At 34.9% G+C, this 144,179-nt stretch overlaps 6 protein-coding genes across 9 annotated transcripts; 5 read left to right on the top strand and 1 right to left on the bottom strand.

Moving 5' to 3' along the window:
• Positions 1-11,332: 11,332 nt before the first annotated feature.
• On the bottom strand, positions 11,333-12,379 carry LOC133039623 (uncharacterized). The gene has a single exon (XM_061118528.1). The coding sequence runs from the start codon at positions 12,377-12,379 to the stop codon at positions 11,333-11,335; it is 1,047 nt and encodes a 348-aa protein (XP_060974511.1).
• A 28,113-nt stretch (positions 12,380-40,492) lies between these two features.
• On the top strand, positions 40,493-77,553 carry LOC115696440 (tropinone reductase homolog At5g06060-like). Its single transcript, XM_030623341.2, has 5 exons — positions 40,493-40,671; positions 40,919-41,126; positions 44,338-44,554; positions 54,743-54,855; positions 77,175-77,553. The coding sequence occupies exons 1-5, from the start codon at positions 40,562-40,564 to the stop codon at positions 77,379-77,381; spliced, it is 855 nt and encodes a 284-aa protein (XP_030479201.1). The 5' UTR covers positions 40,493-40,561; the 3' UTR covers positions 77,382-77,553.
• Positions 46,051-50,739, top strand: LOC133029319 (uncharacterized). 4 transcript variants are annotated; one of them, XR_009683463.1, is made up of 12 exons: positions 46,052-46,383; positions 46,496-46,542; positions 47,305-47,588; positions 47,675-47,893; positions 47,972-48,064; positions 48,148-48,258; positions 48,349-48,461; positions 48,539-49,070; positions 49,732-49,920; positions 50,022-50,123; positions 50,203-50,377; positions 50,477-50,739. XR_009683463.1 is itself a non-coding variant. In XM_061101838.1 (11 exons), the coding sequence occupies exons 4-10, from the start codon at positions 47,307-47,309 to the stop codon at positions 49,613-49,615; spliced, it is 1,623 nt and encodes a 540-aa protein (XP_060957821.1). In that variant the 5' UTR covers positions 46,051-46,383; positions 46,496-46,542; positions 46,907-46,967; positions 47,305-47,306; the 3' UTR covers positions 49,616-49,651; positions 49,732-49,871. The 4 variants fall into 4 exon arrangements, 3 of the variants coding, with proteins under 3 accessions (XP_060957821.1, XP_060957822.1, XP_060957823.1); XM_061101838.1 differs by lacking the exons at positions 50,022-50,123; positions 50,203-50,377; positions 50,477-50,739 and adding exons at positions 46,907-46,967; positions 49,343-49,651 and having other exon boundaries at positions 46,051-46,383; positions 49,732-49,871; XM_061101839.1 differs by lacking the exons at positions 50,022-50,123; positions 50,203-50,377; positions 50,477-50,739 and adding an exon at positions 49,343-49,651 and having other exon boundaries at positions 46,051-46,383; positions 49,732-49,871.
• A 1,496-nt stretch (positions 77,554-79,049) lies between the features above and the next one.
• Positions 79,050-90,876, top strand: LOC133039622 (uncharacterized). The gene is made up of 4 exons (XM_061118527.1): positions 79,050-79,435; positions 79,673-80,165; positions 80,208-80,285; positions 90,493-90,876. Exons 1-4 carry the CDS (start codon positions 79,050-79,052, stop codon positions 90,874-90,876), a joined length of 1,341 nt encoding a protein of 446 aa, XP_060974510.1.
• Positions 90,877-130,378: 39,502 nt separating this feature from the next.
• Positions 130,379-131,401, top strand: LOC133039621 (uncharacterized). The gene is made up of 2 exons (XM_061118526.1): positions 130,379-130,461; positions 130,551-131,401. Exon 2 carries the CDS (start codon positions 130,961-130,963, stop codon positions 131,399-131,401), a length of 441 nt encoding a protein of 146 aa, XP_060974509.1. The 5' UTR covers positions 130,379-130,461; positions 130,551-130,960.
• Positions 131,402-132,183: 782 nt separating this feature from the next.
• Positions 132,184-133,295, top strand: LOC133029161 (uncharacterized). Its single transcript, XM_061101652.1, has 2 exons — positions 132,184-132,482; positions 132,641-133,295. Exons 1-2 carry the CDS (start codon positions 132,426-132,428, stop codon positions 132,923-132,925), a joined length of 342 nt encoding a protein of 113 aa, XP_060957635.1. The 5' UTR covers positions 132,184-132,425; the 3' UTR covers positions 132,926-133,295.
• Positions 133,296-144,179: the final 10,884 nt, after the last annotated feature.

Below are 144,179 nucleotides of genomic sequence, written 5' to 3'. Positions count from 1 at the left end.
AAAGTTAGTCCAGAATCATAAATCCAATTGGATAATAATTCACTAAAAATCTTAAAGTTTATAAATAGAAATACCTTGTTTCTTTGCAAGAAGTTTAGGACACTGGGGTTTCCAATGACCTTTCTCATTGCAGTAGAAACACTTTCCCTTAAGTGTAGCATCACCAGAAGCTGCAGCCTTTTTGTGTTTCATGGATTTTGCACGCTTCTTGGTGTTCTTCCACTTTTTCTTCGATTTGGGTTTTGAAGCAGAGGCAACATTTGCTTCAGGTTTGATCGTCCCATTACCATTCCCAGGATTGTGAGGTTTACTCCCTTTCTTCTTGGGTCCTCCAATCAAATTTTCATAAGTTTGAAGGTCATTGACTAACTCATGAAAGTCAATTTCCTTCTTATTCATGACATAATTTGATGTGTATGGTAGAAATGTTGGAGTTAGACTATTCAAGATAAGACTTACTTGAGTAGCACTATCCATTTCAGCACCATGATCCTGGGCTTCTTGGAAATAACTTTCCATAAGGAGAACATGGTCACGCACGTTTTGATGAGGTTCCATCCATGCATTAATGTACTTCTTAGTCGCGTCAAAGCGTGACTAAAGTGATGCCTTACCGAATAGTTCATTTAACTTCGTCATAACTTCAACAGCCTTCTCGGTTTTAGAAAACCGAGTTTTGAGGGTGTCAACTATGCTGGAAAGCATAAAGTATAGAGCTTTGTCATTTGCTTTCTGCCAACGCTCATACTTTTCTTTCACAACTTTGGATGCATTATCACCAGGCACTTCAGGTGACGGCTCAGTTAAAACAAACAAGGCACTTTCTCCTATGAGAGCAATATTAATGTTCTCATTCCATTTAGGAAAGTTATATCCATTCTACTTATTTTCAGTCAACAGTGATAACATGAGATTCATTATGATAATACAGGATACTACAAAATAATAGAAATCAACAAATAGAAATTAATAATGGTTTAACACAAAATCAATTCAGATATTATAAGCACATAGAAAGTAGGAATGATATGAGAAAATACTTAAAAAAAAGTCAATCGTAAATAATTTCTAAGGTTTTTCAACAAACTGATATCAGTGTCCCGTTTAGGCGAGAGTCAAAGCTATCATCAATTGAATAGAGTTGTCAGCTCATCTAAAATGTTAAACATTATAGCAACCTTTTATTCGATCAAGATTGGAATCCAGCGTTGTCTCATTTAGGCGAAGTCAAGGCTATTCTATCTTATGAGCTACTACCATTGTTTCGCAATTTGCAAGTCAAATATGGTTGCCACCATTACGGTGATCTATACCATATAAAACACTTACAAATTACTTATCTTTCGAGATTAAACGGTGCGAAATTGCTAATGAACGTTCCTTTATTAGGGAGGATTACTCACGAAAACAAACGCGATGTAAAACCAACAATGGAGATCGAATATCTTAATAATAATAAAGCTCATTCTTTAAAATGTATTTTCTTTATTATTCTAATAAGTATATTCATTAAATTCGAATTTAGAATTAAAAATTAAAAAAATAAGAATTTAATATAATATTTATAAAATTATACTATGATGGTGATTGAAATAAAATAAATTATTTCCATCTTAGTAGTAATTTTAAATATAAATATTAAGGAAATTAATTTAAGTTGTATTAATTTAAATTAATTAGCAACTTAAAAATTTCCATAAGAATATATTTATTGTATTCGAAAAATAAAGTATAAAAACTATACAAATTTCGAAAATAATAAAACTTAGAAATACTTCAAGCAAAAATATCACCTATCTAGATTTTCTTTTGACTAATTAATTCAATTTCTAATAATATATTTTAATTCATTTATTTTAAATTAATCAATAGATGAAAAAATCATTGATTTAAGTTGGTCCAAGAATTAATTAAAATAATTAATTTACAACTCAATCTATTTTTCAAGATAAATTCAAAAAATATTGCATAATTAAAATGCAATTTTCGAAATTGATTAATAAAATAAAAAATACATATTGAAAATTATTTAAGTTGAAAAATTAAATTTCAACCTAAAAAATAATTTTCTATTTAATTAAGTGTCATGAAAATAAATAAATATTTAAGTATCATGATGAAAATCAACTTAGATATTTAATTTTTCAAGTTAATTAAATGTATTAAATTCAAGAAATAATAATTAAGTGTAGAGAAGGCTTAATTATTAATTTCTAGTTTAATACTAAGAAAAATATACTTAAATAAAATTGTACCAAAATTAATTATTTAAATAATTAATTTCACAATGTATAATATTTTCCTATTAAATATTAGAAATAATAAGTAGTCTAGAAATAACTATCTAGAAAATATCTTATTTGACTAAGTATCTTTTCAACAAAAATTTGAAAAATATCTAATTTATGTTGTTTAGAAAAAATCTAGAACTTAAATAATTTCAAATTTAGATTTAATTAAATATCAAAAATTAAGTTGTAACCACTTAATTTGAAAAATATTCTATTTTAAGTTTAAAACTAACTTAAAAAAAAATATCTTAAGAATCTTTAATAATTAATGCCTAGAATTCCTCAACTTGATTTAAAAAATAAAATATTCAAATTTAAGTTAGATATAGAAAATCAGTTAAAATAACTAATTTATAACTTAAATAGGAATATTTAATTAAATAAGTTCGAGAAAGAATCTAGTTAGTTAAAATTTTTTATTTAATTAAATACAAGAAAAATACAAATAGTTTGTCTAGAAAAAATATCTAAAACTAAAAGTGATTTTCTTAAAATTAACTTTAAAATATTAAAATGAAAATAAATTTTCATATATTTCAAAAGTTAATTATGTTGCTAATTCAATTTTATTAGGTCAAACTAATATAATTAACCTAGTACAGTTATTCAAATCAGGCAAATGGGCCTTCACAATTGGGGTAGTTCATGTGAGGGGGTGCTGGGTTCAGTGTGTCGTACCCACTTCTATGGCTCCCAACTCTCACACAAGGCCCAAAAGAGAGGAATTTAACCTTAAAATAAATAACTGTTATTAATTGAATAGGTCCAATAACTAAATGGACCTAAATAAAATCTATCATGGTGTGACACTTTATTTAGCAACAACCTATATGCATCTATATAATAAAATAAACATATAGGGTCACACAGGTACACACTTGGATGGAACCTATCATGTTGCTAGGTCATACACAGATGAAAGAGGATTGTAAAATTTACCTGTTACAAATTATTAACTTGACCAAGGGAGCAATCAGATCATGAGATCTGGCAAAAAAGTAACCATGGCTATTTGCAATCAAGTAATAATAGGTTTTGAAAACTTACAAACAAGCTAAAACCACATACTCCTGCAACAAGGTTAGCTGGATAGTTGGAAGTAGGATTTATTTAATTTTAAATAATTAAATTTCGAAAATAAAATAATTAAATAAATAAAAAGAAATTAATTTTCAAAAAATTTTAAAAAAATATATTTATTTATTTTCGAATTTTTTTTAAAAAATATTTAATTTCGAAATTATTTAAAAATAATTATTTAAAATTAAACCTACAATTTTGAAAAATTAGGTTTCAACTAACCTAAATATCATTTCAAAATATGTTAACTACTTTTTAAAAATTAATTGTTATTTTATAAATAAAAATTAAAAAAGATAAATTAAATATCTTTTTCAGATTTTAAACTTAATTTAAATAAATAAAATAAGAAAATTTAAAAGTTAGCAAAATATCTTACATCTATTTAAAATTACATGATTATAGTTATCTTATTTTAAATTTAAATAAGGTCAAATTATTAAAAAAAAAATAATTTAAAAAATTTAAAATCTGACTTTAAATTGAAAAATAAGATAAGATATAATCAAATTTAAAAATAAGATAAATAATTAAGAAAAAAGATAGATATTGACTATTTCAAATTCAAATTACACTAATATCATTAATTAAATTAAAAAATATTAAATAAATTAATTATGATAATTAGAATTGAATTAAGAATAGTAAATATATAAATACAAAACTACACAAAAAATCGGAACTTAAATCCATGAAAAAGCATGAAAAAACGAAAAAAAAAAAACGAAAAAATTGTGAGCTGTACGGATGGTATGCGTTGCATACCGTCCACCGTCCGCGCGCGCTCACTGAGTAGCTGGCCGAGAAACCTCGACGGAATGGGAGACGTGCAGCATGTCCGCGCGCGGAATGGGGTGTCATCAGACATCCGCGCGCGTAGCTCGGAAAAAAACCTGTCCGAATACGCGTGAGACCGAGGTGCACTCGGTTTCCACGCGCGCGTGAGAATGCACAACAACCTTATCTTTTTTTTTCGAATCTTCAAAAAATCATAACTAATTCAAATTAAATCGAAATTGAGTTCTGTAAAAAAGTAACTTGCTTAATGTTTTCCATACTACCCTATAAAAATAATTCCAGAAACAAAATATCAATGATTTTTCACGAAAATTCACCAACATCAATCAATCATCAAATAACACTCAATACAACATGAATCCATCCGAATAACAAACAATCGTTTTAAAGTCAAAAATTCTTGCAAGCAAATCAATTATCATGGCTCTGAGGCCAGTTGTTGGAACTTATTTTACCAGGATCTTAGATCTACTTACAAGTATGTTGTTTAACACCCTATATATGAACTTTCTAAAACGATAAATTAAACACATATAAAGTTAAGAAAACCTTACATTGATGCAGCAGAATTAATGTCTCCTTCCACTCAGATCTCTAACCCTTGTATCCTTTCTATAGCAGAGTATAATCAAGATCTGATCTCGAATGTCCTTCTTCTTTGAGTTTGATCCTTGACTGTCTTCCAATCTATGATTGAGTTACTGCTTGCTGTGTGTGGGCACTCACTCTTTCACTAGGGTCGAAATTTTATGAAGAGAGAAAAGAGAAGACGGTTTCGCCCAGGTATAGAAAATAGGGAAGGCTCAGTTTTTCTGAAGAGAGAAATTTCTGTCAGAAGATGTTATTCAAAGTTGTTTTTTTTTTTACTGAGCCATCACTTTCTATTTATAGGCAACTACTAGGTTTAGGTTAGGGATTATTTGGCATTTAAAATAATGAAAATATCAATTTGAATTTCCCCAAATAGTGGACGGCCATGGTGTGATAATGGGCCCGACTTGATTTTGCAGTTTTAACAAATTTTATTTCTATTTTCTCAAAAACGCAAATTTTCCAATTCTAACCATTTAAATGCCAAAACTAATTATTTAATAACTAAAATAGATTATTAAATAATATTGTCATTTAATTTAATCATTAACTAGACATATAAAGTCCATTAATAAATAAATAAACTTAGAATCTCTTTTTCTTACAATTTCGCCCCTGCTTAGTGAAAATTCATAAATTAGACATAGTCTAACTTTAGAATTATAATTGACCAATCACGAATCAATTATTGAGTCTTACAAGCAGAATGTTCTCAACTAGAATGGGGACCATTGATCTATATGCTGAGCTTCCAATAAGTGAACCGAATTTACCAAGTAAATTCCTACTTATTAATTCTTCGTTGAATCCACTCTTAGAACTTAGAATTGCACTCTCAGACTTATATAGAGCATATTATATGTTCCACGATATCAATATGCTATCTCATTTAACCATTGTTATAATCTTATTGTGATTTAAATATCCTCTATATAGATGATCTACATTCAGATGAGATAATTTTACCATTCTCACCCCTCAATGTATTTTGCCCCTTAAAACACTTAGCTACCTGTAAATGATGTTTAGTGATCTAATAATTAGTCAGTTAAACAAGAGCTCATCCTTTTACTTCTATTTGCTAAGCTCGAAGGGAATCATCACTTGACTTCTATACACCAGTAGAAGCTGTAGCTTCCATATTTATGTTCAGCACTCCCACTCAATAATACTATCATGTTCCCAAAATATACGTATCACCCTGACCCAAAAGTAGGTTTAACTAATAAATCAAAGAACATGAATAACACTCCTGAGTTGAGCCTAAGCATATCAGGATTTAGATTCTTTTAATCTTAAGATCAACTACTGATATTGACTTGGAAAGATATATATAACGGTAAGTTTATAATATCTTAACTTAGTTGCAATATCGGTCCAGTCCAATGTATACTCCATACATTCGAAACTAGTATACTTTACTAATGTCCTGGAAAGAACATAACACTTACTCCAAGTGTAAGTACACATCATCGCTGATTATCACATTAGTGTAAATCCAAAACACTGATGAAACAGGCACCAAGTCTTTTGATTCATATGATCACAATCACATTCCACTGTGTTGACGATACTGTAGTTGTGAATAAACATATGATCTGGATTTAACTGATTTTGTGTGTAAATGTAATAAGTATATTTAAACCATTAGTAATAAAATTCATGCAAACATAAATCACTTAAAATTTCTTGTATGGCTTACTAATCAGATTGTAAAGAGTTTTATTTAGGGCATAAAACCCAACAATATATTATTTATCTAAGGAAAGTCTCAACTATTTCAGAAAAGACATAACACTATCCAAGTGTAAGTAAACCACAATGTTGATTATCATATCAGTGGAAATTCCAGTGGGACTATATTTAATCATATAATGTTGATTACTTTCCACTATGTAGACAACACAGTAATCATGAAAAACAATGTGATAAAGATTTAGATAAATTTATAAATTAAACAAATGATCATGAAACAAACATGTGAACCAAGCAATATATTAAACAAGTAATAAAAAATGATGTTTTCTTCATTGATAAATGAATATTCAAAATTACCATGACTTTCTATTTAGAAACAAAAGTGGTATTATCCTCTTTAGTTGTCACAACTTGCATCGGTTCAACAGAGGTACTGGGATCATCCTTTTACAGGTGTAGAAGATGATGGAACACTTTTAGAGTGAAATCAAATAGTATCTCCATTTCTTTCCTACTTTGGCTTTGAGATTACATTTATATAGTCATGTTATAGAAATATACGCTTTCTTGTTTTAATGATCATAGTGTAGTCCACCCCTAGTCACTTTAAAATAGCCAACAAATATACAACATTAGTTAGCAGTTCAAGCTTTCTTAAGGACATAATCATGGCATTCCTAGATTTAATAATAGTGTATACTAGGTACATGACCATTATATCATTATAAGATTGTCTTGGGACCTAGTCTTAGATGGGATGATATTATAAAATTTCGTTTGTTGTCTCTAAGTCATTTCCCTAGAAGGACTTTGGTAGCTACTAGTAACTAATCATAGACCTAATCATTTCATCAATATGCGAATCTAATATTATAAGAAGGTAAGTTTGATTAGAATTCAAAGTTCATTCTTTGAACTACAAATCAAATATTTCACCACCCCTATGAGTTCGCAAGATCTTTAATGATTTTCTTCTATGTTTTATTGTCATTTGCTAGATATTCATGAAATTTTTAAACATTTCAAATTTATGGCATAAGGTAAATATCTATGATAATCGTCTAAGAATCAGACAAATTACTCCTAACTACCCCTGACTTATACATCCCTATGTAACCAAGCTCCTAATAAGCAGATCTTAAAATTCACCAAGTAAATTTCCTACTTATTAATTCCTCCTCACTCCAATATAGATTTGAAATTGCGCTCCTGATTACATAGAATATTCTATACACCAAGTATAGATACGCTATAATTTATCTATTATTTCAATCACAACAATCACTGATCCTATATAGATGGTCTACATCGAGCAGGGACAAAATTACCATTTTACCCTTCAATTTATTTGTATCCTTAAAACACTTATTAGCTACTTGTAAATAATAGTTCAAGAAACTAATATAATTATCGAAATGAACGTTCAACCATTTAACACTGTTATCCAAGATCAAAGAAAACCATCGCTTCACTTCAAATAAATATAGAAGCTATAGATATCCATATCTATGATTAACACTTCCGCTCAATTGCACTATCAAGTTCCTAAAATTTAAGTATAACGAACAACTCAAAGAACTCGTCCAATAAAATTAAGCTAGAACTCAATCATCTCAGGATTGAGATCAAATGATCTATGATCAACTACGTGATATTAACTTAGAAATATATATATATGTATATACTGGTAATATTATCCAATCCGATGTATAACTGACCATCCAATCCTTATTTACTTTCCTAATGCTTTGGAAAAGATATTTCACTCAGTTAAGTGTAAGTAAACCTTATCGCTGATTATCACATCAGTGTAAATCTAGTGCATTGATAAATCGTGAGACTAAATAATTTGAAACATATAATCACAACTACATTCTATTCTGATGACATCACCGTAATTGTGAATAAGAATATATTTGAAATTTAATAGAACTTATATATTAAACCTATAATCATGTGTAAAATATGTGAACAAAGCATATGACTAGGTCATGATATGATACTTGATGTAAATAAAATTACAATAAAATAATATCTTATTTAAGACATAAAATCCGAACAAAACCTCCATCAAATACGACACTTAGGACTGAAAATACTAATATAATATCGTTTAATACTGACAATAAAAAAATAAACGGAAGAAAAATGGTGAAGAAATGATGAAATGGGGGCTTAGAAAATGGTGGTCAGCTGTGAAAAGAAATGGGCTGAGGAGTATAAGAGAAGGTGATACGTATGATTTTAATGGGAAATTTGACATTACATGCTTAAAAATAGCATGTGTTGTTTTAATATGCTTGCCAAAAAATAGTAAAAAAAATACCCTCCAATTAACTTTAATCCCAAGAATACCCTCCCCATTTCGAACTACCATTCTCCCTCTAACTCTCTCTTTTCTCACTCTCTCTCTCTCTCTCTCTCTCTCTCTCTCTCTCTCTCGTTCTCACGCAACCCAAACGACCAAACGACACCCGCCGTCCCCTAACCGGACCACCACCTCAACTCACCGGACCACCAACGACACTCCACCAGGCCAGCTACGAAACCCCACCCGACCCCAACAAAACCACCACCTCCAGACGAAATCGCGAAACCCACCACCTCCAAAAGACATCGCGACATCGCGAAACATTTGAAGAGGAAATCGTGAAAGCCCCTTACATATCGTGAAACCCAAACAGACGAACACCAGACCACCGGAGACAATATCGTGAAACCCCAAACTCGCGACACCACCTAAACAAAACTCAGATCCGAAACCGTAAAAAAAGGTATTTGTCTAAACTTTTTTATTGTTTTGATTAGTTTTTAATTGTTTGTGCTTCATTGTAAACAAATGTATTTACTTTATTTTATATTTTTTTTGATTTCGTTTGAATTTCATTGACGCCGGTCTGTGTTCTGGTTTTTTGCACAATTTGCGACGTATCGCGACTATGTTCACGACATAGCGCGATATTGTCTTAGAAAAGTCGAGGATTTATTAGAACCGTCTTTTTATCGACATGTTAGCGATACATTAGTGACACACTTCACGATATATAGTGTTGAGTGCGTAGGTTTCATGATTTTATCGAATTGTATGTGTTTGGCGACATGTTTGCGATTATAGGCGATTCGGTTAGCCATATATAACAGTCGTACCTAGGATTCTTGTTTTTTATTGTCCTGTTTGTTGTTAGCGATATAGTAGCGATATATTAGCGACATAGTTAGCGATATGATTAGCAGTAACTAGGATTATGTTTCACGATAAATTGCGACATACTGCGATATCTTTCACGATTTTAATTTGTTTGATTTCTAACAATATTGTTGAAAATTTTGCAGATGGCTCCTGAACTTAAACTTCGAGTTTCCCAGCATTTCACGGGACGTCTTACCTATCGGGGGACAGATAGGTTTAGATATATCAAGGCCAAGTTTAGTGAGCTTGATTTGGTTGACACAGTAAAGGCTAGTCCTTTCGGACACTTTTGGGAAGCTGGAGAGTTGACTTTCTCCAGCGCGTTGGTCCACAGCCTCCTCTTACGAAAAATGAAAGTGGACACAGAAAAGGAGGATGAGGTTTGGTTCCATGTAGGGAGAAATGACATGAGATTCGGACGGATAGAGTTTGGACTCATTACTGGCTTACCTAGACGAGGAAATACACGCCAAGTCCAACGACCATCTAGTTCGAACTTATTTTGAAGGGAAGAGTTCTGTTCAGTTGGATTCCCTTATGCTCCAACTTGAGAGGTGCGAAGATAAAGATGATGCCTACAATCTTGGACTGATCGCTTTCATTGAAGGTGTATTAGTATCAAAGGAGGGCAATGTCCAAGTTTGGCCTGAGATGTTGAAGTTTGTTAACGATCTCGAATTCTTCTTCAAGTATCCGTGGGGCGAGTGCACTTTTCGTAAGCTGATGGAGACATTAGGAAAGAATATGCAACATTACAAGGATAATGTTGACAAGAAGAAGGGGAAGAAGATTGCTCAGGAAGCAAAGTACACTATTAGTGGCTATGTACCTGCCTTTCAGTACTGGGCATACGAAGCAATTGAGAAGTTGGGGAAGAAGTATGCTCACTGCAACGGGACCAAGTTCCCCACAATGTTGAGCTAGAAAACACCGGAGGGCCAGTGGAAACAAGATGTCAAGGCAACCGACATTGCACTGTTGTTCAACAATCAGGTATGTTTCTTTACTGTTCTGTATTTTTTTTCCTGATGAAAGGTGGTTTTATAATTGAATTTATTGAAAATGAACATTCGCGACATTGTTCGCGACATGCTCGCGACATTATACGATGTCGTGAAAGAACTTGGTGTTTTACTTATCGCGACATATGTCGCGACATGTTATCGACATGTCGCGACATTGTGCTGCTTTTTGCGATTATCATAATTTTCGACTTCTTTTCACATTTTTTAATTATTTTGTGTTTTCTTTTTTGTTTCTGTTGGTGGTGAAGAAGTGCTTGTTTCCCCGGCCCAGTGAAGAGGCATCCTTCAAGAGTATTAATGAGGGTAAAGCCCCTCTTTGCTTTGAGATGGATGTGGAACAAACGGTGGACGTTGATGGTACATATGAGTCTGTGTTTGAAACTCAAGCCAAGACCATCAACGAGGCCGTGACAAAGGAAAATTTAGCTCCACCACCGGCACCTGAAGTACACGAGCCATCTACTCCAGCCGATCCTTCTACTCCAACCAGTACAACCGTGGACAATGACCTTGCAAAGAGGTTGGATAACATTCAGGCCCGGCTGGATAAGCTTGAGGCCTAGCAGGAAGCCGTCATGTTGGCACAGACGGGGTTAGTAAATAGCCATCTTAGTATGAGGCGGTCCTTCACGGAGAGTCAGAAAGATCTGAAGGAGACTCTACTGGCTAAGATGGACGAGTTGATGGCAATGCAAAAAGGAGAGCCCACACCTGCACCGCAAAATGAGGAACACCTGGAGAGTGATAACGAAGATGTCTTCCCAGAAGATTGGGAAGCAGATGATGTCTTCTGTCACGTTGTTAAGGCTTTCTGAAGCGTTGTTTGTCATGATGTTGTACCTGTCTCCTAGATAATAAGGACGAGCCCATTTTTCTAATCCTATATTGTCAACATAAGCAGCGATGGGAGGATCCATCTGTCGAAGCACCTGCAAATGTCTATCACATTCCCTCTTCGACCATGCGTAAGCGGCCAGCCATATTTGCGTGTTACATACATCAGTCTTGAACTTGTGGGTGACATTCATAGAAATATGTTTGTACCATGCACAGTGGCATGCTTCGGGGAAAATAACCTCGACAGCATGGTCAATACTTTGATGCCTATCCGAGACAAACACTAAGTTTTCAACCTCCCCAATCACTTCCTTTAACTTCTGCAAGAAATACTGCCAAGAGTCATGATTCTCGCTGTCAACAATTGCAAAGGCAATTGGAAACAATTGGTTATTTGCATCGTACGCTACAGCAACTAGCATTGTGCCCCCAAACCTTGTCTTCAAGAACGTGTCGTCGATACTAATCACAGGAGGACAAAACTTAAATCCCCTCCTACAAGAAGCCAATGACCAGAAACAGTACTTGAACCTGTTCTCCTCTTTGATAATGTCTGTAATAGTACCTGGATTCTTCTGTTCGAGCACGTAAAAGTAACCAGGTAACTTACTATAAGCTGCTGCTGACGTACCCCTCGAATACATAAGTGCCTTCTCTCGGCACCTCCAAGCCTTCTCATAGCTCATCTTGATCCCATACTCCTGAAACATATCCCTTTGTATGTCTTTAGCTTTGTACTTAGTTCCATCTGATCTGAACTTGTTCTTAATGAGCTGGCCAACAACCCACGGTGATGCTTGACGGTTATCAGCATGTCTAGAATCCAGGCTACATGTGTGTTCGTTGTGGAATACAGTAACCTCAAACATGTCACAACGTGCCCTCTTCCTCCCCCTCACTCTTCATTTGCAATCTGAACCCCTGCAAGTTGCATAAAAAACATCGGTCCCAGACTTTTTCACCATGAACTCAAAATTCATTTTCAATGCAAACCTTCCAACCACATTTTTCAATTCAGTCTTATTTGGATACAGCTTGCCAACATATATTTCCCCTGAATGTGTACCAGTAAGAGAAGTTGTATAAACATTATTTTCCTCTATGTCTTCCCTTGTCCACACAATAGGTTTGAATTTTGTACAAACTTCAAAATCAGATGGTACAGTACTACGAGGAGGACCTGGGCGGCTGCTACTGGTGCCTGGTGTTTCGTGATTTTCAGTCCGAGGGGTTCTTCTTTCTTGGTATTTCCTTTGCTCCCTTAGACGTGGTGGAGATGGTGGAGGTAGTTCTAACCTTAAAGAAGGTACCTCTATAGCTTCATCAACTTCCAACTCTGCATCACCATCCTCGTTTAAATCTACTATAGGATCATTGTTGTAAAATGTACCATCAAACTCATTAAACTGGTCAAATCCATTGTCAACCCTATTATCCTCATCTATATTAGTAGGGGCCTGCTCATTCATCCCTACGGCTGGATCTGTTTCTGGGACAAAACTCCCAACAACACTTCTTGGGAGGACAGTTAGCGGAGTAGGCCCCAAAACCGCATGCCTTTTAAGCTTAGTCACAAACAGTGGCAACAAGTTCTCCACACTAATTTTTGCCTTCATTCTTAAGAACAATCTTACTTGACTATCTTTCACTAAAACTCGGTATCATATTGCCTTTCATGTACATATAACACACCTCTATTTTAAGTTCATACACAAGAGGGTCTATATCCAACTCTTCATACAAAATATCATTCATCTTTTCTAAAGTAGTGTCAACCTCAAATATTAACATCTTACTTTTTGGATTATTGAATATCCAGTTGACACCTTCAACTGCCCAAGCCCCATCATATAGTACAACTACAAACACATTTGAATCTGCAAACCAAAATGACCACAAATTATGAAAAACCTAGATGTCGCAAGATATCGCGAACCTATACATATCGTGAACCGATTCCAAAAAAAATGTATGTCGACAAACGTCGCAAACTTGTCGAGCAAAATAAAAATATCCACAATATAACACAAGAATTCTATGTATCGCGACTTGTGTCGCTACATGTCAATACATGTCGTTAAATGTCATCCCTAACCTCATGTCAGCTCTTAATCGCTAAATGTCGCTAACCATGTCGAAAAATATCCCTAAAGTTGCAAAAACGCAGACTTGCTGCATTTCGTGTTTCATTGACAAAGGGTGTCAAAAGGGTACATAAAAACCACGAATATGTGTAGATCTATTACTTTCAACATAAATACATCTAAATCAAACAATAATTACTGAAGAAATTACATACCCATTATTGTTTAAAGGAATGACTTTCTTAGAGCTTTGGTTGGGTTTCAAGTTTCCTTTGAGTAAGGCGGCCGAATACTAGCTCCGGTGGTACAATGTGTGTATTCTAGAGAGAGAGAGAGAAAGAGAGAGAGAGAGAGAGAGAGAGAGAGAGAGAGAGAGAGAGAGAGAGAGAGAGAGAGAGAGAAAGTGTTATGAATTTTTGTTTTTTATTTGTTAAGGGGTAAAATTGTAATGCAAAAATGGTTTAAGTATATTTTGCATGATGCAAAATATCCTAGCATATTTTTAGTGTACCATTTATTTTTAAGCATATATTGTCAAATTTCCCATTTTAATAACCCTTTAGTAGTGGTTATTTTATAAAATCACTGTCATAGAGGACACACTTACAAAATAATTGTTGCTAAAGGGTCAATATCGTGGTATAAACATTGGGTGTACAATCCTTCAATACAGTAACATTTGTTTTATTAACTAAAATAAGCAAAGTTATATCATGTCTTTTTTGTAGTAGTGTAAAAAGTAGATAATCACAGCATCATATCACGTAAAATTTCTCTATATTATTTATGTAGTGTCCAAAGGGAAATTTGACATTTTATGCTTAAAAATGTCTAATGGTGTTAAATTATACCTAATTACAACACATAGAAAAAATATACCAATCTTTCTCTTTTCTTCCAAAAATACCCTTCTCATTTCAAACTTCCCACATTCCCTCTAACTACATTCTCTCTCTTCTTTCCCTCTCCCAAACTCACGAACCCACACCGAAACCCACGGACGCAGACCACCGAAGCTCCACCAAAACCCACAAACCCAAACCACCGTTCGAACCCACGGCCACCCAAACGAAGGCCCCAACCAATCGGCGCCACCCACGAACCCAGACGTCGAACCCACGGCCATACGCACGACCCAGACGAACCCACAGCCACCCGCACAACCCCTCGAACCCACAGGCACCCACACGACCCAGACGACCCAGACGAACCCACGGCCATACGCAGTCGAACCCACGGCGACCGAGGAGACCCGCGAACCCACCCACGACTGGAAAAACCCAATACCCAGGTTTGTTCTTTATTTTTTTTTAACATTAAATTCACAATCTGCGAAAAACCTGAAATGTATTTGTTTGGATTTATAAATTTTAGAGTTTGGGGAAGAAACTGAGTTTAGGGAGATAGATTTTGGGGTTTTTTTTTGATTTTGTGCGACATTGTGCGATGTGTATGCGATATGTGTGCGATTAGGGATACAATTTAAGGTCTGTTTTGTTGTGGGTTGTGTGTGCGATTTCTGTGCGATTATGTGCGATAATTGACTGCTGTATATGCAATTGTTGAATTTGTGAAATTTTTCTTGATGTCTTGTGCGGGTTTGTGCGATTTATGACTACTGTGTTTGCAATTGTTCTATTTGTGCGATTTTTGTCGATGTCTTGTGCGATTGTGTGCGATTTATATTCAAATATGTTGCCAATCAGGAAACAGAATGTAATTATTTCTGGTAGTGCAATTAATGTGCGATTTATGTGCGAGTTTGTGCGATATAGTATGTTATTCATTGGCTGTTATGCGATTTTTGTGCGATTTCTATGCGACGTATATGCGATTTATAATCTTTCTGTTTGTATTTGCAGATGGCTCCAAAACTCATTCTCCCCTTGGCTGAGCATTTTCCTGGGCGTATCACTTACCGAGGAAATGGGTACTTTGCTTCAATTAAAGCAAAGTTTGAAGCCTTTAACCTGACCGAGAAGGTGAAGGAAACTCCTTTTGGAGTTTTTTGGAATGCGAATGATCTGAAATTCTCCGGGATAATTGTGCATCAACTACTGTTGAGGAAAATGAAAGTGACTGAGGTAAAGAATGATGAAGTGTGGTTTTACGTGGGTAAAACCGAGGCCATATTTGGAAGGTCTGAGTTTGGATTGATCACGGGCCTGAAAATGAGCGGTGGCCCCTCGACTGAAGAATTGACTACACTATGTGAGTCTGATCGGATATTGCGGGACTACCTCAATAATGCCAAACGGGTCACTTTCAAAACCCTTTGGCTAGCTTCTGAGGCGTGCGATGTGGCCGACGACGTGTACAAGCTGGGGCTGTGTGCATTTGTTGAAGGTGTGCTACTATCAAGGGCTGAGGGTGTTTATATATGGTCGGATATGCTGAAGTTAGTAGAAAACGAGGAGAAGTTTTTCGAATATCCGTGGGGCCTTCTCTCATATCCGAAGTTTTTGTCATCCACAGCCAAAAGTATGACTGACCTGAGGAAGAACTACCTTGATAAATCTACTAAAGATAAGAAGAAAGGGAAGAAGGAGAAAAAAATTACTCAACCAGAGGCCAAGTACAATGTCTACGGATATGCACCGACGCTACAATACTGGGCCTTTGAGGTGATGCAAGATTTGGGGAAGAAGTACGGGCAGTGCAGAAGGACTAGATTCCCTCGAATGTTGAATTGGAGCACCCCCAACACGGTTACGAAACATGATGTGAAGCAACCTGATGTCGCTACCCTATTTGAGAAAAGTGTATGTCAATCTGACTTTCTTTGTTGTTTTGGTATTTGTTTTGCTAAACTGTGATTTTCAACAATTTTATGCAATTTTAATGCGATTTTTGTGCGATTTAAACATGTTTTTTCATTTGCCTCTGTTACATTTTGCGAGTTTATGCGATTTCAATGTGATTTGTGTGCGATTTAGACTTTTTTTCAATTGCCACTGTTTTATTTTGCGAGTTTATGCGATTTTCGTGCGATTTTACTATGCTGAATATGGCTCTGCTATTTTCTGCAATTTTATGCGACATATATGCGATATTTGTGCGACTTTCATATGCTGTTTTATGCTGTGTACCAACCTGATATTTTCTGCGATTTTATGCGACGTGTATGCGATATTTGTGCGATAATTAATATTTTTTTTCGTTTTTTTTTTTCAGATGGTTGTTGTTCAAATTTTGTATCCTAGGAATTGGGAGGTGGACTATTGGAAGAGCGATTGTGAGGGTGAGGTCACCACGGTCGATATGGGGTTGGCTGAGGTCGAAGAAACGCAAGTCGGGACGCAAGATTCGACCGCATTCCAGACCCAAGCCGAACGGGTGGCAGATTATGTGAAAAGGTCCAAAATTATTCCACCATCCCCACCCAAAGAAGCACCAGACGCCTCCACATCTGCCACTGTGCCCCCAACGCATGCCACTGTGCCCCCAAGCTCTGCTCCAGCCAATGACTCCGACTACCTCTTGTTGGCTAAGAGATTGGAGAAGGTAGAAGCGCAACAACTTGCGATTCTCACTGCCCAGACTGAGATGAAGGCTGACTTCAAGAGAAGTCGGAAAGAGATGAAGAATCTTATCATGGATCAAATTGCGACCGTGATAAGTTTGTTACAGAAGCAGCCTTCGGAGCCGACACAACCATCAGGGCCAGCACATCAATCAGACCCCACACATCCATCAGACACGACAGAGCCATTATAGACGGCCCATCCATCACCGCCGACATATGATGATGATGATGATGTCTACCCAGAAGATTGGCAACCTGACGTATGTGACGTTCCTTCTACTCCTGCAAACGCCATTGTCATTTCGCTAGGTGATACAGAATCTCAGGGTGTGAAAGAGTTGCAGGGGCCACCAGATGGGGTGGAGTTTTATAGGCTTAGGCGAAAGCGGAAGCCGGTTTTCTTTAATGACTACACAGCTGGGAAGAAGAAACAACGACATGGGCCCGTAGTAGTAGACACACTGAAACAGGCGGACCCCCGGCTGTTAAAATTTTTCCAGAAGTGGATCACTTATGCTAGGGACAATGGCCGTCCTAGGGATGTTCACACTGGCGAAGCCACTAGATCCTGGTTCGTGAAATTGATGGTGCTGAACGAATGGCTCGACGATGCTGTAAGTTATTTCTTGTAGTAAGAATTAATTTATTGTGTTTTTCATTGTTTGTGCGACTTACATGCGATTTATATGCGATTTATATGCTATATTTGCACTTTATGTGTAATCTGTTTATGCGACTTGTATGTGATGTGCGTGCGATTATTCACTGATTTATGTATTTTTTGTGACTTATGTGCGATTACTGTGCGATGTTTGTGCGATTTTTGATACAATTTCGGTAATTTCTTTGTGCAATTTCCTGCGATATTTGTGCGACTTTTATGCGATGGCTGTCTTACTGTTTTCTTTTGGAACACAACAAATTGATGCCATGGTGCAATAATTGAGAAGAAGACGGACCCTGTACCCAGAAGTCTACACTCGAAAAGGCGTAGTTTTGGACACATCTGCTCCAGAGTTCTTTTCCATGTATTGGAATATGTATGAGGGTGACAAGAGCAAGATGAAATGGGATGAGGGCGTTATGAATTACGTGCAGGGGATACCGTGTTGGAAATTATTTTACCAGGATCTTAGATCTACTCACAAGTATGTTTATTAACATCCTAAATAAGAACTTTCTAAAACGATAAATTAAACACATATAAAGTTAAGAAACCTTACAATGGGTGCAGCGGAATTAAATGACTCCTTTCGTTCAGATCTCTAACCCTTGTATCCTTTCTGTAGCAGAGTATTATCAAGATCTGAACCTGGATCTCTTTCTCTGAATCCTTGATGCTGAATCTCCTTTGCTGATGATCTTTCTTCACGATCTTCCTCACTATGATTGAGGTATTGCTTGCTGTGTGTGGGCACTACTCTAATCACTAGGGTAAGTTCGAAATATGAAGGAAGAAGAGAGAGAGAGAGTGGCGGCTAAGGAAGAGAGAGAGGAGGTTGGCTCAGGTTTTTTTGATTCAGAAAGCGTAATTTTCCTGAAGCCTTCACTATCTATTTATAGCATTCCTCTAGGGTTTGATTTGAATTATATGGCATTAAAATAATGAAAAAATCATTTAAAAAAGCTACAAAGGTGGCCGACCATACACTTAATGGATTGGGCCTTGGGCTTTGCAATTTTGCAATTTTAACACCTTTTGTATCTGATTTTCTCAAAAATGCCAATTTCCTAATTCAATCATTTAAATGCCAATTCTAACTATTTAATAACTATAAATAATTATTAAATAATATTGTCATTTATCATATTTATTAATTGAACCATACAAAGTATCATAATTAACAAATATGCCCCTATAAACTCTTTCTTTACAATTTCGCCCTTACTTAGTGAAAATTTCACAAATAGACATAGTCTAACTTGTGAATTATAATTGATTAATCAAAACCAATTACATGAGTCTTACAAGCAATATTATCTCAACTAGTGGGGGGACCATGGGTCTATATAACCGAGCTTCCAATAAGTAGATCAAGAATTTAGCACTAAAATTCACTAACTTATTAATTCTTCGTTGAATCCACGCATAGAACTCAGAATTGCACTCTCAGTATATAGAATGCTCTATATGTTCTACCATATAGACACATCATTAGTTATCCATTGTTATAATCCTAATGTGATCAATGATCCTCTATATGAATGATCTACACTGTAAAGGGATTAAATTACCGTTACACCCTACAATGTATTTATTCCTTAAAACACTTGACCCCGTATAAATGATATTTCAGCTAATGTGAAATGAGTACTCCACCATTTATGTTCGTTTGGTCAAGCTCGAAGGAGATCATCCTTTGCTTACTATTCGCCAGATAGAAGCTATAGATTCCATGTTTATGATAGCGCTCCCACTCAATTGCACTACCGTGTTCCCAAAATGTACGTATCACCCTGACCTAAAAGTAGGCTTAACTAACAAATCAAAGAACACGAATAGCCTTTCAAGATTGAGCCTAATCATAACAGGATTAAGATCATTTGATCTAGGATCAACTTAGGCGATATTGACTTGAATAGATATTACGGTAAGTTTAATAAATCTAAGTCAAAGTTCAATATCGGTCCCTTCCGATGCATACTCCATGCATCCAACCTGAGCTTTACTTTAACCAATGCTCTGGAAAGAACATAGTATTTCTCCAAATACAAGTAAACTCTTGTTGTAGATTATCATATCAGTAAAACCCTATGTCTGATAAATCTAGGAAACTTTATTCACATAGTCATGTTTACTTTCCAATGTGTTGACGACACAATAAACAGGATCAAGTATGTGAAAAGGGTTTCAGATGAATTTATACATTATGTACATATAATCATGAAATAAATCATGTGAACCATGCAACATTAAATGTTATTTCTGATCTATATTAATAAACAAATCTGATTATATTGAAATGAGTTTTATCAAATAGACAAGCAATTGATAAAGTGAACCAAAACATACACAAATGAATGAAAAATACTTCTGTTTCTTTATTGATGTTGAATAAAATAGATTACATTGAAATGGAGTTTTATTTAGGGCATAAAACCTAACAAAGTCCCACTTGCACTAATATAAAACTAATTAGTACATATCAATTAATCCTAAATTCTGACGGTGCTTTTCAAAGGCTGTCACGGCCAGGACTTTGGTAAATGGATCAGCTAGGTTGTCCTCTGTGTCAACTTTCTCAACTAGTACATCCCCTCTTGCCACGTATTCTCTGATAATGTGATACTTCCTTTAAATGTGTTTTCTTCTCTTGTGGCTTCAAGGTTCTTTACTGTTTGCTATTTCTCCATTGTTATCAAAGAGTAGTACCAGAGGCTTTTCCATTCCAGGAACAACACCTATGCTGGTGAAGAACATTCTTAGCCAGACAAGTTCTTTAGTAGCTTCGGCTGCTGCTATGTATGCAGCTTCCATAGTTGAGTCCGATATCGCGGTTTGTTTAAGACTTCTCCAAACCACTGCTCCACCCCCAAGAGTAAACACCATCCAAGATGTAGATTTCCTGTCTTCAAGACTTGCCTGGAAATCTGAATCAGTGTAGCCTATGGGATTTAAAGCACCACCCTTGTAGACTAACACAAGATTCCTTGTACTCTTTAAGTATTTCAGAATATACTTAACTGCATTCCAATGTTCTTGTCCTGGATTAGACTGATACCTGCTCACGATTCCAACAGGATAACAGATGTCAGGTCTAGTGCATAACATTGCATACATTAGACTTCCAACTGCAGAGGCATAGGGAATTTTTGCCATGTCCTCTATCTCTTGAGGATAAGTCGGAGACTGTTCCTTAGATAGACGAATACCATATCTAGAAGGCATGTTTGCCCCATTGGCGTTGTTCATGGAGAATCTCTCTAGGACTTTGTCTATGTAGGTTGTTTGAGAGAGAGCAAGAGATCTGTTCTTTCGGTTTCTGATAATCTGAATACCAAGAACATAGGCTGCTTCACCCAAATCTTTCATATCGAATTGAGTGTTGAGCCATTCCTTGATGTAAGTCATTTTCTTGACATTGTTTCCAATAATCAAAATGTCATCAACATAAAGGAGCAGGAATACTACTATTTAGTCTTCCTTGAGTTGGTAAACACAAGGTTCATCTTCATTCTGAAGAAAGCCGTAGGTCTTGATGATTTCATCAAACCTTTTGTTCCATGAGCAAGAAGCTTGCTTAAGTCCATAGATAGACCTATTTAATTTGCAAACTTTCTTTTCCTGCCCAGGAAGAACATAACCCTCTGGTTGCTCCATATAGGTGGTTTCTTCAAGTACCCCATTAAGGAAGGCAGTCTTGACATCCATTTGCCAGATTTCATAATCGAAAGCAGCAGCTATGGAGAGAAGAATTCGGATGGATTTGAGCATGGCAACAGGACTAAAAGTTTCCTCATAGTCCACGCCTTCTCTTTGGGTATAACCCTTGGCTACAAGTCTAGCTTTGAAAGTTTCGACTTCGCCTCCAGCTCCTCTTTTCTTCTTGTAAACCCACTTGCATCCTATCGGATGATAGTCGTCAGGTACGTCTACATATTCCCAAACTTTGTTCATTTTCATGGAATCCATTTCTGAATCCATGCCGGCTGACCATCGTTTTCGTTGCGGACTAGCCATTGCCTGTTTATAGGTTAATGGATCGTCATCAATACCGTCACCTACGACCCTATTGATTTCACCATCCAAGCCATAACGAGCAGGTTTTGTTGAAACCCTCCCACTACGACGAGGTACGGTTGTCTTCTAAACAGAAACTTTAGTAGTAGATTTCTCAGTTTGTTCAACTGAGGGAGTGGGATTGTCCTCTTCACATGTGGAAGAGAACGGAACATTGGAAGGATTTATATCTGAAAGCATTTCCTCCAACACTACTTTACTTTGTGATTTGAAATTCTTAATATAGTCATCTTCAAGGAAAGTGGCATTTGTAGAAACAAACATTTAATCATCCTTGCGACTATAAAATAGTCCACCCCTAGTCTCTTTAGAATTACCGACAAACATGCAAACTTCAGTACGTGACTCAAGTTTGCCGTCTTTCTTTCTTAAGACATGAGCAGGGGCACCCAGTTACGTAATGGCGTAAACTAGATGTACGACCAATCCATAGTTCTAAGGGTGTCTTAGGGATTGATTTAGATGGAACAACATTTAAAATGTCGGTTGCCATCTGAATTGCATATCCCCAGAAGGACGTAAGTAGAGTTGAAAAACTAAGCATAGACCTAACCATTTCCAAAAGCGTGCGATTCCGTCTTTCTGCAACTCCATTTTGCTGTGGAGTGCTAGGGGCGGTTAATTGGGATTCAATTCCAAGTTCAATTAAATGATCTTTGAACTGTATATCCATATATTCTCCACCCCTATCAGTTCGCAAGATCTTTAATGTTTTACCCAATTAGTTTTGAGCCAATGCGTGAAATTCTTGAAACTTTGCAAATGTTTCAGATTTCTTATGCATAAGGTAAAGATGTCCATATCTAGAGTAATCGTCAATGAAAGTGACAAAGTACTCATAACAACCTCGGGCTTTGACATTCAAAGGTCCGCAGACATCGGAATGCACTAACCCTAGGGGTTGTTTGGCACGCTCTCCCTTTGCAGAGAAAGAACGTTTAGTCATTTTTCCTTCCAGGGAGGACTCGCATACTGACAATTCACCTAAGACGACATTTTTCAATGGACCGTCTTTGGTTAGACTATTGAGTCTATCAAAGCCTATATGACCTAAACGTAAATGCCATAGATATGTTTCATTATCATCAACGATCTTTTGCTTTTTGTGGTTTCTAGGTTTAGCTACTTTAAAAAGTTCGTTATGTAGGGCAAATGGTGTTTCTGGCCTAAGAACATAAAGCCCCTGTTCCATGGATGCAACACAAATCTGAATGTCATTTCGAGAAATGGTAGAACCAGAATCCGAAGAATCTAATTTGTATTGTTGCAATCGTAAGCATGAAACAGAAACCAAGTTTCTACTGAAATTTGGAATGTATAAGACATTGTCTAATTCCAAAATTTTGTTTTGAAACTTGAGTTTGGCTTTTCCTCTAGCTCTAACCGAAACCATTTCGCCATTACCAACTTTAAGTTTCAACTCTCCGGATTTCAAATAATTCCAATTCTCAAGCAATTGCAATGAACAACTTACATGGTTTGTAGACCCAGAATCAAGAATCCAAATGGATTTATCATTCTCTAACACACATGATTCGAAGACTAAAGCATTACTGCTTATTCGTTTGTTAATTGTTGTTCTTGCTAGTTCATTTTGTTGTGAAGTATAACTTGAGGAAGTGGAATCACTTTCTCTTATCTTCTCAACTAAGCTTGAAGTAGTAGGACTTATGGAGTTATGAACTATTTGCTCTTCAGAGTGAACAATTCCCAGCTTACCTGCTTTCTGGAATTTAAAGTCCATCATGAGCATATGTGAAGTATTACTCTGACAAGGAGTTTATAACTTCAAGTTCAATTGCTAAGATAAATTAGGAGTGGAATGAGAAGGGAATTATAGACACTACAACTCATCAATAAAACAGAAGTAAGGTTTTGGTTCAAAATTCATACACAAGTTCAGAAAATAACAAGTAATGACATATGTTATAGAAATACTAAATCTAACATAGTTTATTTTCCAAGGTTTCCAACATAATGAAATACAGTGTCCCGGTAGGTGAGAGTCAAAGATAACATTAGTTGAATAGAGTTGTCAGCTCATCTAAAATTAAACATTTTAGCAACCTTCTATTCGATCAAAATGAGAATCCAACGTTGTCCCGGTAGGTGAGAGTCAAGATTATTCTCATTTTATGAGCTTCCACCATTGTTTCATGTTTTATGAGTTTATCTCTAAGTAGTCACTGTAGGGGAGAGTCTAAATAGAGACGAATACTCACAAAACACTTATCAAATGAAATCTTACGGTGTTAAAAGTGTTCAACGAATAACCATCCATAGGGGGATGAAGTCTAGCGTCTCGAGGTTATATTGAAAAAGTTTAACTATTGTAAGACCAACAATGGAGATTGAATATCTTTTGATTAAAAGCTCATTATTGAAAAAAAATATATATATGTATTTTGTATAATCATAATATTCGATATTATAATAATGAAAAATTACAACTTAAAGTTGATTTAAATAAAAAATTAACTTTAATTAATTTTCAATTATTATTAAATTTGAAAAATAAATTCAAATAAATATCGAACAAGTTCCATAATATAATAATGAAAAATTACAAATTAAACTTGGTTTAAATAAAAAATCAACTTTAATTAAATTTCAATTATTATTTAAATTCGAAAGATAAATTCGAAATGAAAATGGAACAAGTTCCATAATATAATAATGAAAAATTACAAATTAAAGTTGGTTTAAATAAAAAATCAACTTTAATTAAATTTCAATTATTATTAAATTCGAAAAATAAATTCGAATTGAAAATGGAACAAATTTGAAAATATCTTGTTTAAGTTGTTTTAGAAGAATCTAAAAAATCAACTTAAATATCTTTCAAATCAGATTTAATTAAATTAAAATTAAGTTGTAACCACTTAATTTGAAGATATTCCATTTTAAGTTAATATTCGAAAAGATATTAACCTAAAAAATATCTAAAATATTCCATTTTAAGTTAATATTCGAAAAGATATTAACTTAAAAAATATCTAAAGAATCTTAATAACCAATGCCTAAAATTCCTCAACTTAATTTTAAAATTTTAAATCCAAAAGATATTCAGATTTAAGTTGGTTAGTTGTAGATAACTAAATATCAACTTAAATAGGATTATTTAATGAAAAATTAAAATTAAGCTTCAGAAAGAATCTAGATGGTTATAATTCTATATTTAATTAAATACAAGAAAATACATATAGTTTAGCTTAGAATATAAAATTCTTTAAACTATGATTTTCTAAATTAATTTCAAAATAAATGAAAATAATTATGTTGCTAATCAATTTTAATTAGGTTAAACTAGTGTAATTAACCTAGTACAGTCATTAAAATCAGGCAAATGGACCTTCACAATTGGGGTGGTTCATGTGAGGGTGTGTTGGGTTCAGTATGTCGTACCCACTTCTATGGCTCCCAACTCTCACACAAGGCCAAAAATAGATGAATTTAACCTTAATAAGAACAACTGTTATTAATTGAATAGACCCAAAAACTAAATGGGCCTAAATAAATTCTATCAAGAACTATGATAATTTATTTTAGCAACAACAACCTATATGCATCTATAATAAAATTAAACACATAGGCTCACACAGACACACTTTGGATGGGTCCTATCATGTTGCTAGGTCATACACAGATGAAAGATGTTTGTAAATATACCTGTTACAATTATTATCTTGACCAAGGGAGCCATCAGATCATTAGATCTGGCAAAAAGTAACCATGGCTATTTGCAATCAAGTAATAATAGGTTTTGAAAACTTACACACAAGCTAAAACACATACTCCTGCAACAAGGTTAGGTAGATAGTTGGATGTAGGATTTATTTGATTTTAAATTAAATAATTAATTTCGAAAATTATTAATTAAATAAATAAAAAAAAATCGAAAATTTAAAAGAAAAAGTTGAAAAAATAAAAAATTTCGAAATTTAATTAAATATTTAAATTTAAAATTAAACCTACAATTTTGAAAAATTAGGTTTCAACCAACCTAAATATCATTTCAAAAATTTGCTAACTACTTTTAAAATTTAAATGTTATTTTATAAATAAAAATTAAATAAAAAATTAGAAAAGATAAATGAATATCTTTTTCAAATTGTAAATGTAATTTAAATAAATAAAATAACAAAATTTAAAAAATTAGCAAAATATCTTATATCATTTAAAAATTACATGATTATAGTTATCTTATTTTAAATTTAAATAAGGTCAAATTATTTAAAAAAAATTAATTTAAAATACTTGAAATCTGACCTTAAATTTAAAAATAAGATGAGATATAATCAAATTTTAAAATAAGATAGATTATTAAGCAAAAAGATAGATACTAACTATTTTCAAATTCAAATTACACTAATATCTTGAATTAAATTTAAAAAATATTAAATTAATTCAAAATGATAATTAGAATTGAATTAGGAATAGTAATAGTATAAATACAGAACTACACAAAAAATCGGAAGTTAATTCCATGAAAAAGCATGAAAAAACGAAGAAAAACGAAAAAATTGTGAGCTGTATGGACAGTTTTCGCGATCGCAGGAAAATTTCAGCACAACCCCAATTTTTTCGAATCTTCAAAAAATCATAACTAATTCAAATTAAATCGAAATTGAGTTCTGTAAAAAAGTAACTTGCTTAATTTTTTCCATACTATCCAATAAAAATAATTCCAGAAACAGAATCGCAATTATTTTTCACGAAAATTCACAAACATCAATCAATCATCAAATAACACTCAATACAACATGATACCATCCAAAAACAAACAAACAATCGTTTTAAAGTCCAAATTTCTTGCAAGTAAATAAATTACCATGGCTCTGAGGCCAGTTGTTGGAAATTATTTTACCAGGATCATAGATCTACTCACAAGTATGTTTATTAACATCCTAAATAAGAACTTTCTAAAACGATAAATTAAACACATATAAAGTTAAGAAACCTTACAATGGGTGCAGCGGAATTAAATGACTCCTTCCGTTCAGATATCTAACCCTTGTATCCTTTCTGTAGCAGAGTATTATCAAGATCTGAACCTGGATCTCTTTCTCTGAATCCTTGATGCTGAATCTCCTTTGCTGATGATCTTTCTTCACGATCTTCCTCACTATGATTGAGGCATTGCTTGCTGTGTGTGGGCACTACTCTAATCACTAGGGTAAGTTCGAAATATGAAGGAAGAAGAGAGAGAGAGAGTGGCGGCTAAGGAAGAGAGAGAGGAGGCTCAGGTTTTTTCAGATTCAGAAAGGGTAATTTTCCTGAAGCCTTCACTATCTATTTATAGCATTCCACTAGGGTTAGGTTTGAATTATTTGGCATTAAAATAATGAAAATATCAACTTAAAAAGCCTACAAAGGTGGCCGGCCATGGCTTAGTGGATTGGGCCTTGCTTTTTGCAATTTTGCAATTTTAACACCTTTTGTATCTGATTTTCTCAAAAATGCCAATTTCCTAATTCAACCATTTAAATGCCAATTCTAACTATTTAATAACTATAAATAATTATTAAATAATATTGTCATTTATCATATTTATTAATTGAACCATACAAAGTATCATAATTAACAAATATGCCCCTATTAACTCTTTCTTTACAATTTCGCCCTTACTTAGTGAAAATTTCACAAATAGACATAGTCTGATTTGTGAATTATAATTGATTAATCAAAACCAATTACATGAGTCTTACAAATAATATTATCTCAACTAGTGCGGGGACCATGGGTCTATATAACCAAGCTTCCAATAAGTAGATCAAGAATTTAGCACTAAAATTCACTAACTTATTAATTCTTCGTTGAATCCATACATAGAACTTAGAATTGCACTCTCAGTATATAGAATGCTCTATATGTTCCACCATATAGACACATCATTAGTTATCTATTGTTATAATCCTAATTTGATTAATGATCCTCTATATGAATGATCTACACTGTAAAGGGATTAGATTACTGTAACACCCTACTATGTATTTTATCCTTAAAACACCTGACCCCGTATAAATGATATTTCAGCTTATGTGAAATGAGATCTCCACCATTTATTTTCGTTTGGTCAAGCTCGAAGGAGATCATCCTTTGCTTACTATTTGCCAGATAGAAGCTATAGATTCCATGTTTATGCTAGCGCTCCCACTTAATTGCACTACCGTGTTCCTAAAATGTGCGTATCACCCTGACCTAAAAGTAGGCTTAACTAACAAATCAAAGAACACGAATAGCCTCTTGAGATTGAGCCTAATCATAACAGGATTAAGATCATTTGATCTAGGATCAACTTGGCGATGTTGACTTGAATAGATTTTACGGTAAGTTTAATTAAATCTAAGTCAAAGTTCAATATCGGTCCCTTCCGATGCATACTCCATGCATCCAACCTGATCTTTACTTTAACCAATGTTCTGGAAAGAACATAGTATTTCTCCAAATACAAGTAAACTCTTGTTGTAGATTATCATATCAGTAAAACCCTGTGTCTGATAAATCTAGGAAACTTTATTCACATAGTCATGTTTACTTTCCAATGTGATGACAGCACAATAAACATGATCCAGTATGTGAAAAGGGTTTAAGATGAATTTATAAATCAAATAGACAAGCAATTGATAAAGTGAACCAAAACATACACAAATGTATGAAAAATACTTCTGTTTCTTTATTGATGTTGAATAAAATAGATTACATTGAAATGAAGTTTTATTTAGGGCATAAAACCTAACATACCGCACAGATACTTGCCATGTTGGGAGAAACAGGATTACATATACTTTGTGTTGCACCTTCCCAAAGAGCGCCACTGGGTGGCAGTTTAGGTGGATATCGACAACTGGGAGATCATTGTATATGATTCTGATATCGGTGGCACCGTTGAGGTAGCCATGGAGTCATATTTGAAGCCTTACAGCGAGCTATTTGCGAATCTAATTCGAGCTAGCGGTTATTTCCCATACAACAATTATGTACATCCGGTGGAGTTGGGCGATCTCAGTCAGCTCCTACCCCTGCATTATAGACGAGTTACCTCTGAGGTTGCACCACAAACGAACAGCAGGTGAATCTCTCTTTTTTTTTTCTATATTTTGAGAAATTTATTTAATTTTGCACTCCATTATGAATTACTTAACTTAATTGTTGCTAATATTTAGTAATTTTTTTTAGTGGCAATTGTGGAATGTATGCCATAGAGCACATTGAGCACTTGATGCTGGACCGGTTGTTGGAGCATGTTCATGATGATAACATGCTCACCTTTAGACATAGGTGGGGTGTGGACCTATTTTACCAGAACTTAACGTGGTAGTTTTTTGTAGGTTTTTGTAATGTTATTCTTATACACAGAAACTCCCCTTTTGTAATTGTATTACAATCTCACCAAAATTATATATAACAAGTAAATTTAAAGCTATTTAAATTGTTGCTTGTATCCATTTCTTTATTTTTTTAATTTTTGATAAATACCTATCAAATGATGACATCTTGAAAAATTATTTTGGTAAGAATCGCACATTAATCGCATAATATCGCCAAAAAATACAGAACCAAACAAACTAAGAAAGCAAGATTATTTAACATCGCACTAAAATCGCACACTAATCGCATAATATCGCCAAAAAATACAGATTCAAGCAAACTAAAAAACAAGATCCTGTGCAGTTAACATCGCACCAAAATCTCACAATAATCGCATATTATCGCCAAAAATACAGAACAAAACAAGCTCCTGTCAGTTAAAAATCGCACAATAATTGCATAATGTCGCCTCAAAGTCGGTAAACAAACCAAAAAAGTATTAATCTAGGAGAAAATCACACAGTATCCAACAACCAGCAATACAACACATATTCATTTAAATATTAGAGAAATGGTTCAAACTCGAGCTTTGCATGTAGCTCTGTTGTGCCCTGAACTGTGACATAGCGAACAATGACGAGGTTCCACTACCACCTGACCACTAGACGGTTGACGCTTCGTCGGTCTTCTACCTGCATTGCTCTTCCTAGGCCGACCTACTGGTTTTTTCTCCACTGGTACCCCGATTCTTATGTTCTTGATATGTTCCGGTAGTACCCACTCATCCTCCTCGCCAACAATATTAATTGTGGCATCGTAGATCTTCTTCCACGTTTTTTTAGTGTAATATGGAGAGCAAAGTGTGTACACGCTCACATTCTGACTAACTGCTGCGGCATATGCATGGGGACAAGGGATTTTGAGCGTTTGGAAAAGTCCACAAGTGCATGTTCTCTCCACTAAGTTCACATCACCACCTCTCTCACCTTGAGGACTCGTACAACCGTTGAACAATTGGGCACGATTACGAAGGACACTCCTGAACATACCATCTTTATGTTGATCCTTTAAATCATTTTCAAAAGTAGTAGCCAAAGGAGTAGCGCACTTACTAGCCTTTTCGAGACGAGAAGCAAACCCATTTTGAAGTGTGAACATGATGAAGTCAACCAATATAGTTACTGGATATTTTCTGAATTCTTCTGTCCCCTTGTTGAAGCTTTCGGCAGCGTTGCTTGTCATTATGTTGTACCGATCGCCTGGACAATAAGGACGAGCCCACTTTTCAAACCCTATTTGCTCGACGTATGTAGCAATGGCAGGGTCCATCTGTTTCAGCACCTCAAAATGCGTATCACATTCTGTCTTGTTCCATGCGTAAGCTGCAAGCCATATTTGCTGGTTGCATACATCAATCTTAAACTTGTGAACGACATTCATAGTAATATGCTTGAAGCATGCACAGTGGCATGCTTCTGGGAAAACAACATCAACAGCATGTTCAATGCTTTGATGCCTATCCGATATGAACATAAGATTTTCAACCTCACCAATGGCTTCCTTCAACTTCCACAAGAAATACTTCCATGAGTCATGATTCTCACTGTCAACAATTGCAAAGGCTACCGGAAACAATTGGTTGTTTGCATCGTACGCAACATCAACTAACAGTGTTCCCCCATACTTTGTCTTCAAGAATGTTCCGTCGATACTAATCACAGGACGACAAAACTTAAATCCCTTCCTACAAGCATCGAGTGACTAGAAACAGTACTTGAACCGGTTATCGTCGCTGACAATGTCAGTAATAGTGCCTGGATTCTTCTGTTACAGCATGTAGAAGTAACCATATAATTTCGTATAAGATTTTGCTGGAGTACCCCTCTTGTACATAACTGCCTTCTCTCTGCATCTCCAAGCTTTCTCATAACTCATCTTGATGCCATATTCATCAAACATATCCCTCTGTATGTCTTTTTCCTTGTAGTTAGATCCATCTGATGTGTACTTGTTCTTAATAATGTGACCAATGACCCACGGTGCTGCTTGCCGGTGATCAGAATGTCTAGAATCCAAGTTACATGTGTGTTCGTTGTGAAACACAGTAACCTCAAACATGTCACAAAGTGCCTTCTTCTTCCCCCTTAATGTCCATTTACAATTTTCATCCTTACAAGTAGCGTAAAACACATTAGTGCTAGACTTACTTACCATCCACTCAAAATTATTTTTCAGTGCATACCTTCCCACTACATTCTTCAATTCTTCCTTGTTTTTGTACAACTTGCCAAGATATATCTCCCCTGAAGGCGTACCACTAAGAGATGTTGTGTACACATTATTTTCCTATATGTCTTCCCTTGTCCACACAAGAGGTTTGAATTTAGTAGAAACTTCAAATTCAGATACAGGAGCACTATCAGAAGGACCTGGCCGACTGCTACTAGTTCCTGGTGTTTGGCGATTCTCACTACGGAGGGGGGGGGTCTTCTTTGTCGCTCTACTTGGTTGCTTGGAGTTAGTTCCATCCTCAGGGGAGGTACATCTGTAGCCACATCATCATCCACACCCAAATCAACCACAGGATCATTGTTGTAAAAGTGAGCATCGAACTCATCTGAAATTCGATACCCACTCTCTCATCATCTACATTAGTGCCAACTTGCTCGTCCAAACCAACCCCCAGATCAGTTTCTGGGACAAAGGTCCCAACAACACTTCTAGGGGTTTCATTTCGGGGAGTCTGCTCCAAATTCACATTCTTCTTCACCTTAGTCACAAATAGTGGCAACAAGTTGTCCACACTCATTTTTGCCTTCATGCTCAAGAACACTCGTAGTTGACTATCTTTCACTAAAACCTCAGGTGGAAACTTAGTTCCTTTCATGTACATGTAAAGAACTTCTAACTTCAATTCATACACAAAGGGGTCCACCTCCAACTCCTCATGCAAAACTTCACGCAACTTTTTCAGTGTACAGTCAACGTCCAATATCAATGTCTTACTTTTTGAGGAATCAAATACCCAGTTGAAACCCTCCAAAGTCCAAATGCCATCATACAGTACAGGCACAAATATAGATGAATCTGTCCCAAAGAAATACAAACAAACTTACATAAAAAAATCACCATACTATATCGCACACAATATCGCACAATAATCGCCTTAAGCTAACATAATATAAACTAGTTATGATGTCGCATAATAATCGCACAACAAAGGAAAGAAATCGCATAAAGTCGCACAATATCACATAGTCAACAAAATCGCATAACGATGCACAACATATCGCACACCAATCACCAAACATCATTATCGCACATAAAATCGTAAAATAATCGTACAAAGTCGCCAAAATTAATCATGTCATCCCTAACCTCAGATTTCTCATGACATCGCACAACACATCGCATGATGTCGCATAAAATCGCAAAAAATAAAAAAAACCCAAATAAACACAGACTGTTAGCCACAAACTCTACCTCCATTTCAAGGACACAAAAGTCACATATTACAACTAACAACGTTCAGATCCATGTAATTCAACAAAAAACTACACTATTTACTAAGAAAAACACTTACCCATTGCTTTGTTGACTGAGGTGGAGGTTGAGGGTGAAAATGGTGGAGGTGGCAGTCGGCCGGGAGAGGATCGATCGGCGGCAGTGATAGAGAGGGAGTGTATGTGAAGAGAGAGAGAGAGAGAGAGAGAGAGAGAGAGAGAGAGAGAGAGAGAGAGTGCGTGAAGAGAGAGAGAGAGAGAGAGAGTGAAAGAGAGAGAGAGTGTGTGAAGAGAGAGAGAGAGAGAGAGAGAGAGAGAGAGAGAGAGAGAGAGAGAGAGAGAGAGAGAGAGAGAGAGAGAGAGAGAGAGAGAGAGAGAGAGAAGGAGGCAAATTTTTTGGGATTTTTTGGGTTAGAGGAGAGGGGTATTTTGGGGTCACGAATAAAAGATGAGGATAGTTATAAAATTTTTAAAAGGGTGGTATAATTAAACACCCTATCTAATGTTTAAGCATAAAATGTCAAATTTCCCTGTCCAAATTATATTTTATTAAACTATTTATATACATATCACGAGGAGTACTTTTTATAAAGTTTTAATCAATTTTATTTTATTGTAAAATTTCTAAAATATTATTTATGTAGTTTACTAAGTTTCAATTAATTTGTAATTATTTTTTAAATATTTATGTAATATTTTTTATTTTTATTTATGCAGTTTTGGAATTAAGTTTTGTTTTTTATAGGATTTTTTTATTTTACATTTTAAAAATGTTTTTTTTATATATTTTTATTGAAATTTATATAACAACTCACATAACAACCGATGAAGCAACATTAATTGCAACTAAAATCCACACATAGTAACCCACATAGAAACTACAAGAGCAACCAATGAAGCAACCCACATGTTCTTGAGGAGTTTAGTAAACTTCAGGGTTGCACATTAATCCTGACAAGTCTCAGATTTTTCTTGGTGGAGTCAATCCTTTGGATAAACGTAGCCTACTTGAAGAATTTAAGCTTGTTGAAGGCAGTTTCCGGATGAAATATCTTGGGATTCCCTTGAGACCAACTAAGTGGAAAGCTGAAGATTGTGGCATAATCATCAAAAAGATCACTCAGAGACTTCATAATTGGGCAAGTAAGCATCTTTCGTTTGCTGGAAAAATTCAGTTAATATACTCTGTGTTACTAGGCCTTCGAAATTACTAGATGAGCATATTTGTGTTACCTCAAAGTGTTACTAAGGAGATTGAAAGGTTGTGTAGGGGTTCCTTTGGGGTTTAAATTGTAACAGAAGCAAAGTCCATGTTGCTTCGTGGGATAAAGTCTTCTTTCCCAAAGCTTATGGAGATTTGGGATTCAAGGATGGTGCTAAATGGAATCAGGTGAACTTAGCCAAGTTTGTTTGGGCTCTTTCTACTAAAAAAGACTTGTTGTGGGTTAAATGGTTCAATACCATTTACCTAAAACAAGAGTCTTACTGGTTGTATGATCTAAAACCCGACACAAGTGAATATTGGCGTAAGCTTTGCTACTAGAGGAAGAGATTCACGGAGGATGACATAAAGGCAGCTAGGAGTATAGGTTAATTCAAAACTGGTCTATTCTATAACAGCTTGCTTGATCAAAATCACTTTCATTGCCATCGAGCTATATGGAGTTCTCTTAACTTACCAAAGCACAGATTTGTTCTTTGACAGGTGGTTAACTCCCATTTGTTCACAAAGGACAATATGGCTAGAATGCACATTCCGTTGGAGTTGAACAAGTGCCCAATATGTGAAGATTGTGTTGAAACTCACGAACACTTATTTTTCTCCTGCTGTCTTTCCCATAAAGTGGTTGAGTTAGTGTTTGACTGGCTTGGTAATTGCATGTGGCCTTCAGATTATAAAGGTTGGATAAGCTGACTGTCTTTGAACATGGACAATTTGGTGAGAAAAATCAGTGTAGCAGCTGCTGCCGCTACTTTTTATTATCTCTGGATTAATCACAACAAGTGTGTTTTTGAGGGGTACTTGCATAAGGATACTCGCATTGTTGCTGATATTAAAAATATAGTGAGTTATAGAGTTCAAATTGTAAAAAAAATTGAAGATTGAATAGAGTATAAAGCAGTTTTTTACAGCTTATACAAATGTAATTTACTAGTTGTTGTGCTTCGGTTAAGGGCAGATTGGCTCTTTTCTTGATTGTTTGTATTGGTTTTGTTCTTGATTAATGAAGGATTTTCCTTCTTGATCAAAAAAAAAAATAGTTTGTACACAGTTGCATAATAGTTTTTTTATAGTTGTACGCCTAAAAATAAACCAACAATATTAATTGTAAAATCATAACACAGTTGCTGTTAAAACATAAAAAAAAATGAACATGATATAATGGTTAATTTCAAATATCCGATAAGTTGATAACCAGTTCCATAATATAAAACGTATAGAGTACCTAAAAATATTAAAAAACCAAATATTGTCTGAAATGAAAATCAACCAAGAACAATAAAGTTTCCCATAAAATGACCCTACTTTTTCAATTTAGAAGCCTTGGAAGACTTGCTCTGCTTCTCATCCTCACTATCAACACTTTCATCATTTTTCCTATGACCATACGAGAACAAGAGGGCAGCAAGTCGAGTACGGTAAACTTCAATGTCAAAGTCACCAGGGACATCTTTCCCATGGATGAAGAACTTCGCAAATGCAGCCACAATTGCTCCGCAATAACTGTTTTCAAAAAAGGAAAATAAAACAGTTAAACAACTATTATACAACATAAAAAAACTTAAAAACAACAACTCACTTTTTCTGCTGAGATGGAAGACTAGCAATCTCCACAACTCTTAGAGGAGCTTTCGAGTCAGAACCTAAATCAGGAACATGGGACCTATTCTTCCAAAATCCCAAGAGATCAAAAAACAAAAGGAGAAAAACAGAATAAGCCTTCATTGCATTCTTTGCTACAGAATTCATTTTGGCAGTCCTCAAAGAATTATAAAGAAATATAATCCCCTAAATCAAATCAAGACGACTAAAAACCCAATGGCTTTCTATCCTAAGATTTATGATGAATAGGACATGATCAGCTTCATACAAAGGCTTAGAACAAGGAATTCGCAAGCCTCTTATATAATGCGCTATTAGGTCAGCAGCATGGATGTGAGACATCTTTGTTTTCATTGACTTGGCTTTGCAGAATTTGTTGTATAAAGATTGAATGGAATCATCGAAAAGGCAATTACTTGTTGCAAAATTCACTGTAACAACAGAAGAATATTTTCCTTTTTTCCTAAGGTAATATAATAGAGTGTTCATATGCTGAAACAACACAATAAAGAAGCACAAAAAAAGTGAACAAATATTTAAAAAACTTAATAACAGTAGCTAAACTAAAAAACAATGATAAAAAAACTATAAAAAATTTTAAAAGGAAAAAGAAATATTACCAAGTCATTGATAAACATGTCCTAGTAAGAAAAATAATAAAATCAGGTTTTATCTTCAACATAATCTACACCTAATCTTAACCCCGGGGAAATTTTCTTCGCACCATCCTCATAAACATTGTAAGGCCTATATCAAAAAACAAAAGACAAAGAAACAATATTGAATTCAAATAATTGGCAAAATAAAAAGAAATGAAAAAAAAAAAAATAGAATAAAGAAAATAATCACCTAAGATATTTTTGAAGTCCTTTGCTAATCAAAACATCAAACTTAGCCTCAATTTTAAGAGAGATGGGATCGGAAAATGAATCGTTAAGAGCGTGAAGGCCCTTCACATACGTAATCATCTAAAAATCCCTCTCATCTCCTCTAGATTGAGAACCTGAGAACATTACCTCCATTGAAGTGCTGCTCACATCAACCGACCCAAAATCAATAAAAGGCGATTTCAATGTCGGGGCAGACTTTCTCTTATCCAATAGAGGAGTATAAGTAACAGTGTCATCCACTTCTTCATCAAAAGCAATGGCATCTGCCTTTTCAATAATATCATTTGGATTGGAATCTGGAACCTGAAATAGAAAATTAAAAAATTAAAAAAAAGTAAAAGTTGCAAAACTAACATAAAACTGTCTAACAACTAAAAAAAACTAACAAGCTAACACAACCTAACAAAAGAATAAAAAGTACACTTACACTGATTTTAGCAACAACCTCTAAACCAGCCAACACAACTTGCTCATCATCAATTTCAAGCTAGCTTAAACCATTGAAAAAATCATCTCCCTTTACACTAGATTCTTTGCCCTTGACATTTTCAACATCCTTGGACCTCTCTTCACTGCCTGCAACAACCTCAGCTTGAATCACATCAGCAGCGGGAACATCACCAACAACCTTATAAACTCCAGAAGCATCACCACCATCTTTACCAAACTCATCACAATCATCGAAATAAGTTTCAATATTCTTTGGATCAGGTAATCCTTTGTCATCATCCTCATCATCCTCATCATCATCAGAATCTTGGGTGACAAATTCATCAGATGACTTAACCTTGTTTAAAAACAGTATTGCAACTGAAATAATATAGGAAAACAACCAACAATAACATGAAAAAATGTAAAAAAAAAATTGTGAAAATAAATACCTCAAGAGAAGGTCGATCATAAATGACATTAACTTTTTCTTGAATATCCTTAGATACAGTCATGACAGACTTGAAATTAAGGTCAACAAAACACCTCAAAGATATAAAATCTTTGGCCAAGGATTCTTGATTGGAAATGACCAATTCAAACTTAGATTTTAACATTTCTACGTCCTTTAAATCAGATTTTTTAGAAGATGAACCACTCTCGAATGTTTGCTTAGTTGTACGATCATCAATAGATTTATCTAAAAATAAGCCTTCCAATTGCAACTTCTGCCTCTCCTCATCAGATGGATGAATGTTCTTAATGTTTAATTGGAAAACAAAAACAAAAAAGGAAAATATGAAACAAAAAAAACAAAGATTAATAAACTGGCACAAAACAAAGATAAAACAGTGAAGAAACTGAAAAATCACCTTGTTCAACTACAAATTTTAAATCTTGCCTTTCAAGTCTCTTAAAGTTGGATTTTTGATCCCAACCTCATTGGTCTAATTTAGAATTCTTGGAATCCTAGATACAACTCTTTTGCAAAGAGTGTTTACCATCGCAGGACAACATTCATAAAACTAGACTATGAACACCCAAGGACAACCCAACGCTCTGTCCCGACCATCGTAGGACTGACCGCCCTTCTCCCCTTTTTTGATTGTTTTTCATTTTAATACCATGCTTTATTCTTCCTTTAAAAGAATCAATAGTCAACTCAAATGACTCCCTACCCCAACAATACTCATCCCATCGACCGCTGTCAATGACATCTAAATCAAACCTAGAAACTTCCTTATCTAGAGTATTGCTAAGAAGAAAACATTGGATCAAATACAACACAGAGAGTTTCAATATTCTTAGGGATTCATCATGTCCCCACCTACTGCCCAAGAAAGCATCTTGTATAGCCTTATAATCAATTGTTTTTTATGCCACGAAAACATACCTCAATTAACTAGTTTGATTCCTGGGAAAACAACAGTTTATTACAATCCCCAAAACAATAAAGAGTAGTGATCAAGTAAAATTTTTCGGCGTTGAACCGTATATAACAGCCAGCAACCTTAGCCCAAAATTCTTTAGGATTGGGCTAGTAAACATCCCTCAAAAGAAGGTTGTGAACTACTTGTGGTGAAAATTAAAGTCAAAGATATTTAAAAAATGCAAAAACTTCGTGTCTTGAAACATTGTTAACAAATTCACAGATAAAGTATTTTTAATGTTAGCAATAACAGAGAAATTGCTCATACATACGAACTTGGATCTGTAAAAATTATTTGGACTGAATTTGTTAACCCAATCCTACATTTTACAAAGAAAGTAAATATAATGAATGAGCATATACAAGTTGCAAAACTATAATACAACTACAGCACAACTATAAACAAACAAACAAACAGAGAAAACTCCTTAAACATCAACATCCATAATTCTAATTTTTACCCATTGATGATATATAAATGGACAGAAAACAACTAGATAACAATAATTTTAATACAAACACATATAGCAAGGTGTTAAAACTATAAAACAAAACTATGAAAAAACAATTAAAAAATAAAAACTGATCAAATAAAGAAACTAAAATGAAAAATAATAACACATCTGGAAAACAAAAAAAAAAAAAAAACAATAAATGTAACAGAAATTATAACTAAAAAAACGAAAAAAAAAAATGAAAAACCCAATAAAATAGCACATAAATTAAATTAATAAAATAGAAGCCCTAAAAACCAAAAAAAAAAAAAAGAATTGCTAAAATGAAAAACCTAAAATAATAAAATCAATAAACACAAAACCCACAAAAGTTAAATATGAAAAAATTTCAAAAATGGGGGAAAACCAAAAAGAAGCCGAAAACAAACCTCCAATTGAAGATGAGCACCATCCTAATCCTTTTTTTGAGCAGGATCATGAAAAAAAAATTCATGGGAAACAACCTTTTATTTCTTCTTAGGAGGAGATCGCTGACGTTTCGACAACTGAGGAGAAAAATCAGAGTCATCGTCTTGAACAACAAAAATTGCAAGTGGTAAAATTGCAATAAAAAAAAATTGATAATTATTAATGTTAGTTTAACCGTGTAAAGTTATATATGTAATAAAGTGTGTATTTTGTATTTTTGGTGTAAAAATTTCAAGATTAATTCTGCTGATTAAATAATTTAATCATATTTAGATGAGATGAGTCAAAATATTATGATACAATATTTTTTTTCTCCTGTGGTCCACACAATTATTTCTTTATTTCATATTATATTATATGTTGTTCTGAATAATAAAGTTACATCAATTCCTTATTATTTTTGGGTTATTATTCTAAATTTTGTACATCTTTTATTTCAGGATCATGGACATCTAAACAAAACGCATGACAATAATGTTAAAACAATATATAGTTTTATTTTGAAATTTTAAAAGCAGTCATTGTTCTCATTATACTACCCAGAAACTTTCATTCGCTGGTTTTCATTCTAGATTTGTGAAAAATACCAGAAAACACTTAAATATATGAACTAAAATAACCACCAGTATATGTGAAACAACTAAACAACAACAACTGATTAAGAAAATAATAATTAAAGCAAACATATGCTAATCAACATCAAATTTTTTTACTAAGAAAAACATAGAAAATTTGGCAAGTTATTAAGCGTTCATGGAAATCTGCATCAATCGTGATCTTCTCTCATCAACTTTTCAAGGAAATATCTATCGTTGGTCGTGCTGTCATGGCTTATCGAAAAAAGCTTCTTGCCAGATTTCATGGTGATTGGTATAAAAGTTTTCTCGTCGGCATTCATAGTAATCGGAAAAAACTTCTACATTGTTGGTGGTATACATTGTTTGGAGAAGCTACGTGGATTATTGAGTAGATCTTGAATTGTTTGGGTGAGTTCATGATGATTTTAGATCTGAAATATTTGAAAAAGCTATTTTGGGAAGATTATTGTAGAGAGTAGAGACCGTATTTTTGAAAAAAAAAATAAAAAAAACACTTAAGTTTTTCCTTTTTTTTGTAATTTTCTATATGAGAGTATGAAAAAAAAAAAAAAGAACTTTTACAAAAATAAAGCTATACCAGAAAAAATGCCATTTTGTTTTGTATTATAGTGGCCACAGATCAACGTCGTTTGCACACTGTCATAAAGAGTCAAGAGAGAAATTAAGATATAGAGTGGACGTCTCAACCACCTCAGAGGACACATCGCTACTAGCCATTACTGTGCTTCAAACTATAGCTATTAAATAAGACATGCATTATGCATAATAAGCAAAGTAAAGTCGATCGGAATTATGAACAATAATAATATGGCTCATGAACCAAAGAATTATACGAGCCATGAAATGAGGTGGAGTCTTGAGGGAAAAACAGCTCTGGTTACCGGTGGATCTCGAGGAATAGGGTATCTAAATAATCCTAATTATTATTATGTTATGCAAAGTACGATTATCATAAAAAGAAAGAAGAAAACTTCTTTTTTCACACACATTTTTTTTTTTTTGTGAATATGTGGTATCAAGGATTTGGAGTTCTTATTCAACTTTTATACTACACCGAGAAATGTGAATGCTGTCTGTATATGTACTCTACCTTTAACTTGGATATTTATTTTAAAATGAAATTAAAAACCTTTTAAATTCCTTTTCTAGGCATGCCATAGTGGAGGAACTTGCAAAATTTGGAGCCATAGTTCACACGTGTTGTGGCAAGGAAAATGAGTTGGAGAAGTGTTTGGAAGAGTGGAAAAAGAAGGGTTTCAAGGTAACTGGTTCCGTGTGCGATGTTTCACTAAGAGATCAAAGAGAAAAACTTATTGAACATGTTTCATCAATTTTCCAAGGAAAGCTGAACATTCTTGTAAGTTTAATGACTTAATTGATTTATAATTATATTTAGAAAAGAATACATTTCTTTTATATTGCAATATTAAATTAGGTGTATAATGTGTATTTGTTTTGAGTTGTATTAGAGTTGTTATTAACTAATTAATAATTTAAATAATAATAATAAATCTAATTACTTTTAGTCACAACAAAATTTGTGACTAAAAGTAAAAAAAGGTCCGTAGCTAATAAATATTAGTCACAAAAATTATAATTTTTTGTGATTAAATGAATTTTTAGTCACAATATATAGTTGTTGTGACTAAAACTAAACTAGTGACAACTATAAATACTATGTTTTACTTACAAGTAATTTTTTGTTGTGACTAAAAGTCACATTTAGTCACAAAAAAAATTATATTATGACTAAAAAGTTGTGACTAAAGGTAGTTATTTTTTGAAGTGACCATATAATAATATTTCTTAAATATATAAAATTTAATCTTGTTTGAAATTTATATTTATTAGAAAATATATCTAACTAATTTTATATCTAACTAATTTTATTAAACAATAAAATAAGTAAATAAGTTTAGATATTTTAAACAATATAACTAACAAATTTGTTATAAAGTATAATTAATTAATTGAACCAACTACTGGTTGATTCATCAACATCAAGCTCTAGTTCCCCCTCAGGAGCCTCTGGGTTCTCATATTCCTCCTGCTCCGTGTGCTCCTCCTGCTCCTCAAGCTCCACGGGTACTGCGGCTTGCTTAACAGCTTCCATATACCTGGTGGTATGAGGATCATTAATTGATACAACATAAACAGTTTTTTTGTACGGGCCAGTTTTGACTTGTCCTCAAAAATAATCTTTGACTATGACGAGCAACCGTGACTGCTACTTCAGCCTGCACAGATCTTCTGCTTAAAGGTCCTAGTTGACAACATGCAGTGTATCTTGTACATCTTCCCAAACTCTGTATATCCACAAGAGTGGAAGAAATTTCCTCTAACATCTTTTCCACTCCCACATTAAACACATGTACACTTTTCCACCGATCTGGTTAAAGTAGTGGTGGTGTTATGTTTTTGATTCTGGGGAATCAGTGCTAACTTACCACTCAGAGAAACATGAAGTATAGGAAGAATTTCTCAGAGATGAGGATGTCTGCTCAAAGTCTAGGTAATTAATTCTTATGAAGAAGTTGGAGCAGTTTGTCTATTCAGAAATCAGCTCCTCACAGAAGTCAACTAGGTTCATCTATAAAGAAGAAGAATAGGTTAGTATCCGAACAGGTTTCGATTGTCCTTCCAAAAGAAGAACATCCCAGGTACTTCAGACAAAAGGAAAAAAAAATTAAAATGAGGAAATCCACTTTAATAAAGAAACACTTGTGCAAAAACTGATCTTAGGGTTTTAAAACCCAGAATCTCTGAAGAGCATAAACAGGGAAAAAGAGACAATTATTCTTGCAAAAATTCCTCACCAAATATTTTTGAGTCAAGGCGCACGATTCTTGGGTTTATTTTTTCTTTTCTTTTTTTATAAAAATAAATTCAAATAAAACTCAGAATCTAGCAAGCAACAACGAAATACTCATATATTCCAGTAGTTCTAGGCATGCAAAAGCAAAGTAAAAAAAGAAGAATTCAAAAGAAAATAACTTACTCAATGATGCGTCGAGAATAAATTTTTCTTGGTAGAAGGTCTGGACGAAGAACGAAGCTCACGTAGCTTGAATAACAACTTTTCCTTTTTTAAGCTTTGAAGAGTGAAGAACTGGTGAAAGTTTGGAATTTGGAAATTCCTCTTATAGACCAAAAAAGGGTAGTGTCGGTATGAGATTGAAATTAGGTTTTCCCCTCAAAAAATGCCAAAATGTAGAAAGGTCTGGGGTGTGGAACCGTCAAAAGACGTTTTCCCATTTCTCGGTCTTTTAATAAGAATTAAATGTAGAGATTTAAAGAGATTTAAGAAGATACACACGTCTCAAGTAGGGCAAAAATCAACTCCAATAAGGCATGTGAACCCTAAAACGTGTTACCAACAATGCGACCATCAGTTCCCACGCAAACTTGGGAGGCAAATGTTATTCTAATCGTCGCACAATGTGATGTGGCACTCAACAAGGTAACATATATTAAGCATGTTTTTACATGGACCCGGTATACTAGTTTAAGGTTCCATCCAGAACAATATTCATAGCCAAACCGATTAAGTTTAGTTCTTCAACAGGTATTATCTGAGCAGGTTCAATGCCTTGCACTTCTCTAAGCAAATCACATACACCTATCTGAGTTCCATTCTCCATGCAAAAAAACGCAGTAATTGAAGATCTCCAAAGATATTTCCTTTAAATATTTCCTCAATTATAGCTTAATTAGAATTTCTATTTTAATGGTACTGATTTTATCTCATTGAGAGAATCATGAGATTTAATATTTAGTTTCCCGAATTCTTCACTTATATTCACGAGACATTCCACCCTGTATTTTCCCTACAGTTGAGTGGGATCATTTTTTGAACTTTCTAAAGAGTTATTATGCTGTTAAAATATTTGTAAGTTTTCTTGAGACTAATAAGAAACTCACTTGGTCGGACCGTTGTGATCTTAATAATTTTTTAAGTAATGCAACTAAAAAGGGAGTAGATGACTATTACTATTATCACAAGGTTGAATCTTATAAATTTCTTGTGTTCTTATTACTTTATTATTATTATTTAATCATTCAATTTGATCGCTTTAAAGACGTAATGTTATTAGCTAAAACCGAGTTCAATAAATTATAAACAATATATATTTTGGAGAAGTGCCCATATTTTTGTTTAATTTAAAGTTAGAATATTAGTTAGAACTCCAAAGTACCCTTTGAAAGTTCTAGAATGAGAATTTCAAGTTCATAAATATGGTTCTACATACTATACTGTTTTTATAGATTGTGGGTGTTTAATATAATTAATTAAGAGCATAAATTAAATCCATACAATAAAAAACATAAATCAAATATGTTTAATATTAGCTAAAATTAAAGAGTATAATATTGTATGTTAGTGTGTATATTCTAGTGTTTCCATGTGTTAGCTAACTGTTAAGACTAAGCTACTTTTGAATAACAACTGTTAAACTTTTTTGTTGTGTTTCTGTTATTGGTACCAGTTACTTGTTGTAACTAGTCGTAGCGATATAATTGTAATCCTTTGAATTCAGTATTATATATATGGTTACACCATGTTTCAGGTGAATAATGCTGGGGTATTAATACGAAAGAAGTCCATAGAGTTCAATGATGAAGATATTTCAACCCTATTGGGAACCAACTTTGTGTCTGGTTTTCATATTTCACAATTGAGTCATCCTCTTTTCAAAGCTTCTGGCAATGGAAGCATTGTCTTCATTTCTTCTATCGCTGGGGCCATGGCAATTTCAGATTGTGCTATCTATGGGGCAACAAAAGGTACACACGTACAAATAAATATATATTAGTATTAATTGATACTATATTTGTTGACTATTTTTGTTTTTTCTATTCCTTTGTCCATGCTTAAACCTGTATCAATCACTTTTTTTTTTTTTTCCAAATTTTTTCCACACCATATATGAAGAATTAAATCCTATTGAATTAATTTAAAATTAAACATAATTTTTTATTTTAGTCAATTCAGCTAACATTAGCTTTTGGGAATCCATTAGTTTTTGCTTGACAAGAAATATAAGAACATAAAATTTCACTACATACATACAAAACTGTTTACAATGAGAATTTGACCAAATATTGATGCTCTGGTAAGGCACGATCCGAACTGAGACAACTTTTACTGAAAAAAAAATAAAAAGTGTTGAATACATTCCTATATATAATCCTACAACAAATTATTTGAAGAGTAATTTGTGTTAATTTTAAAAAAAATTACATAAGACCTGTATATATGGAACTGTGTAATGAAACTATCATAATAGTTATTATTTTCTATTAAAAAAAAAAGGGATTTTTCATTTTTACACTTTGTTAGAGAGTCCCATATTGCTAATGTGTGGAAAGAAAATAGAATATATAAGAGGAATGGGCTACTCCTCCCATTGCCAATTAGTTTTGAGATGGAACTCCATTCACCTTACCCCATGATTCTTAATATGGTATCAGAGCAAAACAAACAAAACTCTAGCGACTATCCAACCCCAAAAAATAAACCGATCGAAGTAGAGCCGAAAAAAAAAGCGCCACCAAAAATCCAAAAAAAATTGATCCAAGAGCCAAAGTCAAAAAAAGCCACTTGTGATTCGGGGATAGTGAGCTAAAAATAAAAAAGAGCCACTTGTGATAAGGGATAGTGAGCTAAAAAAGAGCCGCTTATGATCGAGTTGTCCAAGATGGTGAGCAAATAAAATAGCTACCATCTTAAGGGGGATGTTAGAGAGTCCCACATTGCTAATGTGTGGAAAGAAAATAGAATATATAAGAGGAATGGGCTACTCCTCCCATTGCCAATTGATTTTGAGATGGAACCACATTCACCTTACCCCATTATTCTTAACACACTTCAAACAATTTTTTTTTTTTTTGTATTTTTACGGAATTCTACATAGAAACTCTTATTGTACCTAGCGCTTAACCTAAATTGCAACAAAAAATCGTATAGAAACCCCTATTGCAACTAGCGTTGCAACCACTAAACTCAAACCGTAAATTTCAAAAAAATGTTAAAAAAATAGTATATGGGATAATTCACTACTACACCCACCAGATTCGAAATTGACATTTAGAGGCGGTTTTTTGGTAAAAACCGTAGGTATATATATTACTAAACCCTATCCCGTCGGTTGAAAATTGGGATTTTTTAAGGGTTTTTGGGAGACCCTATGCCGTCGGTTCCTAGCAAAGCAGAAGCGGCATAGGTGCACACTTTATTGACACGTGTGCACCTATGTCGTCGGTTCTGTGCTAGGAACCGACGGCATAGGGTCTCCCCTCTATAACCCTCTGCATCGTCTTCTTCTTCCTCACTTCTTCTTCTCTAGCCTACCCAGCCACTTACAGCAGAAAGAAACCCACGAAAACCCTCGCCAACCACCTCTAAAAACCCACATATCTCTCTCATTTCTTCACCATTTCACCTCATTTTTGTCTTAAAAGTTTCTATTTTCAATATCTAATCCCATACACTAAAAAAGTTTTGTTTTTTCACCCATTTACACTGTACCCGAACCTATTTTAAAAAAAGGTGGTGGTTTAACTCCGACCACCGCTTTTAGCGGAGAAATCGTTCAATCTCAACGTTCATTAAGGTATAAATATGAATTCTGTTCATTTTATTAATGTACATTGGTATTATTTCGTTTTTGTAAATTTTTTTTAGGATTTTTTCATTTTATTAATATTATATTGTGTGTGCTATAGGTGGCCGGATTTTTGGTCGCAATTTGTCGCCGGATTGCGTTTATAAGGTAAATATTTATTTACTTGATATATAATATATATGTATATATTTTGTATTTTATTATTGAATATGTGTTTATATATATGTTGTGTGTATATATATTGTGTATATACTATTTGTGTATTTTGTGTATTTGTATTGTATATATATTTGTTGTGAATGAGAATGAGAGGTAGTAGGAATTTAATTAGTTTAGAGTTAAAGTTTTTAAAATAATGGTAGTGTGATATTTAGTTGATTATATATGTATATGTTATTTTTAAAAAAAATTATGGAAATTAGTAACTAGTAACTTGCTACTTTGTTTAATAACTAGTAAGTAATTTAATAATTAAAATTTTAATTTGGTTGTATATTGCATTATGTTATAGGTTGTGTGCTAATATTTGAGAGTCGATCGACATATTTTGGTGTTGATCGGATTTGCAATAGGTATATCCATCCGCTTACCTTTTGTTAGTATAATTAATTATCAATGTATGCTTAGTTGAGTTTGAATATCTTAAATATTCATCCGTAGTGAAGTAGGTTCTGCGAATACATGTACTGCGGTCGGATTGGTGGATAAATTTTGTATTGTTTATGTTAGTTTCTTTGTTACGTATTGTTATATTTGTTCGTTTGTTACTTTAGGCACTTTTAAAAATTTTGGGAACGTCCAATTACGGTAGTTATCTTTGCCAAAATTTCGGTAGAATTTGGATCAAATTTCGGTAGAATTTAGTGTTATTAGTAGCTTGATATTCAATTTTGTTTGTTAATGGTGTAGATATGGCCAACTCGAGTTCTGGATCTGATTCAGACCCAGAGGCAGAGTGTCCAACCACAATACCTACACGAGGGCCGACGCAAATGAATGAAATATCCAAACTAATGGATCAGGGCAAAAGAGTGGCCCTCGAAGTTAATGATAAAGGTCAATACTGTGGAAAAAGCTATGCGAAGCTCGTATCCACTCTAGGAGTCAGATGTCGGCAGACAATAGGGTTGGCTTATAAAAACTGGAAAGAAGTCAAACCGACTCTGAAAAATAAAGTTTGGAAAGACCTTGAGGTAAGCTATTATTTGTTAGAATTTTGATTTGTTTTTCTATTACTCCAAATGTTGACTCTAACCGTGTTTGTTTTCCTTCAAAATAGACGGGGTTCATTGTGCCGGACACCTTCAAACATGATTGTCTCATCCTAGCTGGGAAGTTAATGAAAGACTTCAAGAATAGGATGACAAAAGACATCATAATGCCCGTGTTGAAAGAGAATGATCTGGGACGACTGGCACAAGTCCCTGAAAAGCACCCCGAGATCGACGCTGCTGATTGGTGCAAATTTGTTGAAAGTCGACTAACTCCTGAATTTCTGGTACGCTAATTATATTAACACTAAGATAAACTCTTAAATACAAGTACATGTATCTAATGTATTTTTTTGTCATTGTAGGAATTGAGTAAGGTGCAACGTGAACGTTCCTCAAAAATTCAATCCAGACATCGAAGTGGTCGGAGTGGAATGGTGAACGTACGGGAAGTTGTGGTAAGTAATACTTAAAATTTAATGTGCTATAATGTGCTATACAATTTAATTGGTACTCATTTCATTGTTATAACGTTATGTAGAAAAAGGACCTCGAAGTTGCAGATCCCCCCCGCCACCGTGTTTGGATTAAATCTCGCACCAAGAGTAGAAAACTTGTCACTAATTACGACAAGGAAATTGCAGAGAAGATAGTAAGTATATATTAATCCTTAATTGAGTTCTACTCATGAGTTAGTGTATATAATTCATATACTAATTGCTTGAATATATGCGTGCATTAGGCTCAATTAGAAGAGAAGCTTAGTCAGGGACAAATTCAGGTCCAGGGCCAAAACGATATCCTGACGCAGGCGCTCGGGACACCAGAGCATCCTGAACGTGTCAGGGCTGCTGGGTATGCTATTACTTCAAATGTTATTTATTTAGTTACACAAATAAAATCGTTGCTAATTTGCTTTTTATGATTTGTAGGTTCTTGACCAGGGCATCTCAACTGTTCGGCAGGAAGAAAAGGGAAGTGTCTGATGTTGTGGCTCGGCAAGCGAAGGAGATTGAAAAATTAAAAGCCGAAGTCCAATCCCTTAAGCAGCAGAGGAACGCTGCCGAACAAGAGGAAGAAGGAGAGGTGGCTGGTGAGGCGTATGTTCCACAACCATACGCTCCTCAGGATGAGGTACAACCACAAATTTATGTTGAGGAGTTTATTTCCCTCAACGACCAAGGTATCCTATACAATTTTGATGACCATGCGGCCCTTAATCAGCAAGTACATCTCTGCTCTGACAACATCGACAATATTGTGGCCCGAGGGTATTTGTACGAGCATGTGGGTACGATCAAAGTTCACTTCCAGGATTACGATGATTCACATGCCCGGATCATGGTTTCGGAAATCCTGCAAGAGGACACTGAAATCCCAGTCCCAATTGAAGAGTGCAGATATGTTAGGGACGTATGCCAGATGTTCCTTCCTTGGCTTAAACACTTAATTTTAACAACCGAGGTAACTTCTCAACTCAAATTAATTATTAATGATTAGTGGAGTTTGAATATCTTAAATATTCATCCGTAGTGAAGTAGGTTCTGCGAATATATGTGCTGCGGTGGGATAGATGAAAAAACTACTGTTATATATGTGTTATTTGTCATTATACAGCTATGTTCAAAATTTTTGGGGTCATTCAATTACAACCGTTATGCTGCCGAAATTTCGGTAGAATTTGGATTTAATTTGATATATATATATATATATAGATTATGTTCTGTTTTGTTTAGGGTCCACTCGCTCAACCGCCCTCAAGACGTGATGCGTCAAAGGGGAAAGCTCCGATGCTTTCTCCACAAGGCCGTGGTGCACGGGAAGATGACTTGTTCACGGAAGAGAAGATGGCGTTGATCCCTAATTCGCTAAAATGGATGATTCATGAATTCCTAAGGCTCAAAGATAAACGTGATATAATCACAATTCCTGTCCCCCGAGGATTCATTGCACCGCGTACCCAGATCACGTTATCTGGAGAGGATTTGCGACGGAGTTGCTACGTGTGACTACATCGGCAACCAGGGAATGCTGTTTGGAATGATGTATACTCTTCTTTAATCTAATTAACCTTATATCAAATTATAGTTAAATTATTATAAGACACTAACACTTTTTTTGGCAGGCACATATGGGAGAGCATCAACGGTCTGAGAAAAATTTTCAAGTTTTACGACCCAGAGCTTCTCACAGTGCATGGGATCAACGATGAAGAACAGAGTTAGTCTTTTGACGATGCGGCAAGACGATTGGCTAATTGGTTATCATTAATGAACAACAACCACCAAATGTTCTTTATTTCTTGGAATATCGGGTAAACTTTATTAAATTCTTTAGTGCTAATTGTTCATTTCTATATTATGTCTTCAAATTATTTTTATACTATCTTACTTATATTCCAATATAATTTTCTAGGATGCATTGGATGCTAGTGGTGGTTGCGCCAAGGAAAATTATCCATTTAAACCCTGTAAAAGGCTGCCCAATTCCCGAAGTAATTAAACAAATGATCGGAAGGTAATAATTTAATGACTTCTTATGTAACGACTTTAAATTAACTAACGAATTGAAATGCTAATATAATTTTCCCAAACAGGGCATTCATGTATATAGGGAACGCACATGAGTATCTTGGCCAGTGGCAAGGAATTAACCAAGCAAACTGTCCAAGACAACCTAAAAGCCAAGAATGCGGATTTTATGTTTTGAAATATATCACTGACATCGTCGCACGTGCCAACCCCAGCCGTTACATACAAGATCAAAAAGCTGTAAGTTTTAATTATTGATTATAGTATATAAATTCTATAATAATAAATATATAATATACATATACATAAACTAATATAAATTTTTAATTTTTTTAACAGTTTGGGGGTAAGAAGCAATACGATCCAAAAACAGAATTGTTACCACTACAGCGAAAGTGGATCGAGCAATTGATGGCGGTGATTCACGGTGACGATTGAGGTTGAAAGGTCGAAGAATTTTTCTTCATTATGTAATTTTTATAGATTAACTTGTAGTTGGATTTATTAACTTTAATATTTTTAACTAATTTTACATTAGTGTTTGTGTAATATTTAATTATTTTTATGAAATTAAATTATGTCTTTTACCCAAATTTAAATAATATTTGATTCGCATTTTAAAAAATAAATATGTAATTTATATTAAATAAAATAATATATAAAATTATTAAATATATAATTAAAATTATATAATTAAATAAAAAAAAAATTGAAAAAACTGAAAATTGCTTGCTTTTGGCGTCGGTTGGTAAATCCCCTATGGCGTCGGTTATTAGCTCATAACCGACGCCATAGGTACCCCTATGGCGTCGGTTATAAGCTAATAACCGACGCCATAGGGGTACCTATGGCGTCGGTTCATATAAACCCTTTAGCGTCGCCCTGATCAGCGTCGGTAGCGAATTTCGCGAAAACCGACGCTGAAAGGACTTAAAAACCGCCTCTAAAGGGGGTTTTTGTAGTAGTGATTCCTAAAAAAAAAAAAACAAAGAAAATTCCATTGTATACTCATTTTATTTTATTTATTTTAATTTTTACTTTTATTTTTATATTCTTTAAGATATATCTAATTTCATAGATGATGTTCCTATTATAATGTAAAATATGTGTTAGACTTAAGTGGGAAGAAAAAAGTATATTGAGCAATCCACTCAAAAGTAAATATATTTTAATGAAATATAATATAAAAGTATTTTTGATTAATAAATAAAAAAAAAATTCTCAACTTATTAAAAAAAAAAAAAAAAAAAAAAAACATGTATACTAAGCGCCTTAATTAAAATCCACTCTTTTTTTGACATAATTAAAATCCACATTTGTTTTATGTAATATTATAATTTTTCTCGTTTGAGGTTTGGATGTATATAATATAATAGAATAGATAGGGTGAATGTGACTATCATTTGTTTTCACGTAATATTATGGTTTTTTTTTTTTTTTTGAGATTTGTATCATATCATAATGATCCAATATATTTCGTATATAAATTATGTGAATATTTCTGAAAAATGATGAATAACTTCACTAGAATAAAAAAATGGATTAGGTGATATCAAAATATCACTTAGCATCAAAACATACATTCTGGGTCGAAGTTATGTTATATGTTAACTTGAGAGCTGGGCTGTCAACCTGGGTACTGATATCAGAGCAGTTTTTAGTAAAATAGTGATCATAACTCACTCAATAATGATTCGATTGATGCAATTGAACGTTTGTTTTGAAACTATTTCAATGATCTATCAAGTCGTGTCTCATACCTCAATCCCAGCTCTAAAGATATCAAGTCCAAATTTTGTCATCAACAAAATTATGAATTTCAACTACAACTACCTGAAAAAAAGTCCTACGGACGCGATTCAAGCTCTAGAATTGACGACGACCGATCACCGGAGTCAATTTCACCATTAGATCATTATTAATAGTAAAAAATATTATTGTATTTTTAGACATTTCTTTGAATATTTAATTATTATTTTGATAGAACCTCCTTGCTTATAAAAGGAGAGTTCATCTAACTTATTTTTCACATTCAGAAAAGTGTCCACAAGGTCAGAGCATTTTTCTCCAATTTCTCTCTCTAAAAATTTAGAGCTTCCATACTTAGTCAATTCTCTTGTAATTCTCGTGAGAAGTAAAAATTCGAAGTAGACGTAACTCCATTACCATTGCGACATGGGGAACTACTATATAAATTTTGTGTGTCTCTCTATTTAGTCTACTCATCTCTTATTTCATCTTACCAATTTAGCGAACGAGTGTTGACTGCTTTTTAGTATCAACATGTATAATATTGTTCTTGTAAAATTAACGTAAAAATAATAATTCGTATTTTTGTTAAAAAAAAATGTAGGGTTAATTTTACAAATGCACAAAAACAACAAAAAAATAACAGAAATACGGTTTCACGGAATTTCAAACATTTTTACGATTTTTTTGATTTTATTTACATAAAATACGGTCTTTCTATGTTGAAATTTTGTTCATTTATTGTTAATTTTTTGTTATATGTATGTTATTTTTTGTTGTTTTTTTGTTGTTATTTCGATGTTATTTTCATGTTACTTTTATGTTGTTTTCTTGTTGATTTTATGTTGTTTTCGTGTTATTTTTTGGAAAACCGTAAAAATGTAAAAAAAAATATTCTTTGAACATAAAAAATATAAATATTTTACAAAAAATAGTGACTTATCTAATTATTCTTTTAAAAAATCACATATTTTCATTATATAGTACTGATATAAATTTAAAGTGTGATATTTTTTAAAAAAAAATTGACATTCTTTTTAATAAAATTTAAAATATGTAGCATTTCTAAAAGCTAAATTGGTTATTTATTGTACCAAATAATAGTTAAATCTAAAATATAGTATTTTTGCAAAATAAAATGAATTGTTTATCTAAAGAACTTTCAGCTGAGAGCGAGGGCCCCTAAGCGGCGATTCAGCTCGCTCTTCCGTGGGAGAGGTCTGATTTATGATCATTAGTTACACGACCAAACTAAATATCCCAACTAAATACTCTTTTTTTAAATTAATTTTTTAAATTACTTAATTAGTTTAAAAATTTTAATTCACTTTTTAATTTTCTTAATCATTCAAAACTCTTTTTATTATGATACAAATAATTTTTTAAGATTAAGAATTTTTCTCATTTTTATTTCGAAGGGGGTACAATGTGATAGTTGTTAAAATTTAAGGAGAAAATTTGTTAATTTACAAAGACACGTCTGCATTTAAATAAAATAATGCAACCTAACAGAACAACTGCATTTCTACAAATGTAAAAGTTTAGGAGAATTTTTAACAAGCCGTATATTTTTGGAGCACCATAAGGTATTGTTGAAAGTTCACAAAAAAAAAATTGCTAATTATTCTTCTTTTAAATTTAAACATGCGGCCATAATTTCCTATAAATAGAGGACTCATTTTGATATTTTTACAAGTCATTCATTCTAATCACTAGACTTTCTCTCTACACTTAGAGTTTCTCTCTAAAATTATGATTCTCAAACATTAGACTCTACACTCCAAGTCTACTCTTGTAAAGCATTTGGCTTCGTGATAATAAAAGCTCAACTGAACGTACCTCTATTACCAACTTACAGGGAATAAGTGAAAAACAATAAATCTGATTTCCATTGTCTCTACTTAGCACTCATTTCTTTGACAACTGTCCCTCATTAGACATACTATATTGGCAATTTCTCAACATCAACAAAATAGAATTATGTCAAGTATAGGATTTGTGTGCATATGTCAACTCTTTCTTATATTAGGTCCCAACAATCCACAACAATGTCCTACGATTCCTTTTAAGTAGCCTTACGAAACCCTACCTATAACAATAGGTTTAGTTTCAAACTCAGTTGAAAAACTAGCCATAAATTCTCAATGAATGTTACTATAAGGCCAAACAACATACATTAAATATCTTAACAAAACCCAAGGAACTTTAAGAAAATATCTCTAATTCTCAGTGTCAAAATTCAAACTAAACGAATAATAGCTAAAACTTCTACCACCCAATGGTCGCGACTAATTGTCGAAGTTCGATCGATTGGCTACTAAAGCACAGACCAATGCTCCAATAACAATTTGGACTCTACATTGAATGCATAACATCATAAATAACTTCTCAACATAAATGAATCTCCCAATAATATATATGTTAACACTTAAGCCAAATTTTTTAAATTCTAAACCTAACTACTTCATCTTTAAATTCCTAAAAGTAAGCAAAACCTACTAAATTCTTAATAAATATCATCAATAGATGATACATATAAAATCCATAAAATTCTATCATAAATACATAAATACATAAAATTCTAATATCATGTAATTTCATTCACTAATTCAATAAAAAGCTCTTTAAACCCAATAGATTTTGTAAAGTAAATTTTTTTATAATAAAGTATGAACAATTATCTTAAATCTTAACGAATGTTAACTTACTTAGGCGATGATCAATTTTGATGAGTAATTAAATTGCTTTAATGTTTGAATTATCTTATTATTATTATTATTATTATTATTATTATTATTATTATTATTATTATTATTATACTCACCTTAATTTGTTATTTATGTTAACAATATATAGGAGCAATGAATCAGGTAACAAGAAACTTAGCATGTGAATGGGCAAAGGACAACATTCGTGTAAACACTGTTGCTCCAGGATTCACTAGAACAGACATGTTGGGGAGTTTTTTCGTATGTATTCTACTCATTTTTTCAATAAATTTGTTTTTAGAATTTTTATTTTGTTCATTAAGAAATATTCTTTAATTAAAATAACAATTAAGAATTCATAAATATAAATAACTTGGGACTCCATGCCCCTGTTCATGTGTTAGTTCAATACTTGTAGTTTTATGGAGATTGAGTCATGAACAGGAATTAGTGTTGAATACTCGGGACGAACCTTGAGATACTGGACAAATAAATCTTCATCCATGTCTAAGTCGAGATGAATTATGGTTCCAACGTTAGACGAGGATAGGGGCTAACACCCACTTTGTTAGGGAAACTCTGGTCTGGGTCGACCTTAGGGGCTACTCGACCTAAGCTGAACCCTAAGGATACTCGACCTAGGCCAACTCTCTATAAGGTGATCGTGGCTTAGTCCGTCTTCGAGGGTCTTTCATGCTAATGGTACAACCTAAGTCCATAGGGTTTATACCCTTGTATAAGGTGACCTTACGTCTTCTTTGTGGGTTTATTCTATTGTAATCTCATGCCACGTGTCTTCATACACACCAAGTCATCTTTGTGAAAATGGCCCCCATTATAGTAGTATGACAATACGCTATGAACTTATCCTGTTAGAGTTGTGTGCTTTAGCTCCGTTTTGATGGCTTAGTGGGCCTTATACCGAGAACCCCATGCCTCTACTACTACAATACATCTCAAACTTAAGAAAAAAAATAAAGTTTCTTTTTACATAATTTTACAGCATAACCCCAATAATAATTTCCAATATACAATAAAAAATAAATTGCAAGGAAAAATAAATGATTACAAGGAAGATAATTAGTTCCCTTGTGAAAATAAAAATTAGAGAAGAAAATTCAAAGTTGTGGTGTGCATGTGAGCCTCTTGGTTGTATTTCTTGTGTTCTTCGGTTGTAATCTTCATAGTGGGTAAGTAAAATGTTGACTTTTGACAAAATCTTGTTGTTTGATGCTTGTGATGTGTAGTATAGGCTTTGGGTAACCCAATTTTTGTTTTGATTTCATGAAATTTGGACTAGTAATACCCCAATTTTGATATTGTGACTTTGGGTGTTCTTACATTTATGAAGAACACCAAGAACGCTATGGTCATGAGAAACATTATTTTTTTATTTTTTATTCTCATAAAATTCTCTAAAAAGTGTTTTTGGATGGTGTTTGTAGATAGAGGATGTAGTATGTACTTTGGTAAAACTTTGTACCCACACTTGTTAGGGCCAGAACAAATAACCCTTGGGTGCATGGCCCAACACCACTCCACCATGGACGAGTACCTCACTAGGCAAAGAATGGCCTGGCTTTAAAGAAATGGCTCAATACTACTCAATTATGACTAAGTACATCATTATTAAGTGGTTAGAAATTCCATTCAGATTGGGTACACATCAAGCTAACTTAGTTACCAATTCTTCAAATTCTTTACTCCTGAGACTTAGATTACAACCCATAGTACTCAGCCTAAGTACCATGTTCATATCAATAATTGGGTGTGATGCTTTTGTGGTGAAAACGGTCTAAACTACACAAATTACTCACTTTGAGCTAGCCCCTAGGGGTACCCGACCTATGCCAAACCCTAGGGGGTACTTGGCCTGTGCTGCCTAAATTTGATATATTATTGAAAGATTTTTCCAACGTCACTAGAATCACGTCAATCACAGTTATGAGTAGAGAGATCTGCTCAAAACATTAAAGGTTACAGTGGAAGGTACTCAACTTGAGCCGACCAACATGTGTGATGGATGCAGTTACTCCATCATCTCGATGCCTTGAAGATGGCTGGAGTGTCTTGGAGTCTCGCAGCAATGGTAAGTGAGGAAACAATGTGACTTGAGCTTGTTGCTCCCACAGATGGCGACAAACTATTGACAGTTAAACCTCATTAACCAAATTATCGTCGCAAAATCGAAACTTGGATGCAATACCTAAGAAATGTGCAAAATAGCTATGGAGAAATATATAAGTTTATATTTCTCTAGGTCAAGTGTTACAATGATTTTCTAATCCCTTTCTACATCTGAGAAAGGGGTATTCATAGGCTATAATTGCCTAGGGTACACTAGTGATCCCAAGGGACATGGTGACATCCATGGCCTGCAAGCTACAGGTTGCAGGTGGTGGTCTTGCACCTTGTACCTTTGTTTGGTGTCAGGTGGTCCTGGGTTGCAAGAGTAGAGGCTATCATGCACCCTTAGTCGGGTTTGTCAGGCCTTGCAGGTGTGGTGTCTCCACTACTTGTACCTCATTGCCATTAGAGCATGCAGAAGACATAGTTGTACACACCTTTCATGCACGCCTTGTCCTTGTGATTGTACTCTTGTCTCCTTGTTATTCAACACTTAGGAAAATTCACTAAGAATATCTATGCTGTTGTAGGAGGTCATGACAAGTGTTGATGTCGAGCAACTCTCGAGAATAATAGCCTAGTGACTCCATGACGAGCATGACCGAGTGAATTTCTCTAATGCATGACCGAGTGACATTGTGAGAAACATGGCCGAGTTGCTTCTCTAAAGCATGGCCTAATGACATTGTAAGAAGCATGGCAGAGAGTGACATTGTGAGAAGCATGACCAAGTTACTTCTCTAATGTATGGCGAAGTAAAATTTTTGAAAAGCGTGGTTGAGTGACATTGTGAGAAGCATGGCCGAGTGACCTTGGTCTTAACATGGGTGAGTGACCTTGATGCTCACATGGAGGAGTGACTTCAAGCCATGCATAGTCGAGTGGCCTCTTGAATGGTCATGGCCGAGTGACTTCAAGCCATGCTTGGGCGAGTGACCATCTACCCTACTCAACCTAGTGCCTCTCAAGCTATGGTTTAGTTGAGTGGCCCCAGGATACATGCGTTGACCTAGTCATTCCTTGGCTGATTCTTAAAGTCAGTTTCTTTCATTTCTCAAGACTAATCGTTTACTAATCTAAAAAATTAAACTTTTTAATTTTTAGAGTTAATAAGCTCGTACTGAGAAAATGGCATGCATCAACAGTGTTCATGATCTGCAAGTAGCTTGGCAAGCTTCTAATGTATCAAAGGCAAAAGAATTTGACAATGGGCCATGTTCTGAAAAAGATATGGATGACCATGATCCTACTTCCACTAATGTTGATCCCGATAAAGACCTATCATGAATAGTTCCATTGGAGCGGTAGGCTGGACTTACACCTGACCGGGTTATTAACATTGGACGCTAGGTGTTGAATCGGGTAGGCTTTGTATTTTTCTCTTGGAAGATTAATTTTCTCGTGGAACATATATAGAATTATTTTCATGGGTGTAAAGACTTATGGCTATCCAAGCAGCTTTGATTCTTGGGACCTTATCCTTTTTGGGACACCCTTCATGCTATGGCATTCTTTTTCTTTGTATGGAGCTATGCGATTCTATTACTATATTCTATTATGTGTTAACTTGTCTGGCATGTACCACCCTATGCGTAAACATTTATTTATTTATTTTATAGTTAATGATGTATTCCATACATGTCGCTCAAGACATTGAGCAATGCACAAGCACTTTAAAACTCAAAAATTTTAACATTTTTAAAATCCATTTAAGTGAGTGTAAAATTTTATCCTTATTAGTCCATGTAGAGTGTGTTTACCCCCTAAGTGACTAAAAAGGTTTGCCTTTTGGTCACTTGCTAAATAACTAGGGTTTTCATGTAGGAACTGACATCATCCCTTAAGTTTGCCACTATGATTTCATAATGATTACCAAGAAACTGACCCTGGTGACATGGATATCAATGTTTGACATGTGGAAAGAAAGAAAGCATCCCAGATTTGAGTAGTCCTGAGTCATAACAGTTGACATGGGAGACGCCCCTAGCCCTACACCGAGGTTGACCCTAGGAACTCCGAAATGGGTTTTCAAAACTCGCTAAGTTGTTTCAAACTCACAATCTTTAAGTATTCTAAATCAAGAAGTCAAGAAGAATCATGTCCAAGGTCTGAAAACTAAAATGATATGAAAAAACACCCTGGAAGTCAATCGAGGTGCCTAGGGTTTCACCCAGCGCCCAGGTTTGACATCCCAACAAGGGTTTTTATTTTTGGGTCTGTCTTAGTGAAAATGGCTGAAACTTTGTACTTTGACATGAATAAGACCTGTCACAAACATATTTAAGGCATCAAAATTAGAATTGGAGCACTTTCCTTATTGAGCACCTGTGGCACCATGCGCCTCGGGGGCCTAATGCACCTAGTGCTCAGGTTGACATATTGTTAACCTACAGTGCTTCCAATCACAATATTGAAGAAGTATCCTGAGCATTTTATTTTTTTCCATCAAAAATGAAGAATATAATGCTTTTTATGAAAGAAACAAATCGACTTGGAGGCCAAAATGGGGACCTAACGACAAGGTTAACCTAGGTATAATGCCCAGTGCCCAGGTTGACACTTTATCAACCTAGACAATTTATAGAAACAAATTAGAAGAAGTCTTCATGGAATATTCTCTGTTTTTGCCAATAATAAAATATTTGGCTGCTTTTGGTAAACAAACAGAGTCATATGGGAGTCCGAACTAGCACTACTACAAAAATGGGTTTTCCAGACGTTTTTAAATAGTCGTTTAAAGTATTCTCGTCGGTTTCTATAACTATCGCCTATACGGCTGTCGTAAAACGGGCATAATAGGCGACGGCTCAAAACCGTCGCCAATGTGGGTTTCTAGACGGTTTAAAACCGTCGCCTATAACTGGATATAGGCGACGGTTTATAACCGTGCCCTATACTATAGGCGACGCTTTAAAACCGTCGCCTATAGAGGCCACAGTTTAAACCATCGCCCATAGTATAAGGCACGGTTATAAACCGTCGCCTATATCCAGTTATAGGCGACGGTTTTCAACCGTCGGGAATATAAACAAAAAAATAAAAAAATACACATTTTTCTGTCATTAATGGCAGAAAAATATATATTTTCTGTCATTAATGGCAGAAAAATCTATATTTTCCCCGTATTTTTTCCTCCATTAGCTTCATAATTTTACCTAAATTAAAATAAAACAACTAATTAATTTTGTATACAATAACAAAATAAATAAAAAAGTATATAAATAAATAAATGTATTTATACCGAGCTCGGAGAGAGAGAAAGAGACGGACAAGAGGTGGTGGTGGTCCGACGTATGAGACGAAGATGAGAGGGACACCGACGGGAGGTGGTGGTGGCGCGACTTATGCGACGAAGAATAGAGTGAGACCGACGGGAGGAGAAATGGGTGGAGATCGATGGACGAGAGAGACCAGAAGAAAGGGAGATCGAGAGAGGGAGGAAGACGGCGAGAGAAGAGGGCGATGGTGCGGAGGCGTGGGTAGGGTTTTTGAGAGTTAAGATTTTCGTTTTAGGGTGTGGGAAATAGAGAAGAAATAGGTGGGCATGTGGGAAATAGAAAAAAAGTAGGTGGGCACGTGGGAAATGTGGCAAGAAGTAGGTGATGATTTTTTAATGGACCCTTAAACTGTCGCCTATACTATAGGCGACGGTTTTAAACAGTCGCCCATAGTATTTGCGACGGTTTTAAACCGTCGCCTATAAGGGTCCATTAAAAAATCGCATTTTATTAAAAAAATGTTGCCTATTTTGTTTACTACGATTTTAAACCGTCGGGAATACTAAATTTTTCCCGACGGTTTTAAATAGTTACTTAGTTTTTTTAGCGACGGTCCCCAAAAAAAATCGTTTTTAGGACCGTCGTGAATTCTGATATTTGTAGTAGTGTAGAATCTATTGCCCAAGTTAACCTAGGTGATGGGCCTAGAGCCCATATTGACATTTTGTCAACCTCGTCCATTTCCAATCAATTTTTCTAAGAAATCTTCTGGGTATATTCTCCATTTTCACAAATAAGAAAGATACAAGTGTTTTTCGGGAATCAAACAGAACCATCTACTGGCAAAAAGCTAGACCCAGTGCCTAGGTTAACACTTACATTTTGTCAACCTGGGCAATTTCTAGCCATTCTTCCCAAAAAAATTTCTGGGCATCTTTTTTATTTTTAGAGATAACAAATATACAAGTGTTCTCGGGGAGCCAAAATAGGGCACTAGCCCCCAAGTTGACATGGGCATTAGGCCCCGCGCCTAGGTTGATGTGTAACTTGGTTTGCATGTTTTCGCTCTTTAAACACAAATTCTACTATCAGCATTCTTCTTATTATTATCAGAAATGAGGTAGGAGACCTTGCTTTCAATCTCAAATGTCGTAGAAGTACCAAAATGAGCCTCGAGAAGTCACTCGAGAAGCACCCAGCGCCTAGGCTGATAGATAGCCTTGTGGATTGGGTTCTACTTATTAGAATCTAAATTTGTCTTGACCATCCAACTATTTTTTTTGTATAAGACGAGAGCTAATACTTGTGATAGGAAAAATTCATACTTTGGTATTTCACCCTTTAACAAGGTGGAATATTGGCACAATTGGGAAGTTTTGAGTATCCCCGATTTTACCAAAAAGCCATGTCTCTGAGAACTGGTAAACAACTTCACCAAAGTGAAGAGAATGATTAAGTGATGTTAACAAATCACTTAAGTATCAAAAAAAAAAAAAACTAAGTCCATGACATTTTTCCACTTACTCAACATCTTGATTAACGGCAAGATGTCAACTTGGGTGTTGGATGTTAACCTTGGAGCTGGGTGCTAAATATCCTTCAGTTAAACAACCATAACTCCCTCAATATTTGTACGATTGATGCAATTCAACATGCATTTTAAATCTCTTTCAAATCTCATTCAAGTCATGTCTCACACTCATATTGCAATTCTAAATATTTCAAGTTCAAATTTTGCCCCAATACAATGCAATTTTTTGACAGATTCTCCAAAAATAATCCAATGAACGAGATTCAAACTACAAAAATTGTCGATGTTATCAAGAGTCAATATTTCACCATTAGATAATCATCAATGGCCAAGATTAGTCAAAAGTTAATTTTCACATTTTTTATTATTTTATTAATATTTTAATAGGACCCCCTTCCCTATAAAAGGAGAGCTCTTCTAGCTCATTTTTTCACATTCTTCTAAGTCCCCATAAGGTTAGAGAATCTCTCTCGACACTCTCTCTCTAAAAATTAGAGCTTTTGCCTTGGCTAGTTTCTTATAATTCTCTTTAGCAATAAAAATTGAAAGTAGATGTATGTCCATTACCGCCGCAACATGAGGAGTGAACTACTATAAATTATTTGTTTCTCTCCATTTATTACTAAAATTATTTTTCCACTCACCAATCAAGCGAACGAATATTGGCCAAATTTTTGTGTCAACACATACACTCTTAAAATTATGTGACTAAGTCACTAAAGTTAGCGAGATAAGTGAGTATTTTAGGTTCATAAATAGGTTCAATAACAATCATGCGAGCTTCGTTGTTATATGAAAAATAACTTAAAACATATATTGATGAATAAAATGGGAAAATGGGCCTAAGTACATCAAGTTGGGCACACATGCCTAAAAGAAAACAAACTTTGCTGGTGGGATTGTCCCATAGCTTAAGTAGTTGTTGAAAAGCAACTTTACTGGTAGTACCATCAGAGGTGTACTTTGTTCCAATAGCGAGGCCCTAGTACCAAGTTCATGTTGGAATCATACCGTGGAAACATATATGTGTTGGATATTATTTTACCAGGATCTTAGATCTACTCACAAGTATGTTTATTAACATCCTAAATATGAACTTTCTAAAACGATAAATTAAACACATATAAAGTTTAAGAAACCTTACATTGGGTGCAGCGGAATTATAATGACTCCTTCCGTTCAGATCTCTAACCCTTGATTCCTTTCTGTAGCAGAGTATTATCAAGATCTGAACCTGGATCTTCTTCTCTGAATCCTTGATGCTGAATCTCCTTTGCTGTTGATCTTTCTTCACAATCTTCCTCACTATGATTGAGGTATTGCTTGATGTGTGTGGGCACTACTCTAATCACTAAGAGAGGTTCGAAATTTTGAGGAAGAAAAGAGAGAGAGAGTGGCGGCTAGAGAAGAGAGTGGAGGCTCAGGTTTTTCTGATTCAGAAAGTGTGATTTTCCTGAAGCCTTCACTATCTATTTATAGCATTCCTTCTAGGGTTTGATTTGAATTATATGGCATTAAAATAATGAAAAAATCATTTAAAAAAGATAACATAAGTGGCCGGCCCTAGGCTAGGTGGACTGGGCCTTGATTTTTGCAATTTTGCAATTTTACCACTTTTGTATCTGATTTTCTCAAAAATGCCAATTTCCTAATTCAATCATTTAAATGCCAATTCTAACTATTTAATAACTATAAATAATTATTAAATAATATTGTCATTTATCATATTTATTAATTGCACCATACAAAGTATCACAATTAACAAATATGCCCCTGTTAACTCTTTCTTTACAATTTCGCCCTTACTTAGTGAAAATTTCACAAATAGACATAGTCTAATTTGTGAATTATAATTGATTAATCAAAACCAATTACATGAGTCTTACAAACAATATTATCTCAACTAGTGGGGGGACCATGGGTCTATATAACTGAGCTTCCAATAAGTAGATCAAGAATTTAGCACTAAAATTCACTAACTTATTAATTCTTCGTTGAATCCACGCATAGAACTTAGAATTGCACTCTCAGTATATAGAATGCTCTATATGTTCCACCATATAGACACATCATTAGTTATCCATTGTTATAATCCTAATTTGATCAATGATCCTCTATATGAATGATCTACACAGTAAAGGGATTAAATTACCGTAACACCCTACTATGCATTTTATCCTTAAAACACTTGACCCCGTATAAATGATATTTCAGCTTATGTGAAATGAGATCTCCACCATTTATTTTCGTTTGGCCAAGCTCGAAGGAAATCATCCTTTGCTTACTATTTGCCAGATAGAAGCTATAGATTCCATGTTTATGCTAGCGCTCCCACTCAATTGCACTACCGTGTTCCCAAAATGTACGTATCACCCTGACCTAAAAGTAGGCTTAACTAACAAATCAAAGAACACGAATAGCCTTTCAAGATTGAGCCTAATCATAACAGGATTAAGATCATTTGATCTAGGATCAACTTGGCGATATTGACTTGAATAGATTTTACGGTAACTTTAATTAAATCTAAATCAAAGTTCAATATCGGTCCCTTCCAATGCATACTCCATGCATCCAACCTGAGCTTTACTTTAACCAATGTTCTGGAAAGAACATAGTATTTCTCCAAATACAAGTAAACTCTTGTTGTAGATTATCATATCAGTAAAACCACATGTCCGATAAATCTAGGAAACTTTATTCACATAGTCATGTTTACTTTCCAATGTGATGACAAGACAATAAACATGATCAAGTATGTGAAAAGGGTTTAAGATGAATTTATAAATCAATTAGACAAGCAATTGATAAAGTGAGCCAAAACATACACAAATGAATGAAAAATACTTCTGTTTCTTTATTGATGTTGAATAAAATAGATTACATTGAAACGGAGTTTTATTTAGGGCATAAAACCTAACAAACTCCCACTTGCACTAATATAAAACTAATTAGTACATATCAATTAATCCTAAATTCTGACGGTGCTTTTCAAAGGCTGTCACGGCCAAGACTTTGGTAAATGGATCAGCTAGGTTGTCCTCTGTGTCAACTTTCTCAACTAGTACGTCCCCTCTTGCCACGTATTCTCTGATAATGTGATACTTCCTTTCAATGTGTTTGCTTCTCTTGTGGCTTCGAGGTTCTTTACTGTTTGCTATTGCTCCATTGTTATCACGAGTAGTACCGGAGGCTTTTCCATTCCGGGAATAACTCCTATCTTGGTGAAGAACTTTCTTAGCCGGACAAGTTCTTTTGCGGCTTCAGCTGCTGCTATGTATTCAGCTTCCATAGTTGAGTCCGATATTGCGGTTTGTTTAGCACTTCTCCAAACCACTGCTCCACCCCCAAGAGTAAACACCATCCCAGATGTTGATTTCCTGTCTTCAAGACTTGCCTGGAAATCTGAATCAGTGTAGCCTATGGGATTTAAAGCACCACCCTTGTAGACTAACACAAGATTCCTTGTACTCTTTAAGTATTTCAGAATATACTTAACTGCATTCCAATGTTCTTGTCCTGGATTAGATTGATACCTGCTCACGATTCCAACAGCATAACAGATGTCAGGTCTAGTGCATAACATTGCATACATTAGACTTCCAAGCTGAGAGGCATAGGGAATTTTCGCCATGTCCTCTATCTCTTGAGGATCAGTCGGTGACTGTTCCTTAGATAGACGAATACCATATCTAGAAGGCATGTTTGCCCCATTGGTGTTGCTCATGGAGAATCTCTCTAAGACTTTGTCTATGTAGGTCGTTTGAGAGAGAGCAAGAGATCTGTTCTTCCGGTTTCTTATAATCTGAATACCAAGAACATAGGCTGCTTCACCCAAATCTTTCATATCGAATTGAGTGTTGAGCCATTCCTTAATGTGAGTCATTTTCTTGACATTGTTTCCAATGATCAAAATGTCATCAACATAAAGGACCAGGAATACTACTATTTGGTCTTCCTTGAGTTGGTAAACACAAGGTTCATCTTCATTCTGAAGAAAGCCGTAGGTTTTGATGATTTCATCAAACCTCTTGTTCCATGAGCGAGAAGCTTGCTTGAGTCCATAGATAGACCTGTTTAACTTGCAAACTTTCTTTTCTTGCCCAGGAAGAACATAACCTTCTGGTTGCTCCATATAGATGGTTTCTTCAAGTACCCCATTAAGGAAGGCGGTCTTGACATCCATTTGCCGGATTTCATAATCGAAAGCGGCGGCTATGGAGAGAAGAATTCGGATGGATTTGAGCATGGCAACGGGACTAAAAGTTTCCTCATAGTCCACGCCTTCTCTTTGGGTATAACCCTTGGCTACAAGTCTAGCTTTGAAAGTTTCGACTTCGCCTCCGGCTCCTCTTTTCTTCTTGTAAACCCACTTGCATCCTATCGGATGATAGTCGTCGAGTGCGTCTACATATTCCCGAGACTTTGTTCTTTTTCATGGAATCCATTTCTGAATCCATTCGGCTGACCATCGTTTCCGTTGCGGACTAGCCATTGCCTGTTTATAGGTTAATGGATCGTCATCAATACCGTCACCTACGACCATATTGATTTCACCATCCAAGCCATAACGAGCAGGTTTTGTTGAAACTCTCCCACTACGACGAGGTATGGTTGTCTCTGAAACAGAAACTTTAGTAGTAGATTTCTCAGTTTGTTCAGGGAGTGGGATCGTCTTCTTCACGAGTGGAAGAGGACGGAACATTGGAAGGACTTATATCTGATAGCAATTCCTCTAGAACAACTTTACTTTTCGGTTTGTAGTCTTTAATATAGTTCTCTTCAAGGAAAGTAGCATTTGTAGAAACAAACACTTTATTATCCTTGTGACTATAAAATAGTCCACCCCTAGTCTCTTTAGAATTTCCAACAAACATGCATACTTCGGTACGTGATTCAAGTTTGCCTTCTTTCTTTCTTAAGACATGAGCAGGGCACCCCCAAATTACCGTAATGGCGCAGACTAGGTGTTCGACCATTCCAAAGTTCGACGGGTGTCTTAGGGACTGCTTTAGATGGAACAACATTTAAAATGTCATTTGCCATCTGTATAGCATATCCCCAGAAGGACGTAGACAGAGTTGAATAACTCAGCATAGACCTAACCATTTCCAAAAGAGTGCGATTTCTTCTTTACGCAACTCCATTTTGTTGTGGAGTAGGCAGGGCGGTGTATTGGGATTCAATTCCAAGTTCAATTAAATGATCTTTGAACTGCATATCCATATATTCTCCACCCCTATCAGTTCGCAAGATCTTTAATGATTTACCTAATTGGTTTTGGGCCAAAGCATGAAATTCTTGAAACTTTTCAAACGTTTCAGATTTCTTTTGCATTAGGTAAAGAAAACTATATCTAGAGAAATCGTCAATGAAAGTGACAAAATACTCATAACCACCTCGGGCTTTGACATTCAAAGGTCCGCAGACATCGGAATGCACTAACCCTAGAGGGATTTTGGCACGCTCTCCCTTTGCAGAGAAAGAACGTTTAGTCATTTTTCCTTCTAGGCAGGACTCGCATGCGGCGGTTCACCTAGGACGACATTTTTCAATGGACCGTCTTTGGTGAGCCTATTGAGTCTATCAAAGCCTATATGACCTAAACGTAACTGCCATAGATAAGTTTGATCATCATTATCAATCTCTTTTCTTTTTAGGTTTCTAGGTCTAGCTACATTGAAAAGTTCACTATTTAGTGAGATTTGAGTACTCGGTCTTAAAACATAAAGCCCTTGTTCCATTATAGCAACACATATTTGAAATCCATTACGAGAAATTGAACAATTTGTACTCGAAAAATTCAATATATAAGATTGTGTTTGCAAACATGAGACACTAATCAAGTTTCTACTAAAGTTTGGAATAAATAAAACATTTTCTAAAATTAAAAATCTTTGTTGAAACTTGATGCGGGCTTTTCCTCTAGCTTTGACCGATACTAATTCGCCATTGCCAACTTTAATTTTGTAACTCTCCTGGAAGTAGATTTTCCCGTGGTTTCAAGCAAGCTGCTAGATGAAGAACATACATGGTTAGTAGACCCAGAATCAACAATCCAGATGGATTTGTCGTTCTCTAAAACACATGATTCAAAGACAAAAGCATTACCTTCGTTTGAATTGTTTAGAAGCACAGGACATCGTTCTTCATGATGACCCTTTCCATTACAATTCGAACATAGAAGATTATGTCGATAATTGTACTTGAAGAAGCGAGTTTTGCTAGATCCTTCATACCTAGTCCTTTTCCTTCGATTGTTGATTGCAAACCCGGGGGACCCATTGCAATCAAGTTCCGTTCATGGGCTCGTAATTGTTTCGAGCTTGTCCATGTCGGAGGAGTTAGAATTGTTGATCATATAAGAGATAACAAATTCATTATACTCGGAGGAAGACTATTAAGGATAAGTTGGACCCATTGTTCTCTTGATAAATCAATTCCCGAGTAGATTTGCCTTTTGGAATTTCGCATTCATCATCAACGGGTGCGAGTTAATGCAACTACCGGGATGCATTTTCACACTTTATAGAGTTCTTTTGCTAAGATAGTAACTAAGAGAGGATCGGGGTGTGGGTTATTCATAATGACACTACAACACATCAATAAAACAGAAGTAAGGTTTTGGCTCATAAATTCATACACAATTTAGAAAATAACAAGTAATTACATATGTTATAGAAATACTAAATCTAACATAGTTTATTTTCCAAGGTATTTCAACAAACTGACACAGTGTCCCGTTTAGGCGAGAGTCAAAGCATCATTCATTGAATAGAGTTGTCAGCTCATCTAAAATGATAAACATTCTAGCAACCTTTTATTCGATCAAGATTTGAATTCAGCGTTGTCCCGTTTAGGCGAGAGTCAAGGCAATTCTATCTTATGAGCTTCCACCATTGTTTCATAACTTGCAAGTCAAGTATGGTCGCCACCATTAGGGTGATCTATACCATACAAAACACTTACAAACTACTTATCATGCGAGGTTAAACGGTGCGAAATTGCTAATGAACGTTCCTCCATTAGGGAGGATTACTCACTAAAACAAACACGGTGTAAAACCCACAATGGAGATCGAATGTCTCTTGATTAAAAGCTCATTATTTAAAAAAAAATATATATATATATGTATTTTGTATAATCATAATATTCGATATTATAATAATGAAAAATTACAAATTAAAGTTGGTTTAATTAAAATCAACTTTAATTAATTTTCAATTATTATTTAAATTTGAAAAATAAATTCAAATAAATATCGAATAAGTTCCATAATATAATAATGAAAAATTAAAAATCAAAATTGATTTAAATAAAAAAAATCAACTTTAATTAATTTTCAATTATTAATTAAATTCAAAAAATTTGAATTTTAAATGGAACAAATTTGAAAATATCTTGTTAAGTTGTTTTAGAAAGAATCTAAAAAATCAACTTAAATATCTTTCAAATCAGATTTAATTAAATTCAAAATTAAGTTGTAACCACTTAATTTTGTAGATATTTTAGGTTAAATATTCAAAAAAAGATATTAACCTAAAAATATCTAAGATATTCCATTTTAAGTTAATATTTGAAAAATATCAACTTAAAAAAAAAATCTAAAGAATCTTAATAACCAATTCCTAAAATTCCTCAACTTAATTTAAAATTTTGAATTCAAAAGATATTCAGATTTAAGTTGGTTAGTTATGAATAACTAAATATCAACTTAAATAGGAATATTTAATGAAAAATTTAAAATAAGTTCCAGAAAGAATCTAGATGGTTATAATTCTATATTTAATTAAATACAAGAAAATACATATAGTTTAGCTTAGAATATTAAATTCTTTAAACTATGATTTTCTAAATTAATTTCAAAATAAATGAAATTAATTATGTTGCTAATTCAATTTTAATTAGGTTAAACTAGTGTAATTAACCCTAGTACAGTCATTCAAATCAGGCAAATGGGCCTTCACAATTGGGGTAGTTTGTGTGAGGGGGTGCTGGGTTCAGTATGTCGTACCCACTTCTATGGCTCCCAACTCTCACACAAGGCCCAAAAGAGAGGAATTTAACCTTAATAAGAACAACTGTTATTAATTGAATAGGCCCAAAAGCTAAATGGGCCTAAATAAATCCTATCAATAATTATGATAATTTATTTTAGCAACATTAACCTATATGCATCTATAATAAAATTAAACACATAGGCTCACACAGGCACACTTTGGATGGGTCCTATCATGTTGCTAGGTCATACACAGATGAAAGAAGATTGTAAATTATACCTGTTACAAATTATTATCTTGACCAAGGGAGCCATCAGATCATTAGATCTGGCAAAAGGTAACCATGGCTATTTGCAATCAAGTAATAATAGGTTTTGAAAACTTACACATAAGTTAAAACACATACTCCTGCAACAGGGTTAGCTGGATAGTTGGAAGTAGGTTTTTTTTTTTTTTTTTTTTTTATAATAAATTTCGAATAAATAAATAATTAAATAAAAATTTAATATTAAAAAAAAATTTCGGAATTAAAAAATAAATTTCGAAAATTTAAAAAAAATTTAAAAAAAAATTAAACCTACTTTTTATCTTATATCTATTTAAAATTACATGATTATAATTATCTTATTTTAAATAAGGTCAAAATATCTTTTAAAATATTTATAAAAACTGACCTTAAATTTAAAAAAAAATAAAATATAATCAAATTTAAAAATAAGATAGGTTTTTAAGCAAAAAGATAAATACTAATCCTATTCGAATTCAAATTACACTAATATCTTGAATTAATTTAAAAAAAATAAAATTAATTCAAAATGATAATTAGAATTGAATTAGGAATAGTATTAGTATATATACAAAACCATACAAAAATTTGGAAGTTAATTCCATGAAAAGGTATGAAAAATTGAAGAAAAAGGGAAAAAACCGAAACTGTACGGACAGTTCTGCATGATCTAAAATTTCAGCACAGCCCCGATTTTGTCAAATCTTCAAAAAATCATAACTAATTCAAATAAAATCCAAATTGAGTTCTGTAAAAGGCTAACTTGCTTAATTTTTTCCATACTATCCAATAAAAATAATTACAGAATCGAAATCAGAATTATTTATCACGAAAATTTAACAAACATCAATCATTCATCAAATAACACTCAATACAACATGATACCATCCAAAGAACATACAAACAATCGTTTTAAAGTCCAAATTTCATGTAAGTAAATCAATTACCATGGCTCTGAGGCCAGTTGTTGGATATTATTTTACCAGGATCTTAGATCTACTCACAAGTATGTTTATTAACATCCTAAATATGAACTTTCTAAAACGATAAATTAAACACATATAAAGTTTAAGAAACCTTACATTGGGTGCAGCGGAATTATAATGACTCCTTCCGTTCAGATCTCTAACCCTTGATTCCTTTCTGTAGCAGAGTATTATCAAGATCTGAACCTGGATCTTCTTCTCTGAATCCTTGATGCTGAATCTCCTTTGCTGTTGATCTTTCTTCACAATCTTCCTCACTATGATTGAGGTATTGCTTGATGTGTGTGGGCACTACTCTAATCACTAAGAGAGGTTCGAAATTTTGAGGAAGAAAAGAGAGAGAGAGTGGCGGCTAGAGAAGAGAGTGGAGGCTCAGGTTTTTCTGATTCAGAAAGTGTGATTTTCCTGAAGCCTTCACTATCTATTTATAGCATTCCTTCTAGGGTTTGATTTGAATTATATGGCATTAAAATAATGAAAAAAATCATTTAAAAAAGATAACATAAGTGGCCGGCCCTAGGCTAGGTGGACTGGGCCTTGATTTTTGCAATTTTGCAATTTTACCACTTTTGTATCTGATTTTCTCAAAAATGCCAATTTCCTAATTCAATCATTTAAATGCCAATTCTATCTATTTAATAACTATAAATAATTATTAAATAATATTGTCATTTATCATATTTATTAATTGCACCATACAAAGTATCACAATTAACAAATATGCCCCTGTTAACTCTTTCTTTACAATTTCGCCCTTACTTAGTGAAAATTTCACAAATAGACATAGTCTAATTTGTGAATTATAATTGATTAATCAAAACCAATTACATGAGTCTTACAAACAATATTATCTCAACTAGTGGGGGGACCATGGGTCTATATAACTGAGCTTCCAATAAGTAGATCAAGAATTTAGCACTAAAATTCACTAACTTATTAATTCTTCGTTGAATCCACGCATAGAACTTAGAATTGCACTCTCAGTATATAGAATGCTCTATATGTTCCACCATATAGACACATCATTAGTTATCCATTGTTATAATCCTAATTTGATCAATGATCCTCTATATGAATGATCTACACAGTAAAGGGATTAAATTACCGTAACACCCTACTATGCATTTTATCCTTAAAACACTTGACCCCGTATAAATGATATTTCAGCTTATGTGAAATGAGATCTCCACCATTTATTTTCGTTTGGCCAAGCTCGAAGGAAATCATCCTTTGCTTACTATTTGCCAGATAGAAGCTATAGATTCCATGTTTATGCTAGCGCTCCCACTCAATTGCACTACCGTGTTCCCAAAATGTACGTATCACCCTGACCTAAAAGTAGGCTTAACTAACAAATCAAAGAACACGAATAGCCTTTCAAGATTGAGCCTAATCATAACAGGATTAAGATCATTTGATCTAGGATCAACTTGGCGATATTGACTTGAATAGATTTTACGGTAACTTTAATTAAATCTAAATCAAAGTTCAATATCGGTCCCTTCCAATGCATACTCCATGCATCCAACCTGAGCTTTACTTTAACCAATGTTCTGGAAAGAACATAGTATTTCTCCAAATACAAGTAAACTCTTGTTGTAGATTATCATATCAGTAAAACCCTGTGTCTGATAAATCTAGGAAACTTTATTCACATAGTCATGTTTACTTTCCAATGTGATGACAGCACAATAAACATGATCAAGTATGTGAAAAGGGTTTAAGATGAATTTATAAATCAATTAGACAAGCAATTGATAAAGTGAGCCAAAACATACACAAATGAATGAAAAATACTTCTGTTTCTTTATTGATGTTGAATAAAATAGATTACATTGAAACGGAGTTTTATTTAGGGCATAAAACCTAACAATATGTTCTAGGGGGAATTGCCTCTACTACTTCGTAAGGTCTTTTCAAATTAAGAGCAAACTCAAGAAGGTTGGACTTATGCCATGTCTTCATGTCACTATGTAAAGATGTCTTGGTTCGAGAAGATACTTAACGGGGAAAATGTTAGCCTTGTTGACCTTGGTAATGCTTGATAGCCTGGCCAAAGCATTCACAATTGCATTATCTTCCCTTTCTAATTTTAAACCAGCGATGAGTTCTTCATCTTCTGCTTTATTATTTGGAAGTGGTGAATCTTAAGTGGATAGCAATATGAATGTACTTCCCTTCAGGAATGGTCAAGGTTCCAATTATCCTTTGGATGCTCCTTACAATTGTTCAATAAAAGAGCCACCAATGCGAAGCTTCCAATTATCCTTTGGATGCTCTTGCTCTTGCCTCTTCTCTGATCCTAATATATGTGGTTCGAGTAAGCTACTCAAGTCAGTACTTTGGGTGATACCTAATGGCCATGGGTTCGTGCCTTACCTGCTCAGTACTATTCTTTAGTCAATTATTATCATTAGAGTTACTAACATCATTACTATTGTTGGCACTCTTCCCATTTTTTGAGCCATTATTTTTATTTCCCCTTCAACTTGGGAGCCTTGACCGCTAAAACTCGCTCCATTCTTGAAGTTTTTGGCACGATCAAGGCAATTGGTATTCTGTTCAGCCACTTCTGACTTAATAAATTTGTTAGCTCTATCGAGGAAGGCTTTCTAGGAGTGGGTCAGGTCTCTCCCTATGTCTATCCATAGTCCACCTCCCATAGTGATGCACCCATGACCACGACTATCTTTTCATCGTCACTTAGAGTTTTTACTTTTGTCGCTTCTTACATGTAGCGCTAAATATAGTATTGGAGTGGCTTATTTGGCCTTTGTTTAATGGCCACTAAGTCAGCCAATTTTGTGGGTATTTGTTGATCAAAAGAGAATTTATAGAATAGTTAAACAAGCTCATCCTAGGAAGTGATCCTCCCTCGAGCTAATTTGGAGATCCATTGTCGTGTCATGTTTGTCAAGGTCGCGAGGAAGACACGACATCTGAGGTCGTCCTTTATTCGTTAGAGATCCACCTGAATCTTTAAGTTCTCAACATAGGTGAGGGGATCTTCTTTACCCGTGTACATCTCGTAGGCCAGCATCTTGAACTTGGTTGGGATTGGAAGGTCATTGATTCTTTGTGAGAAGGAAGACTCTCTCCTTTTGTCTAACTTTAAGTGTGTTGGTTTTGGTGCGGTAAGGTCCTTAACATAGCGGGTTAGCATGTCTAACTATGGTTGGATAACCGTATCTATAACGACTTGTGGTTGGACGCTGCTAAAGCCTTCGTTGACCTGATCTTCTCAAATCGTCTCATGCAGAGCTACGTGATTTAAGCCTCGATTGTCCCTAATTTCCTAATTTTCCTAATTTCTTATAAGGGTATTCCAAAGATCTTCAACCCCTTAGGCTCCCATTTTGTTAAAGACTAATCTTGGCCTTTGGGGCATACTGCCAGCATTTTTGTTGTCTGCTCTTCCAGATACTGTGGACAGTTTTTGATTATTTTCACCTCTTTGAGGTGGGTTGTTGGTGGGTTGGTGCTGCCTTAAATGGACATACGGTCCTACATGCTAGCAGCCTCTCCTACCATTGTTATTTTGGTTGTTAGCATTACTCTCAGCTTTATCTTCTTCATGGCCATCAGGGTAGTTAGGACAATATTAACTAGTGACTTTGAGGTCTTCCCTTCTAGTTTTTGGTTGATTATTCCTTGGTTGCCAAACTCGGTGCTCGCTGGCCTTCTTTTGTTCCCATGTTGGCTAACACTGTTTCTACTAGGGTTTCCTCTTCTGTTCAGCCTCATCAGAACATTATGATGGTTTTCCCTTCCCATATGGTGCTTTGAAAGGACTTGGTCATCTATAGAGAGTGGAAAGTTGTTGTTATTGTTGCCAGGGTCTCTATTAGAATGATGACTCCTCACATGCATGTTCCCTATCCTTAAGACAGTGGTATGGTTCATAGACCACCCTTTGTTGTTGGTCACTAGGGATAGGCAGCTCCTTGCTATTGATCTGTTGGTCATTGGGCTTGTTGGTTGATGGCACCAGTGCCTAAACCTTTGTTGTCTTGCTTGACATAACTCCAGATCAAGTCAGCCACTTGCCAAGTATGTCAATTCATAGTTTCTTGACACCTTCTCATCTCTTGAGCATGTTCATCCAACCAAGATTGGAGTTCTCTCCTTTTTTGGCAAGACTCTCAAGAAGAGTCGCTTGAGCCTAGGCTTTGTCTTGGTGCACAGTCGGAACATGGTCCTTGCACTTAGCCAATTGCATCCCTCAACTGATCGATATTAGGATTTATCTCTTGTATATACATATAGGGCTCGTTATGTCTTGGCCTAAAGGCGCCAATACCCCTAAGGCATTGGAATGACTTGTGCCTTCATCAGTCAAAATGAAAATATCTTGTATTGTCTATACTGATTGCACCGCCAGTTGTGCCTTTGCGCATGGTGGGAGCTGTGGCTGTACACCAAGCTATAGTTTTTCCATCAGCTTTAGTTTGGGTGATGGTATGCCCAATGGTGGTGTTTCCTCCACTACTAGGATGTGGCAGTTGCTCGCCACAGTTTCCAGGAAAGCTGCTCACCAATAGGACTTGGTGGGCATTGTCAACACCCTCGTCAGCTCATTCTTCAGATGATCGTCTGGTAAACACCATTGTTTTCGGTAAAAGCTTCGAGATATTAGCTTAAGCTGTCAATGAAAGGACTAAACTAAAATGTTGACTAGTTTTTTAGCCAATCGACACAGAGTCGTAATTAATGAGAATAAAATAAAAACATGTAATAAATGTTAACAAAGAACACCATAATTTAAAAAGGTTCTGCCCCAAGTGTTGGTAATAGCCTACTCCCCTTGTATTTTATTAATCTGAGTTGCAACAAGAAGTTAAAATGGCAGAGGTTTTGCTTGTGAAAAATGGATTTTTGATCCCCTCTCTAGGTCAAGTATGACCCCTTATAAAGGGAGAAGGATGATGCACTTCGCTTCAGGAGGCACATCCTAAGGTTCAGTTGAATCCCAACTACATGAGAGAATATCTCAACAATGTTTTTTGATTCTCGGAATGTATTAAGACCCGATTATTTTGGTGATATACAACTATTTTTGTGGATTTGTAACCACTTTTGAGCTTTGAGTGGGATTGGACATTGTGAGCGTGTGTCCTTATCAAGTGTTGGGAAAATAATCAACTAGGCAAATGTCTGTATGGGACTTGACAAGGTCTGCCCTAGGGGGACACTCAGCCTAGGTTGACCCCTAAAGGGACACTCAATCTTGTGTCATACCCTCGGGACATACACCTTTGCTTCTTACTTTGATCCAATTCTAGGACTCTACGGTCTTTTTCATGTGGTACTTTGACACTTGTAGTTGTATGGAGATTGAACCATAGGCATAAACAGATGTTGAGTACACGGGACTCCGCCTAAGCTGATCACTAGGGGGGTACTCGACCTAGGCTAATCCATAGAGGGGTGAGTGTGTCCTAGTCCATTTTCGAGGACCCTTCATAGTAAAGGTTCACCTTTGGTGTATAAGGGTTATACCTTTTGCACTTTAGTAGTTATCCTTTGTCTAAGGAAATCTTATATCTTCCTCACCGGTTTATCTCTTCTAACCTTATATCACATGTCATCATTTTAGCTACATCACTCTTACCAAAATATGGGAAAATAGTTTATTTTGGAGTTCATGCTACTTCAAAGTAATAAAACTTTTAATTAAATATATCAAAAAAATTGATATAAACGGAAAAAAAAAACTATATCATCATACCCCTACTTAGTGGCAGACCCATAAATGACAAGGGCGGGCTATATAGTCTATGCTATTTTTTTTTTTTTTTCACTTCATCATATTTAACAAAAAACCTAGAAAAATAATGGGGAATTGTTTCATATACTATTTTTTTTAACTTTTTTTTAAAAAAAAATTTACGGTTTGGGTTTCTAAAGTGGTTGCAGCTCTAGTTGCAATATTATATTCAATATGTATAACATTTAGCTCAAAGTAAATTAATTTAATATTTCGGCTCCCTTATTCAATTCTTTATTCCGCCAGTAACCGTACTCATTATTAAAAATATTTGGAACTCCTGTTTATTTTTTTGAAAATATAGATTAATTAATTAGCTAGTTCTTATTAAACAAAATAAAAAATTAGATGGACCTTTTGTACAAATATCTAATGATCAATGTAAAAGATTTTTTTTTACAAAAAAAGATTGGGAGACTGTATTCAAGTTTGAGACGTCTTTTTTGTGAGAAAACATGTAATATCATATCATGCCTATGACCACATCAATGTTAATACTAAAATATTTGAAGTACATATTCCCTCTTTCTATTTTTTTTTTTTTTTGATGAAATCACATATTCTCTCTTTCTAAAAGAAAAAAAAAATATGTTATTTTTTGTCAATAAAACCCTAAACAATGATTTTTCATTTCTGTCCTAATAAAGACTCATAACAATGTAATGTAGGAGCCTGGTGATAAAGAAGGAATTTTGGGTAAATTAGTTGATCGAAACCCAATAAAACGAAAAGCAGAGCCTAGTGATATTTCATCGGTTGTGGTTTTTCTTTGTTTCTCTGCTGCATCTTATGTGGCAGGCCAAGTTATTTACGTTGATGGTGGATTTACTGTTAGTGGTTTCCCAAACCCATCTCCAGATCATGATGAGGACTAGAACTAGAAGATTATATATACATTTCAATAATTTTATAAATATGCCGTGGATGCAACTCTCTACCTCAAATAAATTAATTTTGTGTGTTTTATTGGTCGATACTTATATAAATATGAAGAATAATTAATTATGAAACTATGTTACACTTGCACGCACAATATTATTTGTTTTTTATTGGTTTTGCACCCTAAAGCATCTTTAAGGAGCTCATTCAATTTGATGTTACACTATTAATAAATTTGGTGTGAAAAACTATATTTATTCCAATTAGGACACCAAAAGTTGTATTAAAAAAATATTTCTTATTATTATATTTGTTGGATTAAAATTTTATTGTGGGTACATATGTATAATGTATATGTTATTATAAAGTGTGATATAAAATTAAGTGACCAATTATGTTATGTGTATCAAAAGGGTATTAAATTATCATGGAAATAATATAAATACCATAAGTTGATTTATAATTTGTTGTGGGACCAAATTAGAAATACTCAAAACTCATTATATAATGAGCCTATAAATAGGTACTGGTACCCAAGAAACCCTAAGAGTTTCTGTATTCTCTCCTTCCCCATCAGTGAAAATACCTAAGAAAGTAGTGTATTCTCTGAAGATCAAAACCTTCTCTGAAATCTCCAACAATGGCTTCAGGTTAGTACTTCCGCTCATCTTATATCATCATCGTCTTCTTTAATTAAGCAAAGGTTATATAAATTTATGATTTAGGGTTTTCTATATTAAAACACTTTTAGGAATATATTTAGATCTCTGATATTTATATTTCTTGACTGTTTTATAAATCTTAACAAGTGGTATTAGATTCACTTTTACTGAATTGATTGAAAATCCGATGATTTTATTGTTCATGAAATTTGGAGATTTTAAAAAAATTAAGTTTTTGATTTTTTTTTGAATAATACTGCTGCCGCATTTTTTTAAGATACAATCATATATATATCGTTTGAATGGGTTGATGGGAATATACATATGTGTATATGTATTGTATTTTTGGTGGACTTTGATCGATGTTAATTGTTCCAGAGTTGATTTGCATAACACAATGATCAATCTATAATATATATCTTGATGCGTGGTCTAGAGACGAAACATGTAGAGAAGTAATCGAACAAGCTTGGGCCATCAAACTCCGCGGCTCCAGAAGTTGGCAATTGGTTTCCCGCTTGGACAATAATCGAAGATGCTTGTCGAAGTGGAATAAAACTCATTTTGGCATGTGTGAAGAGAAGTTGAGGATTCTCAATAATCTTCTGACCGTGTTTCGTCTGAAGAAAATCTGAAGTTGGAAGCTGATATTGTTCTTAAAATTGATGAGGTTGAGGCAAGGCAAGCGGATATCTGGAAGTAAAAATCTTGTGAGCTTTGGTATCGCCATGGAGACCGGAACTCGAAGTTCTTCCATGCTGCCACGTGATCAAGAGGAAACGCAATTTTATTTTTGTAGTGTGTGTGGATGGTAATTCCTGGCTCGAAGGAAAGTAACCCATTGGAAATTATTTTCGTTCTAATTTCATGTCTGTGCTTACTTCGACATCCCCTGCTACCCATAATCTTTATGGCCTGATCTCTTCAGGTGTTTTAGCAGAGGCTAATCAGGTTTTGATTAGGTAACCTACGGAGAAAGAGATCAAGGAGGTGGTCTGGGCAATGTCTCCCCTTAAAGCCTCGGGTCCTGATGGGATGCTCGACAATTTTTTTATAGATCACTGGGATACGGTGGGAAAAGATGTTGTGGCCGCGGTGACTCGTTTTTTTGAGACTGGAGAGTTTGCCAAAGAAATTAATCAGACTTTTGTAGTCTTGATCCAGAAGAAAATAGGTGCCAATTGTTTTGATTATTTCCGACCCATAAGTTTGTGCAATTTTACTTATAAGATCATCTCTAAGTTGTTGGCGAATCAATTGCGCCCCCTCCTTAAGGATTTACTCTCTCCGTTCCAATCTGCTTTTGTGCTGGGAAGATGGATTGCTGAGAATAGTATTATGGTGCATGAGGTCTTGGACTCCTTCAAAAAACTCAAGGGCCCCGAGGGGTACGTTGGATTGAAGCTGGATATGTCAAAAGCTTATGATCGAATAAAATTGAGTTTTTGGGGGTGAACTTTGGAGACCAATGGCTTCGATGCCAGATTCATTGGAATGGTTATGCACTGTGTTAGATCGGTCTCTCTTTCGATCCTGCTAAATGGGGGCCCTTTGAAACAATTTAAGTTGAACCATGGCCCCCGACAAGGAGACCCCATCTCACGTTACTTGTTCATTTTATGCAGAGAGGTGTTCTCTCGGATGCTCCTTGCGAAGGAAGCCGAGGGTCTGATTACTGGCTTTAAGGTGAGCAGTCGGAGCCCTTCAATCACTCGCCTTATGTATGCTGACGATACTGTCGTTTTTTGTAAGGCTAATATTAAGGATGTGGGAGTCGTTCTCGAGTGTATCAATGAGTATGGGTCGTGGTCGGGGCAACAGCTGAATGTGCAGAAATTTGCATATATTTTTTCTGGTATCATGGCCCGTGATACTCAATTGGAGATTGTGGATCGGCTTGGGTTTCGCAAGTTGGGGACTGAGGATAAATTTTTGGGTAACCCGATTCTTTGGACAAAGAGTAAGGTGAAGGATTTTGAGTTCTTAAAGGAGAAGATCTTATCTAAGATTGAAGGGTGGCGATGCAAACTTTTGTCTCAAGCGGGGAGAGCTACCCTTATTAGAACGGTGGCCCAGAGCATCCCTCTTTACTCGATGTCTTCTTTTCTTCTCCCTAAGGTTCTATGTAGAGAACTTGATCAAGTGATTCGTAAATTCTAGTGGATAGGAGAAGGTGATGAAGATCGTTATTTGGCCCTTGTGGAGTGGGATGCTTTGTGTCTACCTGTGGACCAGGGGGTCTTAATTTCAAGAAATTTGAGGACATCAATTTGGCTCTCCTGAAGAAACTCAGGTGGAAACTCGCGTCGGGTGAGTCCTCCCTTTGGTGTACAATTTTCGAGGAGAAAATATTGGGGCAGGAGTTCCCATTCTTTTCGGTCCTCTAGCAACGCCTCTTTTGGAGATCGTGGTATTTTGGCTACAAGAGATCTGATCAGGAAGGAGACCTGTTTCATTATTGTTGATGGAAACTCGGTGGATTTGTGGAATTCCCCATGGATTCGTTGGTTAGATTGGAACTCTTTCAGAGCTGCCTTTAATCCAATGATAGTGCTGTTGGGTTTTATTCCCTAAATAAAACTCATTTCATATAATCAGATTTACTTATTAATAAAGATCAGAAATAACATTTTATGTTGCATGGTTCACATGATTTATTTCATGATTATAGGTATATAATGTATGAATTCTTTTTAAGTCCAGAACATATGAGTTGGTTAAAGATTATAGTATTGTCAGCACAGTGGAATATAATCTTTATTATATGTTCAAAAGTTTATTCCCTGATTTGTCAGAACACTGGATTTAGACTGACATGGTATAATCAGCGATAGGTATTCTTACACCTTGGAAAAGTGTTATGTCCTTTCCAGGACATTGGCAAAGTTTACCAGTATCGGATGCATGGAGTATGCATTGGAATGGACCGATATTGAACTTTGAATTAGATTTTGAAACTTACCGTAAATATCTATTCAATTCAATATCATAAGTTGATCCTAGATCACATGATCGAAATCCTGATATGGTTAGGCTCAATTTCAAGAGTATTATTCGTGTTCTTTGATTTGTTAGTTAAGCCTAGTTTTGTATCAGGGTGATACGTACATTTTGGGAACACGGTAGTGCAATTGAGTGGGGGAGCGCTAACATAAATATGGAATCTATAGCTTCTATTTGGCAAATAGAAGTAAAGGATGATTTCCTTCGAGCTTAACCAAACGAAGATAAATGGTGGAGATCTCATTTCACTTAGGTGAAATATCATTTATACAGGGTTAAGTGTTTTAAGGATAAAATACATTGTAGGGTGTTACGGTAATTTAATCCTGTACAGTGTAAATCATCTATATAGAGGATCATTGATCACATTAGGGTTATAACAATGGATAACTGATGACGTGTCTATATCGTGGAACATATAGAGCGTTTCTATATGACTGAGAGTGCAATTCCAAGTTCTAAGTGTGGATTCAATGAGGAATTAATAAGTTAGGGAATTTACTTGGTAAATTCGGTTCGACTTATTGGAAGCTCGGTTATATAGACCCATGGTCCCCATACTAGTTGAGACCATACTGCTTGTAAGACTCAGTTAATTGATTTTAATTAATCAATTATAATTCTAAAAGTTAGACTATGTCTACTTTATGAATTCTCACAGTTTAAGGATGAAATCGTAAAGAAAACGGTTTCTAGGTTTAATTATTAATTAAGAGACTTTGTATGTCTAATTAATAATTATTTTAAATGACAATATTATTTAATAATCTATTTTAGTTATTAAATAATTAGTTTTGGCATTTAAATGATTAGAATTGGAAAAGTGGCATTTTTGGAGAAATAGAAATAAAATTGAGAGGCAAAATCCAAGTGAGGCCCATTTCCCTCTATGGCCGAGCACTCCCTTTGTGTTTCCCAATTATTATTTTTATTTTTTAATTGTCATGTAATTGCTAATCAAAGCCTAGCTATAATAGGAAAGTGGTGAATCACACTAAATAAGGCAGTTAATCAATTACACAGTAATTAAGGAAACTGTTTATTTGGAAAGTTGTGCTCTCCCTTTTCCCTATATAAAGCAACCTTGCTCTCTTCTCTTGTATGCATGAAAAGCCACGAAATTAAGAGAGAAAAGAGAGAAAATTTCGAAATCTTTGTGAGATGAGTAGTGCCCACACACATCAAGTGGTATCTCAATCATAGTATGGAAGACTATGGAATTTCTACATCAAAGAAGGAGAAAAGAAGATCCAGGTTCAGATCTTGGTGATGCTCTGCTACAGAAAGGAATCAAGGGCTAGAGATCTGAACGGAAGGAGTCATATTATTACGCTGCACCCACTGTAAGGTTTTCTAACTTTATATGTGTTTATTTTCATTGTTTTAGAATTCATATTAGGTTGTTAATCCAACATACTTGTTAGTAAATCTAGATCCTGGTAAAATAATTTCTAACAACTGGTATCAGAGCCATGGTAATGATTTACTTTCATGTAATATGAATTAAAACGATGATTGCATGTTTTTGTGTTGATTTGGATGGTTTCATGTTGGTTTATGTGTTGTTTGATGAATGTTGATGTTGAACAGTTTCGTTTTCCATGAAAAATATTTTTTTAAATTTTTGAAAATATTTTATTTGGATTCCTTGTGAAAAATTAAGCAATTTTGTTTTTTACGGAACTCGATTCCCATAAAAATTGAGAAAGATATGAATTTTGGAAGATTGGAAATCATGGTTGCTGCATGCAGCCTATCCTGGCAGTTCCCCACAAATTGCGATTTTTTGAGGGTTTTTCCCCAAAAATCCAATTTTTTAAGGGATTGTTTCCCAAAATTTATTTTTCCAATTTTAAATATTTCTAAATTGAAATGTTTCCAATTTTAAATATTTTCAATTTGGAATTTTTCCAATTTTTAAATATTTCTATTTTGCAATATTTCCAATTTTAAATATTTCTTATTATGGTCAGATTTAAAAATTTGTTAAGTTCTTTAATATTTATTTATTATTTAATTATAAGATTATATATTTTGATATTTAAGATATTTTAAATTAAAAGATAACTTTGTCTTTTTATTTAAAATATTATATTAAAATTATCTTATATGGCAAATTAAATAATTAATAAATTTAAAATTAACATAGATATTTTTATAGATATACTTACCATAATGTTTTTCAAATTCAAAAATTTGTTATTTTGTTAAATATTTAATTATTTATAAATTATAAGTATAAAAATGATATTTTTTCTATATATATATATATCATTTTTTCCTTATTAGAAATTTATAAATCATATCTTAAATATTTAAATAACATAGATATTTTTGTAGAGATTTAAATATTGCTTAATTTGAGATATTTTGACATATAATTATGGTAATTATTATTCATTTATTATTTTATTCCTAAAATAATAATTATCTAACCAAATCTATTTTAAAATTAGTTTATTTTATTAAATTATAAGATCTGAAAGTGATATTGGAGATTCTTTCCTTTCAAATCATTGATCTTATTAGATATTTAATTTGATTCAAATAAACCTAGATATTTTAAAATTAGTTTCCTTTATTTGGTTAGTTTAAGAATAATAATTTAATTATATTAATATCTTGATTCACATCTGTTACATGGACAATGTTTGTTTATTTATATTGTTTATTCAAAACTTTTTAACAAACCTATTATTTATCTGATCTAAATTGCTATGATTAACTTGGTGACAGATCATGATCCAATGATCTGATTTTAATCATAGTCCAATTGACGATAGATCTTATAAATAATTTGTAACTGGTAAATTTTGTACTTCTTTCATCTGTGTAAACCTAGTAACATGATAGGGTCCATCCAAATCATTTAACCTGTGTGAGCCTATATGTTTGCTTTTGGGCTTAGATGCATATAGGGAGCCCATTTAAGTTTTTACTAAGTAAATGGACTAGGTTGCTAAAATAAATTTTGACATAAGGAAATTTATTTAGGCCCAATTAGATTTGGGCTTATTCAATGAATAACAATTGTTTATTTTAAGGTTAAATTCCTCTCTTTTGGGCCTTGTGTGAGAGTTGGGGGCCATAGAAGTGGGTACGACATACTGAACCCAGCTCCCCCTCACATGAACTACCCCAATCGTGAAGGCCCATTTGCCTGATTTAAATAATTGTATTAGATTAATTATATTAGTCTAACCTAATTAAAATTGAATTAGCAACATAATTAACTTTTAAAATATATGAAATTTATTTTTCATTGTAATATTTTAAAGTTAATTTTAGAAAAACACTTAGTCAATGATATATTCTAGATAGCTATTTCTAGTACTAGTTATTATTTCTAATATTAAATAGGAAAATATCATAGATTGTGAAATTAATTGTTTCCTAATTAATTTTGGTACAATCTAAGTTTAGAATATTTTCCTAGTATTAAACTAGAATTAATAATTAAGTTTCCTCTTTACTTAATTATTTATTTCTTGAATTTAATACATTTAATTAAATTGAAAATTTCAATATCTAAGTTGATTTTAATCATGATACTTTAATATTGTTATTTTCATGTTATTTAATTAAAGTTGAAAATTATTTTAAGTTTGGAATTTTATTTCAGAATAACTTAAGTTTGAATAATTTTCAAAATATATTTTATTTTATTTTATTAATCATTTCCCAAAATTTCGAAATTGCATCACCTTGATGCAGAAATTTCGAATTTTATTTGAAAAATAGATTAAAGTTGAAAATTATTTATTTAATTTTGGACCAACTTAAATCAGTGACTTTTTCATTTAATGGTTAATTAAAATAAATGAACTAAAATATATTATAATTAGAAATTGGATTAATTAGTCTATGAAAGTCTAGATAGATATTATCTGTTTTGCTTGAAGTATTTTTCTAGTGATATTTAATTAAATAGAAAATTAATATTTAAGTTGATTTTTTAATCATGATACTTAAATATTTGAAATTTTTCTTAGATATTTAATTAAATAGGAAAATTATATTTTTTGTTGAAAATTAATTTTTTATTAATTTTGGGCCAACATAAAATTAGAGTAATTTTCCAGGATTTATTTTATTTTAAAGCATTTTCGAAATGCAATATATATTTATAGAAAATTAAATTTGAGTTGTAAATTAATTTAAATTAATTTTGAAACAACTTAAATTGAATAATTTTCTAAATATTTATGGAAATTATTACTAAGATGGAAATAATTCACATTATTTATCTATCTAAGTATAATTTATAAATATTAAATTAAAATTTATATTTGGAATTTTTCATTCTAAATTGGAAATTTTAATTAAATAAATATATATTTAAAATAAATGGATTAAAATAAATATTAGAAGAAAATACAACCCTTCATTAAATAATGAGCTTTATTATTATAAGGATATTCGATCTCCATTGTTGGTTTTACATAGCTATTGTTTTAGTGAGTAATCCTCCCTAATGGAGGAACGTTCATTAGCAAGTTAGCACCGTTTAATCTCGAAAGATAAGTAATCTTGTAAGTTTTTTATATAGTTTATGATCACCCTAATGGTGGCGACTGTATAAGACTTGCAAGAATATGAAACAATGGTGGAAGCTCATAAGATAGAATAGCCTTGACTCTCGCCTAAACGGGACAACGCGGATTCACATCTTGATCGAATAAAAGGTTGCTAGAATGTTGATCATTTTAGATGAGCTGACAACTTTATTCAATGAATGGTAGCTTTGACTCTCGCCTAAACGGGACACTGATATCAGTTTGTTGAAAACCTTGGAAATTATTTAGGATTGTATGTTTTAGTATTTTCACTTGTCATTCCTACTTGCTATGTGCTTCATAATTTCTGAATTGTGTATGAATTTGTATTGAACCATGTTATTTTCTGTTATTAAATTGTAGTTTAATTTCGAATCTTCATTGTTGGTCTAACTTGATTTGTTTTTCTAATGAGATAAATCCCTAATGGATTTTCACCATTAGACTAACATCATAGTGTTAGATCTCGAAAGATAAATATTGTATATACAACATCTAGCTGTTCATCAATTGATGACACCTTAGACTAGTGTTTTACAATATAAAACAAGAAGATTGTATAAATAAGATTACTTTGACTCTCGCTAATCGGAGCATCGTTGGATTCTTATTTAAAACGAAATTATCCTAATTCCTCTTAGCTTATTCATTTCGAATTAGCTTAATGACATATCATTGGATGAATGGTCTATAAATCATATAAAGTCTTATTTTCTCTTAAGAAATTAGATGACGCATATGATTATATTCCCGGAATTCTATCCCAAAATGATATAAATCCTCAATCTTAGATATCTCCTACTTGTATAGGCAAATCATAGAGTTAGATTAGTAGTGGTGGTCCAAGAGAGAATTACTAATTATACAGTTACACTTTCACAAGTGTTTCATAACCATTTTCTTTCAATGGATTCAAACTGTATGAGTTTAGTATTCTGTGACCAGAATCCACTTGCACTATTCTAAGAACTCTTTGATGTAACTAAAGTAAGTCATCAAAAGATACAACCACATATTTTATAAATCTATGGCATTTGTATCTTGTTCATAGTGGTTTTGACAAGATCATTCTCTGCAAAGAGTTAATATGCCTATATCCACTGAAAGTAATTTCATCTCATTCGTAGATGGATGTACATTCAGGGGTGGATATGAGTTTTCGTTGTTTTCTTAAAACGATCACTCTAGATTTTACCTTATGCAAAAGAAATTTGAAATGTTTGAAAAATTTCATGAATTTCTAGCAATGGTGAAGGTAATTGGTTAAAGATCTTGCGAACTGATAGGGGTGGAGAAAAACTTAGTAGATATGCAATTCAAAGATCATTAATTTGATTTTGAATAATATCCAAACTTACCTCCCCAGAAATTCGAGTTGCATATTGATGATTAGTTACTGGTCGTTGCCTAAATCCTTATATGGTAATTTCAGAATGATGTAATGGTTGTATACTTAATGTAAATCATTACTAGATTCATGGATGACCTAATCGAAATCTTAAGAAAAGCTAGAACTGCTAACCCTGGTTTGCATGTTTGTTAGCTATTCTAAGTGATTAGGGGTGGAGCATCCCATAGTCATTAGACAAGAAAGTGTTTGTTTAAACAAATACTACTTTTCTAAGAAAATGACTAAGTCTGAAAATAAAGTAGCAAATAAAGGAGATATTTTTTTTCTTGATTCCAAAAGTGTTCTATCATCTTATTTTACAAGATGATCCCACTGCCTCTGTTGTCTTAACACAACGGAAGAGGTCTATACCATTTAGTTTTCTTAGACATAGTTCACGGTACCTTGTCGTAATGGGAGAGTTTCTAGGAACTCACTCTTCTTATGACTTGGAAGACACTAGTGATTAAAATCCATTGTGAGTTTAAACAAGTAATGGATTGTCAAGATAAGAAACTAAGAAGAAAGCCAATAGAACTATGGTTTGACCCATTCACATGGAGTAACCTAAAGTTTTCTGTTACAAGGACATAATAGGAAATTTTCGTTCATAAGTCTATTCAATGGACTTAACAAAACTTCCTATTCCTAGTATTGTACGTTTGAGTTTATCTAAACCTATGGCTTGTGGTATACCTGGTAATTACTTACTCTAATGCAAGCAACTTCCTTTAGTAAGATGCTGGAGCATTTTCTTTCCAATGGCAATCTATAGAAGCTTCACAACTTCTTAGATATAGATTTTGTTTATCTAAGGAAAAGTCTCAACTATTCCAGAAAAGATAAAACCATGAAAGAATTTCTTGAATCAACAGTGAGAGGTCTCAGATATGCTTTTGTATGCCTTAGACCAGACACCTGCTGTTGAGTGGGAGTAATGAGTAGGTATCAGATTAATCCAGGAGAGGAACATTGGAAGACAATCAAGTAAATCTTAAGATTAAGAAGAGGAACTATATGTTAGTCAATAAGGGTATTTTTTTGAAACTCTTAGACTACACCACATCAGATTTCAAGACTTGCCTTTGTGCTAGAAAGTCTGCTGATGAGATGGTGATTACTTTGGGGGTGGAGTAGCGATTTTGGAGAAGTGTAAAAACCTATCTGAAATCTCTTGGTCTACCAAAAAGAGACTGAATGTTAAAAGTTGCAGGAAAGATACTTTTTCAGTCTAAGGAAAGTTCTATACATTTGTGGCAGTGTTCCAACTTGCCTTAACTACTAGGGTTACTTCCTGAATAACGAAAGAGTAGTTGCCCAAAAGTATAGAATCCAGTATCCCAAAAGAGTAGACATATAGAGAGGAATTTCACATTATCAAGGATTTTGTGATTAAGGAAGAGTAATAGTGGAAGAGGTTGTGTTTAATTCAACCTATCAGATCCTATTACGAGGAGTTTACTACTATTACACTTGATTGGTATATCAAGGTGTTAATGATTATTTGAAATGCACTTTTTGTTTTATATTAGTGCAAGTGGGAGTTTGTTGGGTTTTATGCCCTAAATAAAACTCATTTCATATAATCAGATTTACTTATTAATAAAGATCAGAAATAACATTTTATGTTGCTTGGTTCACATGATTTATTTCATGATTATAGGTATATAATGTATGAATTCTTTTTAAGTCCAGAACATATGAGTTGGTTAAAGATTATAGTGTTGTCAGCACAGTGGAATATAATCTTTATTGTATGTTCAAAATTTATTCCCTGATTTGTCAGAACACTGGATTTAGACTGACATGGTATAATCAGCGATAGGTATTCTTACACCTTGGAAAAGTGTTATGTCCTTTCCAGGACATTGGCAAAGTTTACCAGTATCGGATGCATGGAGTATGCATTGGAATGGACCGATATTGAACTTTGAATTAGATTTTGAAACTTACCGTAAATATCTATTCAATTCAATATCATAAGTTGATCCTAGATCACATGATCGAAATCCTGATATGGTTAGGCTCAATTTCAAGAGTATTATTCGTGTTCTTTGATTTGTTAGTTAAGCCTAGTTTTGTATCAGGGTGATACGTACATTTTGGGAACACGGTAGTGCAATTGAGTGGGGGAGCGCTAACATAAATATGGAATCTATAGCTTCTATTTGGCAAATAGAAGTAAAGGATGATTTCCTTCGAGCTTAACCAAACGAAGATAAATGGTGGAGATCTCATTTCACTTAGGTGAAATATCATTTATACAGGGTTAAGTGTTTTAAGGATAAAATACATTGTAGGGTGTTACGGTAATTTAATCCTGTACAGTGTAAATCATCTAGATAGAGGATCATTGATCACATTAGGGCTATAACAATGGATAACTGATGACGTGTCTATATCGTGGAACATATAGAGTGTTTCTATATGACTGAGAGTGCAATTCCAAGTTCTAAGTGTGGATTCAATGAGGAATTAATAAGTTAGGGAATTTACTTGGTAAATTCGGTTCGACTTATTGGAAGCTCGGTTATATAGACCCATGGTCCCCATACTAGTTGAGACCATATTGCTTGTAAGACTCAGTTAATTGATTTTAATTAATCAATTATAATTCTAAAAGTTAGACTATGTCTACTTTATGAATTCTCACAGTTTAAGGATGAAATCGTAAAGAAAAGGGTTTCTAAGTTTAATTATTAATTAAGAGACTTTGTATGTCTAATTAATAATTATTTTAAATGACAATATTATTTAATAATCTATTTTAGTTATTAAATAATTAGTTTTGGCATTTAAATGATTAGAATTGGAAAAGTAGCATTTTTGGAGAAATAGAAATAAAATTGAGGAAACTGCAAAATCCAAGTGAGGCCCATTTCCCTCTATGACCGAGCACTCCCTTTGTGTTTCCCAATTATTATTTTTATTTTTTAATTGTCATGTAATTGCTAATCAAAGCCTAGCTATAATAGGAAAGTGGTGAATCAGACTAAATAAGGCAGTTAATCAATTACACAGTAATTAAGGAAACTATTTATTTGGAAAGTTGTGCTCTCCCCTTTCCCCATATAAAGCAACCTTGCTCTCTTCTCTTGTATGCATGAAAAGCCACAAAATTAAGAGAGAAAAGAGAGAAAATTTCGAAATCTTTGTGAGATGAGTAGTGCCCACACACATCAAGTGGTATCTCAATCATAGTATGGAAGACTATGGAATTTCTGCATCAAAGAAGGAGAAAAGAAGATCCAGGTTCAGATCTTGGTGATGCTCTGCTACATAAAGGAATCAAGGGCTAGAGATCTGAACGGAAGGAGTCATATTATTCCGCTGCACCCACTGTAAGGTTTTCTAACTTTATATGTGTTTATTTTCATTGTTTTAGAATTCATATTAGGTTGTTAATCCAACATACTTGTTAGTAAATCTAGATCCTGGTAAAATAATTTCCAACAAGTGCCAACTTTGTTGAAAGTGTCTTCTCTGTTAAATGCAGATGGGGAATGGGATTCTTTGGGCCCCTACAAGTGGTTGGTTCCTAGTGTGGCAAGCTCTTTACATTTCATTAAGAGGTTCCCAAGCTCTCAGCAAGATTTTCTTGTGTGGAAGGATGCAACTGATGGGGTTTTTTCTCTTAAAGTGGCATACAAGTCTATTATATATTAAGCTTCGGGGTAACAACTCTGATGAGATTTGGAACCGCATTTGGAGGCTTAAAATTACTGAGCGGATGAAGTTGCTTCCGTGGAAATTTGGTAATCGACTTCAAAGGATCTTTGGTAATCCTGTAAACTGTGCGTTGTGTGGTGAGAATGTGGATTCTTGGTTGCATTTGTTCTGTCATTGTCTGTTGGCCAAGGCCACCTGGTATGGTAGTTAATGGGCGATTCGTGGTGAGAATTTGAACTTTTCCTGTCTTAGAGATTTTCTTTTGTGGCTGCTTGATCCAAGTTTCTTAGGGAGTGCAAGCAAGGAGGATAGAGAGGCTTTTTCAAGGTTTGGTATCTGTTTGTGTGATGAACTTTGAAATGCCAGGAACCGTGCCTACCATGATCAGGTGTTCCCGTCGTGTATGGCAGTTTTAGCAAGGGTTAACTCTGCATGTTCGACAATGGTGGGGGCCTGGGAAGCTCTAGCTATGTCCCACTCTCAGGTCGGTTGGGACAATGGTATGGATCGGATCAATGGTAGAAGTGTATATATTATATTACTCTATAAAGTAGTGTATATTGGTTTGACTAGTAGAATTAATAAAAATTTTGTATATTAAAATAGGTTATGTTGTTTTGGTATTATTTCAAGTAATAGTTTTAATAACATGCACATGATGAATTAATCAAATGACAAAGAATTTGGCATGTGAATGGGCGAAGGACAACATTCGTGCAAACACAGTTGCTCCAGGGCTTACTAGAACCTCAATGTTGGAGAATTATTCGGTAGGGATTTACTCTCTTCCTTTTTTTTTATATATAATTTTAAGTAATTTGCGGCATAAATATTAAAGTTTAATTAACTTACAAATAAATATTAAAGTTTAATTTAATTTTTTATAGTAATAATAATTTGAAAATTTTCGTAGGTACTTAGTTCTTAAATTGTAAGTATATTGCCACATGACAATTCCTGATTGTTCCAAGTTAGTAAATTTTTTATTTTTTAAAAAAATTAATTAAAATATACGAATAAGAAAATGATACGTGGATAATAACTTAAGATTTATACCTACTTAGTTCTAAAAATATAACTTAAATATTATTATCGCGAAAAATTAATGTCATTTGTGATAGTTGGTGTAATTTGGTACACATATTTTACTCTTTTTAAAATAGTAAATATGAGCTAATGAAATACTCAATTTGGTAATGAAATTATTATTTTTAAGAAATGTGACAATTAGTTTGTAATTTAAAGTTCTTAAAAGTTTGATTTGTGATTGGATAGTAACAGAGTTATTAATAAAATGAATGTTGAGAATCATGGGAGTCCATCCCAAAACTAATTGGCAATGAGTGGAGTAGCCCATGTTCTTATATATGACTCAATTATCTACCATTTATTCCATGTGGGACAATGTCTACAAAATGTCTACAATATTCCCTCTCAAGATGATGGCTATGGTCATTATCTTTATAAGTGCAGATCGGATAGGATCACTTGCCCGCAAGGGATATGGCTCTGATACCATGTTGAGAATCATGGGAGTCTATCCCAAAACTAATTGGCAATGAGTGGAGTAGCCCATATTCTTATATATGGTTCAATTCTCTACTATTTATTCCATATGAGACAATGTCCACAATAATGAATGATTTTGATTACTTAAAACTATATACATGCAATTTGCTTTCATTTTCTTGTTTAAAATACTGCTTTAGTGGATTCTAATGTATAAGTTTACAAATGTGTTGTCAAATCAGTTAGGGGTAAAACTTTTCATATTCTCACACAAAAGACTCTTTTGAAAAGAGTCACATAATGAAATTGCTTTATATTAATATTGCATATCACTTTAAAAGTATTTTATAAATACCATATATATTTGTGGTTCCTTATTTATTATTATTTTTTACTTATTTCATAACTTATATTTTGTTATCATTTATGCAGGAAGATGGTAATTTAGAAGGAGCAGTCGGCCAATTTATTGATCGAACTTCAATCAGACGACTTGCGGAGCCTAATGAGATTTCATCTATGGTGGTTTTTCTTTGGGGATAATTTCACAAATGGACAAAAACAACAAAAAAAAAAACAACAAAAATATGGTTTCACATAATTTTAAATATTTTTACAATTTTTTTGATTTTATTTACATAAAATACGGTCTTTTTATGTTGAAATTTTGTTCATTTATTGTTAATTTTTTCTTATCTGTATGTTATTTTTTGTATTTTTTTGTTGTTATTTTGATGTTATTTTGATGTTACTTTTATGTTGTTTTCTTATTGATTTTATGTTGTTTTCGTGTTACTTTTTGGAAAACCGTAAAAATGTAAAAAAATATTATTTGAACGTAAAAATATAAATATTTTACAAAATATGGTGTCTTACATAATTATTCATTTTCTTTGTCTGCTTGCTACTTCATTTGTCACAGGTCAAATAATAAGTCACTACAACAATAATGGGATATTGGCACGACCAACTACGGCACGACTTAGGGTGGTGCCCCTTTTTTGGTATATCTTGGCACGACACTACTATTGTCATGCCCCCCATATTTATATATTTTTTTTTATTTTGGAGGCATGTGGGCACGACATGTGTCCCAATGGACACCAAAATGTCGTGCCCCTTTGGGTTTGAAAAATGCCCGTTGCAAAGGGCGGGAATATGCATTGCTGCACAAGTGGGCACGACAGCGTCGGGCCCCATGCCCTGACATGGCGTGCCAACAGGGATCAAATGGCACTAAAATGGGCACGCACGTGTCGGCCCCACTTTGTTTCATTTTTTTTTAAAAAAACCCATTTCTTTCTCAGCCATTTCATTTCTCAGCAGTCAGCCCCTTTCTTTCTCAGCCCTATTTCTCAGCTGAAAAACCCAGCCATTTCATTCATTTGAAGCCCAGCCACCGTCGACCCTTCTTTGTTGCCGTCGACGCAGGCAAGCCTTCTCACCGGTGGTAAGCCCTCTCACCGTCGACACCTCTCTTTCGTTCATTTTTTTTCATTTTTTTTTGTTCATTTTCATCTCACGTTTTGGGTTGTAGGGGGAGGCTTTGGAGATGGTTGATAGGCGCCAGAGGGATACTTTTTGAAGAGGTTCAGCCAACATTGGTAAGTGTTTAAATTTCAGATGGTTGATAAATGTATATATATATATATCTGTGTGTTTAAATTTATTTCCCTTGGTTTTGGAAGAATAACAAATGAACAAAAGGTTTTTATATATGCATTTATATATTTTGTCCAGTGAAAAAATACATATAGTGTGAAAAAATACACAATAAAAATGCATTTATATATATATATATATCTGTCAGAGCCCTCCTAATTTCGCTATGGGTGAGTATCTCTATGATAATCTCCTTGTTCTTGTTTGTAGGTATCCCTTTTTCGGGTTATTATTGTATTATTGAACTTTATTATTCTTTTCTTACTTTTATCTTGGCTGGGTTTGAAAATGGTGAGAGTGGATTAGATAAGGTTTCTTTTTATTATTATTATTACTATTAATTATTTTTCATACTTTTATCTTGGTTGGGTTTGAAAATGGTGAGACTGGTTGCTCATGGAACATTTCCTGATTTTCCTTCTGTCCTTTTCTTTTTTTGTAAAGTATTATAAAAGTCTAAATTCTTGCTTGTATTCTGGGTTTCTAATGCTTTATATCTCTCCCTTTGGAGGGGCCAGGCGTTAGTCTATCTATCTTGTTTTGTAGTGACTCTGTTTTTTCAATTTTCTTACTCAATATTCATGCTTTTGAGGATAATAAAAGGTAGTCCAAATGATTATTTTATCTCTGATTGAGTTGTCAGATGGTGTCCTTGATTATATTCTTAGAATTATTTATTTGTGGACTAATATAATATCATAATCACAATCATTAACTATGTGCCCAATATTTATTACTATCATAATGGGATGGTTAATAATTAATAAATGTATTAGAGGCACATGGGAGCACCCTAAAACTATAATTACTCCATTAAATTATAGTCCACCACTAATTATACTCATTAGCCCAATAAGTCTAATATAACCCCTTAGGGTTAAGTGTTGCATATAAAAAGGGTAATATGTGTTTAGTATGAGTAGAGTGTGGGTGTGTGGTGAAAAGAAAAGGGTTTTGCTCTCATAGGTTCTCTTCTACCATCTTGGGATACATTGAAGAACTTGGTGTCATAGCAAAATAGAAAATACAAACATTAGAGGTATGTGTTTTTTATATTGTTTGTGATGCTCTAAATAAAGTATTGATCTTGGTTCATAATCTGTAGTAGTTCAACAATTGGTATCAGAGCTAGTATATTTGATTTTAGAGCTCATGAACTTAACCCATTTTTTGTTTTATGATTTAATTTATTTTCGGATTAATATGTTTATTAATGGGTAATGTGAGATTAAATGTTGTAGAATGAGTTTTTTCTTAGTATTTGGGGCTGTTGCTATATATTTTGATAGTAAAATATCAAGTTTTTTATAAAGCTCATTAATGGAGGAAAACCCATTTCGGGTTCAAAATCTTTATCTATTATTTTGTATTTTTTGAATTAAATGGGTATTGAAAAATAATAGAGGGTTGAAAATGGAACAAAACCCCTCAAACGGCGTCGAATTTGGTGGCCGGATGTGGGAGATATGGCCGGGTCACAAACCGGGTCGCGTCGATCCGGATTTCAGACCCGCGGACCCGTCTGGGGAATTCTGGGAGATAGGGACGATGAAAAACGACTTGTCGTTTTTGCCTCTGTCGGGAAAAACGGCATGTCGTTTTGTCGTAGTGCTTCATCCCCTAAAAAAAACGACGTGTCGTTTTTAGAGTTCAGCCCAGCCCTTTGAACGACGTGTGACTCGGATCCATGCCCCCTTAGTGCAAACGACTTTCCGTTTGAAAGCCCCTGCTTGTGCATCGTTTTTGGGCAAACGACACGTCGTTTTTGTCAAACGACGTGTCGTACGGACATGGTTGTTTAACAAAAAAAATATATTAAAAGGCAGCGGGCACGTGGGGCGCGTGGGGGCACGTGCACGGCCCATTTTGGGCCATTTTTCATATTTTTTAATTCTCTATTATTTCTTGGTATGTACAATACTAATTGCATGAATTTTATTCATACTCGGTTGATAATTTTAGTATTGTGGCATAAATTTTGTGATTTATTTCAACAATTAGTGCTTATTTTCTTGCCTATCGTAGGATTAAGCATGGAAAATTGTTTGGTAACGAGGAACATTTAAATATTAATTTATTTAAATATTGTATCTTCCTCCAAATAACATTAAGATCCTTATAAGTAATTACTTATCCCATCGATAATAATTGCTTGCTAAGGATGCTTAATATGGTGAAGAAAATTTATTAAATATTATGAATCACAGTTTATCTATCCTTTGATTATAATATTTAATAGATTGTTCTTACCTGTGTATGAGTTTTACTTTATTTATTTGTCTAAGAACTCTAGCATACATGATGATCATTTGTTATTTTGCGATCATTTATTTATGAGAGAAAGAGCACAAATGACATGATTTTGTTATAACATGCATTTAATGGTTATTGCTCTTGTTTCTCATTCAGCTTTAAGCGTTCCAAGAAACTCTGCCATGTTGACGCTAAATGGAACCAAACACAAGCAATGGGTTGAATCCCTCATGCTAAATGTTACTCTTATGAGAGTGGACTTGGCCTTGAGAATGGATGCACCGCCTAAACCCGCTGATGATGCCACTGAAAAGGACAAGAAGTCCTATGAGGATTGGGAGCATTCCAATCATTGTTGTTTGATGCTTATGAGGTATCACATGGATGAGTCCATTCGTGATAGTATTCCTCAAATTGAAAATGCAAAAGATTTTCTTGCTGCCATTAAGGAAAAGTATAAGAAGTTCTCAAAGAATGAGAAAAATTAGTGCTTAACTTTGTTCCATCGCACTAATTACACTGATACGGGTGACATTAGAGCTCACATTGATAAGCTCATGGGTTGTTACCAAAAGCTCAAGGGCATGGGATTGGATCTTGGTGAGGATTACATGGTGTGGTTTGTGATGGAAACCATTCCTTCTCAATTTGATTCGATCAGATCAAGCTGCAATGCTCAAAAGGAGCAGTGGACCATTGAGGAGATGACTGCTATTCTTGCCAAAGAAGAAGAGGACATGAAAAAGGGGAGAGCAAGAAGTATCTCCATGGTGACCATTCCAAACAATTCTCACAAGAGAAAGTTCACTCCCAACAACTCTAGTGACCAAAGGTTTCATAAGAAGAAAGCCACCAATCCTAAGGGAAATGGACAAGCAAGCTCTTCTTCAACTGGTCATAAGAATGAGTTTTTCAAAGGGAAGTGCAACTTTTGTCAATGCTTCGGGCATAAGAAAGCTGATTGCCGAAAGCTCAAAGCTCACTTAGAGAAGAAAGGTAATTGTCTTGTGATGGTTTGTTTGGAATCCAATATTATTGATGTGCCCTCAAACACTTGGTGGTTAGATACTGGTGCTACAATTCATGTTACGAATTCTTTGCAGGCAGTGACAAGTCGAAGAAGGCCGAGTAGGCTGGAGGAGTATGTGTACATGGGAGACGATACTAAAGTCAGAGTTGAATTTTTTGGGACTATTAATCTGCAGCTGAATACTGGGCATTTTTTGGAGTTGCATGATGTTGCTTATTTACCCTCTATTAGGAGGAATTTGATCTCTGTATCTATTTTGGATAGACTAGGTTATAGTCTTCATTTTGGAACTGGAAAACTGACTTTGTATCGTGACTCTATGTTGATTGGAAATGGAACTTTGTGTGTAAACTTATATAAGCTTGATTTGCTTGATGTTGTTCCTGTTACTTCTCCCTCTTGTCCTTCTTCTTCTTCTCTTAATGCTATTGTTGGTTCTAAACGTGCAAGATCAGATTTGAAATCTTCCATGCTTTGGCACAAACGTTTAGGCCATATTTCTGGAGATAGAATGGAGAGATTGGTGAAAGATGGTGTGCTTCAGGATCTTGATTTTTCTGATTTTACTGCCTGTGTTTATTGTATAAAAGGAAAGTTGACTGCCAAGGTTAGAAAGAGTAAGTCAGACAGGTCTACAGATGTGTTAGAGCTTATTCATATTGATATTTTTGGGCCTTTTGTTCCACCTGCTATGGGTGGTTATAAATACTTTATCACCTTCATTGATGATTTTTCCCGATATGGTCATGTTGAGCTCATTCGTGAAAAATCTGAATCTTTAGATGCTTTCAAGATTTTCAAGACGAATTTTGAGCTTCAAAAGGGAAAGAAGATTAAAGCTGTCAATTCAAATGGAGGTGGAGAGTATTATGGGCGTTATGATGAGACTGGAAGGTGATGGAAATTATTTTACCAGTGTCTTAGATCTACTCACAAGTATGTTTATTAACACCCTAAATATGAACTTTCTAAAACGATGAAATAAACACATATAAAGTTCAAGAAACCTTACATTGGGTGCAGCAGAATTAAATGACTCCTTCCGTTCACATCTCTAACCCTTGTATCCTTTCTGTCGCAGAGTATTATCAAGATCTGAACATGCATCTCTTTCTCTGAATCTTTGATACAGAAACTACTTTTGCTGAAAATCTTTCTTCACGATCTTCCTCACTATGATTGAGGTATTGCTTGCTGTGTGTGGGCACTACTCTAATCAATAAAGGGATTTTGACATTATCAAGGAAGAAGAGAGAGAGAGAGTGGCGGCCAAGGTAGAGAGAGAGGCTCACGTTTTTCTGAATGAAAAGTGTAATTTTCCTGAAGCATTCACTATCTATTTATAACATTCCACTAGGGTTAGGTTTGAATTATTTGGCATTAAAATAATGAAAATATCATAGGTAAAACTCCTATAAAAGTGGCCGGCCATGGCTTATTGGGTTTGGGCCTCACTTTTTGCAATTTTGCAGTTTTATCACTTTTGTATCTGATTTTCTCAAAAACGCCAATTTTCTAATTCAACCATTTAAATGCCAATTCTAACTATTTAATAACTATAAATAATTATTAAATAATATTTTCATTTATCATATTTATTAATTGAACCGTACAAAGTATCATAATTAACAAATATGCCCCTAATAACTCTTTCTTTACAATTTCGTCCTTACATAGTGAAAATTTTACAAATAGACATAGTCTAATTTGAGAATTATAATTGATTAATCAAAACCAATTACATGAGTCTTACAAACAATATTATCTCAACTAGTGCGGGGACCATGGGTCTATATAACCGAGCTTCCAATAAGTAGATCAAGAATTTATCACTAAAATTCACTAACTTATTAATTCTTCGTTGAATCCACGCATAGAACTTAGACTTGCACTCTCAGTATATAGAATGCTCTATATGTTCCACCATATAGACGCATCATTAGTTATCCATTGTTATAATCCTAATTTGATCAACGATCCTCTATATGAATGATCTACACTGTAAAGGGATTAGATTACCGTTACACCCTACTATGTATTTTATCCTTAAAATACTTGACCCCGTATAAATGATATTTCAGCTTATGTGAAATGAGTACTCCACCATTTATGTTCGTTTGGTCAAGCTCGAAGGAGATCATCCTTTGCTTACTATTCGCCAGATAGAAGCTATAGATTCCATGTTTATGCTAGCGCTCCCACTCAATTGCACTACCGTGTTCCCAAAATGTACATATCACCCTGACCTAAAAGTAGGCTTAACTAACAAATTAAAGAACACGAATAGCCTTTCAAGATTGAGCCTAATCATAACAGGATTAAGAACATTTGATCTAGGATCAACTAGGTGATATTGACTTGAATAGATTTTACGGTAAGTTTAATTAAATCTAAGTCAAAGTTCAATATCGGTCCCTTCCGATGCATACTCCATGCATCCAACCTGAGCTTTACTTTAACCAATGTTCTGGAAAGAACATAGCATTTCTCCAAATGCAAGTAAACTCTTGTTGTAGATTATCATATCAGTAAAACCCTGTGTCTGATAAATCTAGGAAACTTTATTCACATAGTCATGTTTACTTTCCAATGTGATGACAACACAATAAACAGGATCAAGTATGTGAAAAGGGTTTAAGATGAATTTATAAATCAAATAGACAATCAATTGATAAAGTGAACCAAAACATACACAAATGAATGAAAAATACTTCTATTTCTTTATTGATGTTGAATAAAATAGATTACATTGAAATGGAGTTTTATTTAGGGCAAAAAACCCAACAAACTCCCACTTGCACTAATATAAAACTAATTAGTACATATCAATTAATCCTAAACTCTTACGGCGCTTTTCAAAGGCTGTCACGGCCAACACTTTGGTAAATGGATCAGCTAGGTTGTCCTCTGTGTCAACTTTCTCAACTAGTACATCCCCTCTTGCCACGTATTCTCTGATAATGTGATACTTCCTTTCAATGTGTTTGCTTCTCTTGTGGCTTCGAGGTTCTTTACTGTTTGCTATTGCTCCATTGTTATCACAAAGTAGGACTAGAGGTTTTCCCATTCCAGGAACGACACCTATACTGGTGAAGAACTTTCTTAGCCAGACAAGTTCTTTAGCAGCTTTGGCTGCAGCTATGTATTCAGCTTCCATAGTTGAGTCCGATATCGCAGTTTTTTTTGCACTTCTCCAAACCACTGCTCTACCCCCAAGAGTGAACACCATCCCAGATGTAGATTTCCTGTCTTCAAGACTTGCCTGGAAATTTGAATTAGTGTAGCCTATGGGATTTAAAGCACCACCCTTGTAGACTAACACAAGATTCCTTGTACTCTTTAAGTATTTCAGAATATACTTAACTGCATTCCAATGTTCCTCTCCTGGATTTGAATGATACCGGCTCACGATTCCAACTACATAGCAGATGTCAGGTCTAGTGCATAACATTGCGTACATTAGACTTCCAACTGCAGAGGCATAGGGAATTTCTGCCATGTCCTCTATCTCTTAAGGATCAGTCGGAGACTGTTCCTTAGATAGACGAATACCATATCTAGAAGGCATGTTTGCCCCATTGGTGTTATTCATGGAGAATCTCTCTAAGACTTTGTCTATGTAGGTTGTTTGAGAGAGAGCAAGAGATCTGTTCTTCAGGTTTCTGATAATCTGAATACCAAGAACATAGGCTGCTTCACCGAAATCTTTCATATCGAATTGAATGTTGAGCCATTCCTTGATGTGAGTCATTTTCTTGACATTGTTTCCAATAATCAAAATGTCATCAACATAAAGGACCAGGAATACTACTATTTGCTCTTCCTTGAGTTGGTAAACACAAGGTTCATCTTCATTCAGAAGAAAGCTGTAGGTCTTGATGATTTCATCAAACCATTTGTTCCATGAGCGAGAAGCTTGCTTAAGTCCATAGATAGACCTATTTAATTTGCAAACTTTCTTTTCCTGCCCAGGAAGAACATAACCTTCTGGTTGCTCCATATAGATGGTGTCATCAAGTACCCCATTAAGGAAGGTAGTCTTGACATCCATTTGCCAGATTTCATAATCGAAAGCAGCAGCTATGGAGAGAAGAATTCGGATGGATTTGAGCATGGGTACAGGACTAAAAGTTTCCTCATAGTCCACGCCTTATCTTTGGGTATAACCCTTGGCTACAAGTCTAGCTTTAAAAGTTTCGACTTCGCCTCCAGCTCCTCTTTTCTTCTTGTAAACCCACTTGCATCCTATCGGATGATAGTCCTCAGGTGCGTCTACATATTCCCAGACTTTGTTCTTTTTCATGGAATCCGTTTCTCAATCCATGCCGGCCGATCATCGTTTCCGTTGCGGACTAGCCATTGCCTGTTTATAGGTTAATGGATCGTCATCAATACCGTCACCTACGACCATATTGATTTCACCATCGAAGCCATAACGAGTTGGTTTTGTTGAAACCCTCCCACTACGACGAGGTGCGGTGATCTTCTGAACAGAAACTTTAGTAGTAGATTTCTCAGTTGGTTCAACTGAGGGAGTGGGATTGTCGTCTTCACGTGTGGAGGAGGACGGAACATTGGAAGGACTTAAATCTGAGAGCAATTCCTCTAGAACAACTTTACTTTTCGGTTTGTAGTCTTTAATATAGTTCTCTTCAAGGAAAGTAGCATTTGTAGAAACAAACACTTTGTTATCCTTGTGACTATAAAACAGTCCACCCCTAGTCTCTTTAGAATTTCCGACAAACATGCATACTTCGGTACGTGATTCAAGTTTTCCTTCTTTCTTTCTTAAGACATGAGCAGGGCACCCCCAAATTCTGTAGTGGCGTAAACTAGGTATACGACCATTCCAAAGTTCGACGGGTGTCTTAGGGACTACTTTAGATGGAACAACATTTAACATGTCATTTGCCATCTGAATAGCATATCCCCAGAAGGACGTAGACAGAGTTGAATAACTCAGGATAGACCTAACCATTTCCAAAAGAGTGCGATTTCTTCTTTCTGCAACTCCATTTTGTTGTGGAGTGCTTGGGGCAGTGTATTGGGATTCAATTCCAAGTTCAATTAAATGATCTTTGAACTGCATATCCATATATTCTCCACCCCTATCAGTTCGCAAGATCTTTAATGATTTACCTAATTAGTTTTGGGCCAAACCATGAAATTCTTGAAACTTTTCAAACGTTTCAGATTTCTTTTGCATTAGGTAAAGAAAACTATATCTAGAGAAATCGTCAATGAAAGTGACAAAATACTCATAACCACCTCGGGCTTTGACATTCAAAGGTCCACAGACATCGGAATGTACTAACCCTAGGGGCATTTTGGCACGCTCTACCTTTGCAGAGAAAGAACGTTTAGTCATTTTTCCTTCTAGGCAGGACTCGCATACTGGCAGTTCACCTAAGACGACATTTTTCAATGGACAGTCTTTGGTTAGCCTATTGAGTCTATCAAAGCCTATATGACCTAAACGTAAATGCCATAGATAAGTTTGATCATCATTATCAATCTCTTTTCTTTTAAGGTTTCTAGGTTTAGCTACATTGAAAAGTTCACTACTTAGTGAGATTTGAGTATTCGGTCTTAAAACATAAAGCCCTTGTTCCATTGTAGCAACACATATTTGAAATCCATTACGAGAAATTGTACAATTTGTACTCGAAAAATTCAATATATAAGATTGTGTTTCCAAACATGAGACACTATTGAAGTTTCTACTAAAGTTTTTGAAAAACCGTTTTTTTGCAAATTTTAGTTGTATATAAGAAAATATAAAAACTGTAAGCGTTTGCAACTGCAGAAAGTAATTCTGCTACAGCAAAACAGAACAGGCAGAATATAAAATATTTGCAGAAAAATAAATAACTTGACACAAGAGATTTATACGTGGTATCAGTGTTCTCACGAACAATCCTAGTCCACGGGGCCACGCCCAGAGAATGAAATAAATTAATAAAGTATCAAAAATTACAAAGACAATTGACTTAAACAAGTTTAGACTCCCTCTAAAGTATTGCCGCAATCCTTTGTAATCCATTTTATGAATCTGACTTCTTGAAACACCTTCAAGCTCGAACTCCTTTCGTCTTTGAAGTGTTAGTGCTTACTTCCTCCAGAAGTAAGGCTTCAACAAGTCTTTTCTCGAAGACCAAATGCTTACTTCCTCCCGAAGTAAGGCTTTACCAAGTCTTCTCCCGAAGACCAATCTCTTGTTCAGTCAAGTAGTTCTTCACAACCTGTAGGACAGAGTAAGAACAGAAATAGAACAACTAGAACCTAGATGAACAACTAGGCTCTCACAAAACAAAGAAACACTCTTCTTTCTAAAAGAGAAATGCAAAAAATGAATATTGGAAGAGTAGATTCGAATGGTTTCTCTCTAGGCTCTATTTATAGAACAAAGAAACCAAAGAGGCAACCAAAAGTTCGAATCTACTGCTGTACAAAAACTTTCCTAAGAAAACATGATCTTCTACATCAGAATCGGATGCTGACGCAGCAGATCACACCAGAATCGGGAAACTTGCTAAAAACGGGTCTCATATTTTATCAATGTTGATTCCTGCCAAAAACAGATTAGATATTCTGATGGTACCAAGATACAATCGAAATCAATAAGGAAAAGGCAATAATCAAAGTTTCCCTAAAAAAGACAACTTTCCAAAACAGAATTTCTTCTCTTTTAAGAAGTTTTCAACAAATGAAAGTTCAGCTGAAAGTGCAGCTTTCCAAACAAGGAAAAGAGCAAATACAATCCGAATTTATAAGGCAAGAAATCAAATATGAATGCACAACAATCTTACCATAAATGGAAAAATTATTTTGTCAACTAACTTGCCAAAAAAGGACTTTACAGTTTTGAATAAATAAAACATTTTCTAAAATTAAAAATCTTTGTTGAAACTTGATGCGGGCTTTTCCTCTAGCTTTGACCGATACTAACTCGCCATTGCCAACTTTAAGCTTTAACTCTCTTGGAAGCAGATTTTCCCAAGTTTCAAGCAACTGTAGTGAAGAACATACATGGTTAGTAGACCCAGAATCAACAATTCAGACGGATTTGTCGTTCTCTAAAACACATAATTCAAAGACAAAAGCATTAACTTCGTTTGAATTGTTTAGAAGCCTGGGACATCGTTCTTCTTGATGTCCCTTTTCATTACAATTCGAACATGGAAGATTATGTCTGATAATTGTACCTGAAGAAGCAGCTTTTCTAGATCCTTCATACCTAGTCCTTTTCCTCTGATTATGAATTGCAAACCCAGGGGGACCTATTGCAATCAGATTCCGTTCATGGGCTCGTAATTCTGCTCGGAGGAGTTAGAATTGTTGATCATGTAAGAGATAACAAATTCATTATACTCCGGAGGAAGACTATTAAGGATGAGTTGGACCCATTGTTCTCTTGATAAATCAATTCCTAGTAGATTTGCCTTTTGGAACTTCAGATTCATCATCAACAGGTGCGAATTTATGCAACTACCAGGATGCATTTTCACACTATAGAGTTCTTTTGCTAAGATATTAACTAGGAGAGGATCGGGGTGAGGGTTATTCATAATGATACTACAACACATCAATAAAACAGAAGTAAGGTTTTGGCTCATAAATTCATAAACAGTTCAGAAAATAACAAGTAATGACATATGTTATAAAAATACTAAATCTAACATAGTTTATTTTCCAAGGTCTTTCAACAAACTGATAAAGTGTATCGTTTAGGCGAGAGTCAAAGCATCATCTATTGAATAGAGTTGTCAACTCATCTAAAATGATAACCATTCTAGCAACCTTTTATTCGATCAAGATTGGAATTCAGCGTTGTCCCGTCTAGGCGAGAGTCAAGGCAATTCTATCTTATGAGCATCCACCATTGTTTCATAATTTGCAAGTCAAGTATGGTCGCCACCATTAGGGTGATCTATACCATACAAAACACTTACAAACTACTTATCTTTCGAGATTAAACGGTGCGAAATTGCTAATGAACGTTCCTCCATTAGGGAGGATTACCACTAAAACAAATGCGATGTAAAACCAACAATGGAGATCCAATGTCTCTTGATTAAAAGCTCATTATTTAAAAATAATATATGTATTTTGTATAATCATTTTATTCGATATGATAATAACGAAAAATTACAAATTAAATAATTCGAAAAATAAATTAGAATAAATATCGAACAAGTTCCATATTACAATAATGAAAAATTACAAATCAAAGTTGGTTTAAATAAAAAATCGACTTTAATTAAATTTCAATTATTATTTAAATTCGAAAAAATAAATTCGAATTAAAAATGGAACACATTTGAAAATATCTTGTTTAAGTTGTTTTAGAATAATCTAAAAAATCAACTTAAATATCTTTCAAATCCGATTTAATTAAATTAAAATTAAATTGTAACCACTTAATTTGAAGATATTCCATTTTAAGTTAATATTCGAAACGATATTAACAAAAAAATATCTATAATATTCTATTCTAAGTTAATATTCGAAAAGATATTAACTTAAAAAATATCTAAAGAATCTTAATAACCAATGCCTAAAATTCCTCAACTTAATTTTGAAAATTTAAATCCAAAAGATATTCAGATTTAAGTTGGTTAGTTGTAGATAACTAAATATCAACTTAAATAGGAATATTTAATGAAAAATTTAAATTAAGCTTTAGAAAGAATCTAGATGGTTATAATTCTATATTTAATTAAATACAAGAAAATACATATAGTTTAGCTTAGAATATAAAATTCTTTAAACTATGGTTTTCTTAAATTAATTTCAAAATAAATGAAATTAATTATGTTGCTAATCAATTTTATAAGGTTAAACTAATTTAATTAACCTAGTACATTTGTTCAAATCAGGCAAATGGGCCTTCACAATTGGGATGGTTCATGTGAGGGGTTGCTGGGTTCAGTATGTCGTACCCACTTCTATGACTCCCAACTCTGACATAAGGCCCAAAAGAGAGGAATTTAACCTTAAAATGAACAACTGTTATTAATTGAATAGGCTTAAAAACTAAATGGGCCTAAATAAAATCTATCAAGAACTATGACATTTTATTTAGCAACAACAACCTATATGCATCTATAATGAAATTAAACACATAGGCTCACACAGGCACACTTTGGATGGGTCCTATTATGTTGCTAGGTCATACACAGATGAAAGAAGTTTGTAAATATACCTGTTACAAATTATTTACTTGACCAAGGGAGCCATCACATCATTAGATTTGGCAAAAAGTAACCATGGCTATTTTTTTTTTTTGATAAATCAATGAGTTGTATTGCACAAACTAACTTTTTACAAACTATGCGCACCCAAGAAAAGGGCCGAATTTTATGTATAGAATTGAATTAAAATAGAATCAAAATATGTGTTATGATTTACAAAGCAATAAACCACTCTCTATCATTAGGCTTGACTTTTTTAGGCATCACTCTATCAATCTGAGCCTTAATGTTCCATTTTGTTTCTTCAACAAGTCTAGTCTGGTTAACTCGAACTTTTTGCCAAACGTTTTCATTTCGGGTCTTCCAAATATTGTACACCAGCCCTACAACAGCAGCCGTGAGTACTCCCTTTTTGAACTTTGACAGTTTGGACTTCCCAATCCACTTGAGAAGCTGCTGAAGGCTACTGGTTTGGGCATGCCAGCCCAGCCAATTCTTCAATTCCTGCAAACATTTCCCAGCAACAGATTACTCAAAAAATAAGTGTTTACAGGTCTCTAATTGCAGCAGGTTCCCTGAACTTTCAGGCAAAATCGCAGCAGTCTATCTTGTGTCTTTAACCTGTTGAGCATTGCTAACCAAGCTATGACACTATGTTTTGGGATATTAAGCCTTGACCAAGCTTCTTTACGCCAATACAACCGGGTTACAGGTGGAGATAACAGTTTGTAACCAGCTGCAACACAGTATTTTTGCTTATGGAAAGAATCAAAATCTACCATGTCTTGGATCTGATCTTTCAATGCGACCATTTTCTTCCAATACCAACTGGAATGTATGGAAGGAAAGTAAGTCACCCATGTTTGATTCTTTATATAGACACTATGTACCCATTTGAGCCATAAGCTCTCTTGTTTATTTGAAATGGCCCATATATACTTACTTATTGCAGCCTTGTTCCATGCTTCCAAGTTCTTGATCCCTAGGCCTCCACCTGCCTTAGGTTGACAAATGGAATGCCAAGCAACAGATCCAGCACCTTGAAACATAGCTTGCCCTTTCCAAAGAAAAGCCCGACATATGGCTTCAATAGATCTCAGAACTTTATTTGGAAGAATCATGATTTAACTCCAGTATGCTTGTATAGCAATGAGGACAGAGTTTATTAGAGTGATTCTCCCAGCAAAAGAGAGATTCCTCGAACTCCAACTTCTGATTCTAGCAGTCATTCTCTCAGCTAGTATATCACATTCTTTCCCTGAAATCTTTTTCCCACAGATTGGTATACCTAGGTAAGTGAATGGCATTTCCTATCTACTGAAACCAGAAATCTGCATAATGTGATTGACTTCATGAGGCTGCATGTTACTACAGTATAAGGCAGTTTTGCTAGCATTAGGATATAATCCAGATGTGAGTGAGAAGGTTTTGAGTGCCTGCAACATGTATAAGATACTCATAAAATCCCCATGACAGAATAATAACACATCATCAGCAAATGCAAGATGATTCAATCTCAGACTAGCACATCTGTCATGAGATTGAAATCCCTCTTTTTCCCCCACTTTTTTCATCAGTCTCAATAAGTATTCCATTCCAAGAACAAAGAGCAAAGGAGAAATTGGATCGCCTTGTCTAATTCCCCTTTGAGCTTCAAAAAAACCATGAAGAGTTCCATTGAACATCAAAGAGAATCTAGGAGTTGTGATACAGTTCATAATTAGCTGGATGAATTTTGGAGGAAAATTCAAGCCAACTAACATTTCTTCAAGAAAACTCCACTCAATTGTGTCATACGCCTTTTGCAAATCCAGCTTTATCATGCAACTAGGTTTATTTGCCTTTCTACCATATTGCCTCTCCAAGTCTTGACAAATCAAGATATTATGCCCAATAAACCTCCCTTTAATAAAGCCACCTTGAGATTGTGAAATTATTGAAGGAAGGATGTTATTGATTCTAGAACTCAATAGCTTGGTAGCAATCTTGTAAATCACATTGCAACAAGCTATGGGTCTAAAATCTTTAACAGAACTAGGACATTTCACCTTAGGCACCAATGTAATTATAGTAGAGCTTATTTCTTTCAATATGTTACCTGAATTTAGAAAAGATTGCACTGCAGCACATATGTCCTCACCAATGATCTCCCAATTGTCTTGATAGAAGCCACTAGAAAATCCATCTGGACCCGGGGATTTATTTGCAGGTATGCTGAAAACTGCCTTTTTTATCTCATCCTTTGTGAAATCCTGTAGTAGAAGATCAGCCTGACTTGAAGAAAGAATCGGGCCATTGCTGAGAATATTGTTGTCTACTACCTTCCTTTGCTCTCTTTTTATTCCAAGTAAACTCTTATAAAAGTCTAGGAATGCTGCTGTAATAAGTTCAGGATCTGTAACTCTGCTACCCTCTTGATTCTCTATGGAAAGGATACGGTTTTGCCTTATTCTATGCTTAATGCAAGCATGAAATAAGGCAGAGTTTGAGTCTCCATCTTGAATCCAGTCCACTTTAGCTTTCTATTTAAAAACAAAGAGTAATCCTGCTGCTTTTGGTTCAAATACTCACGGGCTAGTCTTTCCTGCTGATGTAAGCTTTCTTCAAGAGGTTGCTGTTGTAGTTGACTTTGAATACTGTCGAGAGAAGCTTTGGCCTCATGTACCTGCTGATGCAAATCACAATAGGCTTCCTTGTTTAACTTCCTCAATCTCTCTTTAAAAAGCTTCAGCTTGCAAACAACTTGATACATTTTACTACCTGAAAGTTCCAAGCACCAACTGTCTTTTAAGAAAGAGTCATACTTAGGGTGAGATTTCCACATCCTAAAATACTTGAACGGCTTTTTCCCCCCTACTATTTGAGGATGCAAAGAAAGGATAGCTGGAGAATGATCAAATAGTCCCTCATTAAGAAATACAGCTTCAGCAAATTCATACTTCCCAATCCAGGCTTGATTGCCCATAATCCTGTCTATCTTGGAATACATCCTATCATTTCCTGGTTGCTTATTATTCCAAGTGAAGAAATTCCCACTAGCTTTAACATCTTCAAGCTTGCAAAAATTCACACAAGTAAGGAAATCAGAATCAGGATAAGACCTCACTCTGTGCCCCACCCTTTCTTCCTTGGCTAGGATATCATTGAAATCCCCCATCACACACCAATTCTCATTAGTAGACAAATCACACAAGTCCTTCCATAGACCTTTCCTCTCTCCCCTGCTATTTGAAGCATAGACAACCGTGAGTAGGCTATTAAATCCTTCAATAGTTGAAATCCTCAAATGCATTAGTTGACTAGTACATTTGATGATATCAACAGTAAATCTGTAAGGATTCCAAGCAATCACAATTTTACCTCCTGAGTGCCAAGAAATATTTGAAGAAAAACACCATCCATTGAAAACATTAGAGTACAAGGCTCCAAGCTTTGGAGCCTTTATCCTAGTCTCGAGGAGACCCACAAAATCAATCTTTTGAGACAAAATAAAGTGCTTGATTAACTGTTGTTTAGATTGATAATTGGCTCCTCGGACATTCCAACATAACAATCTATCCATTAGAAAGAGAGGGTCCTCCCCCCCCCCCCTTTTGTGTTGTCAATATTCCCTTCACCATTGCTAACCTTGTCAACCCCATATTCACCATGAGTTCCCTCAGTATTTCCATCTGGTTCTTCTAACATAAGTGCCTGAAAAGTGTTCCCCGTTCTTACTGCATTAGGCATCCTTTGTTCCTTATGTCTGTCCAATCTCGGGCCTGTAAGAATTTTGGTAAAACCATCAATATCAACCTCAGAAAGTTTCTGCTTTCGGTTATCATTCTTGACCACCCACTGTTGCTTGGTAGGAGCAGCAGATTTTTTACATTCTCCAGTAGAATGACCAATCCCAGAACAGTGAGAACATGTAATCAGCCTCCATTCATACTTAACACTCACAGAATGACCAATCTCCTATTTTGCGTTCAAAATCTGTGATGAGAAACCTAGAAACTTCATTTAAAGACACAGAACAGGATAATGGGAAAGTGAAAATCACTTTTGCTGACATTGAAGAGGAGATATTGTTTTGGAAACCTTCAATTGTGTGCTATGTTCTTGGAGTTAATCCACCATTGCACATTCTTGAAGGCTTTGCAAAGAGGATATGGTCAGATAAGGTTGATCGGGTTAAAGCTTTGTCTCATGGAATTTTTATTATCCGATTTACCTCTCTTGAATTCAGAGATCAGGTCATGAATGGGGGATATGTATTCTTTAATCGAAGACCTGTAATTTTGAAACCTTGGGACCCTACTATTAATTTCAAGAAAGAGGATGTCAAGTGTGTACCAATTTGGGTGCAACTTGAAGATCTTGAACTGAAATATTGGGGCCAAAGGTCTCTCTTTAAAATTGTTGGGCGAATTGGTAAGCCTCTTGTGGAGGATTCTGTTACTAAAGATCGGGAGAGACTGAACTATGCTAGAGTACCAATTGAAGTGCAAATGGTTTAACAACTCCCAAACATGATAGAATTCGACCATGGCTATTTACAAACAAGTAATAATAGGTTTTGAAAACTTACAAACAAGCTAAAACACATACTCCTGCAACAAGGTTACCTGGATAGTTGGATGTAGGATTTATTTAATTTTAAATAAATAATTTCGAAAAATAATTAATTAAATAAATAAAAAAATTATTTTCGAAAATTTAAATAAAATAAAAAAAAATCGAAAATTTAAAAAAAAAATTAAATTTAAAATTTAAAATTAAACCTACAATTTTGAAAAATTAGGTTTCAACCAACCTAAATATCATTTCAAAATTTGCTAACTACTTTTAAAAATTTAATGTTATTTTATAAATAAAAATTAAATAAAAAATTAAAAAAGATAAATGAATATCTTTTTCAGATTTCAAATGTAATTTAAATAAATAAAATAACAAAATTTAAAAGTTAGCAAAATATCTTACATCTTTTTTAAAATTACATGATTATAGTTCTCTTATTTTAAATTTAAATAAGGTCAAATTATTTAAAAAAAAAGATTTAATTTAAAATTTAAAATTTGACCCTAAATTTAAAAATAAGATAAGATATAATCAAATTTAAAAATAAGATAGATTATTAAGCAAAAAAGATAGATACTAACTATTTTTAAATACAGAACTACACAAAAAATCGGAAGTTAATTCCATGAAAAAGCATGAAAAAACGAAGAAAAATGAAAAAATTGCAAGCTGTACGGACGGGATGTTGTGCGGCAGCAGGATTTGCATGAAATCCGCGCGCACATGAGGGTGCTGCTCAACCCCGATTTTTTCGAAACTTCAAAAAATCATAACTAATTCAAATTAAATCGAAATTGAGTTCTGTAAAAAAGTAACTTGCTTCATTTTTTCCATACTATCCAATAAAAATAATTCCAGAAACAAAATCGCAATTATTTTTCACGAAAATTCAGAAACATCAATCAATCATCAAATAACACTCAATACAACATGATACCATCCAAAACATCAAACAATCGTTTTAAAGTCCAAATTTCTTGCAAGCAAATCAATTACCATGACTCTGAGGCCAGTTGATGGAAATTATTTTACCAGGATCTTAGATCTACTCACAAGTATGTTTATTAACACCCTAAATATGAACTTTCTAAAACGATGAAATAAACACATATAAAGTTCAAGAAATCTTACATTGGGTGCAGTGGAATTAAATGAATCCCTCCGTTCAGATCTCTAACCCTTGTATCCTTTCTGTCGTAGAGTATTATCAAGATCTGAACCTGGATCTCTTTCTCTGAATCTTTGATGCAGAAACTCCTTTTGTTGAAAATCTTTCTTCACGATCTTCCTCACTATGATTGAGGTATTGCTTGTTGTGTGTGGGCACTACTCTAATCACTAAAGGGTTTTCGAAATTATCAAGGAAGAAGAGAGAGAGAGAGTGGCGGCCAAGGTAGAGAGGCTCAGGTTTTTCTGAATGAAAAGTGTAATTTTCCTGAAGCCTTCACTATCTATTTATAGCATTCCACTAGGGTTAGGTTTGAATTATTTGGCATTAAAATAATGAAAATATCAGAGGTGAAACTCCTATAAAAGTGGCGGCCATGGCTTATTGGTTTTGGGCCTCACTTTTTGCAATTTTGCAGTTTTATCACTTTTGTATCTAATTTTCTCAAAAACCCTAATTTTCTAATTCAACCATTTAAATGCCAATTCTAACTATTTAATAACTATAAATAATTATTAAATAATATTGTCATTTATCATATTTATTAATTGAACCGTACAAAGTATCTTAATTAACAAATATGCCCCTAAAACTCTTTCTTTACAATTTCGTTCTTACATAGTGAAAATTTCACAAATAGACATAGTCTAATTTGAGAATTATAATTGATTAATCAAAACCAATTACATGAGTCTTACAAACAATATTATCTCAACTAGTGCGGGGACCATGGGTCTATATAACCGAGCTTCCAATAAGTAGATCAAGAATTTATCACTAAAATTCACTAACTTATTAATTCTTCTTTGAATCCAGGCATAGAACTTAGAATTGCACTCTCAGTATATAGAATGCTCTATATGTTCCACCATATAGACGCATCATTAGTTATCCATTTTTATAATCCTAATTTGATCAACGATCCTCTATATGAATGATCTACACTGTAAAGGGATTAGATTACCGTTACACCCTACTACGTATTTTGTAACACCCTATCTATCATAGGCGTATTACGTGATTTTTAAACATACTGTGCAGCTCGTTGCTAATCAACGAGGTTTATGAAAATCGTGATTAATTAAAGTTTTTGCTTTTTAATTAAACTTATAAAATAGTTATACAAAGTACTAGGGATCCTGATTACAAAACCTTTTTCAAAAGTTCACTGACTATACAAAATACTTGTCACCTAGCGACTAATTACAAAAATAGCCTTGCTGTCCCGAGGATCGTATGCTCCAGGCCTAACCGCCCTAACATGTGCAAACTTCATAGGCTCGTCCTCACGGTTCCACAGCTTTGATCTTGCCCTTACCTATACATGAACATAGCACTGTGAGTGAACAAACTCAGTAAGAAAAGCATAATAATAATCATACATAAATCCCGAGTCATAATCAGACGCCCATACCCCTGACCATAACCCTAACTGTCGTGTCCAACACGATATTGAGTCCTGAACGTTCATAGGGATGGCACTATTGACAAGTAACAGCCTATACTCAGTCGAACTGGTCATACTCCAGCTCCTAGTCATACTCTAGCCTGTACCGATGTGTTACAGTATCAGCCTATACTCGGTCGAACTGGTCATACTCCAGCTGCTAGTCATACTCTAGCCTGTACCGATGTGATACGTCAAATAGTACGGAACCACCAACCCAAGTATCAGCCTATACTCGACACACTGGTCATACTCCAGCTGCTAGTCATACTCTAGCCTGTGCCGATGTGATACAGTGTCAGCCTATACTCGGTACACTGGTCATACTCCAGCTGCTAGTCATACTCTAGCCTGTACCGATGTGACACAGTCGGATGGTTCGAAGCCAACATACATATCTAATGTAATCTAACAGGCTTCCTACATGCACGCTAAACATTTAATCTATATATGCATACTGTTATACTAATCTTACCTGGATTCCGAATTCAAGTGTGCCGGTCAACCTGACTGGAACGAACTGCGGGGCGGTTTACAGGCTCCTAAACCATAACAATCACAACACTATAAGTGATACGCTAAATCACTTCCCGGGGACTTAAACTAGGAACTAAAAGTTTCCATATCGATAAAAAGCATGGCAATACCCAAATAACATAAAAACGAGGAAATCTAGGGTTCCAGAAAATTCCCCAACCGGCAGACCGGTTGCACAACCGGAATTCCGGTTCTGGAAATTCCTGAACCCCATCCGGAATTCCGGATGCACAACCGGAATTCCGGTTCCTTGCAGGCAGAACTCAAAAATTCATAACTCTTCCAAATCAAATCCAAACTACACAAAACCATCCAGACCTATTCTAAACATCCCATAGGACATTTCTAAAGCAACAAAACCGAGCTTCAACCACAGAAACTCATTTCACCATTAAAGGTCAAAGATTGAGTTCTAAAACTCAAAACTTGACTAAACAACATATCATGCATCAAACCCTGATTAAAATCTCATATTCAAGCATATAAAAAGTGCAGAAACCAATCCCTAACTCATGCAATAACTACAGCCACCAAATTTCCAATTTTCTCTTTGAAAACCATAGTTTTGAACTAAAAAAATTCCACAACTCTAACAACCTAACTATCATGCATCACAAGCAGCTTAATTAACATCAACTAATCATACTTAAACCTCTGCAAACAACTATAAAATCACAGCAACAACAACAACTTAAACTAAGCATGCAAACATCATCATTTCATCAAAATTCTTCAAGAAACTAAAAGGAAGAGCTCCAAGGATCTTACCAACAACTTGAGGTCAAAATCTATGCTAAAACCAGCTTGAAATCCAAGAGAATTCCCCCCCAAACCCAGCTGCTCAAAACCGAAAAAGGAGAGAAGGAAAGAGAGCCTTTGAATTTTCTAACTTTCTAATTTTTCCAACTTTGGAAAAATGAAATAAGAGTAACTTAACCCCAAATACTTCAGCCAACAAAAAGCATAATAAAACACATAATTTCCAATTATTAAGTCCACTAAACCACAAAATAACAATGGGGCAAAATGACCAATTTGCCCCTCCATGCTAACATAACATGAAAAACACTAAAGGGGTATTTTAGGAAATTCTAAATTCCCGGCCATTCCCGACATTCCCAATGTCTAATAAACTGTCCCACAATACTAACATACTAAGTTGTGATTTTACTGAGCCAAACACCGAGTTCCATGTTACCGGGCACCGGAAATGCAAACTTATGAAAATCACTAAATGACATAAAATGCATTTCAGAATTCAACAATAACAGCATAATAATTATTTAAATAGCTATAAATAATTTTCATAATTAAACATGATTAACTGCTAATTTCCAAATTAAACTAAGTGGTCTTTACAACTATTCCCCCCTTAAAAGGATTTCGTCCCCGAAATCTAACCTGAATAACTCTGGATATTGAGCTCTCACATCTCACTGTAGCTCCCAGGTGGCTTACTCCACCTTGCTGTTTCTCCAGAAAACTTTGACCAATGCTATGGTCTTATTCCGAAGGACTTTATCCTTTCTATCACTGGCTGTTCTTCGTAAGACATATCTGGCTGCAGTTCAAGGCTGTCATAACTGAGTATATGAGAGGGATCTGAAACGTATTTTCTTAGCATAGAGACATGGAATACGTTGTGAACTGCTGATAAAGCTGGAGGCAATGCTAACCGGTATGCCACTTAACCTATCTTCTCGAGAATCTCGAAAGGTCCTGTAAATCTAGGGCTTAACTTGCCTCTTTTCCCGAAACGGTTGATCCCCTTCATCGGAGATACTTGTAAAAACACATGGTCCCCTACTCGGAACTCAACATCTCTGCGCTTCGGATCTGCGTAACTTTTCTGTCTACTCTGCGAGGCAAGCATTCTAGCTTTTATTTTCTCTATTCCCTTATTGGTCCGCTGCACTGACTCCGGACCTAAGTACTTCTTTTCCCCTGTCTCATCCCAGTGGATAGGAGATCTACACTTCCTACCGTATAATAGTTCATAGGGAGCCATCCCTATCGTACTCTGATAACTGTTGTTGTAAGAAAATTCTATCAACGGTAGGTATTTATTCCAAGAGCCTTCAAAATCCATAACACAGGCTCGTAACATGTCCTCCAATGTCTGAATTGTCCTTTCGGACTGACCATCTGTCTGAGGATGGAATGCTGTACTGAATATTAGTTTTGTACCCATTGCTCGTTGCAAACTCTGCCAAAACTTGGAGGTGAACTTCGGATCTCTATCCGAAACTATAGACTTCGGTACCCCGTAAAGTCTTACAATCTCTTTAACGTACAATTCTGCCAACTGATCCACTGTAAATGTTGTTCTAACAGGTAGAAAATGAGCAGATTTCGTGAATCGATCCACCACAACCCAGATGGAATCGAACAAACCCGTGGTTCTAGGTAACCCAACCATGAAATCCATCGTGATATCTTCCCACTTCCATTCAGGTAGGGTTAATGGCTGCAACAACCCTGCCGGTCTCTGATGTTCAGCCTTAATCTGCTGACAAGTGAGGCATCTCGATACGAATTCTACCAAATTCTTCTTCATACCGCTCCACCAGAAGTATGGTTTAAGATCTTGGTACATCTTAGTGGTGCCGGGATGCAGAGAATAAGGGGTAGAATGAGCCTCCTCAAAGATCTCATTCCTGAGTTCCACACTACTCGGAACACAAACCCTAGCTTTATACAGAAGCATCCCGTTGTCTGACACTGAGAAATCCCTGGCTTGACCAGCCAAAACCTCATCTCTGATCTTCACTAACTTTGGATCAGTCATCTGAGCGGCTTTGATTCTTTCCAACAGATCAGATTGCACCGTTAAGTTGTGAAGCTGACCTACCACAAACTCAATGCTGGATCTAACCATGTCTTCAGCTAACTGAGGTGAGATTTGAATCATGCCAGCTACCTGCCCGGGACCCTTCCTGCTCAGGGCATCGGCCACTACATTGGCCTTCCCAGGGTGATAGAGAATCTCACAATCATAATCTTTCACTAATTCTAACCAACGCCTCTGTCTCATATTCAAATCTTTCTGAGTAAAGAAATACTTGAGACTTTTATGGTCGGTATAGATTTCACACCTTTCTCCGTAAAGGTAATGCCGCCAAATCTTCAATGAAAACACCACCGCGGCCAACTCTAGGTCATGAGTCGGGTATCGCTGTTCGTAATCCTTTAACTGACAGGAGGCATAAGCGATAACCCGATCGGCTTGCATCAGCACACACCCCAGACCCTGTCTGGATGCATCGCAATAAACTACGAATTTTTCGTTGTCTGAAGGCAAAGCTAGCACTGGAGCGGTAATCAATCTCTGTTTCAGTTCCTAAAAACTAGCTTTGCACTTGTCTGACCAGACAAACCGCTGATTCTTCTTTGTAAGTTCGGTTAAGGGTGTTGAAATTTTAGAAAACCCTTCCACGAACCTACGATAGTACCCAGCTAAACCCAAAAAGCTTCTAATTTCTGTCACTGTCTTCGGTCTCGGCCAATCCCTAACGAATTCTATCTTCCCGGGATCCACCTTGATCCCATCTTTACTAACGATGTGCCCTAAGAAAGACACCTGAGATAGCCAGAATTCACATTTCTTGAATTTGGCATAAAGCTTGTGTTCCCGAAGCCGTTGCAAAACCATCTGAAGATGTAACTCATGCTCCTCTTCTGACTGAGAGTACACAAGGATGTCGTCGATAAACACAATTACACAGATATCGAGGGAATCCTTGAATACTCTATTCATCAAATCCATGAATGTTGTAGGAGCATTGGTTAGTCCAAACGACTTAACCAAGAATTCGTAATGTCCATACCTAGTACGGAAAGCCGTCTTCGGAATGTCCTCCTCTCGGATTTTCAACTGATGATAACCCGATCGAAGATGAATCTTAGAAAAGACCGTCTTCCCTTGAAGCTGATCAAACAGATCATCGATCCTAGGTAATGGATATTTATTCTTCACTGTCAGCTTGTTCAATTCTCTGTAATCGATGCACATCCTCATAGTTCCATCTTTCTTCTTGACAAATAAAACTGGGGCTCCCCAGGGTGACACACTAGGCCGAAAAAAAACCCTATCTCAAGCAACCCCTGAAGCTGAATCTTTAATTCCTTGAGTTCAGCTGGAGCCATTCTATATGGAGCCTTGGAAATCGGTTCCACCCCTGGTGCCAAATCTATAACGAAGTCAATCTCTAGCTGAGGTGGTAACCCTGGAAGTTCTTCGGGAGAAACATCTAAAAATTCCCGAACCACCTTGATGTCCTCTGGCCGAATGGTATCTGGCCGAGTGGTGTCCATCACCATGGCCAGAAACCCTATACAACCTCCATGTAACAACTCCTTAGCTGACATGGCCGAAATCACTAGGATCCAAGATCCCCGAACCGAACCAACAAACACAAAAGGTTCTTCACTTTCCGGTTGGAAGATTACCATCTTCCTCTTGCAATCAATACTAGCCGAAAATTTCGATAGGAAATCCATTCCTAAAATAATATCGAACTCTACTAAGCTCATCTCTATCAAGTCAACACTTAACTCTCTACTATCTATTCTGATCGGCATAGACCCAATCCACCTTTTGGAGATAATAAGGTTCCAAACCCTGATTCATATCTATCATACGGTCTATCCAATTTACTAAAGATTTTGGCTGCCACACTAAAAGCATCCTTGACCTTAGCACTCACCCGAAGGATGCCTCTTACTAATGAGACACTCCAGGTAGGAATAACGGGGCTCAACACTACCCTGACGACCGCCTTGATTCTGGTTCCCGCGGAACCTCTTGTTCTGCCCCGAGCCACCGGATGCAGTGGATGATTTCCTCCTCTGTTCCATGGCCGAACCACTACCTCCCCTGCTGAAACCTGATGTAGGAGGGGTAGGAGCCCACCACTTACTGGAGTCCTAACTGACTCTAACATACATCTAACTGCGCCCTCAGCTCGTAGTGCTTTCTCCACCATCTCATTATAGGTGATCTTGTCGTCGGTAGTGATCATAAGGTCATACTTGATCTTCACATTAAGTCCATCAAGATATTTTTCTTTCTTACTGAAATCGGTTGGCACAAATCCCGAGGCCAACCTCGCCAACCGATCAAACTGCGTAGTGTATTCCGTCACACTCATAAAATTAAATATCTTCGTAATCACTGTTAGCCACTGCTCGGCTTTCATGACATCTGGACCTCCTAGAAAACTGGAGGTGCTTGCATCCGGAACCTTTCATACAAGGGTTCCATTCAGTTTGCCGCTACCACTATCTCGGCCTGAGCAGCAGGGGCGGGTGCCACTGGAACTTCTGGCACCGGCACTGCAGGTGCACCCTGCTGCCTCAATCTCTGAATCTCATTATCTTGCTCCTCTATTCTGGCTTGCATTTCAGCAAACCTAACTTCCCAATTCTGGGCTTCCTGATTGACTTGGGCAGCCTGTGGTGAGTTAACATCAACCCGACCACGAGCCCTGCCCCTGGGACCTCTACCTCGGCCCATAACACTTGGGGGGAACTGAGCTCCTTGACCTTGATCTGACCCGACTGAGATGCCCTGACTCCTAATATTTTGTCTGGCGTCCATCTAGTCTGAACAGCCTCGAAACCCCAGGTTGGCACTTTAGGTCACGATCAACGAGAGCTTACTAATGCCGCTTAATTTGGAAATTAAAAACAAAACATGCGCCTATGCTACTATCAGGCCACTAACATGCTTCCTATCAGACTTTTCTTATTTCAAAATAAATAAATAAACTACTAAAGCAATAAAAGCTTACTGAACCGTAGAACAACCTAACTGCTGATGATGATTGTACATGTCGTGATGATCTTCGGAAGACAACCTGGCGGCTCTGATACCAAATTGTAACACCCTCACTAGCATAGGCGTATTACGTGATTTTTAAACATACTGTGCAGCTCATTGCTAATCAACGAGGTTTATGGAAATCGTGATTAATTAAAGTTTTTGATTTTTAATTAATCTTATAAAATAATTATACAAAATACTCGGGATCCGGATTACAAAACCTTTTTCAAAAGTTCACTGACTATACAAAATACTTGTCGCCTAGCGACTTATTACAAAAATAGCCTTGCTATCCCGATGACCGTACGCTCCAGGCCTAACCGCCCCGACATGTACAATCTTCATAGGCTCGTCCTCACGGTTCCACAGCTTTGATCTTGCCCTTACCTACACATGAACATAGCACTGTGAGTCGACAGACTCAGTAAGAAAAGCATAATAATAATCATACATAAATCCTGAGTCATGATCAGACGCCCATACCCCTGACCATAACCCTAACTGCCGTGTCCAACACGATATTGAGTCCTGAACGTTCATAGGGACGGTACTATTGACAAGTAACAGTGTATAATCGGTCGAACTGGTCATACTCCAGCTCCTAGTCTTACTCTAGCCTGTACCGATGTGTTACAGTATCAGCCTATACTCGGTCGAACTGGTCATACTCCAGCTGCTAGTCATACTCTAGCCTGTACCGATGTGATACGTCAAATAGTACGGAACCACCAACCCAAGTATCAGCCTATACTCGACACACTGGTCATACTCCAGCTGCTAGTCATACTCTAGCCTGTGCCGATGTGATACAGTGTCAGCCTATACTCGGTACACTGGTCATACTCCAGCTGCTAGTCATACTCTAGCCTGTACCGATGTGACACAGTCGGATGGTTCGTAGCCAACATACATATCTAATGTAATCTAACAGGCTTCCTACATGCACGCTAAACATGTAATCTATATATGCATACTGTTATACTAATCTTACCTGGATTCTGAATTCAGGTGTGCCGGTCAACCAGACTGGAACGAACTGCGCGGCGGTTTACAGGCTCCTAAACCATAACAATCACAACACTATAAGTGATACGCTAAATCACTTCCCGGGGACTTAAACTAGGAACTAAATGTTTCCCTATCGATAAAAAGCATCGCAATACCCCAAATAACATAAAAACGAGGAAATCTAGGGTTCCAGAAAATTCTCCCACCGGCAGACCGGTTGCACAACCGGAATTCCGGTTCTGGAAATTCCTGAACCCCATCCGGAATTCTGGATGCACAACCGGAATTCCGGTTCCTCGCAGGCAGAACTCAAAAATTCATAACTCTTCCAAATCAAATCCGAACTACACAAAACCTTCCAGACCTGTTCTAAACATCCCATAGGACATTTCTAAAGCAACAAAACCGAGCTTCAACCACAGAAACTCATTTCACCATTAAAGGTCAAAGATTGAGTTCTAAAACTCAAAACTTGACTAAGCAACATATCATGCATCAAACCCTGATTAAAATCTCATATTCAAGCATATAAAAACTGCAGAAACCTATCCCTAACTCATGCAACAACTACAACCACCAAATTTCCAATTTTCTCTTTGAAAACCATAGTTTTGAACTAAAAAAATTCCACAACTCTAACAACCTAACTATCATGCATCACAAGCAGCTTAATTAACATCAACTAATCATACTTAAACCTCTACAAACAACTATAAAATCACAGCAACAACAACAACTTAAACTAAGCATGCAAACACCATCATTTCATCAAAATTCTTCAAGAAACTAAAAGGAAGAGCTACAACGATCTTACCAACAACTTGAGGTCAAAATCTATGCTAAAATCAGCTTGAAATCCAAGAGAATTCCCCCCCAAACCCAGCTGCTCAAAACCGAAAAAGGAGAGAAGGAAAGAGAGCCTTTGAATTTTCTAACTTTCTAATTTTTCTAACTTTGGAAAAATGAAATAAGAGTAACTTAACCCCTAATACTTCAGCCAACAAAAAGCATAATAAAACACATAATTTCCAATTATTAAGTCCACTAAAGGACAAAATAACAATTCGGCAAAATGACCAATTTGCCCCTCCATGCTAACATAACATGAAAAACACTAAAGGGGTATTTTAGGAAATTCTAAATTCCCGGCCATTCCCGACATTCCCAATGTCTAATAAACTGTCCCACAATACTAACATACTAAGTTGTGATTTTACTGAGCCAAACACCGAGTTCCATGTTACCGGGCACCGAAAATGCAAACTTATGAAAATCACTAAATGACATAAAATGTATTTCAGAATTCAACAATAACAACATAATAATTATTTAAATAGCTATAAATAATTTTCATAATTAAACATGATTTACTGCTAATTTTTAAATTAAACTAAGCGGTCTTTACATATTTTATCCTTAAAACACTTGACCCCGTATAAATGATATTTCAGCTTATGTGAAATGAGTACTCCACCATTTATGTTCGTTTGGTCAAGCTCGAAGGAGATCATCCTTTGCTTACTATTCGCCAGATAGAAGCTATAGATTCCATGTTTATGCTAGCTCTCCCACTCAATTGCACTACCGTGTTCTCAAAATGTACGTATCACCCTGACCTAAAAGTAGGCTTAACTAACAAATCAAAGAACACGAATAGCCTTTCAAGATTGAGCCTAATCATAACAGGATTAAAAATATTTGATCTAGGATCAACTAGGCGATATTGACTTGAATAGATTTTACGGTAAGGATAATTAAATATAAGTCAAAGTTCAATATTGGTCCCTTCCGATGCATACTCCATGCATCCAACCTGAGCTTTACTTAAACCAAGGTTCTGGAAAGAACATAGCATTTCTCCAAATGCAAGTAAACTCTTGTTGTAGATTATCATATCAGTAAAACCCTGTGTCTGATAAATCTAGGAAACTTGATTCACATAGTCATGTTTACTTTCCAATGTGATGACAACACAATAAACAGGATCAAGTATGTGAAAAGGGTTTAAGATGAATTTATAAATCAAATAGACAATCAATTGATAAAGTGAACCAAATTATACACAAATGAATGAAAAATATTTTTGTTTCTTTATTGATGTTGAATAAAATAGATTACATTGAAATGGAGTTTTATTTAGGGCATAAAACCAACCCTGGGCCTTTTGCCAAATACTTGCTGGAATGTGGTATTGATGCAAGATATACAATGCCAGGGACACCCCAACAAAATGGAATTGATGAAAGAAGGAATCGCACACTTCTTGACATGGTACGTTGTATGTTGATTCATTCTAGCTTGCCAGAATTTTTATGGGGTGAGGCATTAAGGACTGCTGCTTATATCTTGAATCAAGTGCCTCGCAAGTCCGTCCCAAAGACACCATACGAATTGTGGTCAGGCAAGAAACTGAGCTTGCGTCATTTTCATGTTTCGGGATGTAAAGCTGCAGTAAGGCCCTATAACCCACAATCTAAGAAGCTTGATCCCAAGACTATCAGTGGCTATTTTGTAGGCTCACTATTGGTTCGAGGGGTTCTAGATTCTATTGTCCTTCTCACACCACCAGGGTGATAGAATCAGATAGAGCTGTCTATTTTGAAGATGAATTTTGTTCAAGTCAAGGGTCAAGAGAAATTGTGTTCAGGGAAGAACGTATTTATGTCCCTGTACCTGTTGCTTCCGCTTCCGCTCCTACTATTGATCCTGTGATTGAACAAATTCCAACAGAAGCTCATGATGAACCTCAAAATCATATGCAAGATGAAAATCCTGATATTGAGGGTGGTGAAGTTGTATTGAGAAGATCTGAGAGAGCTCGCAAACCTGTTATTCATGATGACTACCTTGTCTATTTGCAAGAACATGATTATGTTGTCGGAGACGCTTTTGAACCAGTTACTTATCAAGAAGCCATGAGAAGTCCTCAATCTAAGTTATGGTTGAATGCAATGACAAATGAGTCAAGTTCCATGTCGCGAAACAAAGTATGGAACTTAGTTGTTCTACCGAAAGGTTGCAGATCCATTGGGTGCAAATGGGTTTACAAGATCAAATATGATTCAAGTGGGCAACCAGTGAAGTATAAGGCTAGACTTGTTGCTAAAGGATATAGCCAGAAAGAAGGTATTGATTACAAAGAAACATTCTCACCTGTCTCTACCAAAGATTCTTTGCGAATTATCATCGCTATGGTTGCTCATTTTGATTTGGAACTTGAACAAATGGATGTGAAAACTTCCTTTCTAAATGGAGATTTATATGAAGATATCTACATGACTCAACCTGTTGGTTTTGAGGAGCCTGGCAAGGAGCATATGGTTTGCAAGCTCAATAAGTCTATTTATGGACTTAAACAAGCATCAAGACAGTGATATCTCAAGTTTGATGCAGTTGTCACTGCAAATGGTTTCATGGAAAACAAAGTTGATCAATGTATATATATGAAGGTCAGTGGGAGCAGCTTCATCTTCCTGGTACTGTATGTTGATGATATTTTGCTTGCTTCTAATGATAAAAATCTGTTGTTTGAGACAAAGAAATTGTTATCTGACCATTTTTATATGAAAGACCTTGGTGAGGCTTCATATGTACTTGGGATACAGATCCTCCGGGATAGATCTAAAGGTATTCTTCGATTGTCTCAGAGAACTTACATTGATCGGATTTTGAAAAGATTCAATATGCATACTTGTTCACCTGGAAAGGCACCAATAGTGAAAGGTGACAAATTCTCAAAGGGCCAATGTCCACAAAATGACAAAGAGAGAGATGAAATGAAAGTGGTTCCTTATGCGTCAGTTGTGGGTAGCCTGATGTACACTCAAGTATGCATACGCCCTGATATTGCTTTTGTTGTTGGCGTGTTGGGTAGATACTTGAGCGATCCTGGACTTAGCCATTGAAAAGCGGCTAAGAAGGTCATGCGGTATCTTCAGGGTACTAAGGATCATATGTCGACTTATCGGCGAGCTGACACTCTTGATATAGTTGGGTTTAGTGACGCCGATTATGCAGGATGCGTGGATGATAAGAAATCCACATCAGGCTACATTTTCATGATGGATGGAGGAGCTGTTTCGTGGAAAAGTGTCAAACAAACACTCACAACATCCTCAACAATGGAGGCAGAGTATATGGCGTGTTATGAGGCTACTTGTCAGGCAATATGGCTGCGGAACTTCATTTCAGCATTGGGTGTTATGGACTCTATCTCGAGGCCGCTGAAATTGTATTGTGATAATTCCGCAGCAGTAGCTTTCTCTAGAAATGTTAGAAGTACTTCTCGTTCTAAACACATTGACATAAAGTACTATTTTGTTAAGGAGAAAGTTACAGAGTCTCTTATTTCCATTGAATACACGCCCAGTACTGGCATGTTAGCAGACCCACCAACGAAAGGCTTACCCATATGTGTATTTTTAGAGCATGTTGCTCGAATGGGATTGTTAGGAGCCTAGCTTGTTGAGCTCAGTGGGAGTTTTATTATTATGTATCGGACATGCTAGTATCTTGTATGGAATGCTTATGATTTATGTTTTGAATATGCATAATGATATTGTAGTCACTTCTAGTTATTGTTGACATATGTGTGCATATATGTGTTGTTCATCGAAGTGACAGGTACAAAAGGAGATGAATGCGCATAGTCTCAATTTTGTTGTACCTCATGCATGTTTGGTTTGATTGTTAATGATTGTTATTGAATTAAAATGTCTTCAAGGTCAATTCATACATAATATATGTATCCCGTCGATATGATATTATGTACGTTTTTGTTGGTTACCTTATGTGTGGTAGACAATGTTATAGTGGTTGATTATATTGTCCAAGTGGGAGAATGTTAGAATTATTTATTTGTGGACTAATATAATACCATAATCACAATCATTAACTAAGTGCCCAATATTTATTACTACCATAATGGGATGGTTAATAATTAATAAATGTATTAGAGGCACATGGGAGCACCCTAAAACTATAATTGGCCCATTAAATTATAGTCTACCACTAATTATACTCATTAGCCCAATAAGCCTAATATAACCTCGTAGGGTTAAGTGTTGCATATAAAAAGGGTAATATGTGTTTAGTATGAGTAGAGTGTGGGTGTGTGGTGAAAAGAAAAGGGTTTTGCTCTCATAGGTTCTCTTCTACCATCTTGGGATACATTGAAGAACTTGGTGTCATAGCGAAATGAAAAATGCAAACATGGGAGGTATGTGTTTTTTATATTGTTTGTGATGCTCTACATAAAGTATTGATCTTGGTTCATAATCTGTAGTAGTTCAACATATTTTTCATCATCCAAACATGTTTTTTATATTTTATTTTTAGAAAACATTAGCCAAACACCTTCAATTTGTTGAGAACATAACTTTGAAAACAAACACAGAAAAACAATATCAAGCAGGTATTCTAATATGCTTTGTTATATATATATTTTAATTTTATTGACGCTATAAATTACATATGTTAATTAATAATTAATAACTATAACTAAGTAATTTATATTGTCCTGTAATTAGATTATTAATAATTGGGTCTTTGTTGTGATGGTGTAGTATAGATTATTAATAATTGTTTGAACTATATATATAACTAGAGATACAGTTGAGTTTTCTTTCTGTCTAAAACTTTTGTTTGGTGAGAGAGAGAGAGCAATATTGGAATGAGTATTAGTGGTTGTGGGTTTGGATGCAAGAAATTGATTGTGATGTGAGTATATTTATACTTGGAGAATAGGCATGTATTAGAGTAGAGTTGGTGAGGTAGTGGAGATTTGACCAAGACTGGGTGACTGTTGAAACTTCTCTACCCACTGAAGAGAAGACTTGCTTATTAAAGTGTTAATTTGTGAAAAGAAATGTGCAAAACTGACTTGGACTGTTACTTTTATTGTTGACTCCTCCATGTACGTGTATATATATATAGGGACCGGATTTCGTCCCGTTACTGTACGGACACGGATTTCAATCCGTGATGTACTGTAACCGTTTGATGGGTAGTTAATTTGATCCAACGGTTGGGGTTCATATAGGGGTAATTAGGTATGAAAAAATGGCTACCGATTACTTTTTTTGAAATTTAAATTTATTAAAAATTGAAAAGTGAAAAGTGACATCCATCCATCAATCAACTCTAATCAACCGTCGTACTCCTCCACTCCTCCACTTCTTCACTTTCATTTTCTTTTATTGTTCTATTTGTCATTCATTTTTCCATTTTCATCTCTGCTAGGGCAAAGTTCTTCCTCTTCCATTTTCTTTTCATTTTCTATTTTGTTTTTCCATTTTCTATTTTCGTTTGAGGTAGTAAAACCCGTACTGTACATTGTGGTGATTGTGGTGTACATTACTCGAAGTGTCATTGTTGGAGTTGTTAGAGGGGGGTGTCGACGGTGAGTTATACATTACTCCGTTCTACTTTACATACATTTTCTTATTGACAGAAAAATAAATATATTTTTGAAGGGAATGTGGTGTTTTTCCATTTTCGTGTACTTAATAGTTTCATTTTGTCTCAGGTGTGGAGGGTGAGGTGGTGAAGGGAGTTTGCATATCTTTGTGGAGGTATTTCTGTTTCTCCCTCTCTCTCTATCTCTCTGTCTCTGGTTCTGTGTTTAAGGGAGTTTGCATTTCTTTCTCTGTCTCCCCCCGTGCATGTGTTGTGGTTCTTAGTGTAGAATGTACTGTGTGTTATGAGTTTTTTGTTTTAGTTATTTATGAATATGTGATTTGGTATTTTGATTGAGTACAATGCAATAAAGAGTTGCATTGTTTAAATTGAATTAGTTGCATTGTACTATAATTTAGGGGTTTTGATTTGGGTATTTTGATGTATGTATTTTTGGAATGTGTTAGTTGATTTGGTTGGATTTTAAATATTTGGGGATTGGATAAATGGAGATTTTTTGAGCAATATGACAAAACTCATTTCAATTTAAAAATCTGAACCCAATAAAATAAAAATAGTTGTATTGTTATTATTATTATGGCCTTATGTATAGGTATTAGAGAAAAAGATGTTATCTTTTTCAGTTATGTGTACGGTGAAGACTAAAGATATAAATGTATCATATGTTTTTGAGCAACACCCCAAAAATATAATTCACAAGTTCTATAATATTAGGTTGGATATTGTTTTAGTGATCTTATCATTATGTAACTGATTTTGCTTTCTTTCTTGTTTTTGGGATAAAATATGAAACATCAAGTATTTTTAAGTATGTACCAATTTTAGAGGCACTAAACTTATTGGTAATGAGCATAATGTCATACAATTTAAATATCCTAATAGAAATAGGAGATATTATCAAACCAAACAAGTTGTGTATTGAATTAAAAACTTAACACAGATAAATTAGGAGTACTATTAAAAATTCGGATAAGAATAATTTAAAAAAATATATGTTTTAAATTTTGTAAAGATATTTGTACTATAGAAAATAAAATTTTTGTACATTTTTGAGACCTTATGAAATTAAAACCCTTTCGAAATTTTTTCACTTATGCAGATAGAATTCATCTTATAAAATATTATCAAAAGAAAGCTATTTTGTAAAGTAATATAGAAGTGGACAAGGTTTAGAAGTCCCATTTTGCAACCCCATCAAAGCTTAATGTTCATACTAGAGGAAGTGTAATAAGACATTAGTAAGTACTCTAGTTAGCAAGTAAAACATTAGTTGCATTCTCCTTTGAAGAATTATGGAGTTTTTGACTATGTTAGGTATAGGGAAAAAATGTGGAGGGGATAGAAAATAAGTTTAAAAAATTGTGGTAGATCCTTATTATTTATTCTTCTCAGTGTATATTTTCATGTTCCTTCTGCATCTACACTGAGATGCCTACAATAAAATCTTAATATAATTGTTTCTATATTTTATATTACATATGTTGGCATCATTGTATGTTAAAAGTGAATACTGTATAACTGACTTTGCTAGGATGGTATTGTAATAGTAAATTATCTTAGGAAAATATGATAACTTGGAAGCAAAGGGAGACTATTTTGCAACAAGATGAGTGATTTTTATTGTTATTATTACTTGTTTATTTTATTAATTGTTTGTGAACTGCTGTACTTTGCGGTTTTTTTGTTCCAATCATTAACTGGAGTTGTTGGTTTGGTACAACCCACTCGATTTTGGGAAATTGACATTGCTTTTAATTGAATTTTAATCTTATTTGAATTTTCCTTTTGGGAAATTAGAATTATAACAAAACTAACAATTTACAGAATCCATTATTTAGGCATATTGGTACATTGTACTTAACAGTTTCCATGTAATACATATTATGAAATTATGTTATATGGGAAGAGATGCTTACCTGTTATTGTACACATATAGAAAATTAAGTGTCGGGATGTCATGAATACACTGAAATGTTAGACAATTGCATGAATTATTCAAAGTCTTTGTCTTCCAATATTTTAGTGTTTTGAATGTTTGTTAATTGAAGTTATTTTGTCTTGTGTAATAGGTTTATAAAATGGTATTTAAACGGAAGAGGGGGGCTGCTGCAGACAAAAAGGATGCAGCAGAGATAAAGAAGAAGGATCCGAATGAAGCTTGGGCGAAGTACTAGTGAGTTATTTGTGGCAGTTATTTTAGTGGTAATATTTTTTGGTTTTGAAAATAATATTTATAATTCCATTCCTTTATTTAATTGATGCAGCCAAGCCAATTTCTATGCTTATGCTGATGCACACAAAGAGAAACCTAAAGCAGATGTGAGTGACTTGGACTGTGTTATGGATCTTTTATTTTTTATATTTGATTTAGCGTACTTTTGTTAATAATCGAGTCTTAATATTGCAGGTGCTTCGTAGTTTTAAGGAGCAATTCAAGCTTCTTAGCGATGAAGAGATTGACAATTGGGCTGCATACGAAGTCGAGGCTTCCCCCTCCAAGGTTGGTGGTAGAGGGAAAGGGAAGAAGGTGAAGGAGACATTATCTGATGAGCCAGGGATTGACAACAACGAAGGTGTGGGGGACGTTCAAGTTTCTGGTCGTTGCTCATTCGAGCGTTTGGGGAGAATAGTCCCACTGCTCAACGAGGCTCAAAAAGAAATGGTGAGAAATGCCGGTTTCTCAACATTTTTAAGGGAGGATACCCCGTACATAGACGCTAAGATAGTTAGTTGGCTGATCGATCACGTGGATCCAACCACTTCTCGGCTGGAGATATTTGGAAGAACAATCCAACTATCCTCCAAGCTGTTTGAGGATGTCATGGGAATCCGGGATGGCGGAGAACCCGTGGCAACCGAAAGTGAGCGTGACCTGGTTGAGTTTGACGTCCTCTTCAAGGCCAAAGACTATAGGTATTCCCTGACTTTGCTGGAGAATGAGCTCAGGGAAACCAGCGACAGTGACTACCTGTTTCTCATTAAGTTTCTCCTTGTCTGTATTGGAACTGTGTTGCTGCCGAAGAATGGTACCGAGGTCAGCACTAGCTACATGCATTCTTTAGTTGACATAAGGTCAATTAAGAAGAAGAATTGGGCGGCTATGGGATATCGATATCTAATGAGCTCTCTACACCGGTACAAGACGAAGAACACCAAAAATGTCTCCGGTTGCACGATATTTTTACAGGTAAGTTTTCGAATTATTGTGATGGTAGTAATTTTATTCTCTCGTGTACTGGTGTGGTAATATATGTATGCACTTTTGTTTGGTGGCAGCTTGTATATTTGACGCACGTAGACTGGACTGCTACTCACGTGGACCGAACTGTGGCTCCAATTGACTTTTGGACCACAAAACACTGCAAGTCAGTGTACAAGTGGATTCGAGACCACGGTGGTCACACAAGTGGAAAGGTACATTTAGTACTTCAATTTTCTAATGCGTTAGAATTTTATTTGAGAGATATGCTAACTAGTTTTTTTGGTGTACTAAGCAGGTGAAGTTGACTAACACGTATGTGTTACTGCCAAGTTTTGAATCCGCTGCAGTTGGGCAACCCACAAATGACGCAATATACAAAGCGGTGTGTGAGTTGAAAGATGAGGTCTTCCGGCTTGATTTGAAGGTGAGCAGCGCAAAAGAGCTGTTACTGAAGGTACTCTCCACTTACCTTTGGAAGGGGACTATGAAAGAAGTGTTGGAGATACCTGAGACGAGCAAAGTTCAGCGCTCGCTTTCGTTCAACGGGGAGACCGAGAAGAAGGATGACGTGGGTGTTGAGGAAAAGGATGGTGAAGGGTCGAAGGATCAATTGGAAGAGGATGTTGATCATGTAGAGAGTGTCCCTTCACTTAATCTATCAGAAGAGAAGGTCGTTGTTCCAACTAAGGTGGTTGTTTCTGATGATTCGTTTGAGGTTATGAACTTTTGGGGAGAAGATCTCCCCGCTATTGTAAAAGAGGAAGTTGAGCAGACAGTGAAGGATGATTTTGATGATGCTGCGTTCGAAAGATTCAAAGAATCTGGAGGGAAGGTGATTGGTCCGTTCACTGTGAAGAAGGGTTACTCAAATCAACAGTACGAGTTGTTCCGTTACATTTTCTCTAGCGCCAATGATCTGAGGTAATCTCATGTGTCATGATTACTGTGTACGTAGTTAATATTAGTACATTCATTTCGTTGTTGATTATTTGTTTGGTATTTCAGTGAAGTGTTAGCCCATTTTGGGAAGGTTGAGGTCGAGCGGAGGTATTTCAAGTGCATGAAACCGGAGACCGATATATCAAACAGTGTACGTAGAAGTTGGCATTTGGGTGCTTTGAAATTTGTAGTTCATTATTTTAGTTAATGCCATTTACAAATTGTATGAATGACAACATAACGGATATTGTTTGTGTAAATGTCAGGTCATTGATTGCTTTGCTGAAATCATGAATTTTCGAGAGAAGAAGCGCAACGGCATTGGAAGAAAGAGAACTTGGTTTATGCCCACCAGAATTTCGGTATGAAATTTGATATTTAGAAGTGGACATGAATCTTTTGTATTTGTGCTGTAAACTCTGTTAAATCTATGTTTTTATTTAAAATGTAATCTATTATGTGTGCTTATTGTGCAGAGCAAGTTACTCGGAAGAACGATGACTGTGGAGAGGATGGCGAAGGAGCAAGAGTGGTCCACTCTTTATTACAATGCAGATTTGAGTTTATGTCACACTGTAATTTGCATTTTCTTGAAACTTTTGTGTTGAATCAAATGTGTGTAGTTCAATTTTCCAATGACGTTGTTTGTTTTACTTTGTCGTAGATGGTGGTACCCCTACTAGATACCGATAGTGCTCCGCACTGGTTTGCGGCGAATGTGAGCATGGTTAATACAACAGTGGAAATTAGGGACTCGTTGTTTTCTGCAATGCATAAGAGGTCACGTCGGAGCACCTGCGTAGAGATGGTATGCACGTGTGTACACGGTTTGCCGTTTTATTAGTGTAATTGCACTAATCTCAACTGTGATTGTTTTAATTTTTTTGCAGCTCCAGACTTTGGACCAATTGTTTGCCCTTGTCAAGCCAGGAGACCTGAATTTCAGCGAGTTTGTAATTATTTCTTCAAGCAAGGACTACCCACAACAACAAAATGGCCACGATTGTGGAATGTTTGTAATGAAGTACATGGAATCACTGTTCGAGGAAAATGAAATATTGGAAGAGGTAATGTAATGTTGATTTCTTTAGTTTAAGTTTTCATCCAGTTACCTAACTGTTTATATTGTGAAAATTGAGTTGTCAATCTATTTTTTGATGGATTTGTTTCTATGGATTTGGTTGTCATGTGTATTACTGAATTGGTTTCCTAATGTACAATGCAGTTTGATCCTATTGAAGCCAGACTGGATTGTGTTGGGAAAATTGTCACCCACGAGAGTAACAAGGCTAAACATGCTGTGATGGAGGGAGTTAAGAAGCAATTTGGATTGAGCAAAACCAAAGTTCTTCCATCGACATCTACAACTATACCATTACGTAGTCCATCAAGGTCTCCTCGAGACCCCCGATTCAGCACAGCGAAGGCCAGGTCCGAAAACATGTGGACTGGAAAGAGCAAGTCCCCGAAAACACGTCATTCTAAAAGGCTGGCCATAAGTAACAAGTAGTATATTACAATGGTTACAAAAGTTACTTTATTTATATATTTACTATGTTCAGTACAATGGTTACAAAAGTTAGGTTTTAGGTCGTAAATTATATTTAGTCAGTCATGTTATATACTTGCATCATACTACTGTTAGGTGATTTGGAATTGCACTAATGTTGGTGATTTTATAATTTACTATAGGGTAAGACTTGTGGTAGTTTTTAGAATTTGGTGGAACTGATTATTATTATTGTATGGTCATTATTACTATTATTGTGAATATTATTTCGGTTGTTATACTTTGCCATTACTATTAGGTTTTGGATTTTTTTTTACCATAACAATATGTGAAGTACATTATTCTGAAAATGAAACTAACCAATTTTACATTCTTTTTCGCACTATCTGTTTTAGTCCAATGATGTCCATAGCCAAAATAATAAAAATACTTATACTTATGTACTTTCCCATTATTATTGTGAATATTATTATTGTTGTTATATTTTGCCAGTACTGTTAGGTTTTGGATAGTGAAGTACATTATTTTGAAAATGAAATTGATCAATTTTACTCCAATTATGTCCAAAATAATAAAAATACCTACACTTATGTACGAAGGCATTAATTCTGGCCTTGGACATAAATTTGGATCAAAAAGAGTAAGTACAGTACAATTATGAGAAATAATAACTCTGTCACACAATTTCCTTTGTAACAATTTTACCACTTCTAAATAATGTAATTAAAGGCTATAAAAAAAAAACAGTTTTCCAAAAATGCAGTGTATAGAACATCAAGCTTTACAACAATTATATGGATACCTCCAACATATTAAAAATTATAAACAATGGTACCAATCTATTCAACATTAAACACATAGTTAAAGTACAGTACAGTAATGAGACATAATAACTCTGGCGTTCACACAATTTCACCATTTCTAAATAATGCAATTAAAAGCTACCAAAATAAATAAAGGTTACTATTTTTCAAAAATGCAATGTATTGAACATCAACGTTTGAAAATGGTAGCAATCTATTAAACATTAAACTTTGAAAAAAAAAGTTGAAGTATTTTGAAAATGCAAATTAGTGAAACACAACAATATTGACTAAGTTATTATGACACTTTTTTGATTATATTGTGAAAATTATCGATATTTATCTTTAAATCCTAGTATTTCACACTAGATTAATTACTGTACTACGCACATATTGACGTTCACAATCAATGACCAAATGCGTTCACACAATTTCACCATTTTTAAATAATGCAATTAAAAGCTACCAAAATAAATAAAGGTTACTGTTTTTCAAAAATGCAATGTATTGAACATCAACGTTTGAAAATGGTAGCAATCTATTAAACATTAAACTTTGAAAAAAAAAAGTTGAAGTATTTTTAAAATACAAATTAGTGAAACACAACAATATTGACTAAGTTATTATGACACTTTTTGGATTATATTGTGAAAATTACCGATATTTATCTTTAAATCCTAGTATTTCACACTAGATTAATTACTGTACTACGCACATATTGACATTCACAATCAATGACCAAATAGTAATTAAGAAATTTTTAATAGAACCAACTTAAATGCCTACCTTTCCTTTGAATTACGTCCTTAAAAAACATAAAATAAACATCATACCACATACAACATCTCTAACGAAATAAAAGTTGGCAAATGATGAAAAGGCAAATAAATATAATGAAATATAATTTTTTAATAATGTTTTCATGGTGCATCTTCTCTTTCTCCAAACTCCTTACTTGGTTTCGCAAACCGAGAGTAGTGTCTGCAGGTTTTTTAGGATGAGCTTGATCGATCCAACAAAAGTAATCACATCCTCGACTTTCGTTGTTCTCCTGAATTTAAAATAAGTACATCACCATATTTACAAAGCCTAGTTTAAAATATTATTAAGGCGTTCGAAGTCTTACATAGTGCGGACATCCAAAGAAGCGACGACCCGGATTTGCTCTACTGCTAGAAGTCCAAACATCAGCTAGATCACCACAGTAGCAATGGGGGTGTCCCCCAAGTGATTTTTTCCATGAAGGGAAATCCCTCTCGAACCCGCAGGGGTCCTCTCCAGAACCAGCCACCATGTTTTTTTTTTAACAAACCAAATTAGGGTGTTAGTGAGGCTTGAAAAGGAGTGTTTCCCTCGACCTTATGGTGGAAATAGGTTGTGAAAATAAATTTAGGGGGGAAACCGAATTTCTTTGAAAACGTTAGAAAGTATATTAAAATTGGGGAGCATATTTCGTGCTGCCTCTCAAATATTTGCTTCAAAGTCTTTGGTGCACTATACTTATATAAAAAAAAGTAGTGTCAATCACAAGCAGTCCAATCAAATTAAAATAATATTTTATGTTAACTCTATGAACAGTTAAAAGTACAACACATAAATATTTCTCCCCACATGAATAAACCACATATACAGCCGGTTTAGTTTGGTTTAATGGAATTGTATGAACTTTCTTATATTTTATGTTATGTCCAAATACACATGTTGGCCAAAATTAATAAACAGACTATGCAATACTTTTTCTGTATTAATTGAGTTTGCAATTTGTATGTTTATTTCTTTTAATCATATGACAACATGTATGTTAATTATTATAAATGTTGACCATACCGGAGTCCATACTCTCCAAACGAACTCATGAACCCAATTCGACCTAGTGTTGGGCCCCGTCAACACATTGGAAAGTAAACATGACTATGTGAATAAAGTTTCCTACATTTATCAGACATATGGTTTTACTGATATGATAATCTACAACAAGAGTTTACTTGCATTTGGACAAATGCTATGTTCTTTCCAGAGCATTGGTTAAAGTAAAGCTCAGGTTGGATGCATGGAGTACGCATCGGAAGGGACCGATATTGAACTTTGACTTAGATTTATTAAACTTACCGTAATATCTATTCAAGTCAATATCGCCTAGTTGATCCTAGATCAAATGATCTTAATCCTGATATGATTAGGCTCAATCTCGAGAGGCTATTCGTGTTCTTTGATTTGTTAGTTAAGCCTACTTTTAGGTGAGGGTGATACGTACATTTTCGGAACACGGTAGTGCAATTTAGTGGGAGCGCTATCATAAACATGGAATCTATAGCTTCTATCTGGCGAATAGTAAGCAAAGGATGATCTCCTTCGAGCTTGACCAAACGAACAAAAATGGTGGAGTACTCATTTCACATAAGCTGAAATATCATTTATACGGGGTCAAGTGTTGGGGTACCGGAATCACTACTCTCCCAACGAACGCACAGAATCCAGTTCGACCTCGGGTTGTACTAAGTGACACTCAATCATTCGTACGACTCACAATGTGACTTGCGGTGTTCACGGGCCCGTTGACACACAATATGTACTCAAGTTAGCTTTGGGGTACCGGAATCACTACTCTCCCAACAAACTCACCGAATCTAGTTCGACCTCGGGTTGTACTGAGTGACACTCAACCATTCGTACTACTCACAATGTGACTTGCGGTGTTTACGGGCCCGTTGACACACAGTATGTACTGAAGTTCACTTTGGAGTACCGGAATCACTACTCTCCCAACGAACTCACCGAATCCAGTTCGACCTCGGGTTGTACTGAGTGACACTCAATCATTCCTACGACTCACAATGTGACTTGCGGTGTTTACGGGCCCGGTGACACACCATATGTACTCAAGTTAGCTTTGGGGTACCGGAATCACTACTCTCCCAACAAACTCACCGAATCCAGTTCGACCTGGGGTTGTACTGAGTGACACTCAACCATTCGTACTACTCACAATGTGACTTGCGGTGTTTACGGGCCCGTTGACACACAGTATGTACTGAAGTTCGCTTTGGGGTACCGGAATCACTACTCTCCCAACGAACTCACCGAATCCAGTTCGACCTCGGGTTGTACTGAGTGACACTCAATCATTCGTACGACTCACAATGTGACTTGCGGTGGTTACGGGCCCGGTGACACACAATATGTACTCAAGTTAGCTTTGGGGTACCGGAATCACTACTCTCCCAACAAACTGACCGAATCCAGTTCGACCTCGGGTTGTACTGAGTGACACTCAATCATTCGTACGACTCACAATGTGACTTGCGGTGTTTACGGGCCCGTTGACACACAATATGTACTCAAGTTAGCTTTGGGGTACCGGAATCACTACTCTCCCAACAAACTCACCGAATCCAGTTCCACCTCGGGTTGTACTGAGTGACACTCAACCATTCGTACTACTCACAATGTGACTTGCGGTGCTTACGGGCCCGTTGACACACAGTATGTACTGAAGTTCGCTTTGGGGTACCGGAATCACTACTCTCCCAACGAACTCACCGAATCCAGTTCGACCTCGGGTTGTACTGAGTGACACTCAATCATTCGTACGACTCACAATGTGACTTGCGGTGTTTACGGGCCCGGTGACACACCATATGTACTCAAGTTAGCTTTGGGGTACCGGAATCACTACTCTCCCAACAAACTCACCGAATCCAGTTCGACCTGGGGTTGTACTGAGTGCAACTCAACCATTCGTACTACTCACAATGTGACTTGCGGTGTTTACGGGCCCGTTGACACACAGTATGTACTGAAGTTCGCTTTGGGGTACCGGAATCACTACTCTCCCAACGAACTCACCGAATCCAGTTCGACCTCGGGTTGTACTGAGTGACACTCAATCATTCGTACGACTCACAATGTGACTTGCGGTGGTTACGGGCCCGGTGACACACAATATGTACTCAAGTTAGCTTTGGGGTACCGGAATCACTACTCTCCCAACAAACTGACCGAATCTAGTTCGACCTCGGGTTGTACTGAGTGACACTCAACCATTCGTACGACTCACAATGTGACTTGCGGTGTTTACGGGCCCGTTGTGGCACAGTATGTAGTCCAGTTCGCTTTGGGGTACCGGAATCACTACTCTCCCAACAAACTCACCGAATCCAGTTCGACCTCGGGTTGTACTGAGTGACACTCAATCATTCGTACGACTCACAATGTGACTTGCGGTGTTTACGGGCCCGGTGACATACAATATGTACTCAAGTTAGCTTTAGGGTACCGGAATCACTACTCTCCCAACAAACTCACCGAATCCAGTTCGACCTGGGGTTGTACTGAGTGACACTCAACCATTCGTACGACTCAGAATGTGACTTGCGGTGTTTACGGGCCCGTTATGGCACAGTATGTAGTCCGCCGCTTTGGGGTACCGGAATCACTACTCTCCCAACGAACTCACGGAATCCAGTTCGACCTCGGGTTGTACTGAGTGACACTCAATCATTCGTACGACTCACAATGTGACTTGCGGTGTTTACGGGCCCGTTGTGGCACAGTATGTAGTCCAGTTCGCTTTGCGGTACCAGAATCACTACTCTCCCAACAAACTCACCGAATCCAGTTCGACCTGGGGTTGTACTGAGTGACACTCAACCATTCGTACGACTCACAATGTGACTTGCGGTGTTTACGGGCCCGTTGTGGCACAGTATGTAGTCCAGTTCGCTTTGGGGTACCGGAATCACTACTCTCCCAACAAACTCACCGAATCCAGTTCGACCTCGGGTTGTACTGAGTGACACTCAATCATTCGTACGACTCACAATATGACTTGCGGTGTTTACGGGCCCGGTGACATACAATATGTACTCAAGTTAGATTTAGGGTACCGGAATCACTACTCTCCCAACAAACTCACCGAATCCAGTTCGACCTGGGGTTGTACTGAGTGACACTCAACCATTCGTACGACTCAGAATGTGACTTGCGGTGTTTACGGGCCCGTTATGGCACAGTATGTAGTCCAGTTCGCTTTGGGGTACCGGAATCACTACTCTCCCAACGAACTCACGGAATCCAGTTCGACCTCGGGTTGTACTGAGTGACACTCAATCATTCGTACGACTCACAATGTGACTTGCGGTGTTTACGGGCCCGGTGACAGACAATATGTACTCAAGTTAGCTTTGGGGTACCTGAATCTCTACTCTCCCAACAAACTGACCGAATCCAGTTCGACCTCGGGTTGTACTGAGTGACACTCAATCATTCGTACGACTCACAATGTGACTTGCGGTGTTTACGGGCCCGGTGACACACCATATGTACTCAAGTTAGCTCCGGGGTACCGGAATCACTACTCTCCCAACAAACTCACCGAATCCAGTTCGACCTGGGGTTGTACTGAGTGACACTCAAACATTCGTACTACTCACAATGTGACTTGCGGTGTTTACGGGCCCGTTGTGGCACAGTATGTACTCATTTCATCATGAAGCGTACCAGAGTCACTATTCTCCAGACTTTATTACTACAGTCACTTGTTGTCTCAAACTACTATTGTATTCATAACAGTATGTACTCATTTTAATATGTGAGAAACATAAAATGAAGAATAATATTAAAAGTATTTTTTTGTTACTTTTTTATATTTTTAAGCTATATTATGTTATTATATTATTTAAGATACCCTGAAGTTACTTTTTTTTTTAAATGTAACTCATATAATGTTTTAAATGTAACTTATTAAAATAGTTTTATAAAAATAAGTTTATTTTTTATTTAATTTTCTAATTTTAAATATAAAAAATTTAAAAGTAGTAACTTGTTCAGTTGTTTCATACATTAAATTTTATTTAAATTTAAATATTCTTTATTTATTAACAAAATATATAAAAAAAAAAGAAAAAGACTAAAATATTTCTAAAAAAAATTAAAAAAAAAAGAGAATGTTTGACAAGTTTATTATTATTATTAAAAAAAATATATTTTTACTATATATGTCATGAGTCATATACAAATAATAAATAACAAAGTAATTGGCAAAAAAAAAAAAAAATGTACAAGCACTGAATTAATATATTTTAAAATTATTAAAGTGAGAATATGTGAATAGCTCATTATTTCAGTTTTTTAATAATAATAATAAGAAAAGAGAAATTTTTTCTAACCACAATCAACCAAACCACAACAAAATCGATAATTTCGTTGGTTCGAATTACGTCTTCCAAGGAAAAGTTAATAGGGGGTTGGGTTTGTTCAAATTACGTTTTTCAAGGGATTGACAAAATCAAATTTGTCTTGGGGTTATACCACCTTTAGCCGTACCTAGGGTTATATTAATTATTATTTTGTAATATTTGACAAGACTACACTCAACAATCACATCCACAAGTACTATATATACCCCTCTACCTCTCCTTACTCCTTCACCTCTCAATTTAGTATTGTTTTCTTTCCTAGAAAACTCACTCCCTATCTGTAGACGTATGTATAGGGATAATATATAAAAAAAAAAGTAAATTATGTATTGTTGTTGCACCGAAGTGAAGATGTGTAAACAAAAGGATTGGTATGCACTACAACCGTGTGTTGTAGGTGCATCAAGGGAATTTCAGCAATTCAATCAATCATCTCATTAGAAATTTCGGTAATAACTCAACTATTTACGTCTATTTTTTTAAAAATTATATTATTACGAATTGTTTCTTAAAAATTTTATGTATGTGGTATATGTATATTCAGGAAACGTTGACGAAGGTTTAGGATGGGTGGAGTAGGGTGGCCGGAACAACTTCCAATACGGGCACCCAAATATGCCATCCAACCGAACCTAAACCTCCAATAAGGCCACCGAGGGATGAGTGTTATCTATCATATTTGACACAACGGTGCGCCAGACTCTCGAACAAAATGATACGCGGGAGGCAAATGTCAGCGTTTTTACATTTTTAGGTAAAATTATTATTTTATTATAAAACCGTACTTGGGTGAGTTTTAAATATATATGTCACATCATATGTACTGTAGGAGTTTTTATTAACAAAAGACAAAAATTAATCCATTTTGTTGGGTTAATCCAAATGTTAATCCATTAGTTGGTTGTTCACTTTTATTATTTGAAAATTGTAATGTTGAATACTTTATTGTAATCAAGAAGTGAGAAATTGTAATGTGGTTACTACAAATTAATTAGCATATATAAAAGATTTCTTTATTCTAATAACGTATTTCTACGTATGTCTTTCCAACCCTAAAATCAATTTTCAACAGTCACAGAAATAAATTATATGAAAATATGTTTGGAACGTATTTCAATGTACGTCAGAAGCTGGATCTCCCATATCTCAATAAGTTCAAGTTTGAAAATAACGTACATCAATATACGTGCAAAGTACCTTAAATCGAAAATACAGTACGGTGCAATTATGTTTACTCAATATTTGAATTTAATGAGATAATAAGATTTTTTTTTCAAATGTAAACTATAATTTCGAACATATTTATTCGTACATTACTTATTTTAATACATTTTGAACCATTTCCTATTTAGGACCACGTTTTTAAGTTGTTGGGAATTATTTAAAAATTGTCCAAATATTGTAATCTTCTTAACCAAGTATGGACTATTTCCTCTTTAATTTGTAGATACTAACTAAAAAAATCAATAGTTGTCTTATCAATATTTAATTTTCTGTGTACGTCCCACAGTGTACTCACTGACGTTAAATGGAGTATTTCCTACACTTTAAATAACGTACGTCAGCGATTTCACAGTGTAACATCAAATCAAACTGACTACATTCTGACATGCAGATCTCATGGGATTCCCTGATTTGAGTTAATTAATATACTATTTCAAAACACGAAACCTACCAGTAATTACTTAAGGAGATTTAATATTTGTTGGGCTCTAATATACTAATATGACATTTTTTTTATTAAAATTTGGACAAATCAATTAGGTCAGATTTAATAAATTATGATAGTAGTACCAACAACGATTATGATGTCAAATTTTAATAAATTATTCACTACTGAAATGAGTAGATGTCACATCACCTTTTTTAATTTCACCATTTAAACCATGTACTTATTATTACCATAACATTTAAATATTTAGGTGACAAAGTATTCATTAAATAATTACTCCTTCTGTGGGATCCGACCAAAATATTAAAAAAAAAAGTCATACATGTCACGTGAATTCTTCGAGTATTGTGCCAAATATTATAAAAAAAAAACTTGTTTTTATTATTTATTATAATTGTAGGGAATGTTCTATTCTATGTACCTTATATTTTGATCTCTATAAATAGACAAACATCCTACATATAGTTACTTTATTTCTAATAAAATAATTAGGATTAATACAATTAAGAGCACCATGATTTGATATCAATATATTATAACATTTTATTTTAATACATATAATACAGTTTCATTTTTTTTTCTTTTTCTCAAAATTAATTTTATAATTCTAAGTTTTAATGCATATGGTGCATGGGACCTTACATTTGATCTTTATGTTCAATTAATATTGAATTTTTTTTTATATATATTATTTTATTTAGAAACATTTTGTGTTCTTATTTAAATTTAGGCTAGTAAATTTAAATTAATACAACATTTAACAAAAAAGAAGGCAAACACTCATTTTGACAAATTATTTAGATGGTGTTTTGGCACTATAATTAAAAAATAAATTTTATTTTTAACAACTAAATTTTTTTTTTTTTAATAATACAATTATAAGTGTTTGACAATATTTTCAGAAGATTTTATTTTTTTTAAAAGAAAAATAAAAAAAATATAAAATTTTGAGAACACCAAAAAGTTATTTGTCGGAGTTTAATTTCATCAATTTTTTTTTCCAAATTACTTTATCTCATTATTATTGAAAAAACTTTTAAAATGCATTTCTTTTTTATGAATATATTTATTAATTTTTTTATTGAAGTTTATTTTCTAAGAAAAAAAGAAAGAATAAATAAATAATTTATGTTTTTAGAAAATTACATCAAACAAATATTTTTTATTTTTTGAAAACTTCAAAGTATGTTTTATATTATCATTATTTTAAACAATTTTAAAAAAAATAAAAACAAAACCAGAAAAATTGAGAGTGACTCCTCTTATTATTTAAGATTTGAAAACAATTTAATGTTTTTATAAACTCAAAAGGTGGGTCTACATAAAAATTCTTGATTTAGTTAAATATTTTCAAAAACAAAATCTGGGTATTATTTTGAATTTTAGATTGAAAAATAAAAACACTATTTTTTATGTTTCAAACCATGTACTTATTATTTAAAGATGGTGATGTGACATTTTTATACGGCTGTAATAAATCAATTCACATCATTCATTATGTCTTCCATCTGTACTAATACTTAAAAGCATTTTATTTTTACTTTAATTCTGGAAATTATTATTTAAATCATAAAACCGTACGTACATTTGTTTTTAATATAAACATGTCACATCACTTAGTACTTTCCCGATATTGCTTAGATTTTGTTTGTGGGATTTGATTCACCTTCTCCTTCTATTAAAATTGGTTAACTAATAAATGGGTAAATATTACCATTGTCAAAATTTATTAACTATTAAATGGTTAAATTCGGAAAAAGAAAACCAATATTATTAATTCAACCCAATCACGTGTACATCAACCCACCAACCCACTATATAAGTAAAGGTTATGTCTATTTACTAAGCATTTTTATCAAACCCCGTTTTACTGTTACCTACATCAAATGGACCCTTACCAAAACTTCAACCCTTTTGAAACAAGTCCTCAAAAATCCCCACCGCATCCTTTTTCTTCCACAAGACCCGTAGGTACACCGTCACGGAGTCCAAGACTCCGTTCAGCGTCCATGTCAGGATGTCCTAACTGTGCAAGGCTCGAGTCTGTTCTCCACGAACACGAAAAAATTATAAAGAAGGCTCATTTACGAGCCACGGAGGCCAAGCAAGAGTCATACAAACTCGCGGAACATCTGTACCATTCAGCCCACGCCATGCAAGAAGCCAACACTTCAAGAGAAAAATTAGAGGGTATCATGGATGACATTCTCGACTACACCGAGGTGTCCATTCCCCACTACCCACTTCATGTGAAACAAGAATCACCAAGCACTACTCCAAGAGAAAGCCCTTCACGACCAAAGTCCCCGTTCAGAGACAATAGCCCTCCGTCTCAAAGGAAGTTCCCTCAAGTTATAGAACTTGATTGAACATCCGTTCGGTTTCAGTCGTGGTATTTTTCATATATATATACTGTACTTTTGTTACAACTCATCTCATATGGCCGTTGAATCAACTTTTTGTTAGGCCATTTAATGAGATTGAAGCACTTCTATTATATATCTAGTTGTTTGTAACTTTACTATATTATTTTAAGTTTTTTTGCTTTCTGTTTGCAGTTGTGATTTCACAATGATTCACTT

Source organism: Cannabis sativa, chromosome 7, assembly GCF_029168945.1.
Source record: "Cannabis sativa cultivar Pink pepper isolate KNU-18-1 chromosome 7, ASM2916894v1, whole genome shotgun sequence".
NCBI lineage: Eukaryota > Viridiplantae > Streptophyta > Magnoliopsida > Rosales > Cannabaceae > Cannabis > Cannabis sativa.
The sequence above is the reverse complement of the archived record's forward strand: the minus strand, read 5'-3'. Positions and strand labels throughout refer to the sequence as shown.

Bases quoted from the DNA above. Each gene is read 5' to 3' on its own strand.
- LOC133029319 (XM_061101839.1), top strand. From the start codon at position 47,307: ATGGCCAACTCGAGTTCTGGATCTGATTCAGACCCAGAGGCAGAGTGT. The intron at 47,894-47,971 runs GTACGCTAATTA...TTGTCATTGTAG, and splicing joins GACTAACTCCTGAATTTCTG to GAATTGAGTAAGGTGCAACG. The intron at 48,065-48,147 runs GTAAGTAATACT...AACGTTATGTAG, and splicing joins TGAACGTACGGGAAGTTGTG to AAAAAGGACCTCGAAGTTGC.
- LOC115696440 (XM_030623341.2), top strand. From the start codon at position 40,562: ATGAACAATAATAATATGGCTCATGAACCAAAGAATTATACGAGCCAT. The intron at 40,672-40,918 runs GTATCTAAATAA...TTCCTTTTCTAG, and splicing joins GGTGGATCTCGAGGAATAGG to GCATGCCATAGTGGAGGAAC. The intron at 41,127-44,337 runs GTAAGTTTAATG...ACCATGTTTCAG, and splicing joins AAGGAAAGCTGAACATTCTT to GTGAATAATGCTGGGGTATT.
- LOC133039622 (XM_061118527.1), top strand. From the start codon at position 79,050: ATGTCTCCCCTTAAAGCCTCGGGTCCTGATGGGATGCTCGACAATTTT. The intron at 80,166-80,207 runs GTTCTATGTAGA...CGTAAATTCTAG, and splicing joins CTTCTTTTCTTCTCCCTAAG to TGGATAGGAGAAGGTGATGA. The intron at 80,286-90,492 runs GTCTTAATTTCA...TGTTAAATGCAG, and splicing joins GTCTACCTGTGGACCAGGGG to ATGGGGAATGGGATTCTTTG.
- LOC133039623 (XM_061118528.1), bottom strand. From the start codon at position 12,379: ATGTTTGAGGTTACTGTATTCCACAACGAACACACATGTAGCCTGGAT.
- LOC133039621 (XM_061118526.1), top strand. From the start codon at position 130,961: ATGAAAGAAGTGTTGGAGATACCTGAGACGAGCAAAGTTCAGCGCTCG.
- LOC133029161 (XM_061101652.1), top strand. From the start codon at position 132,426: ATGTTTGTAATGAAGTACATGGAATCACTGTTCGAGGAAAATGAAATA. The intron at 132,483-132,640 runs GTAATGTAATGT...TGTACAATGCAG, and splicing joins AAAATGAAATATTGGAAGAG to TTTGATCCTATTGAAGCCAG.